This window comes from Panthera pardus, unplaced genomic scaffold (genome assembly GCF_024362965.1).
Source record: "Panthera pardus isolate Hobbes unplaced genomic scaffold, ASM2436296v1 HiC_scaffold_21, whole genome shotgun sequence".
NCBI lineage: Eukaryota > Metazoa > Chordata > Mammalia > Carnivora > Felidae > Panthera > Panthera pardus.
In genome coordinates, this window is record NW_026526777.1 from 9336653 (window position 1) to 9478801 (window position 142149).

Consider the following 142149-nt stretch of genomic DNA (forward strand, 5'->3'; position numbering starts at 1 on the left):
AGAATACTTAAATAATTCTAAGGTTTCTACCAGAGGTATATCTAAGCTTTGTGACCCAAAGCTTACACAATTCTGGGGACTCCCTTTGAGAAAAACAATATGGCAAAATCAAAATAGGATCAAAATTAGATACAAAAGTAAATATTTATTTGAAAGAGCCTAGTGTAAGTGAAGATCACAGAACTTTTTTAGCCTTTCAGTTGTACTAATTCTTAGATGTCAAAGTTTTCCCCATGAGGACCAACATTGCAAAGTTCACCGGACTATTCCAATCTCTATGCCTCTCAGAGGGCTTTTTTTCTTAATGTAGGTGTTATCACTATGAACTTACCTCCTAGCACGGCTTTTGCTGCATGCCATAAGGTTTGGTATATTGTGTTCCCATTTTCATGTGTCTCAAGGTATTTTTAAATTTCTTTTTTTTTTCTTTGACCTTTGGTTGTTCGGTAGCATGTTGTTTAATCCCCACATATTTGTGAATTTTGCAGTTTTCTTCTTGTGATTGATTTATAGTTTCATACCCTGTGGTCAAAGAAGATGCTAGACATAGTAGTCTTCTTAAATGTATTAATACTTGTTTTGTGGCCTAACATATGATCTGTCCCAGAGAATATTCCATGTGCAGTCAAGAAGAATGTGCATTCTGCTCCTGTTGGATTATTGTTTTCTGTAAATGGCTGAGTCTATCTGTTATAACATGTAGTTTAAGTGCAATGTTTCCTTATGGATTTTCTGTTCCTATTCCTATTATCTACGCATTGTTGAAAGTAGGTTATTGAAGTCTCCTACCATTACTATATTGCTATTTCTCCCTTGAGGTCTGTTAATATTTGCTGTATATATTTAGGTGCTTCTATACTGGGTGCATAAATATTTACAAATGTTGTACTCTCTTTTAGGTACAATATATTAATGACCTTTTTTTCATTTCTTATTACAATCTTTGCCTCAATGTCCATTTTGTGTGACTTAAGTATAGTTATTCCTACTTTCTTTTGATTTCCATTTGCATGGAATATCTTTTCCCATTCTTTCAGTCTGCATGTGTTCTTAAAGCTCATGAGTCTCTTATAGATAGTTGGGTCTTTTTTTTTTCTTTCTTTTTTTAAATCCATTTAAACACTTTATGTCTTTTCCTTGGAGAATGTAATCCATTTACACTTAAAGTAATTATTGATAGCTATGAACTTACTATTGCCATTTTCTTCATTGTGTTCTGGCTATTTCTTAATTCCTTTATTCTTTTCTTCTTCTCTTGTTCTCTGTGAGATTTGATGATATTCTGTAGTGGTATGCTTAGACTCCTTTGTCATTACCTTTTGTGTGTCTGCTATAGATTTTTGATTACCATGAGGCTTACATAAAACAGAAAGATGCTTTGCTTTTAGATCCTTTCCCATTCAAATAATTTTCTTATGAAATGTCTGTTTATACCACCACCCCTGTTGGTTTTTTCTTTTCCAATTATTAACTAGTCTACTTTCACAACATCCTTATTTTTGTCGGTGGCTTTCCTTATAATTGGAGCAGTTCTCCACTATTATTTTTCATGACTTTATGAAAGTCCTACCTCTTTTACAAGAGATTTACAGTTTCACTTTGCAAATGCTTTGGACTGAATTTGCAAAGAGATAAATGGAGTAGAAGGATATGTTAAATCAGGAGGGATGTTCAATGACTCATTTTTTAGATAATTGGTTCATTGGTAAATATATGATAGGGAAACTGTTGTTTCTTCGTGCAATCTCTTAACTGTGGGGACCTAGCTAATGAAACCCTGACTAATAAGGACACCCCGCAGGCATTTAATAGGGTTCCAGTGAGCCTCACTGAGATAATGGCTATGAGGTGCTTAGCATTTGTTCCTGGCACAAGTAGAGTTGATTACTTAATCCTTTGTATTGCCACGGTATACCATAATATCACGTCTCATCCTATTCTGGTTGCTTAATTGTTTAAGTGCATGTATTTCTCTTTATTTTTAAGTTCATTTATTTATTTTGAGAGGGCAGAGACAGCGCGAATTGAGGAGGGGCAGGGAGAAAGGAGACAGAGACTTCCAAGCAGGCTCCACACTGCCAGTGCAGAGCTGGACACGGGACTTGAACTAAGGAAACCTCGAGATCGTGACCTGAGCCGAAACCAAGAGTCAGATGCTTAACAGACTGAGCCACTCAGGCACCCCTATGTGAGTGTGTTTTTGTAATAGTCTGTGACTCCTAGAAGGTATAAATGGTTTCTAATTCATCTTTATGCTCCTAATATGTGCCTCAAAAATGGTGAACATTCAATACATGTTGAATGAGTAAGTAAAGGAATGAATGAATGGGTATCTTCCTCATCTTTTTCTTGTTATAACATATCTCAGGTTATCTATTTAGCCTTTAATTAAAAAAAAATTTTTTTTAACAAAGCAAATACCTTTGTACTGATAAGGAATGTTCTCTAAGATAGAGTGATAAAAACAAAATGCAGAAGGGTTTGTAGCATATGCTACTTTTTTTTTTAATTGGAGGTAGAATATACACATACATGCACAAACACACTCATGGATGTATTTGTGTACATATATGTGTGTGTATTTGTTTTTTTCATAGACTGTCTTAAGGATACATGAGGGGAGCCTGGGTGGCTTAGTCGGTTGAGCGTCCGACTTCGGGTCAGGTCATGATCTGCGGTCCGTGAGTTCCAGCCCCGCGTCAGGCTCTGTGCTGACAGCTCAGAGCCTGGAGCCTGTTTCAGATTCTGTGTCTCCCTCTCTCTCTGACCCTCCCCCATTCATGCTCTCTCTGTCTCAAAAGTAAATAAACGTTAAAAAAAAATTCTCTGTTCTCCCTTTAAAAAAAAAAAAAAGGATACATGAGAAACCAGTAAGAGTGACTACTTTTGGGTAGTAACACTGGGAATACGCATGGTAAAGATATACTTTTTTATTGTATACTCTTTCAAATTGCTTAATTTTTTTAAATGTTTATTTATTAAGAGCACACAAGTGGGGAAAGGGCAAAGAAAGAGAGACAGGATCTGAAGTAGGCTCTGTGCCAACAGTAGAAAGCCCTATGTGAGGCTCGAACTCACCAACCATGAGATCATGACCTGAGCCAACGTCGGTTGGTTAACCGACTGAGCCTCCCAGGCGCCCCTCAAATTGCTTAATTTTGTTTACCTTGTGTTTATATTACCTATTTTATATAAATATAGATATATAGATATAAATTTTATTTTACAAAGTTGTTACTATTTTTGAAACCTAAAATAATGGGTAAACGGAAGGACTGGAATGATGTTAGAATATTACTAATTCAGGTTAGAAAAGTCCTTAAATATGCAAATATACAATCATGTAAGAGTTTAAAAATATTTTCTTTGTCTTCATCTACCTGTAGGCTTATATATTGCACATTTCAAGTTGGCCTAAAGGTCACAGATACATAAAAATTGGAGGGGATTTAACAGTTATTGTTTTTCTAATTGATTTCCACAGTCTTTATCATATAATTTGTTTTTTTTTTTCTGAGAGAACTTTTCACCTCTGGCCATACTAAATTTTGTTTCTGTGACTTTTCACTCATCATGTTTTATTTTGTTTTGTTTTAAGATTTTAAGGGGCGCCTGGGTAGCTCAGTCGGTTAAGTGTTTTGTTTTAAGATTTTATTTTATTTTATTTTATTTTATTTTATTTTATTTTATTTTACTTTTGTGTTTACTTATTTATTTTGAGAGAGAGAGAGACAGCATGAGCAGGGAAGGGGCAGAGAGAGAGGGAGAGAGAGAAAGAATCCCAAGCCCATTCCATGCTGCCAGCACAGAGCCTGATGTGGGGCTCGAACTCACAAACTGTGAGATCAGGACTTGAGCTGAAATCGAGAGTTGGATGCTTAACCACCTGAGCCACCCAGGGCCACTAAAGATTTTATTTTTAAATAGTGTCTACATCCAGCATGGGGCTCGAATTCAAAATCCCAATATCAAGAGTCACATGCTCTACCAACTAAAACAGCCAGACACACCTCCATTCATCATGAGGTATACAGTTACTCTTGCACATACGACCTAAAAGTATGCCAAAATATCCCAAATTAAATGATCTATATGCAATTTCTTCGTAAAGCGTAACAGACTCTGCCAGTGCTCTGTCCACCCTCGGTCTAACCTGTTGTATTCACTCCAGCAACTTCCAGCTTCCTGAGGTTTCTGGCATCAGGAACTTCTGCTATTGGAGCCTAAATGGGTTTAAACTTTAAAAGCAATTTATCATAGGGGGGCCTGGGTGGCTCAGTCAGTTAAGTGTCCAACTTCAGCTCAAGTCATGATCTCCTGGTTTGTTAGTTCAAGACCCACATACCACAGAGCCTGCTTCAGATCCTCTGTCTCCCTCTCTCTCTGCCTCTCCCCTTCTCCCTCTCTCTCTTTCAAACATTAATAACCATTAAAAAATACTTTAAAAGTAATTTATCATAATGTATCAAAGGGCTTGAAGACGTGCATACCCTTTGATCCAACAATAGGAAATAATCAGAAGATGGGCGATTAAGCATTTTTAAGGATGTTTTCATAGCCTTAAATTTTAAAATTTTATTTTATTTTTGAGAGCGAGGCAGGGAGAGAGACAGAGAATCTTACAAGGGGCAGAGAGAGAGAGAGAGAGAGAGAGAGAGAGAAGCAGGACTTGAGCTTACCTGGTACAGGACTCGAACTCAAGAACCATGAGATCATGACCTGAGCCAAAGTCAGATGCTTAACCAACTGAGCCACGCAGGGACCCAATTTAAAAAATTGAAAAAAAGCAGAATATCTAAATGCTAAAAAAGAGGACTAATTAAATACATCATAACAAATGAATGCAATGGAATACTGTTCAGTGTTTAAAATTATATAAATGCATATTGATTTCACTGCAAGTTCACAGTATATTATGTGACTATATTGGCTCTTTGGTAAATATGTGTTAGAGCAAACGTTGCTTTTTAGTGCAATCTCTTAACTATGGAGACTTGGCTAATAAAATCTTGACTAGAAAGGACCTTTATTTATTTATTTATTTATTTATTTATTTATTTATAAATGTTTATTTATTCTGAGGGAGAGGGAGCAAAAACAGAGTAGGGACAGAGAAAGAGAGAGAGGGGGAAAGAGAGAATCCCAAGCAGGCTCCACGCTGTCAGCACAGCGCCTGATGCAGAGCTCGAGTTTATGAACTGTGAGATCATGGCCTGTGCTGAAATCAGGAGTCAGATTCTTAACCAACTGAGCCATCCAGGTGCCCCAAAAAGGTACTTAAAAAAAAAAGAGTAATATATATGTATTACGCATAGGAAAACATTTGGAACATTGACAATAAGTTGTGATTTGTCATCAGTATTCTAGGTCTTGCAAGGGTGGTAGATGTTTATTGGGTTATTAAATAAATAATAAATAAAGAGGGTCAGTGATGAGAATGTGTTATAAAATAAGGGTGATGATCGCTTCAAATCTGTGCAGTTGAAGTATGTTAAATAAAAGAATGGAAAGGGGGGAACATCAAGAGGTTATACGCTCAATTGTTAATAGTAGTTATCTCTGACTAAAACTTTAAGGGTAATTATTTTCTTTTTACACACTTAAGAGTTTCTAATTTGTCTATAATTCTATATTACTTATGTAACGGAGATATTAAAAAGTCAAAGCCAGGGGCGCCTGGGTGGCTCAGTCGTTGAGCGTCCGACTTTGGCTCAGGTCACGATCTCGCGGTCTGTGAGTTCGAGCCCCACATCAGACTCTGTGCTGACAACTCAGAGCCTGGAGCCTGCTTCGGATTCTGTGTCTCCCTGTCTCTCTGCCTCTCCCCTGCTCAGTCTCTGCCTCTCTCTCTGTCAAAAATAAATAAACATTAAAAATTTAAAAAAATAACTGTTAATTACAAATTATTAAAAAAAAAAAGTCAAAGCCATTACATTTAAGATTTAAAAGTATTCGACAATAACATCAACAGTGAAGCCTTGCCCTCTTAAATAGACAAAAGACCATTGTCTGTACTTGCCAATTATGTTCCTTTGTAGCAAATACATTACATTGGTTTGTGGGACATTCCATGTAGAATACAGCTGAAACATTTCTGTGACCAACAGATAAATTATATTGGATTTGATGCATTTTACCTATGTCAGGCCACTTTTGCATTTGGAGAAAAATGCTTTGTTGTTTACTACCTACCATATAAAAGGAAGGAAGCGGTTTCCAGCTACGAGGAAATATAAAGCCATTTGGAAACTCTTCTGGGTTAGAAGGTATTCTTTTTTTTTTTTTTTTTTTTTTTTTTTCAACGCTTATTTATTTTTGGGACAGAGAGAGACAGAGCATGAACGGGGAGGGACAGAGAGAGAGGGAGACACAGAATCGGAAACAGGCTCCAGGCTCTGAGCCATCAGCCCAGAGCCTGACGCGGGGCTCGAACTCACGGACCGTGAGATCGTGACCTGGCTGAAGTCGGACGCTCAACCGACTGCGCCACCCAGGCGCCCCAGAAGGTATTCTTGATATAGGGATACTGGAATGTAGCTACTTTTTTAGGGAAAAGAAAATTTATAAATGTTATTACTTAAATTACCTTATCTTAAATGGAACTACAAGTGTAATTTATTTAAATTTTCAGTTTCAAATAGTGGAGCCAAAGGGTTTTGTTGTTTTTTTTTTTAAGTTTGTTTATTTTGAGAGAGAGAGAGTGCCCTCAGGCACATAGTGGGGGAGGGGCACAGAGAGAGGGAGAGAGAGACTCCCAGGCAGACTCTGTGCCGTCAGCGAGGAGCCCACAGCAGGGCTCTATTTCATGAACCGTAAGATCGTGACCTGAGCCGAAATCGGGAGTCAGACGCTTAACCGACGGAGCCACCCAGGTGCCCTGCCAAAGGTTATTTTAAAAACTTGAAGTTGCTGGGGCGCCTGGGTGGCTCCGTCGGTTAAGCGTCTGACTTTGGCTCAGGTCATGATCTCACAGTTCCGGAGTTCAAGCCCCACATCGGGCTCTGTGCTGACAGCTCGCGGAGCCTAGATCCTGCTTTGGATTCTGTGTCTTCCCTTCTCCCTGCCTGTCCCCCGCTCATGTTCTGTCTCTCTCTGTTTTTCAATAGTAAACAAACGTTACAAATTTAAAAATAAATAAATAAATAAAAATTTGAAGTTGCTCTGGAACTTGGTTACACAGACGTCTCTGCTATATATTCCTTAATGCTTTCCCTAGCTTCACGTTTTTTGTCATGGCCTATTCGAGAACCTGTTTTTCTTTTCTTTCTTGATTGTAAATGCAGTAAAAGTAGGAATGATGTCTGTCTTACTGGCAAATAATAGGAACTATATTTATAGATAGATAGATAGATAGATCGATAGATAGATATAGATTTTTTTTTAATTTAAGAGTGAGAGAGACAGAATCTCAAGTGGACTCCATGCCCAGTGGCAGAGCCCCATATGGGACTCGATCCCATGATACTGGGATTATGACCAGAGCTGAAGTCAAGAGTCAGACGCCTCACCAGCCAAGCCACCCAGGTGCCCCGGAACTCAATATTTAATAAAGGAACGTATAAATGAATGAATGGATTCAGTTCCAATTTAGAGCTAGGACATAAAGAACAGAAGCTTTAAAATGCACAGTGGGGGTGGTTCCTTACACATTGAAGGTTTGAAGTGCATGTTACATTTGAAGTGCATTTACATTTAAGGAAACATTCATGTTTATGGTTGACACTAACCAATTCCAGTAAGTGAAATGCCAAGGTAGGAATATACTACTAAAAGTCCTCGTGAGGAATAAGAATGGAGAGAAAGTGCCACACAGGCTACAATGTCTCAGTTATATGAATGCAAAGCTGCAAGAGAACTCAGAACATCTTGAAGTCAATCCCTTCATTTAATAGATGAATAAATTGAAGTTCATACAATTTAAATGAATTACAGAGTCACCGAGTTCCTTATTGATAATTCCAGACCATGAGCTAGGTCTCCTGACTTACTGGTCTAGTTTTCTCTCCATCAAACTTAAAAGAAGGATTGACTATCACCTAAGTCTAGGAAAGGAAGAATAGAGAGACAATCATCTTGTTCTTCAAACATTCTGGTTCAGATTCCTTCTTCAGCCCCAAAGAGCAGAAATCGGGGGTCATTAAGAATGGCATTGTAGGGGCGCCTGGGTGGCTCAGTTGGTTAAGCAGCCGACTTCCGCTCAGGTCATGATCTCAGGGTCTGTGAGTTCAAGCCCCGCGTCGGGCTCTGTGCTGACAGCCTGGAGCCTGTTTCAGATTCTGTGTCTCCCTCTCTCTGACCCTCCCCCATTCATGCTCTGTCTCTCTCTGTCTCAAAAGTAAAATAAAAATGTTAAAAAAAAAATTAAAAAAAAAAAGAATGGCATTGTAAATGAAACAAAGTGAGATTTCACATCTGGAATACTACACGTAGTTCTGTGTCCATTCCACAGGAAAAATACAGCAAAGCCAGAGACAGGTCCGCGGGAGGAGGTGAAAGTGATCTCACAGAAGGATTGAGAACAAGATGAAAACATTATGATGCTTCACACTGAGCTGTTAAAAGGAAATACAATTATCAGCACTGCACCTGAAACTTTTAATTGGGAACGCAGAGGAAAAGGAGATCCTTCCACAAAATAGCCATGGATGCTATTGCCAGATGTCCTGTCCTGCATTAAAGGATCCATGAGTCTTGGGGCGCCTGGGTGGCGCAGTCGGTTAAGCGTCCGACTTCAGCCAGGTCACGATCTCGCGGTCCGTGGGTTCGAGCCCCGCGTCAGGCTCTGGGCTGATGGCTCGGAGCCTGGAGCCTGTTTCCGATTCTGTGTCTCCCTCTCTCTCTGCCCCTCCCCCGTTCATGCTCTGTCTCTCTCTGTCCCAAAAATAAATAAAAAATGTTGAAAAAAAAATTAAAAAAAAAAAAAAAAGGATCCATGAGTCTGATCTGGTATGCTCATTCATGCGGTTTTATTTACAAAACTCCTTTTCTTGTCATTTCAAAGCCCACTTAATCCCTAAAAACCCCAACGGAGAGGGGAAAATGAATGCCTCATTATAGTCTTCTCTGGTGACAGGTAGTGGTACTTCGGGTCACTGGGTGACAGTTATCTGGATTGCAAGTCCTGGCTGGTTATGGATGAGAGATACCACCCTTTCAGTTATGCCTATCAGCTACCGATGTCTTTTACTCATTTTCTCTTTGGGGCCTGTGCATTGTTTCCTATGGAAGTACGTCTTGATTTATAGTAGCCATAGTGGAAGCTGCTTTTTATGATATTGTCAAATATTATATTCAAAAGATAAATATTTGGAGTACCCTAAAATAAACATATAAATGTTCCCTTTGTTTCACATCTTGTTGTGTCCTATTTCTTGGGAAGTTATCAGATTTCAATCTTCTGCCTTCTTTTCTTGAGAGTTTACTTCTTTAATCTTCCCTTTTGTGTTTAACTTTCAATATGCTCCTCTCTGCCAGGGACGCCTGGGTGGTGCAGTCGGTCGGTTAGGCGTCCAACTTTGGCTCCGAACATGATCTCACGATTTGTGAGTTTGAGCCTTATGTCGGGCTCTCTGCTGTCGGTGCAAAGCCTGCTTCAGATCCTCTGTCCCTGTCTCTCTGCCCCTCCCTTGCTCTCTCTCTCTCTCTCTCTCTAAAATAAGTAAACATGAAAGAAAAATGTTCTCCTTTCCCACATATTTTTCAAAGCTCTCATATTTATTTGAATGCTTAAGTGTTTTTGCAATATTAATAGGTATGTTTTTCAGTAGCTCACAAAAACTGACCAGCTTTTCTGCTAGTGAGCAGTTATTGTAGAAAACTTTGCAGATATGAATATTCAAAACTGAAATAATAACAAAATAAAATAAAATAATAACAAAATAAAAATAACAAAACTGAAATAATAATCATAATTATGATTAACTCTTGGGGAGAGGATTAGAGAGGATGTTCACATTCTGCATAAAAAATTTCTTAGGGGCACCTGAGTGGCTCAGTCGGTTCAACGTCCAACTTCAGCTCAGGTCATGATCTCACGGTTCTTGGATTTGAGTCCTGCGTCAGGCTCTGTGCTGACAGCTCAGAGCCAGGAGCCTGCTTCACATTCTGTGTCTCCCTCTCTCTGCCCTTCTCCCGCTCGTGCTCTCTCTCTGTCTCTCAAAAATAAAATAGGGGTGCCTGGGTAGCTCAGTTGGTTGAGTGTCTGACTTCAGCTCAGGTCATGATCTCGTGGTCCGTGGGTTCATACCCCGCGTCGGGCTCTGTGCTGACAGCTCAGAGCCTGGAGCCTGCTTCGGATTCTGTGTCTCCCTCTTGGTCTGCCCCTCCCCCTGCTCACTCTCTGTCTCTCAAAAATGAATAAAAAAACATTAAAGAATTTTTAAACATAAAAACTAAATAAAATAAACGTTACATTAAAAAAAATTCCCTCATTGTTTTTTTATACTAAATATCTACAACTTTTTAAGCCAGAGAACAATGATAATAAATTATTACTAGCTGAATACTATACATGAGACATCTATCTAATATAAAGCTGAAGTCAATAAATATTATTCTCCATGTAAATAGGTCTCTTAGGACCTCCTCCAAGGTAGCAGGATACTGTTTAATTCCTTGTAAGATGATTTGTTGTTTTGACATTCAGTCACTATAGAGAAGCATTTTTTTTTTTTATGTTTACTTTTGTATTTTTTGAAAGAGAGAGAGAACCAGCCAGGGAGGGGCCAAGAGAGGGAGAGAAAAATCCCAAGCAGGCTCCTCGCTGTCAGTGCAGAGCCCAACACGGGGCTCAAGCCCAGGAACCATGAGATCATGACCTGAGCTGAAACCAAGAGTTGGACCCTTAAACAACTGGGCCACCCAGGTGCCCCTAGAGAAGCATTTCTTAGGGTGAACTCCACAGAACATCGGTTCTGCCCCTTGCTAATAGGCAAATGAGAAAAAAGGATTCTGTGGTTTGGTAACTTTGGTAAAACACAGGTTTAAACAAACAAACATGTTTCTTAATTGCAGTATTTTTCAGGGTGTTGAAAGCACTCAGGGACACCGTGACTCTCTCCAGGAAGTGAAAGGGGAGCAGAGCAGTGCACAGGTTTTTCCAAACTTGTTCAGTCCCAGTATCTTTTCTTTCCCCTCCCCAAACCAAAGTTTCAAGGCCTATGTTTTGGGAAACTGCTTTGGAGTGTTCAAGAAACAGTTCTTTTCATCACAAGATTTATCCATATCTAAAGATACAATCATTGTTTTTGAGCCAGATCTACATTATTTAAAGTATAGATTTTTCAAATATTACCTTAATTTTAGTTCGTTTTTCTTTTTTAAATAAATAAGACGGGCTGTGATATAGTACTAGGTTTGGGTTTGTTAAATTGTGTTTAGGATTTATACATGTGCTCATCAGAGACACTGGCCCTTAATTTTCCAATTTTTTTCTATTAAAGTTTATTTATTTAAATTGGGGGGGGGGGTGCAGAGAGAGAGAGAGAGGGAGAGAGAGAGTCCCAAGCAGGCTCTGTGCTAACAGCACAGAGCCTGATGCTGTGCTCTGTTTCACGACCATGAAATCATGACCTGAGCAAAATCAAGAGTCAGATGCTTAACTGACTGAGCCCCCCAGGGGCCCCTAATTTTCCATTTTTTTGGTAATACGTTGCCAGATGTTAGTGGTAAAGCTGTGCTGCTCTCATAAAATGATGAGTTGTGCAGTGTTCCATCTTTTTCTCCTGTCTGGAAGAGTCTGTGTAATCTTGGTATTAACTCTCCCTTGAACGTTTGGTAGAATTCACTGGTGAAAGTGTCAGAGCCCAGAATCTTATTTCACTGTGTTTTATTTCATTGGGAAGTTTTCGGTTTTGCAAGAGGTGTCAGAGCCCATTTGGTGCAGGGGGCAAAGCCCCACGCCCTCGGCCAGCAGTGAGTGGCGGACTTAGTGAGGCACAGATAGGGGAGGTTCTTGCTTGAGGATGAGAGGTTCTGGTTCAGGACACGCGGCGAAGCAGTCGGCAGTCTAACTGGGGGATCCTGGAAGTGAGAGACACCCACAAGGGCTGGGAGGAGCTCCTCACACATTCTTGGGTGGAGGGGACCTCAGAGACCTGGGAGTCCAGGGAAAGGCAAAAGACAGGGGAGTCTTGAGAACTGGCTGGATCTTTGAATTCATTCCCCAATAGATAATTCAACAATTCAAGTTGGATATTTCCATACTTCGCTCTCGGTATGTGGTGGTCGGGAGAAGTCCTCGAAGATCTTTACCTACAAAGAACATAATCGACGCCGGCTAATGTGCCCTGAAATATGTTGTTGCATTTACTCCCGGCCACGCTTCCCCCCAGGCTAGTCCCAGCCGGTGGCTGTGTGTCATCGGAATACGAAGGCAGGTCCGTTCCTAGAAGTTATGAGGTTCTTCTGATCGCTAACAACTTTGACTTAAGGACTCACGACAGCTTGGCTGAGCCTTTCTTTGTCTGCATGGCAGTCTAGGATGCTTCTGCCCAACGTTCTTTGTCTCTGTACCTCTCCCATACTCAGGCTCAGGCCCGTGCTGCAGTCCAAACGACCTCTCTCTCAGGCTTTCTGGCCCCTTCCTATTTCCTCCTGCAGCCATTTCCCCTAATGATTGTACATTTACTCCTACTGGCATGTGCTTCGTCGAGGGCCCAGATGAGCACAAATGGTATCAAAAGTGGTCCACGAAATTGGTGGTCAGATGGGGTATTGGGGACTGGCTCATCTACTGCCCAGCAGATGAGGAGGACGCTGGGAAGTGGGACGTGGCACCAGGTGGTGGCTCGGTTCTTTTCATAGTGAGGTTAAAGTGAGGTAAAGATTCCCCTGGTGGTGACCTGGGACAATGTCCCTGGAGAGGCGAAGGCTGTGGCAGGTGCGATGTTTCAGGCCTTTCAGAAAGACGGGGGACCAGTGCCTGCACAGACAGTGGAGTTGGCTTGTTGCTACTACATCTTAGTGATACTCTGCTGTTAGCAAGCAGTCAGGGGTTCTGTGTGAGAGTCAGAGGCCTCTGGTGGCTTCCAAAGAGGCCCTGATCTCTTGCAGAAGCAGGGCAGACACGTTTCAGCAACAGGCAGAAATACCAATTGTTAGAGTCTCAGAGTTCCGTCATTGTTTGCGTTGGTCAGCCGAGGCAGGAGGGTTGGGAATGTTAGAGCCTCGGCGGTAAAAACTGAGGATCCTGCAACACGGGTAAGGACATCTGGATGGATGCCTTTGAGGAGATTGCCTTGTAGCCACTGGACCCCTGTACCGTCCGTACTCACAGAGGTGGCCCATATTCCCTAAGAAGAGCTAACACTTCTGAGATGCTCTCCTCTGAGGCTGCCCTCGCCCCGACTTCGTCTCCTGGCCACCAGACTGATAACGGGGGTTATGTAGGGCCTGAGTAAATTATTCTCAAAATTCTACTTGTGTGCATGTGTGGGCACGTGTCTTCCTGGGGAATCCATTGCTGTTGTTAGTTTTTTTTAGTCTGTGACTAAAAATATTTCTGAAACACTAGCCCTTCCTCCCTTTAAGCCCGAAGCCTCCTTCCCACCAGGAACAGCTGTAATTTCATTACAAAGCAGAACTGAACTAATTTTCTCTCCTAATGACCCAGGGAAAGTTCACTTTGACATACCAAAATAACCTTATAGAAAAATACCACTTGAACCCTGAGCTAAGACTAATTGGCTGGACCTGCTAATCTCATTTGGCCTCCAGTTGGCGTTTCAGACCAGGATCTCAAGGACAGTCAAACCTGCCATCCTGGGCCACCAGGCTAAATGTAGGTACTCCTCTGAGGCAGTTGCCATCAGCTATGCCAATTCTCTGCTTCTCTTCTCCACAGTCACCTGGGCTGGGACGGGGATGAAGCAAGGAAGGCGCTTAGAGTCAACGCATAAGGAGGGGCTCCTTTTCAAGGCTCACCCTACACTTGCACTCGCTCCGTCTGATGGTCGGAGCCCCCTTACATCTTGCACCCTAGAGGTCTCCTCTCTCAACCCCTAGTCCCACCCCTGTACATCACCAACTACAGTGCATCGCTTACGGTGTGATGGAAAGAGCATTAGCCCCGGAGTGAAGGAGGGGGGACGAGTAGGTTGTTTGCAGAGAAGATGGCCCAGAGCTGACTGGGGGAAGTGAGGGAAGTCATTGCAGAAAAGTGGGAGAGCAAGAATTTAGTCTGGAGACAGGAAAAGAAGCGAAGGGTCAGACACGGGTCTGGGAAAAGCCCTGTGAACAAAATGAAGCTAAATGTTTTAGGGGGCACCTGGGCGGCTCAGTCGGTTACGCATCCAACTCTTGATTTTGGCTTGGGTCATGATCTCCTGGTTCCTGAGTTGGAGCCCTGAGTCAGGCTCTGCACTGACAGTGTGGAGCCTGCTTGGGATTCTCTCTCTCTCTCTCTCTCTCTCTCTCTCTCTCAATCTCTCTCTCTCTGCCCCTCCCCCCTCAAAATAAATAAACTTTTAAAAAAAGGCTTAGAACACGGAGAGTGAACAAAATGAGGTTGCCAGGAGCTTGCTCATATTGGGAGCCAGTAAGTTCTGGGAGAGACGACTAAACTTCTGGTTATACCCCAGTCTTACTTTCATACAATCATGCTGGAAAATATATCCTGGTTGGGGACAGGAGAGAAAATCAGAAAATCTCTATAGAGCGAAAATCTATATGTTAATCTTTTCAAAGTCTGGGAAGGCTTCTTAGGACATATGGGATTTCTGTAGTTGGGCCAGCTGAAATATAAAAGCCCTGGTGTGACAACTGTCTTTGTGGGGTAAAGCTGTGTGAACAAAAGTCAATATGTTGAGTTAAACAACATTAACAACATTTGCATTTATGTAACATTTTATAGGTTACAAAATCTTCTGACACCTTCTTCTTAATTCGCAGTCTCTCTGTGCCTTTGCCCATTTCTGTCCCCAATTCCTAAAAATCTCTCTCTTCTCCAAGCCTGCTTGTTGAAACCTGGTTTTTGAAGCGGCTTTATTGAAATATAATCCGCATACAATTCACGAAGGTAAGAACCAGTTCAGTGGTTCTTACGATTTTCAAAGCTGTGCAGCCATCAAGACAGTCGATTTTAGAACATTTATCTAAAAAGAAATCCTGGAGATGCCTGGGTGGCTCTGTTGGTAAGGGCATTTGACTCGATCTCAGGGTCTTGAGTTCAAGCCTCATTTGGGCCGGGAGCCTATTTAAAATGAAGAAAGAAAGAAGAAGGAATCCTGTACTCCTTCAGCAGCCACTCCCTGTTTGCTTTCTAACCTCCCCAGCTGTAGGCAACCACCAATCTCCTTTCTGTCTCTGTCCGTTTGCCTGTTCTAGATATTTTAATTTTTACCTTAAAGGGACCTGGGGGATTAGGAATTCTTATCTCTGGAACTCCTAATCCCTAAGTGGTGGGACTTCTGTAATAAGAGCTGTGATTGAAGGGGAGGGAAATGGTATTTATTTAACAACTACTACATGCCGGCACATAGTCTTTATTTTCACAACCATCCTACAAACCACGTATCATTTAACAGTTGAAGAACCTGAAGTCCATAGGAGTTAAGTAACTTGCCATAGCTTACAAAGTGGTAGCAAAGCAAGGATGTAAACCTTGCTTTTCCAACTGGAGCTCATTGCCTTCTTCCCCAGATCAGTAATTCTCAAACTTTGGTGGGTGGGCTCTGGAGATACCTGGAGGGCTTATCAAACACAGATTAATGGGCTCCACCCACAGAGTTTTGGATTCTTTTTTTTTTTTAATGTTTATTTATTTATTTTTGAGAGTGGAGAGGGGAGGAGAGAGAGGGAGTCAGAGAATCCCAAGCAGGCTCCACACTGTCAGCACAGAGCCTGATGTGGGTCTTGAACTCCCCAGTTGTGAGATCATGACCTGAGCCAAAACTTAGAATTGGACGCTTAACCAACTGAGCCACCCAGGCACCCCTGGATTCTTCACTTCTGGGACGGGGCCCAAGCTTTTGCCTTCCCTGATGCTGCGGATGCTGGGGTTTGAGACTATGCTGTATAACACACTGCCAACAGAATCTGAGAACGTGATTAACATCATAGAGCTAGATGTAAGGAGCTTTAATATCATCTGGCCAGCATTTCAGAACAGTGCTTATGATCTCTCCAAGCAATCGCTAATGATAAAAGGCCATACGGGCCACCAAAATGTTTCAGAGACAAGCTAAAGTCTGTTGACATTTCTTTTTTTTTTCCTGGTTTGGAAATGTGATAGTTTCCATGGTTTGTGAAGCACCTAGAAGTAGAACTTTCCAGATGGAGACAAAATGTAGCGTTCCTTGTCTAGTTCAGAACTACAGCTACTTAGAGAGCAGGCAGGCAGACAGAGGACTGGGAACGGCCGTGTCTCCTTTTGTTCCTTGGCCACAGCTGCAATTGCACACTCATGCTGACTTTGTCCCCGTATGTTAACTAGGCCAGAACTTGATCAGACTGAAATCTGTACAGAAAGTAAAATCATCACAGATACCGAGAAAAATGGATTTCCTTGAATCTGTTCTAACTCCGCATTTTATTGAACATGTTTGATTTTTTTTTTTTTTTGTTCCTTTAGTGGGAGGGGAAGGAGGAAGGTTGGAAATCACTTAGCTCAGAATCTGCAGTGGAATTGCTACAGTAGACTCAAACATCATTTGAACATCCCTAGCTGTGGGATTTGGTGACCAGGCCCCTGAGGGAGGATGACACAGCACGGGGAACGGCACGGACAGCCTGCCTTGCTTTATAGAGAGCAGAGATACAAAGTCCTTGTCGAGGTCACCGGTGCTGAGAATACTCTTAATGTAAATGGACTTGGGTGACTTCCTTACGTGGAGGTAAGGCAGCCCTAGGGAAAGAAGGGAGTGAAAATGGGAGAGCAGAGTGCAGCTGGATGTCCTTGCTAATTAGGCCTTACCTTTATATAGACAGCTTCTGTTTTTTCTTCAGAGCACTTTCATGTATATTAACTTATGCACGGAAGTCAAATTATGAAACAAGGTACAGGAGGGGCGCCTGGCCGGTTTGGTATATAGCATGTGGCTTTTGCTCTTAGGGTTGTGTGTTCGAGTCCCACGCTGAAGGTAGAAATCACATAAAAAAATAAAATCTCTCTGTTTTTTTTTTTTTTTTTTTTTTTTTTCCATGAGCAGGGGAGCGGCAGAGAGGGGGAGAGAGAATCCCAAGCAGGCTCCGCGCTGTCAGCGCAATACCCCATGAGGGGCTTGAACTCATGAACTGTGAGATCATGGCCTGAGCTGAAATCAAGAGTGGGATGCTTAACCAACTGAGCCACCCAGGCGCCCCCCCCCCCCCCCAAATAAAACCTTTAGACAAGGTGCAGATAAGTGTAATGAATTAGCTCAGTTAATGAGTTGGTTGGACTAGTTAATAGATGCACATACAAGGCTACATGTAGACAGTTGCTTGGAATGCCAGGAAAAGAAAACATTTGGAAATAAGACTAGGAACCGTGGAAATACCATCTAGGGAACACCACCTTTCATTCCAAAATGGTGGGAGAGAAGTTTACTCCTTGGTATTTTTACCTCTTCCGCATTCTTCATTTGTTGATTCAATACATTCAACATGTATCGAATGCTTCTTTCCTGCCTGTCATTCTGCCCAGTGGGCCTTGGGAATGTAGAAATGAGACATGGTGTTTCTTCCTTTATTCAACAAATATTTATTAAGGTCCTACAGGTGCCAGAAACTGTTTTAGGTGCTAGGGATATAGCAATTAAAAGAAAAAAAAAAAAAAGCAATGTACAAATGTGCAAATCATTTTGCAGTAAGTGTCTTCAAACTAACAAGGTAAAGGCAACCCAAGTGCAACAATAAAAATGTGCTGGCTAGAGGGTTGGGCACATGGCTAGTGTGATAGAGCAACTGTAGTACAATGTTCGTGGTGGAGTCTAGATGGTGGTTCTGTCAGTGTTTAAAACATTTAATTGATTTATTTTTTATGTTTATTCATTTCTGAAAGACAGAGACAGACAGAGCACAAGCAGGGGTGGGGTGGAGAGAGAGGGGGACACAGAATCTGAAGCACGCTCCAGGCTCTGAGCTGTCAGCAAAGAGCCCGACGCGGGGCTCGAACTCACCAACTGCGAGGTCGTGGCCTGAGCTGAAGTCGGACGTTCAACGGACTGAGCCACCCAGGCGCCCCAGAGTTTAAAACATTTAAACTCTATGTGTCGAAATTTTTATAAGGAAATATCATGGGGAAAAAAGGCTATAGAAATAAGGAAAGTGGGCGGGGGCGGTGCCTGGGTGGCTCAGTCGGTTGAGTGTCTGCCTTTGTTTCAGGTCACGAGGTCACAGCTTGTGGGTTCGAGCCCCGCATGCGGCTCTGTGCTGTCAGTGCAGAGCCCGCTTCAGATCCTCTGTTCCCTTCTCTGTCTGCCCTCCGCCCCCCAAAAGTAACGGAAACAAACAATGAAATAAGGAAGGTGGGGATTTGGGAAAAATTCATAGAGGATGCAACATTCTTTCGCCCTCTTCTTTCCCTAGTTACCTAATATCCCCTTAGCTCTGGGTCCGTCAGGTTTTCCAAGTCCCATTGGGCTTCATCTTGGGCTATAAAGAACTCTGCAAAAGTCTTTGAAGACTGTGAGATCTCCTTAGTGGAGAAAAGCCTTTGGGGCCACGAGGCCGACTCCCGAATCAGCTAAAACCCACTCACCCCACAGCCATGTGGTAAGGCAGGCTCCTTCCAGCCAACCTCTCCCAAAGGCCTGCCTCTACCTACCCAGGTAGCCCACTCCCTCCGTGTTAGTCTCCTGTGGGAGCGTCTGCGGGAGTTTGGTTTTGGATGGTGACATGAATATTTCAAAAGCGAAAAAAGTCCATTTGTGCTTTCTAATACGCTTAATTTTCTCTAGCAAATTTTCTCGAAGTGATTCCGGAGTTGAGGTACTTTACGAAGTTTGAAACGAATGCTATTGACTTAAGCTGTCTTTTGGACTGTGGGAGCCCATCAGCTCATCGGTAACAGGCTCACAGGGCAGAGGCTGGAAGCTACTGGTGGAGTCCTACCTCTCTCCCCCTGCACCCCAGCAAAAGTTCCCTTTCAGGGCTTCAGCCTTGTAGGGCCCTCTCCCAACTCTTACATGGGGCCTAGACTGTGCCAGCTGCTATTCTAAGAACTTTAAATATAACAATTCACTGAGTACAACAATCCCAGGGTGGAGTTGTCATTATTATTCCCATGTAACAGATGAGAACACTGAGGCACAGGGAGATTATGTGACCTGCTCATGGAACTAGGTGTGAATGCAGAAATCTGCCTCCAGAGGTGGGGGCGGCTGTGAATCACCAGAAAATACTCCCTTTCTCATCAAGTGACTAATTGCCCACCTCTGAAAACCCAGCTCACTGAAAAGTATTAACCGGTCAAAATGACATTCATCACCATTCTAATGTTTTCATAAATCCTAACTCCGCAGGGACCTCAGTATTTGTGATTTCAGACTGGTTTGAAAGGGCCTTGCATTTTGGAGGGAGGGTGCCCTTCATTTAACCCCGTCCGATTACCCTTCCCTGGGGAGAAGGACTCTCGGGAGTCTCCTACTAAGGAGGATGGTGTTTCCAAGAGAGGAAATATTTAGAGCTGGCCGCTGACATATTTTGGCAAACGGGAGGGGGAAATTTTTTCATCTGGGGAAAACACAAGTTTTTAGCCTGAATAATGGGCAAACGACATTAACTCTTTGCTTCATCTTTTTTTTTTTTTAATTTTATTTTTAAAATTTACCTCCAAATTAGGATAGAGTGCAACAAGGATTTCAGGAGTGGAGTCCTTAATGCCCCTTCCCCAAGTAGCCCATCCCCCCTCCCACAACCCCCCCCAGTAACCCTCCGTTTGTTCTCCATATTTAAGAGTCTCTTCGGTTTTGTCCCCACTCTTCGCTTCCTCTTAACCTCCCGTGCTCGTTGGGATTTTGCTTCCCAAGCCCGGGGCGTTGCCAGTCCCCCCATTACCCGATCTGCCCTTGTAGCTCTTCGCCCCCCTTCGAAATAGACGGAGCACACCCCGTGAAAGCGCCGGGCGCGTGTGCCCTGTCCCTCGGTCCGCCGGAGGTCGTCGGGGAAAGGGTTAACCGGGCAGCGGGGCGGGGGGAGGAGGGCCGGCCTCGCACCTCTCCGGGAGACCTCGGGCGGCGGCGGCGGCGGCGGCGGCGGCGGCGGGGCCCGGGAGGGGCGGGGGCTGGGGCTGGACGCCTCGCCGCCTCCGCCTCGGCGAATAGCAGCGCGCTGCCCGCCCGGATTGGAGCAGCAGCATCACGCTGACCTCCGCCTGGGCTGTAAACCGAGCCGGCCGCTGCGGGCAGAGGCAGGCTCTCGGCGCCTCCGGGAAAGGCAGCCCCACGGCCGAGCTCCGCGCGGCTCGCAGGGACCCGGGCAGCGCCCCAGCCGCGGCTGCGGGGAGCGGGGGAGCCCGACGCGGGCGCGGGCGGGGAGCGTGCGTCCGTCGGCAGCAGCGGGAGGAGGGGCGGCGCCAGCCATGGCCGGGGACAGCGAGCAGACCCTGCAGAACCACCAGCAGCCCAACGGCGGCGAGCCCTTCCTGATCGGCGTCAGCGGGGGCACGGCCAGCGGCAAGGTACGGGGGGGTCGCGGCGCCGCGCTCCCGGGCCCGGGCCGGGCGGCGGCGCATGTGGCGCGGCCGCGGGCCGTGTCAGTTGCTGCAGCCACCGCGTGGCCCGCGCGCCTCCGCTCCTGGCCGCGCTCCAGCGCCCAGTGTCTCCCCCCACCCCCCCCCCCCACCCCCCGCCTCTGCGCGGACTGCGGGCGGGGATTCCGGTCATCGCGGTCCCCCGGGGTACGCCGGCCACGGGTCGCAGGGCTGGCGCGCGCCCGCTCGCTCTTTTTCTCCGCTGCGGTAACTCGTGGCCGGGCTCCTAGGGGGAACGGGCAGAGAAAGCGGATGCTTATTGTTTTGCGAGTCCGACGGTGGGGGCGGGGGGAGAGGGCTTCAAGCGGGGTCGCCGGGGAGCCCCCGACGCGCCCCCTCCCCCAAGCCCCGCCTGGGTGGGGGGTGGGGTGGGGGAACTCGCCCCGCGGCGCAGCGCGGGCCGCGGGGGCGGGGCGAGCCGGGAAGCCCGACCTGGAGGGCTGCGGGAACGCGCGAGGCGGCGTCCCGGGGAAGGGAGCTCGTGTCGGGCTGGGGACTGCGGGGGTGTCTTGGGGGGAACATCCTGAGCGCCAGCTACGTGCGGTGACATGGACCAAATGACAATACGGCTTCCGTATGGTTATGAGCAGAAACGTGGCCGGTTTCAATGAGAAAGTTGTTCTGGCTCCGTGCGTGCTCCTCGGTTGCAGGGGCTTTAGCGTCGTGGGTGCACGGAAAGGGGTCAGTCCTAGGGGCGTCCGACCCCCCTCAGGAGCCCGTCTTTGTTTTATCAGCCAAGCAAGAAAAAACGAGGGAAATGCTTTTTTAGCTTTACCCCGGGCCTTTCCTGCAGGTGGAGAAGGGTGGAGACCTCGCAGATGTTTCTTTCTTCGCTCCCCTTTACTGCATTTAAGATGTGGGTACTTGTTTCCTCGGCGTTTAGCAAGCTCCCCATTGCATTGGGAGCATGGGCTCCTCCTGGCGAGCCTGCGAATCGTGGGCTGTGCGCGCCGCGTTTGGCGAGGTGGGATGCTGCCTCCCAGGGCCGGGGAGAGCGGAGCGGGGAGGCTGGTTGGCGCCATGAGGAGCGAGCCACGAGGCTCTCGCGCCCCAGCCGACTCCTCCCGAGCCCCTCCTCCATTTTGGTTCCACGTTTTCCCCTCCGGGTCCCCGCGGGGGCCCAGACCCGGCAGCTGGCGCTGGGAAACTTCTTTATTGATGGAGTTCATCTTGTCTCTCGCTCCCAGGGCGAGGAATCTGGCAGCTTTTAGGTCCCCAAAGTTGATGTGGCATTTGCCCCCCCCCCCCCCCCCCCCGGGCCGAATGCGTTTTCAGGCTGCTAAATGTTCTCTGCCAGCGCTGTTGCTGGTTCTTAGAAGCAAAGGTAGAGGCCAGCACTTTCAGGAAGGTTTCCCTGTTCTTTTAGGATTATTCTTGCCCCCCTCTTTTGTGTAGCCTGCGACTGTTGCATGGGGCCTTTTTGTTGTTGATGGCTGTATTCCCAGCGCTCCTTCCTATAGCACATGTCTGGCACGTAGCTCGCCCCAATCGTTAACCTGAGGTTCAGTCCTCCTGGGAGGAGGGAGACTTAAACTGGCAGATGAGTGTGGCATTTAGAAACCATGTCCTTGGTAATCATCTAAATGATATAGTCACACCAAACATGGAAGCAGACCCTGTGCGGTGAAATAACTCCATTCTCCTTATTTTTGGGTTCATTGGTCATCACCTGGTCCCAGTTGATACTCCGTGTAAGTCGTGTTACTTCTGTAATGTGTCCAATGGGAACGAGTAGTGAGCCCTGCTCCTGGGGTTCTCATGGAGGAGGAAGATTATAGTAACTCTGAAGAAGGAGTCTTTTCAAAACCAGGTTCTTGTATTTCCTCTGAAAGGACAGGTCTAGAGAGAACAAGAAGTCACACTGGAAGGGAAAAAAAAGGAAACAGTGTAAAGCCTATTGTACATTTTGGGCATTAATAAATACTGTGTCATTGTTTAAGAATATTATATCCTTGTTTTGTTATTTAAAGATTTTTTTTAACACCCATTTATTATTGAGAGACAAAAAGAGACAGAGCATGAGCAGGGAAGGGGCAGAGAGAGAGAGGGGGACACAGAATCCGAAGCAGGCTCCAGGCTCCGAGCTGTCAGCACAGAGCCCATGGGGCTCGAACTCACAAACCGCGAGATCGTGACCTGAGTCGAAGTCGGATGCTTAACTTAACCACTGAGCCACCCAGGCACCCCTGTTATTTTAAAAAGCCCAAGGGAGCACTGGACTTCTGTAATTCCACGTAGTAGTTCATTTGCTGTGATTATATCTTGATTCTCTTATTCCAGGCCTTAGTGCCTTTCCTGAAAGAAATTCAAAGTATTTTTTAGAGGATGTGCAGCACCAACAGGCTGGACCCCCTTTGGAAGTCTGAAATCTGAAATCTGAACATAGTTGTGCACGAGGATCTGGCAGCAAGATTGGTCCTCCGCTTCCTCGGGTATTTATTATGTGTCTGTTAAAAGGATTTGGGCAAGGCAAAGGGTCTCAGAACATCATCAAAACTGACAGTTTAGAGCCAGGAGGAACCTCAGAGTCCAGTCCCTGGAGTCCAACACTTAGTCTCATCACTTCTAGAATAGAAAAATGTATCCATGTGATGTACTTAGCGGCGGACCCAGTTCTGGACTGATGCTGGTTGATCCCCGCTGTTGCCTTGTTAAGGAAGAATTGACTGAGGACGAAGAGTAAGACTAAGGTGGGAGGGGGGAGGGTGGAAAACACATGTTTACAGCCTTCGCCTTGGAAAAGGGCTGCGGGGAAATGGCCGTGAACTGGTTTCAGACGTACTTGACCCAAAGGGAAATGGAAATGCAGATTGCTCTGTACTCTTGGCCCAGCCCTGTAGATCTTGGTTGTTCCCCCCTCCTGCACCCCTCCTTTATAAGAAAAATCAACTCCCTGTTCAGCTTCTCTTGAGGGCTCAGATTTGTCTCTGTTGTGGCCGCCCTAAGTACAAAAATTGTATCTCAGACTAAGTTATTTTGGTTGTACAGGCAAAAAAAAAAAAAAAAAAAAGTGATTGCAGCTCCATCTATCACATTTTTTAGTTTGTTTTATAAATGACGACGAGGAGCGCCTGGGTGGCTTGGTCGGTTGAGCGTCCGACTTCGGCTCAGGTCATGATCTCACGGTCCATGAGTTCGAGCCCCACGTCGGGCTCTGTGCTGACAGCTCAGAGCCTGGAGCCTGCTTCCGATTCTGTGTCTCCCTCTCTCTCTGACCCTCCCCCATTCATGCTCTGTCTCTCTCTGTCTCAAAAATAAATAAACGTTAAAAAAAAAAATTAAAAAAAAAAATGACGAATTAGAACTTGCGAGTAAGCTTTGCCAGGCTGACATGGTGAGTCATTGTTAAAGACTCATGGTAAAATTGTGGTGGGTTGAGGAGGTTATTCTGACCTATGTTAACCAGATTCTCCTGCTTTCCTCCGAAAGGACAGGTCTAGGTGAGCAAGAAGTCACACAGGAGGAGGGAAAAAAAAAAAAAGCCTCAACTTCTCTGCCCACATATATGTCCCTGACCGTAGATGCCATTCTGTCTTTTTTCGGTGGTTTCTTCCTTGGCCAATTAAAGTCGCTTCTCAATGGCCGCCATCAGAGTGGGCTTCTTTGCCTATAGCTCTGATTATGTCCCTCTCCTTTTTGGAAATCGTGGACCACTCTCCATTGCCCAGACTACTGGTCAAATATTTCAGCCTAGTGCAGATCCCCTAATGTGGTCCCAGACTGTCTCTTTTTCCCCTCTTCTCCCCCACCCACGTGCACAGACAGACACACGTACGGAACCTCTTTCACTTAAACTTTTGCTTAGGATCTTCTCTGGAATGGCCTCTAGTCCTTTTAAGCCTTCAGTTCTGTAAATAACTTCCTCCAGGGGACTTTGTTATTCATTTCCTTAATCAGAATTGTTTTTTTTTGTCTCCCGTGCTTCCATAGTCTTACCGACATTTTGCCTTGGCGCCTGGCTGTTTGTTGACTGCTTGTTGACTGCCTCCCCCACTGCACTAGAAGTTCTGTGAGAGCGTCTCGAGTATTTGGGCCTTCACGTCCCCATCAGTGTTTGATACGGTGCTGCTGTTTGGTGTTAGGTGTTGATTGAGCTGCATTAGGCAGACCAAGACTTATAATTATCCTTTGTTACTTGATTCATAAGACTATTTGAATTAGGATTTGGAGCCACAGTTGAAACCACGTTTACCTCTGTGATGCATGTTGTAACGACCAAACTCTAAAAAAAGCCCCCTGAACCCTAATGCATTGGTATTGCTTAACCAGAGCCTAGCATTTGTTTAGTATGCACTAAATAAGTATTTGTTGAGTGAAGGTCATTTTGCAGAATACCGTATTAAGTGCTTCTTTTGTTGTTTGTTTGTTTTTGAGAGAGAGCACATTCACGTAAGTGGGGGAAGGGGCAGAGAGAGAGGGGGACAGCAGAGGGCCCGATGTGGGGCTCGAACTCGCGAACGGTGAGATCATGACCTGAGCCGAGGTCAGACACGCCATGGATTGAGCCACCTAGCCGCCCCTGAATTAAGTGCTTTTGAGGAGAAGTTGGGATGTGAGGATATGTGAGAGAAAGTCTATCAGTATTTTGCAGTTGAATGTTGCTTAAACCACTTTTACCATGAAGCCAGATTCTCTTTTTCTTGTTTTGTTTTTTTAAGATTTTCTTCATTTCTTAAAGTAACGTCTACTCCGAACGTGGGGCTGAAACCTACTAGCCGAGGTCGAGTGCTGCACCTTTGGAGCCAGCCTGGTGCCCCGCCCCCGCCCAAGCCAGTTCATCTGTAAAGCATTTGATTCGCTCTCCCTTTGAAGTCAGGCAGGCGGCTGTCTTCCCTGTTGATGGGTAACAATGGAAGACATGAGGTTAGGAGAGTTTTTGACTTGACTGAGGGTGGCTAGTAAGGGATACAGCTTGGATCGGAGTCCGGATTTTCCCTTTCCTAGATGCATGTCTGTTCTGAGCTATCTTCATAAGCAGCAAGGAGGTTGGTCTGACTGTGTATGAGTAACACAGACCAAGAGGGCAAACGGCAGTGCCCTCAGAGGTCTGGGCTGTCACCTCCCCTTAGCTCGACCATGACTCATCTGCTTTTGGAGCATCTGGAACATGCCGTGGGCCTGCATCCCCTTGATTCCATCACCCTGTTCCTGGACCCTTCGGCGGCTGTGCCCCTCCCGCCGGGCCGCTCACTCCGCACCCTCCTTCCGTTAGGTTCTCCCAGAATTCCGGGGACTGGGTTGGTCCCACTGGCTTTCTCAGAGCTGGCACTGTGTGCGTTCTGCCGCCCCAAACTGCTGCCGTGGCCATCAACGAACGCCTGGCGCAATGTGGCTCTGCTGGCCTCCTGCCTCTCTCCCCTTTGCTCTCTCTGCTGCAGCCACACAGGCTGCACCCCACCCCTGGCTTTCCCTCTGCCCAAGAACGTTGTTGGTTGTGCCAGCGCCTAACACGGAGCCCGGTAGAGGAAAGGAGACCTAGCAGATCTTGAGGGCTCCTGTGTGTTCCTCTCCTGCCGCCTGCCCGTTGTCCCCAGCTGTGCCTGTGTGGTCAGCTGCCTTCCTTTTCCTTCCTTGCTTGAATGTCTTTGAAGTTTGGCTTCTGATGCACACTCTCTGTGGTCACCTGACTCCGGCTGGCTGGGTAGCCCTTGCTGAGATCTTTTGCCTGATGTCCTTGTTTCTTTGTTGGGTGTTGCTTTCACGAAGTTCTGTGCTGGGGACAGATTGTGTTGGGAAGTTTCCCTGTTGAGGACCTGGTCTTTGTTGCTGGTGGGGTCTGAGATGGTGCTCTTGGACTATTCAAGATCTCTGAGGTCTTTTAGGTGTGGGTCTCAGTGTTTTAAACCAGTGGAAAAGCTTGGAGGGGGTACCCTGTGTGTGTGTGTGTGTGTGTGTGTGCGCGTTCAGGTGTGTTTTCATGTCCATTAAACCACTATTTAAAAATTTATTTTATTCATTTATTTTTTATTTAATTTTTAGTTTTATTCTTTACTTTTTTTAACATTTTATTTATTTTCGAGACAGACAGAGTGCAAGCAGGGGAGGGGCAGAGAGAGAGGGAGACACAGAATCCAAAGCAGGCTCCAGGCTCTGAGCTGTCAGCACAGAGCCCAACACGGGGCTCAAACCCACAAACTGTGAGATCGTGACCTGAGCGAAGTCAGATGCTTAACTGACCGGGCCACCCTGGCGCCCCTATTTTTTTTTTTTTTAATTTTAATTAATATCATCAAATCACTTTTATCAGTAAGCCAGCTTACTAAAGCATTTGACCATCTCTTTTTCATGATGTATCATGTATATGTATATATGAATTACATGAACATAATCTCTATAAAACACAAAAATAAGAGCTATCAAACAGAAAAATGATATAAAGAGTTAAAATGATGGTTTCTTTATTTTTAAATTTTTTAAATGTTTATTTTTGGGGGAGAGAGAGAGAGAGACAGAGCATGAGCAGGGGAGGGGCAGAGAGAAAGGGAGACACAGAATCTGAGGCAGGCTCCAGGCTCTGAGCTGTCAGCACAGAGCCCAGCCCAGAGTGGGGCTCGAACCCACAAACTGCCAGATCATGACCTGAGCCGAAGTCGAGTGCTTAACCGACTGAGCCACCCAGGCGCCCCAAAATGATGGTTTCTTTAAAGGTATAAAACCTTTTGATTTTACTAAGATATTTTTTATTTGTGACTAAAGAGTGTTTTATTTTTAAAAATCTTGTTTCACACGTGGTGACTCATGGATGTTGGATGATCATGGTGATATTAGTCTTGGTGACTACAAGGCTGAATGAAGGCTTGGTTCTAAGTTTAGTCTTTTGAATGCTGATTAAAAGACCATCCTATTTGAAAAAGTTATCTCCTTCAAAGATCCAAGAACAAGAAAGTCCCCGTTTGCAGTGTTTACCAAATCACAATAGTCCCCTCCCCCAAAACCCAACGAGAAAATTTTCACCTTTGTGCATCAGCTGTTTTTGCAAACCAAGGTGCTTCATTAACGAGTTGAATTCAAACTCCGCTGAAAATCCTTATCTGGAGTATTTTACAAGTTCTTACAAGTTTCTGTTTACAGGTGCACACATAGTTTTTGGCAACAGTGTTGCTTAACAGTGGAAACATTTTCGAATCTCTTTACCAGATAATTGGATCGTTTACTTTTAATAGATGTATTTCTTTGCCTTCAATCCTACATAAAACAACAAGTCAAAGTTTATTTTTGAAAGAGCAGGATTTCTAAATGAACAAGTAACTGCAAAGATCACATGAAAATAAGACAGGAGTGTCTAAAAGACCAGAGAAAAGGTGTAACAGCTGTCAGGTGTTGACAGAAAGTAACTAATCTGTGGGGCACTTGGGTGGCTCAGTGGCGATCCAGCCCTGTGTTGAGCTGCCAGCGAGGAGCCTGCTTGGGATTCATTCTCTCTCTGTCTCTCTCCCTCTCCCTTCCCCTCTGCCCATGTGCAGGCTCACTCTCTCCCTCTCTCCAAAAAAACAAAACCAAAACCAAAACCAAACCAAACTAATGGGTGTTCAGGTCACATGCATGCAAGAGTTAAGCGAACATGAAAGTTCATACAGAGAAAGCCAAAGTAGTTACAATAAAGAAATTACCATCAATAGGCTACTTAACATAATAACCTGAAAAGTCTGAAGAATGCTAGAAAGCATTGAACCTTTGGGCCTCTCCTAAGCAGTAATTGGATTACATGGGGGGGGGGGGGGGGGAGCGGGGGCATTGGTTCTAAAATGGACCACGCATGCTTTGAGAATTTTGAATGATGATGGGAGACAGTAAGGCAAAAAAAAAAAAAAAAAAAAAAAAATCAGTTTGCTTTGTTACTTGGCTATTAAAAATGGTCTTTCCATAGTGTAAGAAAAAAAGTAGTTATTTCCGCATGGTTACAGCCTATGAAACTGCAGGAGAAGTGTCTAAAGTGTCTCTGAACCTCCCATACTTCCTGTAGTAACCTTGAGTACCCTGTGGAGCAGGTGGCCTGCAGTTTTATTCCTGCCCCATGTGGTCCCCCACCTCATAGAAGGCTCTGCCACATGCCCTTTGCGTGACTTGTAGAAACGGTATCGTAGGACTTGTATAAGACGCAGTAGAAGCATAAGAGTTTTATGTGTGCAGGCGAAGTAGGGTTGTGCTTCTTTAGTGCTTTAATCAGTGTGTGAGTATGCCATCTTGTCTGAAATTTTGGCCTTTCCCCACCTTAGCTGAAGGGCCATTCTGTCCTGTCTCAACACACACCCCCTGCCTGTCCTCTAGGAAGCCTCGGGTTCTCCAGGAATGCCTCCTTCCCCAACAGTGGAGGGTGAGCCCTTGTCTGCCTTGTGCGGGTTGGTGGGTCTCAGGCTATAGAGAGAGAGCTTGTAGGATGCAATGCTAAGAGCCCTGACTTGTGATTTGGACTCTGGTCTTCAAACGTGTTTGCATCCTTAACTGCTATGAGAAGCTTTGGAGATTCTTTATCCCATTGCATCTATATATATATATATATTTTTTTTTTTAATTTTTTAACGTTTATTTATTTTTGAGACAGAGAGAGACAGAGCATGAACGGGGGAGGGGCAGAGAGAGAGGGAGACACAGAACCGGAAGCAGGCTCCAGGCTCTGAGCCATCAGCCCAGAGCCCGACGCGGGGCTCGAACTCACGGACCGCGAGATCGTGACCTGAGCTGAAGTCGGATGTTTAACCGATGAAATCATATTTCAGTTCCACTTTTCCCACAAAATGTTAACTTAATTTTGTCTATTTTTATTCTTGAAAATCTTTTATTGATCATTCTATTGTCTTTTTTAATGTTTATTTTTGAGAGAGAGTGCACGTGTGTGCGTATGCACATGTGGGGGAGGGGCAGAGACAGACGGAAACACAGAATCGGAAGCAGGCTCCAGGCTCTGAGCCATCGGCACAGAGCCTGATGCGGGACTTGAACTCACAAGTGGTGAGATCATGACCTGAGCCGAAGTCGGACACTCAACCGACTGAGCCACCCAGGCGCCCCGATTATTCTATCATCCTTATGCAACAAAATGTATGTGTACATTGGAAGGTTTTTTCTATTCTTAGAAGTCTCAGCATTAATTTCTTTCAGATTATGTTACTGTGGTTATTGTCCTAAGTTAATCAGAACAAGTAGATACCCACTTTGATACATACTTAAACGAAAAAGGTAGAATTTTGTTGGAAAGCAACTTGATGGCTATAGCCTGTATCGGGGTGGGTTATTACTCTTTAAGGCTACGATAAGATTTTTCTCTTGTATAGATAGAAACTTTGAGAAGTGCTGTTGACATAACTAGATGGGAACGGAAAGGCTTTTGTTCTATCAAGGTCGCTCAGTTTTTACATTCCAAAGTATGTGTCAGAATCCAATGTATTTAAAAAAATTTTTTTTTATGTTTATTCATTTTTGACAGAGAGAGAGAAAGAGAGAGAGGGAGAGAAAGGGAGACAGAGCATGAGTGGGGGAGGGGCAGAGAGAGAGGGAGACCCAGAATCTGAAACAGGCTCCAGGCTCTGAGCTGTCAGCACAGAGCCCGACGCGGGGCTCGAACTCACGGACGGTGAGATCATGACCTGAGCTGAAGTCGGACGCTCAGCCGACTGAGCCACCCAGGCACCCCAGAATCCAGTGTAGTTTTATGAGTCAACCAGCTTGCCACTCACCTCCTTTAATTTTGTCAAAGACAGAAAACTGGAGACCTTCAGACTTGTAAAAGGATTTGTTACCCAATCATCAGACCATTCATTTTTCGGTATCGGCACTCGCATTTCATGTTGCCTCTTTGTATGGCCACTGATTTAGGGATTGTGGGTTCCAGCCCAGCTTTGCCAGTTGCTTACTGGGTATCTGGATTTTCATCTACAGGAAAGGCTCTCCTTTCATTCCTTAACATTTTTCAATTCTGTAGCTAGCCTCGAGTGTTCTTGAATTGTTCTCTCACAACTGGTCACACTTACCAAGTACTTCTCCCACCCACACCTGCATAATGTGGTTGGCATTTGTGACCTTCTGGGGTGGGGGGGGTCCTGAGAAACTGGTATTCCCTGCCACTTGCCAACATTCACTTCAACTGGGTATTAACTGGGTTTCCCGTAGATCCTGTGACCCTGTATCTTGCTCTCATAGATGTTGTTGCTTTTCCTAGCATCCCTCCCTCCCGGTACCTTCCTCTTCCTTACCTGGCTAACCCCTGCTCATCTTTCTGTAGGCGTCCTGTCATGGTCTTTCTTGGGAAGTCCTCTCAGGCGTGATGGAGTGTCCCTCTTCTGTGTTGCTAAAGCATCAGTCGTAGGATGTCCCCCGTTCTGTGTTGCCCTTGCTCATGTAAGTCTGTCTTCCTCTCTCCACTGCTGTCTCAGGGACTGTTTTTCCTCACTGTTGCCTGAGGCTCACACATGGGCTAAAACTAAAACCAGTCTAGGTAGGTTCTCCGTACATATTTGTTGAATAGCCAAATCTTAAGGGCCTCTTTTTCAAAATCCTTGACATTTTCACTTGGGATCTCAACAGGAATCTCAGTAGGGCCAACATTTAACTCCTGATCTTCCCCTCACATGTGTTCAGCCTGCAGCTCTTCTGCATCTCAGCTGATGACAGCCCTCATCCTTGTGGTTGCTCTGACCTAAACCGTGGAGTCATTCTTGACCACCATCTAAACCGTGGAGTCATTCTTGACCACATCTTTCATTTGCACCCAGACCGTTAAGAAGTCTTGTTGGTTCTACCATTAAAGTGTGTCCTCAGTCTGCCCCTATTCACCTCCACCGCTTCCCTCCGGGTCCAAGCCACCAACATGTTGGGGTTGGGCCATGGCAGTAGTATCCTAGCTCCTCTCCCTGTCCTGCCTCTGGCCTTGTGCATTCCGTTCTCATGGCGGCCAGTGATCCCGTTCAAGTAGAAGGCTGGATAATAATTTCCCTGCTCTGCTTAGAACCCCGAGGTAGCTTCCCATTTTACTCGCAGTAGAAGCCACAGTCCTTGCAGAGACCCCCAAGTCCCCAAGATGGGCTCTGTTCTTTCTGCCAGGGTAGCACTTCCCTCAGACATCAGCGTGGTTAGCTCTCTCACCTCCTCATGGTCCCGTTGTTTAAAACTGCACACTGTAGGCACTCAGTTACAGAAAAACCTTGGTTGGCGAGCATAATTCGTTCCAGAAACGTGCTTGTCATCCAAAGCACTCATATATCAAGGCGAATTTCAAGAACCATTGGCTCAGGGGTGATCATGTGATGTTCGGCGTCACAAATGACAAGACATCGCTTGTTTATCAAGTTAAAATTTGGTAGCAATGATTGCTTGTCTTGCGGAACACTCCCAAGCAAGTTATAATCCAAGGTTTTACTGTACTTTTTGGATAAATGGTTGAAGAATTCATTACTTGTTTGCTAGGTTGCCTCGTCTAATACTAGTTTTCAGCATTTAAACCTGGTTGCTTTGGCTTTTGCTGGGAGATGTGGATAGTTATTCCTTGACTGTTCACATTTGTCCTTCCTTGTGAGGTCCCTTTACCTGGGTAGGATGATGACTGGTACCTTGTCCGTCACAGAGCTCAGTGTAGGGGTACATGCTAGATGGCTTAGGTGCCTGTTTACGGGTGCATTTTTATTTATTGTTTTAAACTTTATTTTGAGAGACAGAGAGTGAGGGAGAGGGACGGAGGGAGAGAGAGAATCCCAAGCTGGCTGCACGTTATCAGCGCAGAGCAGGACGTGGGGCTCGAACCCACAAACTGTGAGATCGTGACCTGAGCTGAAACCAAGAGTTGGACGCTAAATCGGCTGAGCCGCCCAGGGGCCTGATTTTGAATTTTTTTTTTTTGTTTGTTTAAAGTTTATTTATTCACTTTGAGATAGAGTGGGGGAGGTGCAGAGAGAGACTCTCAAGCTGGCTCTGCACCAGCGACGTGGAGCAGACCTGGGGCTCGAAGGGGCTCGAACTCCCGAACCGCGAGATCCTGACCTGAACCGAAGCCAACAGTCAAGACTCTTAAGCAACTGAGCCACCGAGGCGGCCTCAATGGTGCATTTTTTAAAAATATCAAATCAGCTGGAGGGTAACCTTCACATCTTGTCAGATTCTTATTAGGAATGACACCTTATTTTGTTTGAGTCGATGCTTGTGGATCTTAGGGGGAGACTGAGCCATCGTCTTCGGAGAAAAGCTGTCTTGGCTTTGGGCAGCCTGCGTTAGTCTGAATAACCGGCCTTTTGTAGCTTGGATTGGAGCCAGGAAAGTGCTGAGCAGAGCTTTGGGTGAGGGCATGGCAGCCCTTTGGCTTCTGAGTTTAGTGTGGCTTGTAGGGAACCCGATGCATCCTTGTCGAGACGTAGAGAGTTGACACGACACAGCCGCCTTCCAAAGCAGTCGTCCCTTTGGGATTATGGATGTTCTTTCATCAACACAGATGCTATATAATTATATGTATTATAAACTTTAGTTTCTGCTGTACAATAGCAGTGTTAAGATCTGAGATGCTTATAGATACTTTTTTAATGTTTTAAGTTTACTTATTTCTTTGAGAGAGAGAACGACAGAACCAGTGGGGGAGGGGCAGAGAGAGAGAGAGAGAGAGAGAGAGAGAGAGGGTGGGACAAGGATCCAAAGCGAGCTCTGTGCTGACAGCAGGGAGCCCGACGTGGGGCTCGAACTTAAGAGCTGTGAGATCGTGACCTGAGCTAAAGTCAGATGCTGAGCCACCCAGGTGCCCCATGAGATGCCTGTATTTAAAACGTTTTCCTTTTTTGATAAAAGAACCACAAACCCTGTAGCCTGGGCTAGTTATGGTCTTTACTGCTGAGGCAAATTCATGATAGGATTGGTAATAAGTAGTTCTGAGCAGGAATAGCACTCAGAACCCAGGGCATATATCCAGAGGGCCAGGGGTGGCCCTGCCTCGTTTGTGTGGCTTGTGGGTTGGCATCTCTGACGACAGGTGCCTAGGAATCAGTGGACATTTATTGAAGCAGCTATGGAATGACTGTCCTTTGTCTTTGTGGGGGTTTCTGAGGTGTTTCTTTCTTTTTTTTCTTTTAAGGTTTATTTTTGAGAGAGAGAGAGAGAGAGAGAGAGAGCGAGAGCGCAAACAGGGGAGGGGCAGAGAGAGAGGGAACCACAGAATCCGAAGCAGGCTCCAGGCTCCGAGCTGTCAGCACACAGCCCAACGTGGAGCCCGAACTCATGAGCCTTGGTGATGACCTGAGCCGAAGTTGGAGGCTTAACTGACTGAGCCACCCAGGTGTCCCTAGGGCGTGTTTCTGTTGTGTGGCATATTGGTCGTCTGAGAAACTTTCTCCGTGAGTTGAATTTGGTGAGGAGATTGGCCAAGGGCCCTGCTGTTTAGGGTGAGGCATATCTCCTGAGGACCTGTTGATTTTTCTGCTGAGGCAAAACATACTATTTTGACTAGTCAGTGGCTTTATTTTTCTCCGCTTCCTTGGTAGAGAGGGTAAATATTTGAAAACAGAATGAACAGAATAGTATTTGACACATAGTATCGAACACTGAGAGGCAGTGAATACTCTTGAATACTCTCAGTGAATACTCTCTTTAAGCAAGAGAGGCAGTGAATACTCTTCTGGAAGAAAAGGCAAGCAGGGGGTGCTCTCCTTGGCTGACTTTGAAGGACACAGAGCTGAGTGCACGCGGGATTGGCCCTTTGGTCTCTAGAAGCTATGATCAGGAGAGGTCATGCTTGAGGTGGAAAAGCTTGCATTTCTGGATATTTCTGGACGTGTCCTCTAAGAAGACCTAAAATCCCAGGCCTGCCCTGAGGCTCCTTTTACAGGTCTTAGTGGGGATTAAAGTCTTTATGGTTGATAGACTCGAGGCTTTATGAAGTCTCTTCTTCAAGCAAGGATTGGAGCGCAGCTCCCTGGTTTCTTCTGGAAAATGCTTTCCCGCTGCAAGGCCAGACAGCTTCGTGGGGTGCAACAGACACAGCCATGCTCGTGTTAACATCCCAGCTCGACTACTCCTCATCTGTGTCTTCTGAACCCGTTTGTACATCTGGGAAGAGCAGGTAATGTCTGCTTTGGAGGATTGCTGGTAGGATGTGAGGAGAAAATGCACGCAGGGGGGGTTATCCGTGGCGGCGTTTCTGCAGCGGCCGGAACCCATGGCTCGTGCCCTGTGCTGCTGTCTGCCCACTTCAACCAGCCCAGCTTCCTGGACGTGTGAGCCCGATGTGTCCAGGTGTGGTGGCACGGATGGCGATGGGGCCAGTTTGATTTCCATTTACTGATGTGACGTGATTTCCTTCCCTGAGGATCAGGGCCCCCCAACGGGTCAGATGCTGGCCACTCCCTCCCTCAGGCCACCTTTCAGTCATCCTGTTCTCTCGTTGCCGCAGGCCTCAGTGGTCCTTTCCTGCCGTTGTCAAGTTGGACCTCTTCTTGAAAAGATTTGGGTGGACTTGTCTCACAATGGGTGGTTACAGGGGAAGAAAAAGCAGCTTACTGACATTCCTTTTAAAAACCCTTCTAGGGGCGCCTGGGTGGCGCAGTCGGTTAAGCGTCCGACTTCAGCCAGGTCACGATCTCGCGGTCTGTGAGTTCGAGCCCCGCGTCGGGCTCTGGGCTGATGGCTCGGAGCCTGGAGCCTGTTTCCGATTCTGTGTCTCCCTCTCTCTCTGCCCCTCCCCCGTTCATGCTCTGTCTCTCTCTGTCCCAAAAATAAATAAAAAACGTTGAAAAAAAAAAAAAAAGAAAGAAAAACCCTTCTAGGGGCGCCTGGGTGGCTCAGTCGGTTAAGCATCCGACTTCAGCTCAGGTCACGATCTCACGGTCTGCGAGTTTGAGCCCCGCGTCGGGCTCTGGGCTGATGGCTCAGAGCCTGGAGCCTGCTTCCGATTCTGTGTCTCCCTCTGTCTCTGCCCCTCCCCCATTCATGCTGTGTCTCTCTCTGTCTCAAAAATAAATAAACGTTTAAAAAAAATTAAAAAAAAAAAAAGAAACCTTTCTAATTGGGACGCCTGGGTGGCCCCTTCGGTTAAGCGACCGACTCTTGGTTTCCGCTCAGGTCATGATCTCACGGTTTGTGAGTTTGAGCCCCGCGTCGGGTTCTGGAATGACAGTGTGGAGCCTGCTTGGGATTCTCTCTCTCTCTCTGCCCCTCACCCACTCATGCTCTCTCTCTCTCTCTCTCAAAATAAATTAATAAACTTAAGAAAAAAAAACCCTTCTATTTAAAAATAGAACCCGTGGGGGGCCTCTGGGTGGCTCAGTCGGTTAAGCATCCGACTTCAGCTCAGGTCATGAGCTCACGGTTCGTGAGTTCGAGCCCCGCGTCAGGCTCTGTGCTGACAGCTCGGAGCCTGGAGCCTGCTTCGGACTCTGTGTCTCCCTCTCTCTCTGCCCCTCCCCTGCTCACGCTCCGCCTCCCTTTCAAAAGTAAACATTAAGAAAAAGTAACAACAACAAAAAAAGAAGAACCTGTGGGAAAGTGTACACGTTTTGTATGGCTCAGTGGACCCACCCGTGGAGATCCCCACCGAATCAAGGGGCAGCGTGTGACCAGCGCATGGTCAGCCTCCCTACCTCTTCCGTCAGCGATTTGATGACTTTAGTAGAGACAAGGCATGTTGTATAGCTGGCGGGTTGCCAAGACTCGTGTGGCTCTGGGAACTTGGTCTTGCGTAGAAGATATGTCGTCAAAAGCATTTCAGCCCTCGTGTGTCTAGCAAAGTCCTACCGCTCCTCATATCCAGATCACAACTGTCCCCCAAAGCGTGTACCCTTGTCTAGCCCCGAGAGAGCAGGTCACGTTTTCCGTTCATTTCCTTCATCCAGCACATGCTCGCTGGTTCCTTACAAAGTGCCAGGCACTCCGGCAGGTGCTGGGAACGTAGGAGTGCGTTAGCAAAAGCCCTTGACCTCACGGAGCTGACGCGTCTAGGTCTGACTCATGTCTGCTAGCCCAGTGCCTCGCATAGTCCGTTAATAAATGCCTGCCAGACCAAACGAAATTTCCTTTTCTTTCCTTTTTTTTTTAATATGAAATTTATTGTCAAATTGGTTTCCATACAACACCCAGTGCTCATCCCAACAGGTGCCCTCCTCGATGCCCATCACCCACCCTCCTCTCCCTCCCACCCCCCATCAACCCTCAGTTTGTTCTCAGTTTTTAAAAAAAAAATTTTTTTTTAACGTTTATTTATTTTTGAGACCGAGAGACAGAGCATGAACGGGGGAGGGTCAGAGAGAGGGAGACACAGAATCTGAAACAGGCTCCAGGCTCTGACCTGTCAGCACAGAGCTCGGCGCGGGGCTCGAACTCACAGGGCTCGAACTCACGGACCACAAGATCATGACCTGAGCTGAAGTCGGCCGCTTAACTGACTGAGCCACCCAGGCACCCCATTTTGTTCTCAGTTTTTAAGAGTCTCTTATGGTTTGGCTCTCTCCCTCTCTCTTTATTTATTTTTTTCCTTCCCCTCCCCCACGGTCCTGTTAGGTTTCTTAGGATCCACATAAGAGTGAAACCATATGGTATCTGTCTTTCTCTGTATGGCTTATTTCACTTAGCATCACACTCTCCAGTTCCATCCATGTTGCTACAAAGGGCCATATTTCATTCTTTCTCATTGCCACGTAGTATTCCATTGTGTATATAAACCACAATATCTTTTCCATTCATCAGTTGATGGACATTTAGGCTCCTTCCATAATTTGGCTATTGTTGAAAGTGCTGCTATAAACATTGGGCTACAAGTGCCCCTCTGCACCAGCACTCCTGCATCCCTTGGGTAAATTCCTAGCAGTGCTATTGCTGGATATAAGGTAGATCTCTTTTTAATTTTTTGAGGAACCTCCACACTGTTTTCCAGAGCGGCTGCACCAGTTTGCATTCCCATCCTTTACTTTCCCGTAGCATTCACGCTCCTCTATCGTGGTCGGCTGGCGGATCTGCGATTTCTGGATTCCAGGACCCTGGAACGCAGGCCGTCCACCTTTGTATCCTTAGCCTTGTGCATAGAAAGGACCTCATGGTGAATATTGAAGGCGTGACAAGTGGCATGTAAGTGGGGGGGGGGGGGTCGGTAAATGCTGTCAGAGGTCAAAAGGAGTTGGAACGTGTTAACGGGCTAGGGTTAAGCTCTTGCCAAAGTCACCCGTAGTCCCCAAGTCCTCTTAAAGCTACTGATCCTTTATCTTGCTTTTCTGTAACATTTGACAAGGACCATGTCTTCCAGGGAACCTCGTTTCACTGCCCTTGGCTGGCTTGCCACCTCTCTCGCTATTCTTTCTCAGCCAACTGCCTGGGTTCCTTTCTACCCGTGAATGCGTCCTGCCTCAGGACCTCCTGCTTGGACCCGTGGTCCTTGCCCTCTCTGTCTCTGTATCCTCTGTTTGGCAGTGACTCCCAGCTTATTTCCTGTCCCGAGTCCTTTCCTGGGCTCCTTCCCCATTCATTCAGCGGTAAGAGGCGACCTCACCTGGTGCCATCCACAGACCTGCACTTCTGTGTTTTCTGTGCACACGAAGGCACGGGACAGAAACCCCGCGTCAGCTCTGCCACGGTCCAGGTAGCGCTCCTGTGTCCTCATTCATCCAGCCGGGCCCCCCGGAGGGTCCGATCAGTTCTACTTTGTCCTGAAATTACCTTCTCCTCCCTGCATCCATCATTTCTTGCCTGGATCACTCTCCAGTGGCCGGTTTCCCAGCTGCCAATCTGGACCTTTTCCAAAACATTCTCCACATTGCTGTTGGAGCAATCTTTTGGGGGGAAAAAATGCGGCTGTGATCAAGTCTGTCGCTCCCCTAACATTCTTTGGTGGTTCTCCTTTCACCTTCAGGCTTGTCGTCGGCACTGCCTCCCCCCGGAGCCGGCCAGCGTAGTCTCTCCAGCCTTCCTTCCTGCCGCCCTCCATATGCCATCCTGTCCCTTCCCAAACTCATTGTCCGCTCCTTCCTGTTCCCGGATCTCAGAGCGCTCACTTCCATTCCTCTGGACGTGTTGCTGCTTCTGCTCCCCATGTTGTCACCTCCTCTTTTGTCTGGTCACTTCAAAGCCCGAGGAAGTGTCTGTCAGTCCCCTGCAGTCTGAACTGAGGCTTCTGTCCTATGTTTTCCTCCCTCCAGCACCCCGTGTTGCTGTGCACTGCCTGTCTTTCCAGTAGATTGTGGGTTTAAAAGCAGCGACTTCTCTCTGTACCCAGGGTGCTTAGAATATCACAGGTGCCGGGGCACCGGGGTGGCTCAGCCGGTTGAGCGTCTAGCTCTTGACTTCCGCTCAGGTCATGATCTCATGGTTCGTGAGCTCAAGCCCCAAATCAGGCTCTGTGCCCACAGTGCAGAGCCTGCTTGGGATTCTCTCTCTCTCTCTCTCTCTCTCTCTCTCTCTCTCTCTCTCCACCCCCCCCCCCCCGCCCTTCTCCCACTCATGCTCTTTCCCTCTCAAAATAAAAATACTTTAAAAAAAAAGAAGAAAATCATAGGTGCTCAAAGATACTGGAGGGAGTGTAAAGGAGGTATTTTTCTTGCCACGAGTGTGGGATTGGGTTACATATGGGGTTCATCTGGCTTATTTATTTATTAACATTTATTTATTTTTGAGAGACTGAGGCACAGCGTGAGCAGGGAAGGGGCAGAGAGAGAGGGAGACACAGAACCTGAAGCAGCCTCCAGGCTCTGAGCCGTGAGCACAGAGCCCGACGTGGGGCTCGAACCCACAAACCGCGAGATGATGACCTGAGCTGAAGTCAGATGCTTAACCGACTGAGCCACCCGGGCGCCCTGTCATCTGGCTTCTTTGGTTTTTTCATCTGAATTTGAGATCTGAAAAGTTAAGCTCACATGTATAGTTCCGGGCTGATAATGCTCCCCATCTTCATGGTGGTTGCTCTGCACAGAGCTGAACGTTAGGCTAGTGTTGGTGAGAAGTGTTCGTGCAGGAGGCACACTTGTTTACATTGGGAACGGTTTGCCCTCTGTCCTTCCTGCCCTGTGAGTTGGGCCCGGGGAGTGTGTAGGTGTGTGGATGGTGAAGGGGGTAGGCATGGCCGTAGGGATGGTAGACGGTCACTGTTGCTTTGGAACACAGGACTAGTGCAGAAAGCTTTGACCTTGTGAGATTAAAAACTGTTAGGTCGTGTGGACGGTTCTTGTAAATTAAGTGTGGAAAAGCCAGCTTTAAATGGACCCTGCTTTTATATCAACAACCGCATTGCTATTGAGCTCTTGGCAAATGTTTGAATTGAGGTGTTTTCAGGGGTGGCACAGATTTTTAATGTATTAAAAATAACTTTTATCATGCTTTACCATGGTTTCCCCCTTAATCCAGACGGATACCTGCTCTTGCAAAACATTGACATAATACTGGTGGAGCCCCTCTGCATTCCACTGCCTTATTTTATTTTCTTGTTATCATTTAATGCCATCATTATATGTATGTGTGTGTGTTTTAATGTTTATTTTTGAGAGAGTGAGACAGAGTATGAGCAGGGGAGGGGCAGAGAGAGAGGGAGACACAGAATCCGAAGCAGGCTCCAGGCTGAGAGCTGTCAGCACAGAGCCCGACGTGGGGCTTCAACCCATGAACCATGAGATCATAACCTGAGCAGAAATCGGATGCTTAACCGACTGAGCCACCCAGGCGCCCCTATATGTGTGTCTATTATCCATTTCCTTTCAAAATCTGTCTACTACCAGTAGCTCATTTCCTGAGCTACCGTGCTAGGTGCCATGCTAAGCTCCTTTAATTTCTCAAGAGCCCCAACGTGTAAATTACTAGGATCATCCCCAGTGTCCAGATGAGGAAATCGCAGCCTAGAGAAGCGAAGGAACTGTCCCAGATGCCGACAGTACTAAGCCGTGGGGCTGGAATTTAGACTCCAGCCACGTCGCTGGAGCCCGCCCTGCTCTACTGAGCGTGTGCATAAACTTGCGTCACTGATCCTTGCTACAACCTGCTTGTTTTCCCCAACCAAAAGCTCTTTCTTTTCAGTTACAGACATGCACTGATACATAGAGGTAGTGCCTCTTACATAAATGTTGCTCCTTTGGGAAACATATTTTTCTTTTCTCCACGACTCCCTGGGGGCCATGTCCCTTGAGGTAGGACCTTACCTATTTTTTGTCTTAGCAGGGGAGGGGCAGAAGGAGAGAGAGAATCTTAAGCAGGCTTCATGCTCAGCGCCAAGCTCATTGTGGAGCCCAACATGGGGCTTGATCCCACACGGCCAGGATCCTGACCAGAGCTGAAATCAAGCATCCGACACTCAACCGACTGAGCCACCCATCACCCCAGGGTGTGACATTATCTTAACTTTGCAACAATGAACAGGATCTGAAGTCCTGGTTTATATGAGCTAAATGTCAGTGTCCTTGAGCTCTGGGAAGTCTGGCAGCCACATCAGCAGGATCCTCAGGACAGGGATGCTCTTGCAGACGGCTGCTGCCATTTCTCCGCAGTCGCTTTTTACTGCTCGACATCATCCCCGTAAAGAAAGTTCGTGTCACTGAATTCCAAGCACATGCCTTATTTGGAGTTTAAGCACCCTGGTTACGGACTGGTCTTTTCCTGGTTCCCGTAATTGGGCTGATGAGAAAAAAGACTGATTAAATTTTGGGGTGATATTTTATAGTAATATTTGGAAGGTGGTGAAGTCTTGTCTTTCCTTCTCTTCCCCTCCAGTGGGGGCGCAGGGTTTTCCTGCAGGGCAGGGCTCCTTAGATAAGCCTGGGGTCCACGGATGGGCTTCAGAAGGGCCATCAATCTCTTGAAAATGTGTGCAGAATTTTGTCAAGAGTGCACATTTTGCTGGGACAGCATTCCATCCTGGAAGTGAGCGTGAGACATCAAAGAGCAGAGAGCCTTCTTTGATATAAATATTAACACACTCTCAGTCTCAGGCTGCAAGAGTCCTGGAAGCTGGTTTGACTGAGAGATTAGATATCTTTTTGTCCTGTCCCAGAGAGGGCAGTTTGGACTTTTCTTCATGAAGGCACAGGGAATCTTGCTAATAGTGGACCTACGGGCTCAGCCTGTTACAGGGGGCACCTATTCAATTTAAATAGTCACCTTCTGGTGCAGCAACACCATTATGCTTGCTTTTGGCTCCATCTGAGCCTTCTGTCATGTACACTGGAAATTGTTCTCACCCTCATGGGTAATTGGCCGTACTTATTTCCTTTTGTTTGTCGTTGCTTATGTATTTGTTTGGGGGGTAGGGGTGGGGCAGAGACAGGGAGAGAGAGAATCCCAGGCAGGCTTCACACTGTCAGCAGGAGCCCGAGGCAGGGCTCGAACTCAAGGTGAGATCATGACCTGAGCTGAAGTCGGATTCTTAACTGAGCTACCCTGGCGCCCCTGGCCATTCTTATTGCCAAATGCTGCTGCTTACGTGCAAGTACGCGATTAAAAACCTAACCTGCATATTATTACTTTGGTAGAAGTTTACCAAAGTATATAGTATAAAAAGAGAATATTGCCTCAGCTCTACCCTTGGGCAGGTCACTTGCTCCGTGCCTCATTTTCCTCATCTGTAAGATGGGTACAAAATAGTGCCTGCCTCTCAGAGGTTGTAAGGATTACGTGAAGTAGTACAGAGAAGGCAACTGAAATGCTGTCCGGTAAATGGGAAACAGCCGATAAGTGTTAGTTCTTATGAAGATGAAGGTGATGAGGACAGTTAGGACTATTACACCTGCTGTGAGGTCTGTAGCCAGAACCTGCAGGCCCCCTCCTTCATCCCAGCCCATTTTTTTCAGACACAGCCACTTTGTTTCTTTTTTTCTAATTTTTAAGTGTTTGATTGATTGATTGATTGAGAGAGAGGGAGAGCCGGGGAGGGGCCGAGAGAGACAAGGAGAGAGAAATCTCAAGCAGGCTCTACACTGTCAGTGCAGAGCCCGATGTGGGGCTTGAACTCACAAAACTGTGCGATTATGATCTGAGCTGAAACCAAGAGTCAGATGCTTAACCCGCTGAGCCACGCAGGTGCCCCAGAGACAGCCACTTTAAGCTCTTTTGTTCTTTTCTACTTTTATTTGTCTCCATATTTCAAAAAATCACATTTATACGGTATTATTCTGATTTCCCCCTCTCAATATCGGCATTCCTTATTGACTTCCTATTGTAGATCATTAGGTTTTAACTGGCACTTTCCCCTTCCCCACATGTCTCTTCTTCTATTATAATTGTATCAAGTTCAGTTAGAGTGACATTTAGTGTTTTACATTATTATCATATAAATGTCGTTCACAGCTGAGTCATGGAATCGAGTGTGGGATTGCTGGGCCTTATCAAACATTTGAACTGCAGTTCTGAATGGAAGAAAAATAGAATGGGGAATTGTTGATTTGCCTTTACTTATGAGTGAAGTTAAAGTTTGCCATGTGGCTGCTATCTTTTTAGGCTTATTTTGTGACCTGCCCATTTTTCTCCTTTGATGTTTGGTTTCACCTCATTCATTTGGATAACCATTCTAGAATCTTATAAAGAATTGGTAGGAGTTAGCAGAACCCGGGTGGCTCAGTTGGTTGGGTGTTGACTTCAGCTCAGGTCATGATCTTGTGGTTTGTGGGTTCAAGCCCCGAGTTGGGCTCTGTGCTGACAGCTCAGCCTGGAGCCTGCTTCGGGTTCTGTGTCTCCCTCTCTCTCTGCCCCTCCCCTGATCTCTCTCTCTCTCTCTCTCTCAAAAATAAATAAACATTAAAATAAATAAATAAATAAATAAACATTAAAAAATATATCTTTTTAATTTTTAAGAAAAAAGAATTGGTAGGAGTTAAACTTCTAGAAGAAACGTTGTGGTTTAAATAGACGGGGAGTTTGGAGTAGAAATGGGTGGTCCTTGGGGCACCTGGTGGCTCAGTCTGTTGAGTGCCTGAGTCTGGATTTCCACTCAGGTCATGATCCCAGGGTGGTAGGATCAAGCCCCACATCAGACTCCGCACTGAGTGTAAAGCCTGCTTGAGATTTTCTCCCCCCCCAACCCCCTCCCCCCACTCATGTGCCCTCTTTCTCTCTGTCTAAAATTTAAAAAATGCAAAAAAGAAACTCATGAGCCTTAGGTCTTGATACCAGGTGCCCCTCACGTCCTTACCCTTAGGCTGATGTCAGCTGAGGCTAGGAAGCCTTAGCTACACGGTGGGTCATAGGAAGGCGCAGCGATGGGACTGTCTCGGCCGATATGGAACAAAATAAGCCCAGTGTGGGAAAAGGCAGGTGAATGCAGTTATGACAAGTAAGTCAGAATAATAGGGAAGGACAGAATCTTAAAAGTGCCCTCAGCAGAAGGGCTGGGCAGATTCTCACCGTTGGAATGTCAATATTGATTTACTTTTACTTGGTGTGGTTTGCCAGAGTGGGGGAGGGGCAGAGGAGAAGGAAAAAGAGAATTAAGGTTTGGCTCTTGTGTGTGTTTTACCCATGAACCCAGTGGAGGAGGTCGGGTGGCCTGCCCTGAGAGTCCCAAGGAGAGGCAAAGCCTTGTGTCTATGCAGTGCCTGGCAAAACGGTGGGTTTTGGCTCCGGGAAGAAGTGGGGGGCACCCGGAACCAAGCAGAGTTTCTCTCTGGAGCCACACTGCTGGCACTCACGTGGTAGTTAGTGCTGGAGTGAACGTGGTCTGGGACTTTCTGGCCACGGAGATTTTGAGGAAAAGGGGCCTGGGCAGAGTGGTGGGGTGGGTGGTGCAGAAGTGAGAGGAGAAAGCCAATGCCTGGGGACTAATTGTATATAGTTTTATTTATTTTTTTATTTTTTTTAAACGTTTATTTATTTTGGAGACAGAGCATGAACGGGGGAGGGGCAGAGAGAGAGGGAGACACAGAATTGGAAGCAGGCTCCAGGCTCTGAGCTGTCAGCCCAGAGCCTGACGCGGGGCTCGAACTCACGGACCGCGAGATCGTGACCTGAGCCGAAGTCAGATGCTTCACCGACTGAGCCACCCAGGCACCCCGATTGTATATAGTTTTAAACAAAGTGATAAGAGGAAAATGAGATTAACTTCGGGCGTAAAAATAGTTCCCTTTCCCGTCTTTGGCTCTAAAATTTTGTGTTGGGTGTTCCGTGGCCAGTTTATATAGGGCTGTGGTAGTGAGGGAATCTGGAATCTTTGCGAAAACTGGAAAAGCTAGGTTTAGACAGGAAGTGTCCCTTGGAATAAGTAGCAGAGTTTTTTTGTTGACTCCTTTCTTTCTTTCTTTCTTTCCTTCTTTCTTTCGAGTTTGTTTATTTTGAGAGAGAGAGAGAGGGAAGGAGGGGCAGACAGAGACAGAGGGAATCCCAAGCAGGCTCTGCACTCTCCGGGCAGAGGCCGATGTGGGGCTCGAACTCACGAACCCGTGAGATCATGACCTAAGCTGAAACCGAGAGTCGGACGCGTAAGCGACTGAGCCACCCAGGCGCCCCACGGAGAGTTTCCTTGTTCCAGGTACTTTTTCTTCCCTTTCTATTCTTGGCGTGGTGTCTAAACCCCACACATTCATCCAGCCTCTGCCGGGTTTTGCTGAATAGCTACCAGAGCCATCCGCGTCTGCAGCTTGGTCATCTTCTGTATAAAGTAAGCGTGATTAACAAGCACCCATGACTCAGAGAGATTGACTGGATTAGCAGGTAAGCGATGTGACGAGGGCGGCCCAGAAATGCTAGGAAGGGCGGGGAACCTGAAATCTCTCCACGTCCCAGAACAGTTACGTGGTGTTTACCAGGCTTACGTCCGAGTGATGTCATGGAAGCTTTTCCTCCTTCCCTCCACGCCCTGTGTCTCCGTCTGGAGTATTTCACACCTGGGGACGAGCGAGTTACCTTCCTGGGAGCTCTTCTTCATCAGTACAGGAGCCCAAGGCTCTGGGTAAACGGGGCGTTGGGAATGTCTGTTTATGGGAGCGGTGGTATTTAGTTGACTTGAACATAGAGGTTTCATCTTTTATTTATTTATTTTTTTAATTTTTTTTTTTTAATGTTTATTTATTTTTTGAGACAGAGAGAGACAGAGCATGAACGGGGGAGGGTCAGAGAGAGAGGGAGACACAGAATCTGAAACAGGCTCCAGGCTCTGAGCTGTCAGCACAGAGCCCGACGCGGGGCTCGAACTCACGGACCGTGAGATCATGACCTGAGCCGAAGTCGGACGCTCAACCGACTGAGCCACCCAGGCGCCCCAGAGGTTTCATCTTTTAAAGTTTCTTCCTCAACAGTCTCAGAATCTTGGGTTCCGAACCTCCACGAGCCTGCCCAGCCGGGTTCTGTGGTCTCTGGGAAAGTGCGAGACAGCGAAGGCCCCTTTCCCTTCCGCCTTCATTTTGGCCCCCAGGGAGAGCTGGGAGGCAGGGGGTTCTGGAATCGTTTTGCCTTGGAGGGCAATGGCAGACTCGAGCACCTGCGCCCTCGCACACAAAAAGACTGGGCTCGGCCTCCGAACCAGCTAAGGGCTGGGGAACAGCTGCGGTCTGGTCAGGATATTCATTAACTGTATTCAGGTGATTCCATGCAGCTTGCCCTGGGGAAGGTAAGCTCTGGTTTCTCTGGTTTCTCTCCAGGACCTGATCACTGGAAGAATACGAGACCTGACAGGTAGCCTGAGTCCCCATTGCTAACCTGACTGGGGCAGTTGTGTACTTGCGGGGTGGGGGGCAGAATCCCAAGCAGGCTCCACACCACCAGTGCAGAGCCCGATGTGGGGCTCGAACCCACAGAACCGCGAGATCAGACCTGAGCCGAGATCAAGAGTCGGATGCTTAACTGACTGAGCCTACCCAGGCGCCCCTTAAAGATTTTATTTTTAAGCAATCTCTACACCCAATGTGGGCCTTGAACCCATAACTCCAAGATCAAGAGTCGCACTCAGTCAGCCAGGAGCCTCGGTCTTTTTTTTGTTTTTAATTTAATGTATTTTTTGAATCTCTTTAGATTAGAAAAGAAATCTGTCTTTCCCTATGTTTATGTTGATTTTGGTTCTGCCTTTCACGCTGAAGCAGCTCTCCGTTTAGCTTTTACTACACCACATCTTTCCTAGTCTGTAAATAATACCTTATTTTCTTTACTCCAGTTCTCAAACTCTTTCCTCTGTGCTTCTGTTTTTCCTGCAGATCCCCAACGCGTACTAAACCCTACTTTAAGAGAACATTATTAAAGGGGCACCAGGGTGGCTCGGTCGGTTAAGTGTCAACTTTGGCTCAGGTCACGATCTTGCGGTTTGTGAGTTCGAACCCCGCGTCAGGTTCTGTACCAACGGCTCAGAGCCTGGAGCCTGCTTCGGATTCTGGGTCTCCCTCTCTCTCTTTCTGCCCCTCCCCTACTCATGCACTGTCTCTCTCTCTCTCTCTCTCTCTCTCTCTCAAAAACACACAAGCCTAAACAAAAAAGGGAGAACATAATTAAGATTTTAACTGGGTGTGAAAAGTTAGATAAGTTCTCTTCTGAAGGTGTGTTAAAGAACAAGAATTTAACCGAGTGAATCTGAAGATCTCCGTGGCTTTATTACGTGATTCATGAATCAAGCTGCCTCCCTTCTAGCAAGTCGAGGGGAGTTCCAAGGAGTAGTACAAAATGGGAGGTTTTTTTTTTTTTTTAATGTTTGTTTATTTTTGAGAGAGAGGGAGAGAGGGTATGTGTGCACAGGTGGGGGAGGGGCAGAGAGAGAGGGGGACAGAGAATCTGAAGCGGGCTCCAGGCTCTGAGCTGTCAGCACAGAGCCCGATGCGGGGCTCGAACCCACAAACTGTGAGATCATGACCTGAGCCGAAGTCAGATGCTTACGTGACTGAGCCACCCAGGCATCCCCCAATGGAAGGGTTTCATAGGAAGGAGGGAAGGCAATGGAGTTATTAGCAAGACAAAAGAAAATATGGCTCCAGGCAAGGTCACCTTCTTTTAGGAGCAGGACTGGGGGGTCTTATTAGGTGGGTGACTTCAGCTTCCTTTGGGGGGTGGAGAGGGCCCATGAGACACATTCCCTCATAGGCACTTACCAGAAAATTCCCGACTGCCAGGTTGAGACTCCATTTGTGGAGAAGGCTGCAACTGTGGTTAGGTTAGGCCATCAGTGTGGTTCGGTGGCTTGGCCTGGCCCAAGTGACACCGTTTTGGGCCTGCGGTTTTCTTTTTAACTGGTGTTACTAATAATTGGCTAAATACCTTGAACACATGGACACTGAAAAGAGGACAGAATCTGTAGAGTATCGCTCTGGGGAAGATGGTGATTGCCATTTTTTCCAGGAAGCGGTGCAGAATGTGTGGAGCCTGTTTTGAACTGTTCTCCCTTGGTTGGATGGACATCTGTAAGACACATGAAAAGCACGTTCTTTATCTCTGGAATGACGTAGATTGTAACTGGCAGGGTCCAGCTTAGCTCTCCTTAGGACTTCTTTCCGGAAGCAGTAGACCGTACCGTGTGAAGGTTAGTTGCCGTGAGTCAGGCTTCCTGAATTCCTTCCACAAATGCCTATTTCTAGTCCTTGTCCAGATCTCCATGTATTTTGCAGCCGAGATGTCCCCACATCAGGCTCTCATATACAGCCGCAGACGTACATCCTTGCGGTCTTGTTTCAGAACAGCTCACCGCGAACACGGTTCAACAGACCCAGACCCCACCGTGCCTAGGTGCTGTCACATACCCGTGCAGACCCTTCCCACTTCCTGCATCTTCCATGGCCCGCCTCTGCCCTGACCGGGGCCCACGTCGCCTCTGTCAGCTGAACTTCGTCTCGATGTCGGAACACGCGGGGCAGTAGGACCTGTGCTGTTTGGACCTTGCTTTGGGGCGCGTGCTGAAAGCCCGTCGTGTGCAGAAGCACGAGCCGCCTGTGACGTAGAACATGAGGGTTTCCGGGACAGCTGGTGGGTGCAGAGGCGAGGGTGGAGGGCCCGCGCGGCGTCCCAGAGCTAGCCCGGGGAGGGGAGACGCCGTGTCCTTGTCCCGGCCGGCACGGGGCACCGGCAGGAGTCACGGTAGAGGGGTCGGAACACCGTGCGTCCGTTCCCGCTCAGACTCTGGGTGTGCCCTAGTGTAAGTGGACTCACCTCCACGATCTCTGATCCTTTCTGGAAAGCGGAAGAAGGTGTCTGCGGCACCTGGGTGTTGAGAGCGTGAAATGTGAAAATACATACGAAAATGGCTTTTTCAGTTTATTTTAGTTTTTAAGCTTATTTATTTATTTTGCGAGAGAGGGAGAGAGAAAGGGAGGGAGAGAAAGAACCAACAGGGGAAGTGCAGACAGAGGAGGGGACAGAGGATCGGAACGGGCTCTGTGCTGACAGGCGGGATGGCGGCAAGCCTGATGTGGGGCTTGAACTCGCAAACCTTGAGATGCCCATGACCTGAGCCCAAGTCAGACACTTAACAGACTGAGCCACCCAGGCGCCCTGGTATGAGAATGCGTTGACTGGGAAAGAAGGATCCGTGGGAAAGCAGTGTCTGTGTGACCTACGGAGGGTATTGTGCGCTTTGTGTTCTAAACAATATGTTACAATATGTGACATGTTCCAAACAGTGTGTTACATATTCTCTAACATGTGTAGCCATTTCCACTTACAGTAGGTGATAAAACCAAGGCTTCAAAATGAAGCGTTTTAAGGCATGCTCACACAGCTAGCAGGTGACAAAGCCACTTCTCAATCTCCTGTTTGAAACCTGGTTTCTCCTAAGCTGATTGGGGTCCACTGACGTAGTAGGCACCTTATGTTTAATGCATTCAGCTATTCAGCGAATATTAAGTGCCTGTTGTATCCCTAATACTGGACAGTTTAGGTATCAGGTGAGTTTTGTTGGTTGTTTTTATGTATCCCCCCCCCCCCCCCTTAAATAACTTGTAATGAGCTGATTTAAAGACTTGGAAACAAATCTTCTTCTTTTCAACCACTCCACCCACAAGTCTTAGCGTTAATTTCTTAGTTGACATTCTTGTGTGTATTTATTTACCTTGCAGCTGGCCAGAGGGGGTGTCTCTTAGGGAAGGAGACTTGGAATGACTTCAGTGAGCAAACGAGGAGTTGTGACATGTATCAGCTTGCTTGTCTTCAGTCGGCCTGCTGGCGACTTAACCGTTAACCTTCCAAACTCCAGCTTTGGCCTCCTCTGGCGGGAGCCGGAAGGCTTTAATACATAAATCAATCGGAAACCACTCCCGGAGTCAAATGTCACTCCTTCAGCAGCCACAGGTGTCAGCGGGGACCAGTATTCGGAGCCTGAGAATTAAGGATGTATGTATACTGAATACAGCCCTCAGAGGCTCTGGGGCTTTCTTTTTAACATTTGGTCCTGTGTTGACGCAGACGAGACTCAGAAGCCAGTCATACGGGACATTTTTGGGGCTTGGGAAAGCATTTGGACTCAGAGAGCGCTAGCGGTTACCAGACCTCTCTGTCACACCTGCTCTCTCAGGGATCCCGAGGTCAACCACAGTCATGGGAAGTCGGTGGTCTTGTTTGTCTCCCGTCCTTGAATACACCATAGAACCAAGGTCGGGAATGACAGTGTCTTTCTTAAGCACACTTGACACTTGACCCCTGTTCTCTCGGAGCCCCCTGGCTACGAAGCTGATGAGCTAATGAGGCTCCTTCGGAACAGTAGGCAAACTATGGTCCGAGGTACCACCCGTGTCACTAATTGATCTGGCAAACCCAGAGTGCCCGTTACATCCTTAGAACTTGGTGCACTGAGACGAGGAAGGCCACAGGGGAGGACAGATAAAGGATAGGAGCGGTGGCTGGGACTCGTACTGCAGTGCACGTCGGGAACGCCCGGCCGGAGACAGAATTGCAGGGGTGAGTAGCTGGAGAAGGCAGGCAGGTGACTGCGGTGATGCCTGAACTGGGGGTCAGAGTGATGAGCCAGGAGGTAGCCAGGTTGGGGAGGCGGTGGGGACGTTCCGGGCGGAACCGGAGGGCTGGGAAGAGTAGCGCGTGGTCCCAGCCGGTTGGTAGCAGGGGTGGGAGGCAGGGACAGCGCGACAGGCCCGTGTGCCCAGCCGAGGTGTTTGAATGATGCCCTGCTGTGGCACCACGTGTCCCTCACCTGCCGCCCTGGCCGTCATCTGACTGTCATTCTGGTCCCCCCCCCCCACCCGCCCCCAGCTTCCTTTCTCCGGTCCACCTCTTAGCTTCTGCCTTAGGCAGTCCCTGTTGGCCTTGGCATTAAAGGGTTAGGGGCCACCACCAGGCCAGCCCTGTCTCCCGGGAGCGCTTTCCCTCTGCCTCGGCCCTCTGCCTCGGCTGGAGGGATTGACAGGGTGGTCCAGAGGAACTCCGAGGGTCTTGGCGTCTAGAATTGGCACTCTGAGGAAGCGAGGGAGGTGAGCGTGGTAGGAGGACTGGAGAAAAGCGGTTGGTTCTTCCAGATGGTTACAAAAACTCTCGAGTTGGGATAGATCTATCCGGGTTTGTGTGTGAGGCACCACCAGCATTTATGGAATGTTGAGCCACTTTGCAAGATGCACATACATATCAACACGTGCCCATTTGCTTGTGCCCCGAGGTGTTAGGCATCTGGCCTTTTGTTTCAGGGGATGGAATGCAGGCTCAGAGAGGTTAAGTAACCTGCTCAAGGTTGCTCAGCCAGAAGGGGTGGAGGCAAGGATTTGCATGTGGGTCCGTCCAGTTCTCCCTGCAGTCTGTTACTGCCTTGGGTGTCACGCGGCAAGTGACTGTGGTTCCCTGTCTGCCCCCTTGGGCGGCAGCCTTGCCTACATTAGCTCGATTTTGTGGACGGATGAACAGACCAGCAGCCAGCTGCTCTGATAGGTCTGGGGACTTGTCCCCGGGGAGACTGGCCAAGTCTGAGAAGGTGATATGAGGCTTTGCAGCGGAAGTGTCTGGACATGTCACAGGACCTGCTGAGTCAGCAGTTCCCGTGCTGACTCCCTGCCTGGTGCTCGGCCCTCAGCCCAGGAGAGGACCACCTGTATGCAGGAGGGAGCTTTCCGGACAGAGACTTTGCACCTGTGCTGTAGGAATGTTCCTCCCCTCCCCTTCTCCCCTTCTCTCCCCTTCTTTCCCCTTCTTTCCCCTCCCTTCCCTCCCCTCTCCTTCCCTTCCCTCCTCTCCCCTCCTCTCCCCTCCCCTCCCCTCCCCTCCCCTCCCCTCCTCTCCCTTTCCCTCCTCTTCCCTCCCCTTCTCTCCCCTTCCCTTCCCTTCTCTCCCCTTCCCTTCCCTTCCCTCCCCTCCCCTCCCCTCCCCTTCCCTTCTCTCCTCTCCCTTTCCCTCCTCTTCCCTCCCCTTCCTTCCCTCCTCTCCCCTCCCCTCCCCTCTCCCTCCCTCCCCTTCTCTCCCCTCCCCTCCCCCTCCCTCCCCTTCTGTCCCCCTTCCCTCCCCTTCTGTCCCCCTCCCCTCCCCTTCCCTCCTCTCCCTTTCCCTCCTCTTCCCTCCCCTTCCTTCCCCTTCTCTCCCCTTCCCTCCCTTCCGTTCCCTTCCCCCCTCTCCCCTTCCCTCCCCTCCCCTCCCCTCCCCTTCTCTCCTCTCCCTTTCCCTCCTCTTCCCTCCCCTTCCTTCCCTCCTCTCCCCTCCCCTCCCCTCTCCCTCCCTCCCCTTCTCTCCCCTCCCCTCCCCTCTCCCTCCCTCCCCTTCTGTCCCCCTTCCCTCCCCTTCTGTCCCCCTCCCTTCCCCTTCCCTTCCCTCCTCTCCCTTTCCCTCCTCTTCCCTCCCCTTCCTTCCCTTCTCTCCCCTTCCCTCCCTTCCGTTCCCTTCCCCCCTCTCCCCTCCCCTCCCCTCTCCCTCCCTCCCCTTCTCTCCCCTTCCCTCCCCTTCTGTCCCCCTCCCCTCCCCTTCCCTTCCCTCCTCTCCCTTTCCCTCCTCTTCCCTCCCCTTCCTTCCCCTTCTCTCTCCTTCCCTCCCTTCCATTCCCTTCTCTTCCCTTCCCTCCCTCCCCTTCCTTCCCTCCTCTCCCCTCCCCTCCCCTCTCCCTCCCTTCCCTCCCCTTCTCTCCCCCTTCCCTCCCCTCTCTCCCCTCCCCTTCGCAGAGAAGTTGTTCACAGAGGCCAAGCCAGGGACCCTTCTGTAAGAACAGATGAGTGACCAATGAGGTAAGGGTGACCTAGGCATTCCATCTGTGTTCAAAGCAACAAAGGTTACTGTGGGACCTGGTGTTGTTTTATTTTAATTAGTCAATTAAAAGGCCTGCTTTATTAAAAAAATTTTTTTAATGTTTATTTTGAGAAAAAAGAGAGAGACAGAGTGTGAGCAGGGGAGGGGCAGAAAGAAAGGGAGACCCAGAATCTGAAGCTGGCTCCAGGCTCCGAGCTGTCAGCACAGAGCCTGACACGCGGCTCAAACTCACGAACCGTGAGCTCATGACCTGAGCTGAAGTCGGATGCTTCACCGACCGAACCACCTAGGCGCCCCTGCTTATTTTTTTAATGTGTATTTATTTTTGAGAGAGAGAGAGAGTGAGAGTGTATGTGTGAGTGGGGGAGGGCCAGAGAGAGAGAGAGAATCCGAAGCAGGCTCTGTGCTGTCAGTGCAAAGCCCGACGCAGGGCTCGAACCCATGAACCTCGAGATTATGGCCTGAGCTGAAGTCGGATGCTTCACTGACCGAGCCACGCAGGTGCCTGGTGTTGTTTTCTATACCCATCTGTCTGAGGCCTTCTGGGACTGTTTGGTTAGCACAGTGAGTGTTGAAAGGGTCGGGTAAGCCATGAATCAAATTCTCCAGGTCAGCATCTGCTGGTTAAGTTCTGCCGGGATTATTTCTGTTGCTACGACTTTTTTTTTTTTTTTTTTTTTTTTTTTATTTTTATTTTTGGGACAGAGAGAGACACAGCATGAGCGGGGGAGGGGCAGAGAGAGAGGGAGACACAGAATCGGAAACAGGCTCCAGGCTCCGAGCCATCAGCCCAGAGCCTGACGCGGGGCTCGAACTCACGGACTCACGGACCGCAAGATCGTGACCTGGCTGAAGTCGGACGCTTAACCGACTGCGCCACCCAGGCGCCCCTTTTTTTTTTTTTTAGAGAGAGAGAGACAAAGAGAGACAGAGACAGAGCATGAGTGTGGGAGGGGCAGAGAGGGGGGGAGACCCGGAACCTGAAGCAGGCTCCAGGCCCTGAGCTGTCAGCACAGAGCCCGACACGGGGCTCGAACTCGTGAACTGCGAGATCATGACCTGAGCCAAAGTCAAGACGCCCAACTGACTGAGGCATCCAGGTGCCCGCGGCTGTCCTGGAATTTGCCGGATGTCTAGGGAGAGGCCCTTAGCTGTCACTCTCCTCCTGTGTTGGAGACTCGCGGCCCCCATCCTTGGATTGGTTACACTCAACTGCCCTCTGCCGTGGTCTCTTGTTGCCATCCATGGTACATGTGTCCCGGCTCTCAGTCAGTTAGTCGTCTCTCCTCCGGGTCCCATCTCTGAGCCCTCCCCTGCACTTCAGACCTAAACAGCACCCCGTTGACTGGATCACCTGGATTAAAAGTGAAAGTGAAATTCCCAAATAGAATTTGTGTCAACAACAGGCAGTAAAAGCGGATGAGCTATGGTTTATTGACCATTTCCTATGTACCTGTAAGCTAGGTGTGCCCTACCTGGCCATCTTATGAAGAAACTTAGACCAAAGGAGGTTAACTCCTTGGCTCAAGGTCGCCTAGCCACATCTGGATGCAAACGCACATGTGTGTAACTCGAGCCTAATTTCTCTTCATCATGCTATCCTGCCTCCGGGGGCGTAATACTAATTTATGATCCCGCTTTTATAATGTCAGTAAGTTGTGTTACGTTTTCGGTAAACCGATAATTACCGGGTGGCCCTTGGGGAACAGAAGGAGCTGGGTTGAGGCCCTCATCACTTTTTATTCTCTAATGACTGCCCCTTGAAGGTCGTTGCTGATTGGAAGGAAAGTCCTACTTATTCCGTCAGCCTTGACAGACATCCTTTAGTAAAGTAATACCTGGATGAGACATTAGAGTCCCCTGCCCTGTGCAGTCTCTTTCCTGCAGTCTCTTTCTCTCCATCTCTGCTTCCTCCTGAGTGGTGTCAGAGAAGAAATACCACGAAGCTAAGCCCTTGACCTGCTCTGGAATGTCCTGCTACATCTCGGGAAGAGTGAACTTGCCCTTGCTAAGGTAGTGTCCATATCAGAAAATGTCCCCGGGGCTGTCTTCTGACCATGAGGTCCCCAGAGTAAACCACTCCCCTCCCCCCCCCCCCCATCCCCCTGGACCTCAAGCCACATGTTTCAGATAAGCCTCCTTTATATCTTGACCCCCTGGAAGGCCTCGTTTTAGAGACAGATGATTGAAAAGGATTCCAGGGACCCTTTGTGTCCGTGAGGAGCAGTTTGTGAATGGAACAGCTACAGTCTGAGACTTAGGTCAGCTTTTTTTTTTTTTTTTTTTTTTTTTACTGCCTTAATAGTTCAGTCACGTGGTTGCTGGCTGTTGGCTGGGACTTTGCCTCCACTGATAGGCGCCACCCAGGTGGGGTCTCACAGGTCACAGGTCTTAATGTTGCTGAGTGGCCTCGACCAGATACTGAAACTTTAATTGAGAATAAAATAGTGTCATCCAGAGGCACTAACAATTGTTACTGCCTCTTTCATTTGAAATCTGGAAGAGAAGCTTGTTAGATCTGTGTGTAAAAATAAACATAACCGTAATTGAGCAGTCTCCACAGGCAGCAATAAACGGAGCTTTATTTAAATTAGGGACCTTGTGGGACACCTGGGTGGCTCAAGTGGTTCAGCATCATGATCAGGTCGTCGGGCTCTGTGCTGACAGCTCGGAGCCTGGAGCCTGATTCAGATTCAGTATCTGCCTCTCCCTCTGCACCTCCCTGCTTGTCCTCTGTCTGTGTCTCTCAAAAATAAACAAACATTAAAAAAATTAAATTAGGGACCTTGTTAGGCATTTGGCTACTTTGAGAGATGGTTCTTACTGTCTGGTTCTCAGCTGCCCCAGTCCCATCTGGAACGTAGGAAACATGGAATTCTATGCGAGCCTCTGGGCTCCAGCATAGGAAAATGCACGGCTCCAGGGGTGTCCATCAGGGGGCACTGCCTTTTCCTGTGCCTGGCACTGGGTGTGCAGAGGTCTGCTTTGCACACTGACCCTAAGACCCTGAGAGGTGCGATGTGCTGGAGGGCTCACCTCTGGGGACACGCAGACAGCTGGGGGGGGGGGGGGAGAGGCATGGAGGAGGTGTGCCGGTTGTGTGTTGAACAAGCCACGTTGGCCAGTTTTGGTGAGTGGCATGAAGAAGCAAGCTTCAGAAACCTCAGTCTTCCTGTACCCTCAAGTTCCAGCATGTACCCCCTTGTACTGGTTTTCTTTTTTTGCTCGTTTTAGAATTGCAGTGGCACTGTTTTCTCTATTTTGTAGACACATTATCTGTATTTTGTCAGCATCATGGGTCAAATTGACATCAGAAGCTATGTTGTGGGGGGGACACCTGGGTGGCTCAGTCGGTGAAGCGTCCGACTCCTGGTTTCGGCTCAGGTCATGGTCTCCCTGTTCGTGAGTTCGAGCTCCACACTGGGCTCTGCACTGATGGCTGGGAGCCTGCTTGGGATTCTCTCTCTGCCCTTCCCGCACTCGCACGGTCTCTGTGTCTCTCAAAATAAAATAAAACTTAAAAAACTTAAAGAAGCCATCCTGGGATCCTAATTGTTATTCATTTGCACGGAAAAACGTGTTCCTGCTTTTGCACAGCCAGGGAACTTTCCGAGGACAGTGTGTCTGTCAGTGAGGGACTGCTCGTAGGGTATTTTGTAAAGAAAGAAACCTTCTTTTCAAGCCAGGGCCTTCCATGAGTTAAAGGGGAGTCGTCCCTGGAACCAGATGCTAAAAAAGCATGCTTGAAATTAGTTTTGGAATTGACCTTGATATGGCTGAACCTGAATAACCTGGAACAGGGTGTTCTAGAAATGCAGAATATTAGTCGTGGAGACGTGAGGTCATCTAGTCTTCCTGGCTGCTGGATTACAGACTGCTTTGGTTTGTGGTAAAGGTTTTGTTTCTCCAAAATGTCTATAGAAAGTATATGTGATATATGTCAGTTACATTACACATTTGTTAAATATGACACTCAACGTTCGTTGCTTGTGTTCTAAAAAGTCATGTATTGGGACGCTTGGGTGGCTCAGTTGGTTAAGTGTCCAACTTCAGCTCAGGCCATGATCTTATGGTTCGCGGGTTCGATCCCCACACTGGGCTGTGTGCTGACAGCTCGAAGCCTGGAGCCTGCTTCGGATTCTGTGTTTCCTTCTCTCTCTGCCCCTCTCCCACTCATGCTGTGTGTGTCTCTCTCTCTAAAAAATAAATAAACATTAAAAAAAATGAAAAAAAAGTCATTATTTTTTAAATTGTTTTCGTTTTATTTATTTTGAGAGAGGGAGAGAGCGAGCATGGGAGGGGGAGAGAGAGAGAGAGAGAGAGAGAGAGAGAGAGATCCCAAGCAGGCTTTACACTATCCGCGTAGAGCCCAATGTGGGACTTGAACTCATGAACCATGAAACCTAGAGTCAGACACTAACCGACTGAGCCTCCCAGGCACTCCAAAGGCCTTTGTGTTTTAGCATTTCCTGCCTCGATTTTTCCAGTAGCCAGGTAAGTGGCCTCTCATATCCTGGTCCTGGATCCACCTGTTTTTGTATTCTTTGGCATCCGTAGAGGTCAGACTCGGGGTGCCAAATGAGAGTAGGAAACCACAGAATTTTTCCCATCTCCACCCAAGCACTATGTATCCTAATGATAATAGAGGGGAAACCTCACCTGAGACCACAGCTTTTCCTCTCAGAAGTCCGGTTTAAGGATGTAAACAGTCTGATTTTTTTTTTTTTTTTTAGATGACATTTCAGGCACAAGTGTCATTTTATTATTTGTTTGAGTATCAGCATCTCGTGTATGGGGTTTTGGGTTGGACCTCTTTCGGCTTGAGCCGTGCCATTTGGTGTATAAAAAATAATTAGAATAGGGGCGCCCGGGTGGCTCATTTGGTTAAAAGCGTCTGACTCTTGGTTTCAGCTCAGGTCGTGATCTCACAGTGGGGTCGAACCTGCGTTGAGTTCTGTGCTGACAGCACGGAGCCTGCTTGGGATTCTCTCTCTTCCTTTCTCTCTCTGCCCCTCCCCCACTTGTGCTGTCTCTGTCTCCCTCAAAATAAATACACTTTATAAAAAAAAAAATAATTAGAATAGTATAAAGAAGAAAAAAGACCTATCCTTTGTTGAAACTGTTCTGTTTCTTTTTGAACTTTAATGTGTAGACAGCCATGAAACTTATTTGGTTTTTGGACAAGACTGAGAAAAAAAATAGTTTTATGTCATAATTTTTTAAAGCATTTTCCCTAACATATTAATGAATATTCTGTGTAAATTGGACTAGGTAGCATTTTATGTGTGCCAAGATTTATTTTATTTTTTATTTTTTTAATTTTTAAAAATGTTTATTTAACATTTTTTGAGAGACAGAGTGTGAGAGGGGGAGGGGCAAAGAGAGAGGGAGACACAGAATCCAAAGCAGGCTCCAGGCTCTGAGCTGTCAGCAGAGCCCGATGCGGGGCTCGAACTCACAAACCGCAACATAATGACCTGAGCCGAAGTTGGACGCTTAACCGACTGAGCCACCCAGGCCCCCCCTATTTTATTTTATTTTTTAAATGTTTATTTATTTATTTTTGAGAGAGAGAGATAGCGGGGGAAGGGCAGAGAGAGAGAGGGAGACAGAGGATCTCAAGCAGGCTCTGTAGCTGTCAGTGCAGAGCCCGATGTGGGGCTCGAACCCATGAACTGCGAGATCATGACTTGAGCCGAAACCAAGAGGCAGGTGCTTAACCCACTGTACTAATATTTATCTCACAAATCCCACCCCTCTCATTGTTGACATCAAGGGTTTTGCGATGATGGACATTTTGTTCAGCTTTAATTTATTCCCTTAGGATAGACTCCTAAAAGTTGAATTATCGGTTAGAAGGATGAACGTTTTTCATACTCATGCCTGGTGGGCAGGTCTCTTCGTGCTCACTGTTGGTAGCACTGCGAGTGGCTTCCCAGGACAGCTGCGTCGCAGATGCAGCCGGCTGTTGGGGGTGGCCATGCACAGGAAGACCCCCCACCCCACCCCGGCCCCACAGGCATAAACACTAGAACTGCTGTTTACATTTTCTCCTGTTTTGTGGGGGTGGGGGCTTGGTGTTCTTTCTCAGCCTCATTTATATGTTCTTTATGTTTCTCATATAAAAAGATAGGCCTGTAGTCTATTGCCGTTTTAAACCTCTCCCACAGAAAAAAGGGAGCCACTGGCTCTCTATGCCATTTCTGCAGGAATCTCTTCAGTGCCTACCGTGAGAACATAGTAGAAGTTGATCTGATGAGCATGCTTCTGATGGTAGCCAAGGACCCCATGAGAACACTGGGAGAAGGAAAGGGCATGGTTAACTAGCATAATCACGGCCGTAATAGCTAATTACAGAATACCCACAATCAGACTTTGCTGCCCTCAGTAGGGACGGAAGTCGTGGTTCTGTAAAGGTGCGACCAAGCTTACTGCCTCCACGTACTCAGCAGAAAGATCCAGCTCTCCTTCACTAACCTGTTTCTTCAACGCTTATTTGGTGTGTGGCTGGGAAAATGAGTGGCTGGCCAATGTGGGCAGCGGGGAGAGGAAGAAAAGAAGGTCTGGGAACAGAAGGCACCTGCAGGGAGCAATCTTTTAAGTCTCCCTGGAAAAGGAAGTTAATTCTGGGAGATTAAAGTATGTTCTTGTACTTTTCATATACTAGGAAGTAAGCACCTCTTCAGAGCGTGGTTTGAAGTTGGTAACTAGTAATACAGGCTGTTGATTTTTTAAAATTGTTTGTTAATGAGGGAATTGATTTCTGTAACTGACCAAAAGCTTATATGATCAGGGCTTTCCCTCCTCCCCTACCTCCCGCCCCTGTTGTGGGGTTAGGTGCTATGTCTCCATCCTCTGAATCTGAATCTGAACCTGAACCTGGAGAACATCTTGGTTTTCGAGACTCTGCCTGAAAAGTGTGAGTTGGGTTCAGAATACTTTTATTGAATGATTGGTACTGGGATAGGTGTGCAAAGAGTAACGAGGTGAGATCCTTGTCCTAGATTTAGTGGCAGAGAAGAGAGTATTAATACAAATAATTTTTAATTGTGGTAAATATGCATAACAAAGTTACCATTGGAACCTTTTTAAAAAATGTTTATTGTTGAGAGAGAGAGAGAGACAGACAGACAGACAGTGTGAGTAGGGGAGGGGCAGAGAGAGAGGGAGACACAGAATCTGAAGCAGGCTCCAGGCTCTGAGCTGTCAGCACAGAGCCCGACGTGGGGTTTATTTAAGCCCACAAACTGTGAGATCATGACCTGAGCTGAAGTCGGATGCTTAACCGACTGGGCCACCCAGGAGCTCCAAACTTCGTTCTTTTTGAAGGGTGAATAGATGTTCCTTTGTATGTCTATACCACATTTTGGTTACGTATTCATCAGTTAGTAGACACTTGGGTTGCTTCCATCTTTTGGCTCTTGGGACACACGCTGCTGTGAACACAAGTATACAAGTATCTGTTCCTGCTTCGCTTCTTTTGGGTGTATACCTTCAAGTGGAATTGTTGGCTCAGTTCAATGCTTTGCAAAGCCGCCATACTGTTTTCCGCAATGGCCGTACCATTTTACGTTTCCTCCATTGGTGCACAGGCTTCCGGTTTCTCCACACCCTCACTGACCCTTATTATTTTCTGGGCTTTTTTCTTCTGATAATAACCATCCTACGTGGGTGTGAGGAGGGATCTCATTGTGGTTTTGATTTGCGTTTCCCTAATGATTAGTGATGTCGAACGTCTTTTTCATGTACTCATTGGCTGTTTGTATATCTTCTTGGGCAAAACAGGTGTTCAAGTCTTTTGTCAATTTTTAAATTGGTTTGTTGATGTTGAGTTGTAGGAGTTCTTTTATATATTCTGGGTACCAATCCCTTATCAGAGGAGATTTGCCAATATTTTCTCCCATTCCTTAGGTTACTTTTTTTTTATTTTAATGTTTTTATTTATTTTTGAGACAGAGTTAGAGCATGAGCAGGGGAGGGGCAGAGAGAGAGAGGGAGGGAGACACAGAATCCCAAGCAGGCTCCAGGCTCTGAGCTGTCAGCACAGAGCCTGACTCAGGGCTTGAACTCATAGACCGGGAGGGAGATCATGACCTGAGTGAAGTTGGTCGCTCAACCTACTGAGCCCTTCAGGCACCCCAGGATTTGATACTCTTAACAGAATATCCTGCATGAGGTGGGGAAAACACACCGTGGGTTTTAAAGAGAGATACTTACCAAATGGCCTTCGTCTGCGACGAGCTCCAAACTTGCTTCTGATTCCTGCTGTAAAAGGGGTGCCACAGGCCGGGTCCCTCACCGTGTATGCAGCTGTGGGCCTGCAGCCAGTGTCCCCTTCCGGAGGAATTCCAGAGGACACTGTCACAGACTTTTCTGTAGCTGTTTGTATGCGCGCAGGAAGTTCCTTACAACCCACGGCGCTAGACCTCATTTCCTTTTCAGTTGCTTGTCATCCGTGTCCCTGGGTGTCTGGCAGGAGGCTTCTGGTGCAGAGTCTGCTGGCCTGGCGCCCCCGTGGCCCCCTGTGGCCCTGCTTTGGTCCAGGAGGGATCTCGGCCGTTGGAGGCAAAGAAAGGGTGTGAGGGTCACTGAGGAGGAGAAATCGCGGCGGAATTTTATTATAAATTTTTGTGTGAGGAAGTCCTTTCTAGCTACAACATGATAAAGACAAAAATTTATCAGTCTACACAAACAAAATTTTTCTTCAGGAAACATCGGGGCACCCGGGTGGCTCACGTCATGATCTGTGGGTTCGTGGGTTCGAGCCCCACGTCGGGCTCCACACGGGCAGTGTGGGGCGTGCTTGGGATTCTGGGTCTCCCCTTCTCCCTGCCCCTCCCCCACTTGCCTCTGTCTCTCTGTCTCTCTAAAAAATGAATAAACATTAAAAAAATATGAGGAAATAGATACATGTAAATCATTGATGGTGGGGGAGTGGGCGGGGGGGCTATCTGGGCTTATGTATGGAAATTCAGAAAATGCAGATTCTTTGCCCTCGCAAATGCACTACTGGAAATTTATCCTACTGATACATACCAATGCCCACACATAAAGCTTGTTTTAGAAAAAGCTAAGCACCATTTAAATGTCCATCAGTGGAATACCAGCTGCTGTATGAATACTGTGAGGCTCTTAAAAAGGAGGTGTTCTTATTTTTTTTTTTTTAAATATATGAAATTTATTGTCAGATTGGTTTCCATACATCACCCAGTGCTCATCCCAAAAGGTGCCCAAAAAGGAGGTGTTCTTAAATGCACAAGTGAATGAAGGGGCAGACGGCATTGTGTTAGGGTTTGAACAGTTCATACACCCGCAGGATTTTATTAAAACATTTTTAAAAGTTTTTAAAAATTTATTTGGAAAGAGAGAGAGAGAACGAGCAAGCAGAGGAGGGGCAGAGAGAGAGGGAAAGGGTGAATCCCAAGCAGGAGGCTTCCTGCTCTCAGCACAGAGCCCAGTGCGGGGCTTGAACTCACGAACCACGAGGTCATGACCTGAGCCGAAGCCGAGAGCTGGACGCTTCACTGACTGAGCCACCCAGACGCCCCCACGTTCAGGATTTTAGATTCAGGGACCACCTCTGAAAGGATGTGCACAAAAGGGAAAAACAGTGGCTGCCAAGAGGTAGGAATTCGGCAGTTGGGACACGGGGTAGAAAGGAGGCCAACTTTGTGCTCTGTGCTATTTTATGCCTTTTAAATTTTGTACCGTGATGGAGATACTATCTCTGAAAACCCAAAAAGAAGGAAAAAACCTGACCACCTTGAAAAGAAAAGTAAGTGGAAAAACCAGGGGGGAGAACTTTAAAAACAAAAAAAAGACAGAAAAGGGGCACCAGGTGGTTAAGCCGTCCGACTTCGGCTCAGGTCATGATCTTGTGGTCCATGAGTTTGAGCCCTGTGTCGGGCTCTGTGCCGATAGTTCAGAGCCTGGAGCCTGCTTCGGATTCCGTGTCTCCCTCTCTCTCTCTGCCCCTGCCCCACTCACACTGTGTCTTTCAAAACTGAATAAATGTTTCCAAAAAAAAAAAAAAAAAAAAAGCCAGAATTTCAGTTCAGGTTTTATTTATTTATTCATTCATTCATTTTAAATGTTTTTTTATTTATTTTTGAAGGAGAGAGAGACAGAGCATGAACAGGGGAGGGGCAGAGAGAGGAGGAAACACAGAATCGGAAACAGGGTCCAGGCTCCGAGCTGCCAGCACAGAGCCTGACGCGGGGCTCAAACTCGCGAACCACGAGATCACGACCTGAGCTGAAGTCAGACGCTTAACGGACTGAGCCACCCAGGCGCCCCTAATTGTTTTCATTTTAAAGACCCTAAAGCACATGGCTGGGCCTAGAAGCAACTTCTTAGTCACCAGGTAAACTGCAGATTAAGTCCAGTGCTGTACAATTTTACTTTTTTGTTCTTTCTTTCTTGTTTTTTAATTTTTTTTTTTTTTTTGGAGAGAGAGTGTGTCTTGGGGGCGGGGGGCAGAAGGAGATGGAGAGAAGGAATCTTAAGTGACACGGGACTCGATCCCAGACCCCACAACTGTGAGATCGTGACCTGAGCTGAAATCAAGAGTTGGGCGCTCAACCGACCGAAACACCCAGGAGCCTCAGCATGCGGGGTAATCATTAACCAGGCTATTTGATGAAGTAGACACCTGAAAATGCCAGCTAGCAATAGTTTACTGTTAGAGCAGACGCCAGGAAAAATTCTGTAGGAAAAGAGTATAAAGTGAAATGGAACGTCCTTATGGCATATATCCTCTGGAAGAAGAAAAAAATTGTGTCTAGGAATATATAAAAATAGGAGCTGAGAGGGGCTCCTGAGTGGCTCAGTCAGTTAGCGTCTGACTCTCGGTTTCAGCTCAGGTCATGATCTCATGGTTGCGTGAGTTCGAGTCCCACATGTGGCTCTGCGCTGATAATGCAGAGCCTGCTTGGGATTCTCCGTCTCTCTCTGTCCCTCCCCTACTCACACTGTCTCTGTGTCTCTCAAAATAAATAAATAATGTTAAAATATTAAAAAAAAAAAAGTTGAAGAAGGTGCTCAGATCCTCTGTGATTAAAAAAGGAGAGGGGCGCCTGGGTGGCTCAGTTGGTTAAGCGTCCAACTTCGGCTTAGGTCATGATCTCGCGGTCTGTGGGTTCAGGCCCTGCATCAGGCTCTGTGCTGACAGCTCAGAGCCTGGAGCCTGTTTTGGATTCCCTCTCTCTCTGCACCTCCCCTGCTTGTGTTCATTCTCTCTCTCTCTCTCTCTCTCTCTCTCTCTCTCAAAAATAAATAAATGTTAAATTTTTTTTTTTTTTTTTTTTAAAGGAGAGAGAAGGAGCACCTGGCCGGCTCAGTTGGTAAGAGCATGCGACTCTTGATCTTGAGGTTGTGAGTTAGAGCCCCATGTTGGGTCTAGAGATTACTTAATTATTGAAACAAGACAAAACAAAACACGAAATAAAATAATTACTGATAGGTACGTACTTTGAAAAAAGAGTGAGAAGTTGAGCCCACCAAACAATGACAGGTGCATTAGTTTCCTTGGGCTGCAGTAACAAAGAACCACAGACTTGGTGGCATAACTTCCTCTCGTACAGTCCTGGGGGCCACAAGCCCCAGATCTAGGGGTTTGGCAGTATTGCTTTCTTCTGGAGGGTCTGAAGGCAGATCTGTTCTCTGCTTTCCTCCTGGCTGCTGGTGGACCTCATTGGCTTATAGATACCTCCCTCCAATTTCTACCCCTGTCTTCACATCGCACTCCCCGCGTCGTGTGTCTCTGTTTTCTCCCTTTTCTCTTTCTTTCTTTCTTTCTTTCTTTCTTTCTTTCTTTCTTTCTCTCTCTCTCTCTCTCTCTCTTTCTTTCTTTCTTTCTTTCTTTCTTTCTTTCTTTCTTTCTTTCCCTTCCTTCCTTCCTTCCTTCCTTCCTTCCTTCCTTCCTTCCTTCCTTTCTTTAAATGTCTATTTATTTTGAGAGAGAGAGAGCATGAGGGGGGTGGGCAGAGAGAGAGGGAAACGGGCTCAGCAGAGAGCCCCATGCGGGGCTCGAGCTCATGAGCTGTGATATCATGACCTGAAGTTGAACGCTTAGCCGACTGAGCTACCCAGGCGCCCCTCCTTTTCTGCTTCTTGTAAAGACACTTGTCCTTGGGTTCAGTGCCCATCCTGATCCAGGATGATCTTATCTTGAGCCCCTTAACCTTAGTTACATCTGCAAAGACCTTTATTCCAAATAAGGTCACATTCTCAGGTTCTGAAGGTGGAGACATGGTTGTATCTTTTTTGGAGCCACAGTTCAACCCACAACAGTCTGTTCTCCCCCCTACCCCCCTCAAACTCATGTCTGTCCCACACAGAGAATACAATTGCTCCACACCAATTAATTATTTGGGGTTTGTGAGGAAGAAAGAATTTTGGAAGGTGAGAGCTTGAATTTCTGGTGTTAAAAAAAAGACATTGCAGAAGATGGATGGTCATCTTTTTGTTTTTGAGGTCATTGTCAATTCACGTACAGTTGTAGTAAGTAATACAGAGGGATCCCACGCACCATTCGGCTCAGGTCATGATCTCGCGGTCTGTGGGTTCAGGCCCTGCATTTACTCAGTTCCCCCAATGGTAATGTCTTGCAAAACACAGCCAGGATAGGGCCAGGATATGGATACTGATACAGAGAAGATACAGAACATTCTCATCACTTTGAGGTCGCTGCCTCATGCCATGCATTGTTTGCCACCCCTGCCCTCTGCGTGTTACCATTCCACCCCCCCATCCCTACGAACCACTAACCTGTTCTTCATTTCCACAATTGTCATTTCTAGAATGTTCTATAAATGGAATCATACAGGATGTAATGTTTTGGGTTTGCTTTGTTTTTCCTTAGCAGAATTATCTGGAAATTCATACAGGTAGTAGTTTGTCCCTTTTCATTGCTAAATAGTGGTCCATGGCATGGATGTACCACAATTTGCCATTTACCCCTTGAAGAACATTTGAGTGGTTTCCTGTTTTGGCTGTTACGAATAAAGCTTCTATGAACGTTTGTGTACATGTTCCAGGGTGAGCACGTTTTCATTTCTTTGGGATAAATGCTCATGAGTGCAATTTGCAGGAACTTACAGGTAGTTGTATGTTTATAGTTTTTTAAGAAAGTGCCAAATTGTTGGGGGTGTCCAGCTGGCTCATTCGGTAGAACAGATGACTCTTGATCTTGGGATCATTGGTTCAACCCCAACGTTGGGTGTAGAGATGACTTTAAAAATGTAAAATAATTAAAAAATAAAGAGAAAGTGCCAAATTGTTTTCTAGAGTAGGTCAACTATTTACATTTCTACCAGCAGTGTATGACTGATCGATCTATTTTCTCTCCATCGTCACCAGTATTTGATGTTGCCGTTTTTTTTTTTTCTTTTTCTTTTAGCTATTCTGATAGGTAGTCCTGATTTTCAGTTATATTTCCCTGATGGCTAATGATGTCGAGCATCTTTTCATGTGTTTATTTGCCATCTGTGTACCCCCTTCATGGGTGAAAAGCCTCTTCATGTCTTTTGCCCATGTTCTGATTGTATTGTTTTCTTACTGTTGAGTTTTGAGAATTCTTTATGTATTCTAGATACTAATCCCTTGTTGGACATGTGTGTTACAATTATTTTTTCCCCCATCTGTAGCTTGTTGTTTCATTCTAAGTGAGCATGTTTCTACAGAGTACATTTTATTTTTGATGAGATTCAGTTTATCAACTTCCCTTTATATGGATCATGCTTTTTGTGTCAAGCCTGTGAACACTGTGCTAAGCACTAGATCCTGAAGACTTCTTCCTATGTTTTTCTCTTAATAAATTTTATAGATTTTTGCTTTACATAAGCCCGTGGTCCATTTTGAGTTAATTTTCATACAAGGTGTGAAGTTTAGGTCAAGGTTGATATGTCAGTCTGCGGATGTCCTTGTTCCAGCACCATTTCTTGAAAAGGCTCCCCTTCCTCCATGGAATTGCATTTCGTGCCCTTGTCAGATCCACTGGACATATTTGTGTGGCTGTAAAATAGAAGTTTGGCCTGTATTTACTGATAGTAGCTTTCGTTCCACAAATTAGTAAGAGAAAATCATTGTCTTCAAAGGATGTTTTCTTTAACTCCTCTTACTTGCCGTAGCAGATTAGCCCTGACAATTTATGGTGACTTTCACTGTGGTAAACTTACCGTCCTTTGTAGAGTAACATGGTCTGTGTAGTTTTCTATTTTTTGAGTCCAGAGGAGTTTTGGGAGCCTTGGGGGGGGTGGTGGTGGTGAATCCATCAAAATCTAGAAAGGGATACCTTGAAGGAATTGAGTCGAACAGAGATTTGAACCCCTTTCTTCAATGGTTTGAAGAATAAATACTGAGTTTTCAAAGACACTAAAAGAGACTTTCAAAAAGGAAGGGAAGTGGGTGCTTGGCACATGTTTTCGGTTTCCTTTCCCTGGTGAGGCATGGGTGCCGGAGGAGACCTAAAGAGGAAATTAAAAACAAAACCCCAAAACTTTTGATAACCCGATACTTTGACTTCTGGTTTTCCACAGTGTGGATAAGGACTGCTGGAAAGGAAGGGTTAACCCAAATATAGTTGGTACAACAGAGCCGTGTTGTGCTGTTAAGTCCTCATTGAATGTTTACCCACGTGTGGCCTTCAATTTGGAAAGATTCAGCAGAGGATCCAACTGGCATACCGTGCTCTCCTTTATCCTATTCATTTTTTTTTTTTTAAACGGGGGGAAAGTCAACTTTCTTTTTGTGTCTGTCCCTCAGGAGGAATTTGAGTCCTGGGTCATAATTTCTGTGATGGGCAGTATTATTCTCGCTCAGTAAGCCAGACTGCAGCAGGTGGGTGGGTGTGGGGTTGCCTCGTCCAAAGATGTCGTTTGGACGTTTTCCTAAGACAAGGGGCTTGGTTTGCTGGGTCTTGACCCGCAAGTAAAAGGGGAAGGAAATAGATTCAATCTCGCACGCACGGGGCAGGAAGAATTGAGCGGCCAGCACGCTTCCTCTTTGCTCCCACCTTTCCAAGAGGGCTTCATAAGCAACAGTCATCAAAGCTAGAGTAATCCTAGATACTTTCAAGAGACTGTGTGTGTGTGTGTGTGTGTGTGTGCGCGCGCGCGTGTGTTGGTGCCTTTTGTACTTACCCTGTGGGGGATGCAAAGACACATCCACAAATTCCATATTCAGGCTCAGAATCAGCCAGAGGAGGCTGAAATCCGTCATTGTTTTGTACTGAATCATTTTAATCCGGTTGTGAGGCCTGGTTGCCGCTTGAGTTACAAGCACAGTCCTGTCTTGCCTGCTGTTTGGCCTTTGTTTGGAGGCAGCTGTTAAGCAGGCTGTGGAGAAAACTAGCACTTGGCTGTATGTGAGGAGTATGGGCGCCCCCCCCCCCCCCCACGCTTTTTTCCTTTAAAAGGATGTCCAAGAACTACGGGAATTTTCAGTTTTGACCAGTTTACCTTCCAGATTTCCCTCGTCATGTTTACCTGTGTTTCTTACATGGTTGTAGCCCTGGTGTGCACTCCAGTCTGGATTCTCTTTAACACGTACACACTCCTATTCCTGTAACCCTCACTGATCTCACTGTAAGTTTGGTACCCGGTAAGAGGGTAGGAATTTATGACCCTTTCTCTGTACTGATTCTGAATCAGGGGTTTGCCAGCTCATAACACGCCAGTGTGCATGCACCTGTTTTCATGTGGCAAGGTTTTATTTATTAAGAAGGTTTTTTTTTTTTAAACTTGGATTAATTTCATAGTTCACAACTCTTTTTTTTTCTTAACGTTTCCATTCTGTTTTTGAAAGAGAGAGAGAGAGAGACAGAGCACGAGCAGGGGAGGAGCAGGGGCAGAGAGAGAGGGAGACACAGAACCCGAAGCAGGCTCCGGGCTCGAGCTGTCAGCACAGAGCCCGACGCGGGGCCCGAACTCGTGAAAACAAGATCGTGACCTGAGCTGAAGTTGGACGCTCAGCCACCTGAGCCACCCAGGCGCCCCGTCATGTAGTGAGGTTTTAAAGACCTTGCTCCCTTCTGCTCGAAAACATCTGTATGGGCTCACCTTTTTCGCACAGCATCAGTCTGGCCTCCATTGGCTTGTACTTAAATACCATTTTCTCCCAAAGAATGAATCGTAGGGGATCAGAGGTGATTTGTCTTGCCCTCTTCCTAGTAAAATATTTATCAGAAAAATTAACCTCTTTTTTTTTTTTAATGTTTTATTTATTTATTGAGAGAGCGTGTATGAGCAGGGGAAGGGCAAGGAGAGGGGGGACAGAGGGTTCAAAGCAGGCTGTGCGCCTACAGCAGAGAGCCCAACGCAGGGCTCGAACTCCTGAACCGTGAGATCATGACCTGACCCAAAGTTGGACACTCAAACGACTGAGCCACCCAGACGCCCTAGAAAAATGAACTTCTAAGGAAGCCTGTGCTTTACAGAGCCCGCAGGGACTAAATTGCAGAGCCTTGCTGAGAGCATCGTGTTCCTGGCAGCTCTTGTTTGTTGTGATTTTTGTTGGTGCTATACCTGCGTGGGTAAGGTCATTGTGGCCCTTGGGAACAGAAAAGGATTCCGCCTCTGGTGTGGCAAGGCAAGGCAGTATGTGTTCCGGTTAAGAGCGTGTATCCTGAGGCCAGCCTGCCTGAGTTTGAAGCCTGAGGACCGTCTCAGCTGCTTCCTAGCTGTTGGATCTTAGGCTAGTTGTGTAACCTGCCTACCCTGTGCCCATCTGCTGCTATGTACATGGAGGTAATGAGAACACCGGCCTTCTAAGGCTGGTTTGAAGATTAAATAAGGGAGTATCTATAAAGTCCTTAGAACAGTTGCCTTTGGTGCGTTTTGTGCAGCTGTTAAGTGTTAGCTGAAGGGCTTCCCTCGCCCAGTTGATTCTAAAGCATTTAAGCGGATAGTAAGTGCTCATCGATGGGCTTTGTCAGTAAGAGCTCATGACTTCAGGAAAGCAGGGCCAAACATGTAATTTTATGAACCCAGAGGTGAGTCCTTAAAAGGAGTCTTTCCTAGGAATGGGGCTTAATGAGATGGACAGGGCACCGAAAGATCTTGGGAACATGTTTATTTTGGTGACTGTTGATCAACCAGAATTTTTCTCACGCAGTCGAATACCTGGGTTTTTTTCTAGGCGAAACTACCTTTGCAGCCCCGGCGGAAGGATCGGGAATTAAAACTGAGAGCTTCTATTGTGGAGAATTTCTTACCTGGTACTGTTTATAATTTGGGTTTCCGCCTCCTGGGTACTGCTTCCTCTGTGGATAGCTCAGCCTGCAGCACAAACAAGTACTGAAAAGTGGGGAGATGTTGAATTCTGCCCTCACACATCAGGGCAGACACATAGATGCTGGCAGGTGGCAGAGAGCTGCCCAGTGGTCTGGGCACATTGGTCAGGCAAGTGGTCCTCACTCCACCTTTTAAAACTCACATGGACTTGGGTGATGAGATGTTTGTGGCTCCTGTGATGAATAAGGCAGCCTCATGGCCCAGGATGGGAGGATTACCCCAGCTCTCTGGAGAACATTTACACAGAGGTATACTGGGTATGTGGGGGTGGACGTCAGTATTAGGGTCATTTCAGTTGGAGATGACAGAAAGCCATAAATGACAGGGTTTAAACAAGATGATTGATCTCCCCCCTCCATCCTCTCTCAGTTCTGCAATTTGAGTCTGGGACTCCTTTATTTAGCTGATCCACTACCTTTAGTCGGTGTGGCCTCAGTGCTACAAAGTGGCTGCTTATGCTCCAGCTGTCCAGTCTTCATTCCAGCCAACAGGAAGGAGAGTCAAGAGGGACCCTGATGCTTTAAAGGAGATTCCAGGAAGCTCCTGCTTCACACTTCTGCTCATTGAATTGGTTCGAACTTAGCACAATCACCCAACAGTGAGGGAAGCTGCTGGGAATCAGGGCCACGTGTCCAGCTAAAACTCAGGGACTGAGATTTGGGTGCGCAGCTAGCTGGTCTGTGCCAGAGTGCATTATGTCCTTTAGGACAGAATTGAGGCTGGTGCAAAGAATGAGCAGGGCATGTTGTGCTTTTAGAAACTCCAGCTCTGAAGGAAGAAGAGGTCTGCTTGATAAATTCAGAGATTTTCTGTGGTAACCGTGATACACATTCGAGTGAGCACCCCCTCCCCCTGCCCCCCCAAGTCCTGCCAGACTCAGGGAGTAAACGCTGAGTCACAGGTAATCTCTGTGCTCCAGGGGTTGTATGTTGGATTGACCTGTGGCTGCTTTTTGGTATCTAAGACCTTTTTATTACATAGCAATTCAGTGAGTTTCTGGTTTAAATGTGTGTGTGTGTGTGTATGTGTGTTTTGGGGGGGGCGGTGATAGGTGGTAGTAATTGTATTCTAGCTAGGAGAACCCACTTGTAATGCATGGGTACTGGGGCCATCCAGGACCCCAAGACTGGATGGCCTTATGGATATTACCAGGGAGCGTTGAGAAACCCCTCCCTGTTGCTACCATGCGGTTGGGCTGGGAGTCAAATCAGCATGTGTGAGCTGTGTTTTATCTTTAAAAGAAAATTTTTTTAACGTTTATTCATTTTTGAGAGAGAGAGACGGAGTGTGAGCAGGGAAGGGGCAGAGAGAGGGAGACACAGAATCTGAAGCAGGCTCCAGGCTCTGAGCTGTCAGCACAGAGCCCGATGTAGGGCTTGAACTCACGAACTGCAAGATCATGACCTGAGCTGAAGTCAGACGCTCAACCGACTGAGCCACCCAGGCGCCCCTGAGATGTGTTTTATCTTATCCAGGCCAAGCCACTGGTGTTTTGGTTCCCTCATGCCCGTAAATTAGAGCTTCAGCACTGTGGGGGGAGAAACCCCTGCCCCCAAAGGAGTGAGGTCATATCTGAGGGCCGTGTGGACACCATGTAAGTTAGCAGTGTATTTCTGACTTCATGGTAGTGACAGAAGGCTGCCAGCAAGAGTAACTGGGGTGACCAGCGAACAGTCCCCGAGGGAAGGAGCTCGAGGGGGTCCGCCTGCTCGAAGAGGCTAATAAGCATCTGGCCTTCTTGCTCGATTAGCTAATAGTGGTGGCAGGTTCGAAGCAGGTTGTTATCTGACGTCCACATCCCATTCTTAAGGCTGGGACATGAGGAGTCCACTCACTTCACCTGGAGCTGGCTGGCTCTTTTAAGCCCTGGCTCGGGTGGTTACTAGGCTTTTCTCCATCTCAACAGCCCTCTGTCTGATTCTGAAGCAGCTTACCGAGAGTGGGACAGGCATCTTGATGGGATTCCTAAATGCAGGGCAGCCTGTCCCTTTGTGTTCCGTAAAGTCGCCCGTGCGAAATACTAGCCCATTCCTCCGGGGACGCACCCAGCATAAAGACACATCCAGTCTTGGCGTCCTGGATGGCCCCAGTACCCACGCATTACAAATGGGTTCTGCTAGCCATAATATAATTACTACCACCCCCTCCATCATCACCACACACACACACACACACACACACACAAAGATCTAAATCAGAAACTCACGAACTCCTCGGTGCTGAGTTAACATTACTCTGAGCTTTCTGGCTCGTCTCTGTCCACCTTCCCAGCAGCTAAGGGTTGAGATGGAGAGTTCTTGACAAAGAAGCGACCCAGAGTTCAGCCGTCCTGTTTGGTTTGTTTCTTTTACTTATTCGGCAATGTCGGAACTGGACAGAAGACCTGAAGAATTAGATGTGTGTATGTGTGTTGAACAAACACGCACGCTAGAAATAGCAGTTAGATGGTGTCTGGGCTGTCTGAGCCACTCTCTCCACAAGAATCCTTTTTTAGAGAAATAATCCTTCCCATGGTAGTGCAAGGAACCTGTGGCCTCTCAGCTGGAACCGGCCGGCTGGAAGGGCGTGTTGCCTGCTTGCTCCCGGGGCTTCCCGAATGGGAAGTCTGTCTCTCTGAGTCGAGCACACTGTTCACATCTGGTGAACTGGCCGGATCAGTGGGTCCAGTGTTGGCCTGCTCTCAGAATTACACAGCCTTTGGGGCTCTCCTAGTTCCTGGCTTCTAAACAGCTAGACTGTTTTGAACAGACTCCAAGTTTAGGTTCTAAATCTCGAAAACAGTTGCGTGTGTGTACGTACTTTTGGCTTCTTTTCGATACATACATCACTTGCCTGCGTGTAGTTATCTGAAATTCTATGAAATTTACCATTATGTGGACTTTAATGATGCGGCGGGACAGAACTGTCCTCTATTTCTAACGAGTTCCCTGCCCCCATCACTGTTCTCTGAAGGTAGAGTACGTACGTTTATGGAGAGTGTCGGGGCTTTTGTTCTGGAAGAGTGAAAAGAATTGGGCATTTGAAGTTAGAAGACCTGAGATTTGAGATGCAGCTCTGTGACCTTGAGCAAGGCATTTAGCTTGATGGATTCTGTAAGCTTCAGGTTCCTCATTAGATAAAAAAAGAGATAAGATATCAACATCTTGTTGTAATGGAATTACAGGGAATGAGGTCTTCAAAATGCCATTCAAGTGAAGAAATTGTACATCCCCTTTACCGATTATTATATAAACAAATATATATTCCTCCCCCACCCCCTTTTCTAAAGATAACCTCATGTTGACCTTCACTTTGTATTCAGACAGCAACCCACTAGCTGGCTAGCTTATTCACCTTTAAAATAATATGCTAGAAGTGGCAAGAGCCAAATATATTCTGGATACATTGCACTGAATCTGGAGAGACCATGGAAAATTAAGCTCCGCTCTGGCTCCCGTGGGCAAAGTCTGTTTGCCTGAGAGGGTGCCAGTCAGTAAGAGGGTGAGCTCTGGGTTAGACCGGTTGGGCTGATTGCAGCCTGACTCCACTACCCATGCCCTGGGCAAGTCATATAACCTGTTGATGTAGAGAATGTTGGAGTTTGGAGCCAATGTCCAAGAAAGAATTCTTGAAGATGTCTTTGGTGCAAAAGGTGGTTTTATTAAAGCACAGGGACAGGACCCATGGGCAGGAAGAGCTGTCCCAGGATTGTGAGCAGTGACTGATTCTATGCTTGGGATCTGGGGGGAGGTAAAGGCGAGGGAAGTTTCCAGAAGGACTTTCATATGCTAAAGAAGATTGCATGGATCCTGGAGGCCTAGCACCTGTCAAGCTAAGGCGGTTTCTTCCTCTAGCAAAGCATTAACATTAAGACAGTTGAGAGATCCTGGAGGAATGTTACACTCTGCCTGTCTCAAGTATTTGTCAGTGGCTGGCTTGCAGATTATAAGAAAATTTAATTTTGGCTACCACTTCCTTCTGTCTTTGTTTCCCACGCGTCTTCACGTCGGTGGAGTGCATGTGATAATAATTTCTGTCACCTAGGGTTGTAATAAGTAAATGAGATGGTTTCCAAATACTGAGCCTAGTATCAGTAAAGAAGAAACCGCCCGTTTTGCTCTTGTTCTAATTAATAATAATGATTGCGCATAATGATTGTGGTAACATACCTGTTTCATAAAATTTACCGCCTTAGCCATATTAGTATTCGGTGTAGTCCCATCTGTGGGCAACGAATCTCCAGAAATTTTCCTCATGTAAAAGTGAAACTATATCCATTGAACAACTGACTCCCCAATTCCCCCTCCCCCCCCCCCTCCCCCTGGCGGCCTCTATTCTACTTAGTTTCTGTGAATTTGACTACTCTAGATACCTCCTATAAATGGGACCCTGCAGTATCTGTCTTTCTGTGACTGTAATGATTTTAAATGTTAGCCCGGCGTTGCGTCCTCGCCCAACTTTAGCTTTCTGTAAGCTCACGACCGTCTCCAACGCTCATCATTAATGAACTATTTCTTTTCTCGAGGGAATGAGACACCTCGCAATTCATTTTGTCCTGTCGAAGAAGGCAGGGTTAGGGGAAAGGGGCGTTAAAATGAAAGAGACATAAGAAGAGGACCTTAAATAAGGCAAAGACCACTCACTCCTGGCAAAGTGGAGCCTCTGTGCGCAAATTCAAAGCCATCCACAAGTAGAGGAAAACTGTCAGGAACTCCTGTGTACCTGCTGCCCCTGATTCAACAGCTGCCTAGGGTTTTTAGGGGCCGTTTTAAAAAAATGTTTATTTATTTTTGAGAGAGAGACAGCATGAGCAGGGGAGGCACAAGACAGACAGAGGAGACACAGAACCCGAAGCAGGCTCCAGGCTCTGAGCTGTCAGCACAGAGCCCGACGCGGAGCTCGAACTCATGAACTGTGAGATCATGACCTGAGCCGAAGTCGGACCTTAACTGACTGAGCCACCCAGGTGCCCCTCTAAGGGCTATTTTAAATAAGTTCCACAAGGAAGAAAATACAGTAAAACCTAGGGTTGCGAGTAACTTGTTCTGTGAGTGTTCAAGCAAACATTTCTAATAATCTTTTTAAAATGTTTTTTCATTCATTGAGAGAGAGAGAGGGGGGGGGAGAGTGCAAACAGGGGAGGGGCAGAGAGAGAATCCCAAGCAGTCTCCACATTGTCAGTGCAGAGCCCCATGTAGGGCTCGAACTCCGGAATTGTGAGATTATGACACGAGCCGAAATCAAGAGTCTGACGCTTCACTGACTGAGCCAGACAGGCGTCCCTCATCAATTTTAATTTGATGAACAAGCGACGTCTTGCAGTACGAGTAGTACACGATGCCGAATGCCACATGATCCCCACTGAGCCAAGGGTTCTTGCAATTCGCTTTGATAATACAAGTGCTTTGGATTACAAGCATGTTTCCGGATGAATTACACTCGCAAACCAAGGTTTTACCATCCTAGGAAAATCTAGATCAACCTAGAGGCAAGTGTTTCTGTGCTGGTGCATGCAGTGGTGTTTAGGATTTCTGCCTTGGGACTTCTGACTACCTTTTAGGTTGAGGGGAAGAAAAGAACCAGGACTGTAGCCAAGTCTTCTCACCAGCTTCCCATGTCCTTGAAGGATAGCACTTGTGACTTACAGAGGTGATTGTGATGGAGAACTTGGCCTAGGATGTGACTTAAATGAAGGTGGGCAAGTACTTTGGCAAGTAGGGTCGCCAAACAGGGCCATGAAAAAGCATGGAGCCTACGGCATGTAGCTGTGCACCAAAACAGCCATATTTTATCCTTGATGAGGAGTCGTTGTAAACACTGGCTTTCTAGATGTGCCCATTAACCTGATTTTATTGGGGTTACATCCATTTGTTCTAGGTTATACCTGGGTTAAGGGAAATGATTGTTTACCTGTAAAATTAGGCAATGTAACTTCTTTATATATACTTTTTTTTTGGTAGAAGAGAGATTACTCTTCGTATTTTAAAAAACATTTAGTGGGTTTTAACTATAAATAAAAAATACCATGATTTGAATCACCAGATATGTTAAATATATCTGGTCCCATGAATCCCTCTTTTCATTTTTGTTCTTTGGCCTTGCAAAAGTAATTCTATCTACTAATAAAAGCTGTAGGTGTAGGTTTTACCACCACCCCTTGCCCGGGCCCCCCTTAGCCTTAGGATGTAAGAACCAGATGGAAGTTAGGGAAAGGAAATTATGGGCTCATACCTGTGTAATAACATACAGTTTATAATTGTTTAGAGCCTTTGATTCTCTTGTGATATTTTCATTTTTGAATCTAGCTTAAGTCATGTGCAAGTTTTACCTCTCTATGATTTTTTCTTTTTGCCGACATAGCTCCTGTTCCACAAAACCTGTTTTAAATGCTTTTCTATTAATGTGCAAAGTTGTCAGAAAAGTAAAGTAGTTCTCAAATCATTAAGAATTATCAAAATATTGGGGCGCCTGGGTGGCGCAGTCGGTTGGGCGTCCGACTTCAGCCAGGTCACGATCTCGCGGTCCGTGGGTTCGAGCCCCGCGTCGGGCTCTGGGCTGATGGCTCGGAGCCTGGAGCCTGTTTCCGATTCTGTGTCTCCCTCTCTCTCTGCCCCTCCCCCGTTCATGCTCTGTCTCTCTCTGTCCCAAAAATAAATAAATAAACGTTGAAAAAAAAAATTAAAAAAAAAAAAAAGAATTATGAAAATATTGTTCTCTCAAAGATCCTTATGTTTTTTTAATTTTCAAAAAATAGTTATTTATTTTAGAGAGAGAGAGCGAGCGAGCACAAGCAGGGGAGGGGTAGAGAGAGAGGGAGACACTGAATGTGAAGCAGGCTCCAGGGTCTGAGCCGTCAGCACAGAGCCCGACACGGGGCTCGAACCCACGAACTGCGAGATCATGACCTGAGCTGAAGTCAGACGCTTAACCGACTGAGCCACCCAGGTGCCCCTAAAGATCCTTATTTGGTTGTGTGTTACAATTTGTCCAACAGGAAATATTGTGCAAAACAGTTTCACGTGCATTGACTAGGGCAACAGGAATGGCCGGTTCTCCTTATGCTTGTACAAATCAAGTGCATAGCTTATGAGAAATGTAACTTTTTATAGTTTTCCTGTTTTACCTTGTTAAAGCCAGTTGGTAAAATAGGTTCATTAGTGAAGCTCCCAAGACCGAACCCAAGAAATCTCTATGCCACTTTTTTCATCTCTTGTAATTAGGTCAGCCAACTCCAGAAGGGGGCGTGGCTATGGCTTGCAGGCTTTTTTGGTAATGTAGACGTTCTCATTTTTATTTTAATTTTTTAATGTTTATTTTTGAGAGAAAGAGAGAGACAGGGTGTGAGCAGAGGAGGGGCAGAGAGAGAGGGAGACACAGAATCCGAAGCAGGCTCCAGGCTCTGAGCTGTCAGCACAGAGCCCGACGTGGGGCTGGAACCCACCAGCCGTGAGATCAGGACCTGAGCCAAAGTTGGACGCTTAACCGACTGAGCCACCCAGGCGCCCCGACATTCTTACCTTTAAATTAATCTCTGTATAAAATGGAAAAAAAGAAATGAGCTATTTGTTAAATACTGTCCTTCACTGCCTCATTCTTTGGAAAACGCTTCTTCTTATGCTTTTCTGTTTATGAAGTGTATATATTATTGGAGGGGAAAAGGTAGATATTAGGTTCTATACCCAATTCCAATTCCATTGTGTGTGGGGGGGAGGGGCTTCCCCACATCAATAAGCAATTCTGGGACACCAGCAGGGTATCTGAGAATTCACCTCAATAAGTCTTTTTAAAATTTTTTAAAATGTTTATTTTGAGAGAGAGAGAGAGTTTGGGAGCAGGGGAGGGGCAGAGAGCGGGACATAGAGAATCCCAAGCAGGTTCAGCACTGTCAACGCAGAGCCTGACATGGGGCTCAAACTCACGAACCGGGAGACCAGGACCTGACCTGAAATCGAGAGTCGGATCTTTAATCAGCTGAGCCCCCAGGCGCCCCCTCACCTCAGTAACTCTGACACTGTCTACCTGGAGACAGCATCATGTCCCACAGGTTAAGGGCTCAGCCCTGCAAGACCGCCCTCCACCCCCTCTGCCCTGACTTCAGGCATCAGTGGACAGCCCAGGTTGTCCCCTGTGCTCCTGGCTGACTGGCCATGGATCGAAGGTTCCACCGGCCCCCTCCTTGGGTTTGATTAATTTGCTAGAGCAGCTCACAGAACCCAGACATTTTACTTCCAGGGTTACCAGTCTGTTATAAAAGGATGTCACTCAGGAACAGCCAGGTGGTGGAGATGCTTGCACAGGGCGAGGTGTGGAACAAGAGTGCAGCTTCAGTGCTCTCTGAGTGTGCCACTCTCCCCGCACTCCCACGTGTTCACCAAGCAGGAAGCTCACCAAACCCCATCCACTTGGGTTTGTATGGAGTTTCATTACATAGGCATGACTGATTCTGTCCTTGGTGTTGGCCATTGACTGAGCCTCCAGCCCCTCTCCTCTCTGCTCTCCTCTCCCTGGAGGTCAGGGTGGTGGGAGTGAAAGTTCTAACCTGCTAATCACGTGCTTGGTTCCCCTGGCAACCAGCCCCTATCCTTTGGTGCTTTCCAAAGGCTACCTCATTAACATAACATAGACACTTGTCGCCTGCTGCTCTTCCCTTAGGAAATGCAGCGGTTTTAGGAACTCTTGGCCAGAAATAGGAGGACTAAATACATGTCTCTTATCACCAGTGACAATGTCACAGGTAGATTTGTCTTGCAAGCCACACAACACAAAGCATGTAGGTTTGAGTTCCTTCTGGCTCCCCCATTCTGAGCTGGCATCCCCCAGTGTTTTAGGTGTTGGTGATGTTTTGTGTCCCATGTCACTCCAGTCCGTAAGTAGTGGCACACATCTGTGAAGAAGCCTCCACCGTGAGTGTGAACAAGTCCACGGCTATGCACTAGAGCAAGAGTAACCCACCGAAGTGGGCTGAAAGCCACGACCTTGGCCCTACTGCTAACTGGCCACGTTCTCTGGTTGCGGTTTTGATTTCTACATGGACGTGCCATCACTTCATGAGGCCGTTGTGAATCATCAGTGTGCTCTCTTTCCACTTTCTGCTGTCTGTTTTGTGTATCTATGCCAGGGCACAAGCAGGGATAAATAAATTTGCGTTCGTTTTTATTAGTGGCTTTAGAAAAGACTTTACGGAAGAGGAGGTAGAAATGACTGCCCTCCTCTCTGCTGCTGTCCCTGAAGACACCTGAGAGTAGTAAGCTGTGTTTAGTGTGAGAAACGAGCCCACCGACCCAATCAAAGGAGGGACGCGGAGACTCGGAGCACAGTGAAGCAAGGCTTCAATCATTGTTTTGCACGAGCAGGTGTCTGATGGACAAGCAGTTACAGCAGACAGTTTATCTCCTAGCGTGTAAGTCCCTCCCTTGGTTCCTTATTGGCTGAGTACTACAGAGGCAAGCCCCTCCCCTGGTTCCTCATTGGCTGAGTACTACAGAGGTTACAACTGACCCGGAAGTCCCCTTTGCCCATGTAAGGCAAGAAGTTGTTTGATTGTAACAATGTACATTCCCTGTGGTGACCCAGAGACTTTCAGCCCCTCCTCCTTTTGTTCTTTGGCGCATGCTCATTGTATGGCCTGTGAAAATAAGCCCGCAAACAGAGAGGGAAAGAAGAACCAGGAAGTGAAGTGTCTAAGGGTTGGATACCCATTGTTGGCGGGATTCGCACATATTTCCAATAGGTTGTAAACCTACCGTTAACTAAACAGCACAGCGTTTTTTGGTATTTCTGAAAATGAATCATCTCCTTTACTGCTCACATTTAGGAAAGGGAGGAAGAGACTTTGGGACCTCCAAACTTCCCTCTCAGCAGGCTGTCTCTGTCCTTTAACCTTCTAATCCATCATTCAAGATGGCAGCCTTTGGAGTTTTCCTTCCAGAAGGCCTTGCTTAGGGCATGTTCATGAGTTAGTGACTCTGCACTCCCCTTTAATCCTTGGTGTTATGTTCTCTCCTCCAGTCTTCCGTTTGTGCTAAGATTGTGCAGCTCCTGGGACAGAATGAGGTGGACTGTCGCCAGAAGCAGGTGGTTATCCTGAGCCAGGATAGCTTCTACCGTGTCCTCACTTCGGAGCAGAAGGCCAAAGCCTTGAAGGGCCAGTTCAATTTTGATCACCCGGGTGAGTCAGGAGTTGAAGGTGTGTGTGTGCTGGTTCACTGAGGGAGTTGTTTAACCTCTTGGAACCTGCTTCCACCTGTAAAAGGGAGGATTACTAAATACCTTGCGGGGTTATGATGGGGCTCATATTAAAGAAGGCATTTTGAAACACATCACACATTGCATGACTTTGTAAATACTGATTGAATCTGCATCTGAACGAGGGTGACTCCATAGGAGTCTGTTATTTGAGGTTGGCCAGACACAGGCTAGCACAAACACATCTGCCTCCTCTGACCCGAAGCCCGTGTCACACCCTCCTCCCCACCCGCGCACACGTGCGCATGGCATGGTGTGAAACTCACTGGCAGAAAGGACTAAGGAGGGTCCAGGATGTCTGACAGAGTGATTTTGGCCCTGATGGTCCCAGATCAGCACATTGCCCTTTAACTGGCTTGGGTCCTTGTAACCATTGGAATCAAAACCTGTTGCCTCCCCGTGTCGCAAGTATGCTTTCCAGGTTAACTTATGCCAGTGCCCAAGGCAGCAGCTGAACTTGGAGGAGAGTGAGGTCTGAAGCCAAGGGTGGGATAGAAAGGTAGAAAAAAAGCAGGGTCTCAGAACTCATTCATGTGTTCTATTTTGAGTCACAGGGAGTTTGCCTTCTGCTTTGGGTAGAGATCTGGCTTTTTGGGGTGGGTGTATATGCTCCTCTAGGGTGTGATATACATACATGAAATACATGTGTAAGATTATAGGATAAATCGTTTTAAAATCGAGAAACATTTTAACAGTTTGGTTTCCTTCAGATGCCTTTGACAATGAACTCATCTTCAAAACACTCAAAGAAATCACTGAAGGGAAAACAGTACAGATTCCCGTGTATGATTTTGTCTCTCATTCCCGGTAAGTGACCTGCTCTGGGCTGGGCGTTATTTCTTGTAGTTCCCCAAACATTCCCGTTTGTCAAGTTGCAGCCAGGGTCCTCCCCTGTCTGGTACCCACTGCAGCCTGTTAGCATGTGCGTGGGTGGGCACGGCTTGGGGACTTTACCCAGCGCTTCCTGGGACTGTCTGCTTATCACGATTTGCTAACTCTAAAGGGACAAGTTCACGAATTTGGGCTCAGGTGAGGGGCTACGTTTTGTCCTGATTTGTCCTGATTCACATCCCTGAGCTGCTGTTCCTGGAATAAGATGTAAAGGGGCTGGGCAGAGGACACAGGAAGAAGAACAAAGGAAACTGTTCTTTCTTCTCTCCTGGTTTACTTTGAATTGGACCGTGCAGAGAGGTGTGAGGGCGCTGAGGTCACCAGAGATGGGACACTGAACTCTCGGGAGAGCTTCTCAGTCCTGTCCCTTCCGCGGCTCTGTGTTTGTGCTCCTGATTAGGAATGGAGGAGTGTGGCTTGACCTCCGTCCTGTCTTCCTTCCCTCTGCGTGGTTGCAGGGGGCTCCTGGCCAGACCCCCCCCAAATTCCTTCGAGCCTCCAGGGACTCTGCTCACTCAGGACTTCCCAGGCAGACGCTAAACTTCTGACTGGTATATCAACCGCACGTAGTCGCTCCATATTCTGGGCTACAAATTGCTCAGTAAGTGTTGTTTTCAGCCCTTTGCTCTTTTGAAGGCTTCTCCCACCTGGTTATCATTCCGCCTTCTTCTTGATTCCTTGACTTCGTTCTCTCCAGCGGAATTATTTATTTATTCATTTATTTTTTAACATTTATTCATTTTTGAGAGAGAGAGAGAGAGAGCGAGCGAGCATGAGCAGGGGAGGGACTGAGAGAGAGGGAGATGCAGAATCTGAAGCAGGCTCTAGGCTCCGAGCTGTCAGCACAGAGCCTGACGCGGGGCTTGAACCCATGAACCACGAGATCATGACCTGAGCCAAAGTCAGGCACTTAACTGACTGAGTGCCCCTTGGGTGGAGTTTTTTTTTTTTTTTTTTTTTTAAATGGGAAATTAGATTTCATCTTTTACTACCACATATTTCTATAATTTTCTTTTGTTTAATGTAGTTTATTTTATTTTTTAAAATTTAAGTCCAAGGTAGTTACCATATGGTGCAATAATGATTTCAGGAGTAGAATCCAGTGATTTATCCCCCGCATAGAACACCCAGTGCTCATCCCAACAAGTGCCCTCCTTAATGCCCCTCCCCCATTTAGCCCATCCCCCACTCAGCACCCCGCCAGCAACCCTTAGTTTGTTCTGTGTATTTAAGAGTCTGTTATGGTTTGTCTCCCTCTCTGTTTTTGTATTTTTGCTTCTTTTCCCTTATGTTCTCTGTTTTTTATCTTAAATTCCACATATGAGTGAAAACATTTTTTTTGTCTTTCTCTGACTAATTTCGCTCAGCACAATACACTCTAGTTCAATCCATGTTGTTGCAAATGGCAAGATTTCATTCTTTTCAATGGCCGAGTAATATTCCGTTGTATGTATAAATCACATCTGTACATTCATCTGTTGATGGCCAAATATTTCTATAATTAAAAGCCCATCCTGAGGCGCCTGGTGACTCAGTCCCCAGTTGAGTGTCTGCCTCTTGATTTCGGCTCAGGTCATGATCCTAGGGTCATGGGATCAAGCCCGGCACCTAGGTCCACACTAAGCGCAGAGCCTGCTTAAGATTTTCTCTCTGCCCGTTCCCCCCATCTTGTGTTTTCTTTCTCTCTCTCTCTCTCTCTCTCTCTCTTTCTCTCTCAAAAAAACCAAAACAAAACAAAAATCTGGAGTTCTATCACTGTTCTAAGAGAATATCTTCTGACCTTACTCACCTGGTCCTTTATTGCTGTCATTTACACCCCACATTTTGCCACTTTGGCATTGTTCTAACAGTGCCTGCCTTGGAAATTAGACAGGAACCCAAGGGTCTGAGCTAAGAAGGAATCGAGGAGTGTTTATGGGAAGGAAGTTCAGTGCATCCTCTTGGGTTGGTAGCTGCTGGCTTCCCTGTGTTTGCACAGAGAAACCTCTTGTCCTTTCTCTTTTATATAAAGTTTATTTATTTTGAGAGGGACGGTGACAACGTGAGTGGGGGAGGGGCAGAGGAAGATGGAGATTCCCAAGCAGGCTCCACACTGCCAGCGCAGAGCTCGATGCGGGGCTCGAACCCTCGAAACTGTGAGGTCATGACCTGAGCTGTAACCAAGAGCTGGATGCTTAACCAACTGAGCCACCCAGGCGCCCCTATTGGCTTTTTTTGGTTTTGTTTTTAGTTTTCTTTCTTTATTTATTTTGAGAGAGAGCGTGCGAGCCAGTGAGCATGAGCGGAGGAGGGGCAGAGAGAGAGGGAGAGAGAGAAAATCCCCAGCAGGCTTCGCACAGTCAGCATGGAGCCCGTCGCGGGGCTCGATCTCACCAACCGTGAGGTCATGACCTGAGCCGAAACCAAGAGCCAGACGCTTAACGGACTGAGCCACCCAGGCGCCCCGATGGACGTATCGTCTTAAGGAACTTAAAAAATAACGCTTTGTTCGGTTTTATTCACCAATGCCCGCGTGAGGAGTAAACCTTGCGGTGGTAATCATGACTTCCCTCTCTGACTTTGGAGCAAGAGGCAGTAGGTGACAGTGCAGCGTAGGGTGGTAAGGACAGAGTCAGATGGTAAGAATGCTCTGAAGATGCAGGCAAGGCGCAGCTCGGCCCACAGCCTCCCTTTATCCACAGCCTCCCTTTATCGCTTTTGGCAACAGAACCCGCCCCGCCCGCCTTGCTTTTGAAAAGCCCTCTATTTGCTAATATCTGCCTTGGGCTACCCAGCCCTGCGGGGTAGGTGGTGATGCAGGACCCCTGCATCAGTGACGAGGGGGAGGGAGCAGCGCCCTGCAGCCCTGGACCCCACAGGCCCTGACCCACGGCCACGGCCACGGCCACACCATGCCATGCCATGCCACGGTGCTGCTGCCAGCTGTAGGGGCCGACCCCACAGAGCTCCGGAGTCTTTCCTTCCCTGGAGATGCTTCCTCCCCTCTCCTCTCTTTACAACTTCCTTTTCGCCTCCCTCCCTCCCTCCCTGCCGGCCCTTCCTCTCCTCTCCAGTTGCCTCAGGACAGCGGGGAAGGGGTAGGGTTGTTGGGAGAAAACTGTGACGTTCTGTTTGTGAAAGCTCCGGGTTAGGTTCCATAAATGCCCGTGCACGAGAGCATTCCCCCAGACGCCTCCGGAGAAAAGAAGAAATCGCATCTGCTTCTGTCTGTCTCTGTTGTGCGTTCAACAAACAGCAGGCTGTTTATTCCAAGGAGAGGGATGACGGGCTTCGATTTCTGCTTTATGGCCAGAGCCCAGAAGAACTGGTCAAAGGGGACCTTTGCCCCGGTGCTGCTGGCCCTTTGGTGGGTCTTCAATGGTGGTCCGAGGGCTCTGCCAGGCTGTGTTAGCTCTACCCCCTTTCGGTCCTGCTGTAGGAAAGGACCCCAGACTCCCAGACAGATGCTGTTCCTGCCCTGTTGCCCACTCTGCCCAGTTCGGCCCGTCATGCGCTCTGTGTTTTGCAGGAAGGAGGAGACGGTCACTGTCTACCCTGCAGACGTGGTGCTCTTTGAAGGGATCCTGGCCTTCTACTCCCAGGAAGTACGAGACCTGTTCCAGATGAAGCTTTTCGTGGACACAGATGCCGACACGCGGCTCTCCCGCAGAGGTGCGTTCTAGAAAGCCCCCAGTGGCTGCGTGGGTGGCCCAGCCCAGCCGAGTCCAATCAGCTCCAGGGCATCCTGCTGCCCAAACATTTGGTGACCTCTGAGAAGGGATTAGTCACTGTTTCAGATAACGGAAGGCTTGTGAGGTCACAGAGGTGAAACGAGAGGTTTACGTTTTGGTTTCGCTGGAAAAAGGTTTGGTTAAATGCCCAGTTCTTTCTGGTTTTCCCACAGGCATCGTAATCTACACCGGAGCTAACTGTAGGAGGTGTAGGTGCAGGAGTGCCCTGTGCCTGTGGCACCAGGCTGCTTCTCTAGCCCTTGATTTTCCAGAAAGCTCTGTGGAGGTTTTGTCATTCTGTCCAGCCGGCTGTGGAGCAAAGTCGGTCGGTCAGTTCCTCTGCAGGGCTGTTTGGGAGTGTGCTTGTGCGAGTCCCCATGCCAGGGGGTCCCAAGGACACAGAACTGCCCTTCGGTGGAGAGGAGAGCCTTTGCCTCCACCAGAGGGATTGGGAAGCTTCATGCAGGGTGTGGTAGAGTGATGACGAGACAACCCAAGTCACATGGTGCAAATATAGACACACGGGGCTCGTGCATTCATTTCTAGAGACACTAGAAATTGCTTGATGCAGATTGTGGGGACTGTGGCTTCTGATTTGGTTCCTGGCAGAGGAGGGAGAGGTACCAAGGGGTTTTGAGCAGGGGTGGGGAGGGGAGGGCTGGGGGGCTTTCGGAGGGGTGAGAAGGTACCAGCAGAGTTAGGAAAGGACACCCCCCATGGGGGCAGCGGGTGGGGGCGAGGAAGGCTTCGAGTCCGCATCGTGTGGAAGAGGAACATGACCTAGGAAGTGACAAGGTGGCTCCTAGTCAGAGAGCAAATCCTGGGCACTTTGGAGTTTTGTAAGCTCCAACCCAGAGCCTTCTGACCTCAGAGCCTGTGACGTTTTCTCTTCTCGGTTCACAAAACCAACTTGGAGTTTATCTCCATCAGTCCTCTCATGGCAAGAACTATAAGTGAAACCAGCAGAATCCAGGGAAATGAGTTTTGCCCTCCCAGGTAGTAGTGTCTACACTCTACTAAGTGAGTTGTTGTTACACTTCCACTCCCAGGTGGGGTGGGGGAGGGGTAGAACTCCATGATGGATAAAAGGAGACTAGGAGGCCCATATTCTAGCCCCATAGCCTCCAGCTACCTTTGTGACTTTGGTGGCCCTTGTGACTCCTGTAACCTCCCAGGCTTGGGTTTCTTTATGAGGGAGGCAAGCCTGTTTTTTGGGTCAGGACTCTGGCCAGGTAAGAAGTTCCGTGGTCTTTTTTAGTAGATAATCGAGGCCTGAGGCTGACGGTCCATCACACAGCTGTCCCAGGGCCTGGTTTATCACCTCAGTCCCCAAAGCCAGGCCTTGCCTTGGGTGATCTGCTGGATGTCCCCATCAGTCTGCCAAATCAGGGAAGCAGTATGATGCTCCAGGGGAAGAAATTGGAATCAGAGGAACTGGACTTAAATCCTGATTTCACCATTTCATAGACGTGTGACCTCGGGCAGGTTATGCATTAACTTCTTTGTCCCTCATAAATAGGAATCACCCCAGTGGTCGATCATGTCAAGATCAGGACCCCTGGGTTGTGATGATCAGAGGTAACGTGGGTAAAATGCCGGGTGGCGCATTAGTTGATAACAATTGCTGGGTTAGATCGGAAGTCCGCTTTGATAGATGGTAGGTGTTCTGTTTTCCTGAGTTTTCCCGGCGGGACTAGTCGGAACCTGTGAGCGGTCACATTCTCACGAGCTGGGATGCGAGGCTGATACCATCATTTGGTCAGCGCGTGGTACTAAAGTCCCAGGGGCTGAAGTTGTGCTTGAGGGAGCAGGATGTGTGAGGTGTGGCACAGGAGATGAGGACCAAGATTTGGGAATAGAGAATTCAGCGTCCTTGGAAATCAGACGACCTTGGCCTTTAATTCAAACAGATCATCATGGCGCGGATGACACAGAGAATTCTCCCTTGCTCCCTGGTGCTGGGATCCTGCTGTGACAGTGAGGATGGTGGCCTCCTGTGGGTTTCTCTGGGTCGGTTCAATGACCCCTGCAGGGAGGCTTCCACTTTCTCTCCTATGCCTTCTGTCTTCTCAGGTCACCCGCTGGAGAGTTATTCTCCTGGTAGACTTTCAGGGCCTTTCCACATGCTGTTTCTACAAACTCTGTCCACATAGGACCAAAACCATGCCTGGCATGTGCTTTGGGGGATGGGAGGGTGTGGGGTAAGGGAGAGGGTGGGTTAGTCAGGAGCAGCTGCTGGGCCTAAGAACATTCCTGGAGACTTGAGTAGGTGCCGCAGTTTCACCCTTCTGTGTGTCATACTTCCTGGGCCGGTGACCCTTATGATCAAAGTTGACCTTCCCTTGGGAGGGGGGATTTGCCTTTGGTCCAGGCAGCCTTGGAAAGACCTCCCTGCATCCCATGGGAACCCCTTGTACTTTGGGGAATTGGCTTCTTCCAGCCTTCATCTTCCCTCCGTGTGTGTTATTGACTCCCACCCACCCTTGAACTCGGGGACAGGGAAGAACTGAGGCAGGGGTCCAAGGTCCCCTGACACCTACTCTCTCTCCTGCCATAATTCTCTATGTCCGGTTCCCATAGCATCAGGGCTCTGGTGGACGGTCAGTCTCTTCTATTGCTAGAGTAACACATCTCCTCAACTAATTAAAACAAAAAAAATTTTTTTTTTTTTTAAATTGGTCATTTTTTAAATTTTTTTTTTCAACGTTTTTTATTTATTTTTGGGACAGAGAGAGATAGAGCATGAACGGGGGAGGGGCAGAGAGAGAGGGAGACACAGAATCGGAAACAGGCTCCAGGCTCCGAGCCATCAGCCCAGAGCCTGACGCGGGGCTCGAACTCACGGACCGCGAGATCGTGACCTGGCTGAAGTCGGACGCTTAACCGACTGCGCCACCCAGGCGCCCCAACAAAAATTTTTTTTTAATGTTTATTTTTGAGAGAGACAGAGCACGAGCAGGGGAGGGGCAGAGAGAGAGGAAGTCACAGAATCCGAAGCAGGCTCCGGGCTCTGAGCTGTCGGCACAGGGCCCAATGTGGGGCCCGAACCCATGAACCGTGAGATCATGACCTGAGCCGAAGTTGGACACTCAGCCAAATGAGCCACCCAGGTGCCCCTTGACTAATTTTTAAAGTGAATTGGCTTAACCACGAAGGAATTGTATTTATCCTGGGGCCTTCTGAATTTCGTTCTTGGCTTTGGCTGGCCAGAAGGAGCACTTTGGAAAGGCTGCCGTGGAAGCCAGGCGGGGAAGGTGGGCGGACGTGTAGTGAGTTTCCTGCTCTTTACCCCCCTCCTCTGAAAGGGTCTTTCCTGGCCAAGCGAATGTGCCGAGGTCAGAGTGATCATCAAGGAGCTGGTTTGGAGTCCCTGCAGTTTCCGGTCTGTGCCAAGACCTTGTTGTGACTCAGTGCTTGGCTTGGCCCCATTTCCTGACTTCGCCCGAGGAGCAGGGCAGTTCCGCGCAGTGTTGTCTGGGCTCAGGGAGGGGTCTCGGGCTGTTGAAGGCGATAACGCGGTGGAAGCTTCTCCGAGAGCGGAGGTGGGTGATGCCTTTTGAATTTGCACATTCCCCGTGTCTGGGCAACATCCTCACCCATTTCCTGTTTCCTTTTCCAGGGTAGAAACTGTAGGAGGGCTCCTCTCCGTCTTCCCTGTTGCTCCCTTCTCCGCTGTGTCTTCCCACGTGTACCTCTCCCTGTGTTCCTAAGTGATGACTTTGAGAAAGTCTCTGCGTATCACTGTCTCTGTTTTCCAGTTCAGGAAAATGAGGTGCAGAAAGGTTGAGTAACTTGTCTAAGGTCACAGAGAGGTAAGAGTGGGGTCAGGATTCAAGTGCAGGGCAGTTTTGCCTGCATTGCTCTAGATGGTGGACGGGGAGGCAGCTCTGGGCTGCAGAGCTGGCTCCCCGTGACTTTCCTGCTCCATCCGCTTTCTCCCCGGCCCTCACTCGGTGACGCTGCGGGTGAAGCTCTCCGGTCTGCCGGCTACAAGGGAGCTGCAGGCCGGGGCCGAGGGCCGTGGCACAGCTACGGGAGAGCCCGTGTGCCCGTGTGTGCACGTTTGGGGGGGAGGTGGGGCAGGACAACGGTTCCCAGGCTGCTTAAAGCCGTCAGCACTTGTGTGATGCTTTGCATGGGAAACAAACCCACATCGGGCTTTCGCAGGGCTTTTAAGTAAAAGCAGCCCAAGTGCGGGCGTGTGTTTGTTTTTTTCCCCAGCTCTGATAACCCTTTGCTCCGGCTTCCTTTATTCTTTGTACTTTATCTGGAGACGTGAAGAATTGGAGGCCACGTCGCCTGTGTGTTTTGGCCGAGGGGAGCTCGTTAGCCGGCGTGCCAGGGCTCTCGAGGCCTGTGGGGGTGAGCCACGTGGCCGCTCTTGGGCCTTCTTCGTGGCCGAGCTGCCGGGCCCCGAGTCAGAATGCCCGGGAGCACCACTTCCTGGCTGGGGAGTCCTGGGGAGGCAGCGGGCGACCAGGAGGGGCTCTGAGGCAAGTGGTGACGCAGTAGCGGCCAACCAGCCATCTTGTGACCAGGGCTCACGCGGGAAAACGTCCTTGTAAGTTGCGGAGCTGGTAGAAAAGTCAAGTGGTGGTAGCGATATCACGTGACTCTGTGGAGTGTGGTCTTCGAGACCGTGTTCTAGCCATCTAATCTCATGGATGTCATGCCAGCCTGAATCTTAACCACGACCGCCCTTGCCCTGCATGTGCCTGTGTGCGGGGGTGCGCGGAAGCACAGAATTATCTGGAGACGTGGCTTTCCAGAAGTTCACTCACAAGTGTTCCCCGGTTTGTTTGCAGTGAGTTTCATCCCCTGCTGTGTCCGTAACTTGAGAAATGGTTGAGTCGAGGGGCCTTTGCAGATGGTTGTTGATGGTGGGACCCCGCTTTGGGGTGGGGGTGGAAGATGGAGGAACTGGGGGGCTAAGATTTAAGACGGGCCCCTGTAGGGCGGGGCCGTTTTCACCGAGAGATTCTTCTTCCAAACTCTCACTGCTGACTTTGGGGGAAACTGAGGATCAGGGTGGTTAGCAATGGAGCGGAAAACTAAGATTCCAGTCCCTTAGGGGGTCAGACCTTTTTCTGCTTTGTTTTGTTTTCACTTTTTAAAATGCTTGTTTTTGAGACACAGAGAGACAGAGCACAAGTTGGGGGAGGGGCAGAGAGAGAGAGAGGGAGACACAGAATCTGAAGCAGGGTCCAGGTGCTGAGCTGTCAGCACAGAGCCCGATGTGGGGTTCGAACCCATGAACTGTGAGATCATGACCTGAGCCGAAGTTGGACGCTTAACCCACTGGGCCACGCAGGCCCCCCGACCTTTTTCTGGTTTTTTTGACAACAGACTCTGTTAAAATAATAAAGATGTTTGACGAAAGCCCCTGGCTAACACTGCCCGAGAGGAAGAAGGTGGGCGATGACGAGTCCCTCTGGGTGGCCACACCATCTCTAAAACCATGCTTTTCTCATCTTTCACTAAGTGGTTTTCTCTTGGCAAACCTCTATGCTTGAGGTTAGCAGGAATGGCCGACCCAGCAGCTGGACCCTCTGCCTGCCCTCCACCCTTGGGGGGCTGGAAGCTGGGGGGAGCCGGGTGTGTAAGGTGGTACATCAGTAGGTCAGTGGCCTGTGCACAGGGTAAGTAAGTGCGAGGGGACGGCTCAAGGTGTGCGCGGGGCTCCTTTGCTGGGAGTCCTGCCACCTCTTGGGGCCCCATCTACTTCCTGTTACGAGCTCTGTAGGACTGTCCTGCTTTTTGTGTTGTTCACACTGAAATTTTATTCGGGTCCAATGCTGCTTGAAACACGAAGACTGTTGGCTCAGTGGACGGCCTTTGGTCATAGCCACGTGTGACGATAGCAATAAAAATGTAACTTGTTTTTCTTGAAGCTGCTGCCGACCTGCTCTTGGTCAAGTCTCTCGGGAATCCGGGCTGTGAATCATCCAGATCAATCGTGGAGTCCGTGTGAGCTGGGTCTGCCTCCTGAAGGGCAGACATGTGTTGGCTCATGCACCATTTTCTTGATTCTTGTTTTTCCTTTTCTTATAGTATTAAGGGACATCAGCGAAAGAGGGAGGGACCTTGAGCAGATTTTATCTCAGTACATTACGTTCGTCAAGCCTGCCTTTGAGGAATTCTGCTTGCCAGTGAGTTGTGTTCTTGGTTTGTTTTTTGTTGAATTTAGAATGTAAAACCTGATCGTACCAGTAAAGCTACATAAGTTGACGGAGCCCCCAGCCTGAATCCCATTCCTCTCTGGGTGATCCTCTATCCCGAAGTCCCACGAAAGGGCAGCCTTTGGGGCTCTGTGTGCTACCACTGTGTTCCCCACGAGCTGTAGGCCGCCATCGTTGTCAGAGTGGTCCTTCAGGGTCCTGCTGTCTGATTCCAGCAAGCTCTGCTCTCCTTGCTTGGCGGCCTCAAGGTGTGAGGGTGCGTCATGTCTCAGCACAGACTCGGCCATTTGGATCTTCAAAAGGTCTATGATGGTTGCAGTATTGGTGCAGGGAGGGCTCAGCTACCAGATATTTCCTTCTGAATCTCTTCTGCCACGACATTGAGGCCCCGCTTTGAGCTTGTCTTTGGCCCCTGTGTAAGTTCCCGTATGGGAAGTGTCCCACCATGTAAGCTTCCATCCTTCTGCCCTAGTATAGATTCATCTTTCCTCCTGTGGCAGCTGGGAACTCTCTGGTGGGGTGGCTTTCAGAGAAGGAAGGTTGAAGATATGGGGAATTTTTAGGCTTTAGTGAATCAGCCCTCAGCCTCCTGAGGACAGACAGGTGAGTGCTGAGAGGCGACCACCAGGGACAAAAGGTGTGGAGTGGTGGGAGGTTAGTGGTGGAGGAAAACGCAGGAGATGATGTCGTTTGACAAGGAGAAACGTTTAACTCAGGAGACTCTTGCACCTGTATCACGTGTCTTCCCCTGGTTGGCCTCCCCGTGGTCTAACTCCCTAACAATTTAATCATTAGGCTGTAAGACAGAGTGGGGAGATGTTGGGACTTAGTCTGATCTTGGGTGATCTCTTTTGAGAGAGTGGAATATGAGGGCATTGAGAAGAGGTGTAGAGTGAGGCTGAGTGTGGGAATTTCTCTGTTTCTCCTGGTAATTAACTTCTTTCTTTCTCCTGGAAAAATAGGATCTCCGACTATCTGTTCCTTTAAGTCTGTTAGTGAGGTTTTGCGTCAAAGCAGACAAGACTTTTTGTTTCAGATCGGGGACAGGTGGACTTTCTGAGTCAGCCTGAGTAACGCTGATGCCCTATTCATTCCCCCAGAGAGGATTGGGTCACAGGATCAGGTTTCTGGGTAGAGAGCACAGGGGACTGAGAAGCCAGGAAATTCTATCCATCCATCTATCTGTCTGAGGACTTCTGCTCTTTCCAACTTAAAAAGAACCCATGGTAAACTTGTGATTGTACATAAATTGGAGTTAACTGCCAATTTTCTGCTGTTTAACTTAGTTGTAATGGAGCTTAAAGTTCTGCATGTTTTCTGGGTGGTTTCTACTTTTTCCAGCCACTCTGTGCTCAGAGAAGATCAGGTCATTCCCATGTAAGCCAGGAGCTTGGACCTGATAAATTGCCTCCTTCGGGTTGGGTTTGGGCCGGACACACATGAATCTGAATGGTTTCTGTGTAGAAGCTGCCTGGAGTAAAGATGTCCATGGTCTGAAGTCATGGTCATGTGGTCTTAACCTAAACTTGGGTCATACACCAGGACATAGTTATTTGTAAATTGGTCCACAAAATCTCAGTAAAATAAAAAGCAAAAACGAAAACAAAAAAGGGAACGCTTCGAATTGTGGCTTTACTCGCCCCCCCCCCCCCTCCCCCCCCCCCCCCCCCCCCCCCCCCCCCCCCGCCAAGTGTGATAACAGAGCCAGTGAAAGTGGTCAGCAGTGGGGGTTGTTTTTTCCGGGGTTTACCCTTGTGTTAGGGTTAATGGTGTCACCTCTCAGACTGTGTCCACACGTCCAAGGTGAACTGCTTCCCTTTTCAGTTGGGTTTTTCTAATTCATATTTTTCTTAGTAGGGAGAAAGCAATTACGAGTTTCATTTCAAAGACCACGTTCTCTGTGTAGGTCATAAGCTTAAACTGTATTAAATATTAGTAATGAGAAATCAAGAGAAAGCTGATGTATTGTAGTTTAGAGAAAGGGACTAGAAGATAATTATGCCACCATGTGGGGTCAGTAGTAGGAAGGCTGACCCTTTCCCCATAGCCTCACATTGACAGGGGCGTGGGCCCGCTTCTCTGGAACCCCCTGTAATGCATTGTGAATATCTTTCTCCACAGACAAAGAAATACGCTGATGTGATCATTCCTAGAGGTGCAGATAATCTAGGTGAGTGCTGGTTGACGGTCCTCTCGTAGGGCATCACTTCTATTCTACTCTTTGTCAATCAGACTTTGGGGCAGGATGTGGTGACCAGACAAGGCTCCATGGACAGGGCCGAACCACTGGTCTGCTATTGGGAGCCAGAAAGAAATTTCTGCCTACATGCCTGGCCTTGGGAACAGGCCCCTTTGCATACGTGTGTGTGTGTGTGTGTGTGTGTGTGTGTGTGTGTGTGTGTGTGTGTATCTGTGTGTGCATCTGTGTGTGCGCGCGTGTGCACAGTGACAAATGGGAACTCGTGCTTCTCTGGTAGAAACCAGAGGGCTGGAGACTGTCTCTTGCTGTCACTCCCATGACAGTGGGATGACACTTGATGACAGAGGCCTTCCATTGAGGCCACCCTTCAGCCAAAACACAGTCCCTTAATTTAATTTAGAGTGACCGACTTTCCAGGTATCATTTATTTGTTGGTTTGGACTGGTCTAAGAAGTAGGGGTAGCTCTGGACTGAGGCAGGCTGGGGCACAGTTGATCTGTAAGAAGACTGCCTTCTCATTCTCTTTTTCATTAATTTCAATTTTCCCCCCATTTAAAAAGTTTTGTTTTTGTTTTTGTTTTTGTTTTTTGCTGAGCCATTTGGGAGTCCATTACAGCGATAACTCTTTCACAGTGTTTCGGTTTTTTTTTTTTAGTAATATTTATTGTCAGGTTAGCTAACATACAGTGTATACAGTGTGCTCTTGGTTTTGGGGGTAGATTCCCGTGATTCATCCCTTACATACAACACCCAGTGCTCATCCCAACAAGTGCCCTCCTCAATGCCCATCACCCATTTTCCTTACTACCTGCCCTCCCCCGCCCCCCCAATCAACCTTCAGTTTGTTCACTGTAATTTAAGAGTCTCTTATGGTTTGCCTCCCTCTCTGTTTCAGACTATTTTTTCCTCTTCCCTTCCCCCAGGGTCTTCTGTTATGTTTCTCAAGTTCCACATTTTAATTAAAAAAAAAATTTATTTTTAATGTTCATTTATTTTTGAGAGAGACCGACGGAGTGCAAGTGGGGGAGGGGCAGAGAGAGAAGGAAACACAGAATCTGAAGCAGACTCCAGGCTCTGAGCTGTGAGGCTCAGAGCCTGAGGTGGGGCTCGAACCCACAAACCGTGAGATCATGACCTGAGCCAAAGTCGGACGCTTAACTGAGCCACCCAGGCGCCCCATCACTGTATATTTCTTAAAGAGGAGGGCATTTTCATTCATAGCCGCAGAACACCCATCACATTCTGGAAAGTGAACATGGGGACAATCTCTTTTGGCAGTTCTGAGGAGAAAGGCCCCGTGGTTTTGTAGAACGGCCCTCGGTTTGGGTTTGTTTCCTCATGATTGCATTCGCTTTGTACCACCTGGAGAAGACTGCACAAGATGTGTCCTGTTCCTTGTGCATCGTCTCAGAAAGCACTTGATGCTTATTCCGATTTTGGTGACGCTCACACATTCATCACTTGCTTGAGATGTAGAATTTATTTCTAAAGCTGAGAAAAGAGAGTCCCGTGTTGCATTTCCTTTGGAGGAAAGCGCCTTCTGCGGGCTCAGCCTCTTCGGGATGGGGAGCTGGTGGGTTCCCTGGTAGAAGGGTTGTCTCCTCTCTGCCCTGCGTCCCTCACGCTGCCACCCTCTGCCCCACAGTGGCCATCAACCTCATCGTGCAGCACATTCAGGACATCCTGAACGGAGGGCTCTCCAAACGGCAGACCAATGGCTATCTCAACGGCTACATCCCGTCACGCAAGAGGCAGTCCTCGGAGTCCAGCAGCCGGCCGCATTGACCCCTGTCTCCCCCCGACCCGGCCCCTATCTTCAAGAGGCAGGAGGAGGGATCAGGAGGCGGTGTTCATCTGTACACGTGGTTTCCTATGACATTGCTGTATTTAAGAAAACACCATGGAGGTCACATGCCTTTGGTTTTTCTTTTTCTGTTTTTGTTTCTTTTTGTGCTTTGGAGCGGCGCAATGAAACCGAATTTGACCCTGAGCTTAAATGATAAACTGTGCCAACTACTGGTGATGCCTAATTATGAATCCAACGTGTAACCAGTTATAAATACATATATATATATAAAAGGATCTATTTTTGTGTAAATGTACAAATACTGTAAAGCTGTTTGCTGTAAGTATTCTGCAGGAGGGGCCTGTACTTGAGTGTCTGGGGGCTCGAGCTGGAGTCTTGGTCCAGTGGGGATTGCCCTTGTGATGCCCTTGTGATGGATCCAGGCGGGGCAGGCTCAGGCCTCGGTGTGGGAGGCTCGAGTGGCTCTGAGTGCCTGTGCCACTCAGTGACAGTGGACTTGGGAGCCTTGGGTTGTCCCCCTGCCACGGTGCCACCTTCCCGGAGCAGGAGCTCTGTGACGACACGTCGACAAGAGATACCCCCTTCTTCTTTCCTCCTCCTCCTCCTTTTTTTTTTTTTTTTTTGAGTGGAAATTAGGCAAGACCTCAGCTCAAAAATCAAACTCAGGGAAGAGGCCCACTGAAGAGAAACAAGTCTTCTGTGTTTTCTTCTTGCCCGATGCCCCACCTCTGGCCGCCTGGTAGCTCAGGGTCTCCTTCCTTAGCCACCCAGGCTCTCCGAAAGCCAGCGCCGCCTCTCTCTCCTTCCCTGACAGGGATTTGATGGGATCATTTCCCGGTAAAATACGAGGAGGAGAGAGTAGCAAGGTACCTACTGTAGCGTCCGAGGAAACACTGGTTCCTCCCGCCTCCCGGGGACGTCTACGGTTAGATTCCCTGGGCCTTTTCCCAGATTCCAGAGCACAGGTGGCCTCTTGAGTTCGGGCTTCAGAGGAGGGCTTCTGCTAGCGGCAGAGACGCTTGGTGGCCCCTCACAGGGTGGCGACAGCCCTGCAGGGGTTATTCACCGAGATGCGGGGCTTGGCTGCCGGATGAGGACAGCACGCACTTTCCAGCAGGAATTGTCACTCGCAGCATGACAGCCGCCATAGTTACTGGGTAGAGAGTTCCACCTTTCCTGAGGGCTCCCTCCCTGGGAGAAGTACAGATCCCTGATGATCCTTGCTGGATGGGGGGCAGGAAGTGGGGGGGACTAAGCGAGACCGAGACTGAGGAGTGTAGAGTCCTAAAGCCTCAGCTTTTAACTGCAGATGAGTCAGAGGCCTGCATTTCTCCCTCGACCTTCTCCGTGCTTGGGAGGCCACGGCCCGAAACGTTTTGGGGAACCCTCTCCCTCCATTGCTGTCCTAGCCCGTTGGAGCCGTTCAGGTAAACCTGACATAGCCACTCTCCCACCACACCGCCCTGCCCCCGAGACTTAAACCGCCGTCCAATTTGATTCCCCCTTTCTGGATTCCATTGGACTCCAACGCTGTTTTGCTGTTTCAAAAGAGTCAAACCTCCTCCCCGGCAGAGCTTTGCCACCCCTGAGTCATCCAGGAGACCGCAGCAGGCTCTGGAGGGAGCAGGGGAAGGCTCTCCGAGGTGCCCACGTTGAAGGCCAGTTCTGGATGTCTCAGAGTCTGTATTCTCTTTCTCGTCATGCCTTCGACAGTTCTGACATGAAGCGTGGGTGGCAGGCCTGGGTTAGGATCCTGAGGACCCAAGGCCTCGTGCCTTGATGGGGCCTCTCTGTGCCCGGGGGCAGCCCACTCCTGTCTGGGGGAGCCTTGGCCTTCCGGTGGGTAGCACATTCAACTTTACTTGAAGCTCCCAGGTGCCAAACCATTTAGTGCCTTGGCTGTCTGTCCCACTGCCTTGGAAGATGGATTCTTCTCATCTCTGAGCCTTGACTTTCTTAGCTGCTTCCTCATCTACCTGTGGTGTTGGGACCAAGCCTCCAGTGTCTCTGCTGGGAAACAGTGCTAGGCCTGCCTTGCCTCCAGGTAAAACTGTCACCAGTTCTTGGTGGCTTGGCTGGGGGCACTGGGGCAAGGAAGGGAGGAGTCTGCCCCTGTGTGGCCACCCCAGCATTTAGTCAACTGAGTGTCTGAGCTTGAGCCTTCTATCTGGCAAATCCTGGACGTGGTGTGTTGAGAGCCCTGGGATCTCTCCACTGGTGAGTCAGGGATAGGATCATTAGGCCAGAGACCATGACCTCAGTCCTGTGGGTCTTGTCTGCAGCCCAGGGAGGAGGGACCGACAAGCAGGGTGGGGATGATGTTGGTCATGTGTGCACGGGAGTCCCGTGGCTTCAGAGCTGCCCAATGGTGCTTGCTTCTTGCCCCCACCCCTGCCCAGGTATTATCCACAGACCAAGTGTTTAGGGAACACACATCCAAGCTTCGTGTCATGGGAAGGCATGACCTCCTACTCTTTCGCGCTAATAGAACTTGTGCTGACCCGGGTTTCTTTTCCTTGGGCAGCCGGAGGCCAGTGGGGACAGAGAGGTTGGAGTCTGTGTAAGGAACATGCAAGTGTTTGGACCTCAGGTGTCCTTTGGAGTGCCTAAGGTAGGCCCTCGAGGTGGGCCCCTGAACAGGCCAGGGGGCGGGTGCAGGGAAGGGTCTCCTGTTCACCCTTCAGAACCAATCGTTCCCACAACAGCCCGCTCCGGTCTCAGCCGCGGATGCTGCCCACCCGCCCCTTCTGGGCTCGGCACTGGACGCTTGTCCCCAGGCCTAGGGCGGGTTGCCAGTCTCTCATGAGGTCACTAGGTCAGGCTGAAGGCTTGCGTATTTCCCCGAGCAGGTGGGAACCAGCGGGGACTGGAGCCCAGTTGGTTTGTGGAGCCCCTCCTTTGCTGACCTGGTACAGCTTCCTCGATTTAGCACCCCTGACCTGTGCTGGCACCGAAGGCCCGCGGAGGGAACTAGTAGATTCTTGCAGGGAAATATTTCTGCCCTGGAGTCTCCCACCTGCCTGTCAGCGACTCCAGCACCAAGGGACCGTGCTGGGGTCAGTAGCCTAGGGCAGGTTTGGGATCGCAGGGCTGTGCTTCTGGGAAGGACTGGCTGGACTTCGGTCTAACGCTGCCTTTCCCCTGTCTCAGGGTGGGGTGGGGGCAACAGGCTTGGTGTCAGTGAAACAAGGGAGACAGCAGGTTGGGAAAAGGCCTGGAGTCAGTCTGGGGCTCAGAGTGCTCTTTGATCTTTGGTCTCGGGGCCCCATGCTGCCCTCCTGGGCCTCCAGGTGGCTGGCCTTCAGATCAGCTTCCTTGCTGCAGTTAGAGGTCACGAGTGCCTAGCTGGTCCTGCCTCAGGAACAGGGTGAGTAGCTAAATAAAGACGTAGGCATTTTTTGTTTTGGGTTTTTTTTTTCTTTCAGATACTTGGTCTTCCTCCCTTTCTTTCTACCCGCCCTGCCTTTATTGTTAGTAGTTAACAAAAATGACCGCATACTATGTACTTTGCTGTAAATAAAGTCTGAATGGAAAAAGAGCCAATTCTTGTCTCCTTTGTGAGGTTTGGGCAGGAGGAGCGGTGACTGAGGCCAGTGGCGGAGGGCACGCGGCCTGCCGTCACTAAGCCGCTCAGTCCCCGGCAGTCCTGGGCCAGACCCCAGACCGCAGCTGGCCTGGGATCCTGGACAGACGTACACTTGGGCATTTCTCCTGGTCCCTGTCCCTGTCCCTGTCCCCGAAAGCCAGGGCCAAGCTTTCTGGGAGGCTTCTGATCTCTGGGATGTTCTGGTTCTGAGTATCCCAGTCAGTGCAGCTCCTGCCTGGCGGTCTGCCCTGGGTCATTCGCCACCCCTTCCTCCACGCCCACAATGAAACTCCAAACAACCTTCCAAATGTAGAGAACTTGATGGGGGTGGTGGTGGAGGAGGTTTACCTTATAACAATGTGCGAAACTTCTCGGGTGTGTGCGTGCGCGTGAGCACTCTAAGCGATACAGCTATTGATACATATTAACCAGTGCAGATACAGTAAAACCTTGAGTTGCCAGTAACTTGTTCTGGGAGTGTTCTGCAAGCGAGCCAACGTTTCTAATACATTTTAACTTGATAAACAAGGGATGTCTTGCCATACGAGTAGTACGAACGTCACATGATCACAACTGAGGCAAGGGGTCTTGAAATTCGCTTTGATATGCGAGTGCTTTGGCTGACAAGCATGTTTCCTGGAGGAACTCTGCTTGCGTCAAGGTTTTACATATATCTCCCTGTTCTTTTAATTTTTTTTTAGTGTTTATTTTTGACAGAGAGAGAGAGAGAGAGAGCGAGCGCACGAGTGGCGGAGGGGCAGAGAGAGGGAGACCTGGAATTCAGAGCAGGCCCCAGGCTCCCAGCTGTCAGCACAGAGCCTGATGCGGGGCTCGAACTCACGGACCGCGAGATCATGACCTGAGTCGAAGTCAGACGCTCAACCGACTGAGACACCCAGGCTCCCCGTATAGCTCCCTGTTTTTAAAAGACTAGGTCACCCACCACCTAGGGGGGGCTCCCTGCCTCCCCCACCACCTCTGCGCCCTCTAGGATTCCATCCCTTCACCCCTGCCTCCCAGACACTGAATCACCCTCATTAACGTGCTGTGAAATTAATAAAGGGAAACATGGGCTACAATGGAGTCAGGAGGTCTGGCAGGGGTGGGTGGGGTGTATATACGCACCCTACCGCCTTACCACTTGTCAATTGCAAATCCAACCAGAAGAGAGGACCTTGCAGGGAGATCCTACTGGACTCTCCCCCTGGAGGAATAAAGGCTTATCGCCTTTCCCGCCGGCAACAGCCCAGCCAATGGGAGGCCACTATACTTCCCACCCCCCAGTGTGCTCCAATGGGCTTGCTCGTAACACCCTTCCCAACTTCCCCTTTCTTCTATAAGAGACCATACCTCTCTGTTCTGGCACTTGCCTGTGGTTTTGCTACAGGTAGCTTATCTTGGCTCGCCGTTCTTTGCTATTTCCAAACAAATCCACCTTTTGCTGGTAAAATAACTGGCACTTGTATTTTTTATTAAATAATTTTTTTTTTAATGTTTACTTATATTTGAGAGAGAGTGTGAATGAAGGAGGGGCAGAGAGAAGGAGACAGAATCCAAAGCAGGCTCCATCCAGGTCCTGAGCTGGCAGTGCAGAGCCTGACGCAGGGCTCGAACCCACCAACCGTGACCTGAGTGGAAGTCGGACACTCAGCCTACTGAGCCACCCAGGCACCCCAAGACTGCTGTGCTTTTAAATAACACCTAAGCCTTAGTAAACTGGCTTTGTTTCTCCACCCTCTGTCACAACATCCTCTGAGCCAACAGAGCCAACCTCCTCCTACACAGCTCGAAGACACCGCTTTGGCTGGTGCAGCTTTAGTTAAACCCTTCATGGGCTCAGTTGAAAATAAACCTATTAGGACCTGCTTGAAGGTTCTAAGGAGTGGGGAGGGGTGGAGAAGGGGACCTGGGAGGTGGGAAAATTCTTTGAGATGGATTTCAACCAACTTCTGATGGTAGAATATGTTTTTTTTTTCTTTTAGCATTTGTTCTTTTTTTAAAGTTTATTTTCAGAGCGAGCGCAAGTGGGGGAGGGGCAGAGAGAGGGAAAGAAGAATCCCAAGCAGGCTCCGGCTGTCAGCACACAGCCCAACGCGGGGCTCGAACCCACGAACCGGGAGATCATGACCTGAGGCGAAACCAAGAGTCAGCAGCTTAACCACCCAGGCGCCCCTTTAAGATTTCTGTTTTTGAAGCCGAATTTTAAAAGATCACTTAACACCTAGAATGAAGTCAACCCACTTGTTGAATCTTCGGCTATGCCTGTATATATACTTAATATTTTCTTTCAATAAACTACGTACCTAAAATAACAGAGCCAGATGAATCAGCTTGAGTTAGGAGTAAAACCTAGACATATGTTCTCCATTAAATGACTGGCGGTGAGGGGGCAGGAGAACTCGAAGCTGCTTCGCACAACTCATTACCCTGCAGGCCAGCTGATGTTCAGAGATTTGTCTGGGCTACATCAGTGGTTCCTCTGACGCGTTGCAGAATGGCAATGGCTTGGGGTTCAATGAGTGTGTGTTGAGTCCTGGCTGCCCCCCGGGGCCAGGGAACGCCAGCGTGGCCTCTGCCTACAAATCCCACGCGTCTGGGTGGGTTTCATGCGGAAAAGTCCAGGATCCTCTCATGTCAGGTAGTAACACCTGTGGATGTTTCAGGATTCCTCCTCATCAGCGCCCTGTACTTTCTTTTCAGTTCCTGAACTTTTCGGCTTTCATGGCGATAATGGTCACTTCGGACTTGCCCAGCCTTCAGGACACCTTCACTGCGCTTTAGCAGTCCCGCAAGGTATGTAAGGAATGCGGTCCTGCTCCGCTTTCCAGGAGGGGACGGATTTGAGCCAATGCTGCCGCCGGGCTGTCTGGTGCGCGCCTGCCATCTAGCGGTGGGACGCAGATCCCGACGGAGGGCGGCGTGGAGTGGCTGGGCTAAGGTCGTTTGCTTGGCTCCTGTGGTTCTAAGAGGGTTATCAGAGCGCCCCCAGAAGTCTGACTGCTGAAGTGATCTCGCTTTTGTGTCTTCCTGGAAAGTCTTTAAAAGAGCCTTCGTTAGGGCCGATCGGAGCTGCCCCCTTTTCTCTCCCGCTACAATCTGTTGCAAGCGGTTCTCCAAGCTGCTCGTTACAGTCAAGGCGGGCGGGGGGGGGGGGGGGGGTGTTGAAAAGGGCGGTCCATTCCTGAGAATTTTGATTCTGTAGGTCTAGGGAGAAAAATCCTTTGTAACACACTGCCAGGTGAATCAGGCACACAGGCAGGGCTGGAAACCGAGGGGCTCGTGTATTTAATCATATAGACCATTCAGATCCGTGGTGTTCATTGTACTCGGGTGCCCATTTCGTCCAGGAACGTCGTCTGTGCTGTTCAAGTCTCTTCTCTGCCTGTGTGGGGACTGGAAAGAAGGCGTGAGTCTGCTCTTAAGGCCATTCAAATCCAGCACTGCCCTCTTAGGTTGCAAGACCCCGCCCCAGGAGATGCTAAACTATGGTGCCCCGGGAAAGTGCCTTAGGATGTCCTCAGAGGTGGGCACGTTTTTTAGGAGTCATCCTCAAGCAGGTTTTGGTCACAGCGCCCTTTGTGACATCTTACCTGAAGTCTCAACAGAGAAAAGAAAAATGTGGTTAAAGTTGGCAAGAGGGCATCTCGAGAATCATGCAGACTCTTCCTTGAGGATTCTGAGTTTTCTTTGAAACCGGGAATCCAAGCCCCTCATTTTACACACGAGGAAACCAGGGCCCAGAGGCCGAGTGACTGGGTCAAGATCCTAGCAACGTGGGCTCCAGGTCTGCAGTGGACTTGATTAGGGCTTTAAAAAGAGAATTCCCTCCTCCTGGGTCTCATCCTGAGCTTCTCCAGGGGCAGGCGTTGTTGGCAAAAGTTGGGGTGGGTCTCTGCTCTTGGATTGATTCTTTTTGGCAGGAAGAATGATCTAAGTAATACTCACTTGGTTTGCAGAAGGCAGGAGAAAAAGGAGAGAGAATAGAATGCCTTTTATTTATCATTTTATTATTACCATTTTTTTAATTCTTAAAAAAAATGTAATGTTTATTCCTTTTTGAGAGAGAGAGAGCGAGCGAGCGAGCGAGCACAAACAGGGGAGGGGTGGAGAGAGAGAGAGAGACAGGGAGACACAGAATGTGAAGCAGGCTCCAGGCTCTGAGTTGTCAGTACAGAGCCCGACACGGGGCTCGAACTCATGAACCGCGAGATCTTGACCTGAGCCGAAGCCAGACGCTTAACTGACTGAGCCCCCAGGCACCCCTTGGACACCTTTTAAAAATTAGGTTTAGTTGGTTGGCGTCAACTGAGTTTTGTGGAAGGGGTTCCACCTCTGCTTAATGATTTCCGCGTGGTCTAGCTTCTGCTAAAAGGAGAGACAGCCTCTTGGGGCAAACAACTCTGCAGTCAGCAGACCTAGCTTCACACGTTGGCTCCTTCCCATAACAGCTAGGTGGTCTTGGGCAGCTGTATCCTAGGGGCGAAGTCCCCTGCTTGGCCTAGAGTACTGAATGACAACGTGTGGGCAGAGAGGCAGGACTGTGCAGGGCGGTATAAGGTGCCCAGTGAGTGGTGGCTGTGGTGTTCTTGGTAATTGGGCTGCACAGGTGACGCTGAATTCTGGAAAGGCCCTTTCTTCTCTGGAGCTCAGGGCATCTGGGAGAGGCTGGCTGGCTTCAGGGAGAATTCCTAAACTAGAATTCTCTACAGCCACTGCTAGAGCCTTGCCCCCAGGCTCACCTCATCTATTGACGGAGGAGGGTTTAGCAAAACCCAAATGGGCTATTTTGATGTGGGGCTATACCCAAGGGGTTCAGAGCCTTAGCCGCCCCAGGGCTATGAGCCTCCCAGGCTGAGACTCACCCCTTTCTGGGCCTCTCCTCACCCCCGCCGCCTCCCCTGGTGTCAGGCTCTGTGATGAGAGTTGGATTCTGGGACAGAGTAAGGAAAGACACCTGCATAGGTATTATCGAGTCATTTAAAATGGATCTGATGGGCGCCTGGGTGGCTCAGTCAGTTAAGTGACTCTTGGTTTCGGTTCAGGTCCTGATCTCATGGTTGGTGGGTTCGAGCCCTGTATTGGGCTCTCTGCTCTCGGTTTGGAGCCTGCTTGGGATTCTCTGTCTTTCCTTCTCTCTCTGCTCCTCCCCCACCGTCTCTCTCTCAAAATCAATGAATAAACTTAAAAAAATTAAAAACCCAAAGGACTGAAAACTTAATGGTGTGCTTCTTAAGACCTGAAAATAATGAGTGTCAGACAGTCGTGGCATCAAAATGAAGGCGTCAGATACGGTGTCCTTGGGTTCTGCATCTGAAGAGTCTGTTGTGCGACAGATTGGGGGTGGGCACAGGGCATCTTCAGTGGGACCGCCTGCGTCGTGCCTGGCACTCCCTTAAGGATGACGTCCCCCTCATCCAGGATGTACCAGACTGATGAAACACCTCTCTTTTCTCGATTAGGGATTTTTTTTGTTTTGTTTTGTTTTGTTTTGTTTTGTTTTGTTTTATTTTATTTTGTTTTGTTTTATTTTGTTTTATTTTATTTTGTCTTATTTTATTTTGTCTTATTTTATTTTATTTTGTTTTATTTTATTTAATTTTGTTTTGTTTTATTATTTTATTTTATTTTATTTTGTTTTATTTTGTCTTATTTTATTTTGTTTTCTTTTGTTTTGTTTTGTTTTATTTTGTTTTGTTTTATTTTATTTTATTTTGGTTTTTTTGTTTTGTTTTGTTTTATTTTGTTTTATTTTATTTTATTTTATTTTGTTTTATTTTATTTTGTTTTATTTTATTTTGTCTTATTTTATTTTGTTTTATTTTATTTTATTTTGTTTTGTTTTATTATTTTATTTTATTTTATTTTATCTATCTATTTATTTATAAACTTTTTAAATGTTTATTCATTTTTGAAAGAAAGAGAGAGAGAGTGCAAGTGGGGAAGGGGCAGAGAGAGAGAGAGAGAGGGAGACACAGAATCCGAAGAAGGCTCCAGGCTCCGAGCTGTCAGCACAGAGCCCGACGTGGGGCTCGAACCCGTGCACCACGAAATCATGACCTGAGCTAGAGTCAGACACTTAACCGAATAAGCCACCCAGGTGCCCCCCGATTAGGGTTTTTAATCTCTTGTTGTCCCTAGCCCCCTGCAGCAAGTGTGCCTTCTAAGGACCCCCTCTCAGGATAATGTTTTTACATACATGAAATAACACCCCAAAACATCAAAGGAAATAAATTGTAGTAAAACAGTTACCCAAATATAAAAACAAGCATGTATTGTGGGAAGACATGTGCTTCTTTATTAACCCGTCAAATAACATGAGCCAGGGTCAAGTCTAAGAACTACCACAGTTAGGTAGCATTAATGAACCCAAGCGATCCTGTGACATTCTGTAACAGTGAGCACGTGTTCTGAAAATAACTGTGACTTCTTCCGGCAAACAGTTTCACTTACAGCTAATATTCCTTTAAAAAAAAATTTTTTTTAACGTTTATTTATTTTTGAGACAGAGAGAGACAGAGCATGAACGGGGGAGGGTCAGAGAGAGAGGGAGACGCAGAATCTGAAACAGGCTCCAGGCTCTGAGCTGTCAGCACAGCTGACGACGCGGGGCTCGAACTCACGAACCGTGAGATCATGACCTGAGCCGAAATCGGACGCCCAACCGACTGAGCCACCCAGGCGCCCCCACTTACAGCTAATATTCCTGTGCTTTGTCGCCTGCGTTCATAACATAAGGAAATGCTGCCCTGAATCCTCAGACTAAGAACCCCTGGCTGAGATCCAAATCCTTCAAGGTGCCTGGTGACTAAGGTAGACAGAAGTGTTCCCTTTTAAGACGTGTCCTGGTGAGCCGGGCCTGAGCCACGGCGCCGGGCAGGCTGTGCGGGATGGGCGCAGTCAGTGAGGCAACCTCACTCTGGCCTCAACTCCCCCGCTTGCCAGTGAGGTTGGCAAAGTCACGGCACTTCTCCTGCCGGGCTCTCCATCTGCGAAATCAGAGTGTAACCTCTGCCATCCTCAACCTAATGCTTTGCTACATGATGGGAAAGAACGCATGGAACCTGAACGAGAAACAGTAAAAACTGTAATATAAACATCAAGTGTGCTATTTATTTTCAGTGCAAAGTGTAACTAGGCCCAAGTGATGTTTAAAAATGATCAACTTTGGGGCGCCCGGGGGGCTCAGTCGGTTGAGCGTCCAGCTTTGGCTCGGGTCATGATCTCACGGTTCGTGAGTTCGAGCCCCGTGTCGGGCTCTGTGCTGGAGGCTCAGAGCCTGGAGCCTGCTTTGGATTCTGGGTCTTCCTTGCTCTCTGCCCCTCCCCTGTTCATGCTCTGTCTCTCTCTCCTTCAAAAATAAATCAACATTAAAAAAAAAAAAAAAAAAAGATCAACTTTGACTCAGGCCGAGTGTCGGTGAGGAAGACAAGAGGTCTGTCCACCGCCAGAAAGAAGATTAGGGCAAATGAAAACAGGAGTCAAAGCCTGTCTCAGCCACTCAGAGACCATGGCTTTGGGGCAGCATCCGTGAACCAGCAGGAGCCACGAAGACAGCATTCCTTTCTCTACCTCTGGTCACAGGGGTCTATGATCCATTTTGAGTTAATTTTTATTTATGGCGCGAGCTGTAGACAGAAGGTCGTTATTTTGCATGTGATATCCTCTTGTTCCAGCACCAGTGTTGAAAAGACTCCCCTCTTTGAATGGTGTTTGCACCTTTGTAAAAATATCAAGGGCGCCTGGGTGGCTCAGTCAGTTGAGCATCCAACTCTTGATTTCAGCTCAGGTCATGATCTCACGGTTCGCGAATTCAACCCCTGTGTTGGGCTCTGTACTGACAGTGCAGAACCTTCTTGGGATTCTCTCTCTCCTTCTCTCTCTGCCCCTCCCCTGCTTGTGCACTCTCTCTCTCTCTCAAAATAAATAAATAAAAACTTAAAAAAAAAATTAGCTGTTCATATTTGTGGCTCTGTTTCTGGACTCTGTTCCACTGGTCTTTTTGTCTATTTTGGGGTCAATAGCACACTGTCTTGATTACTGAGGCTCTATAATAAGTCTTGAAATCAGGTAGTGTTAACCCTCTAAATTTGTTCCTTTTCAAAATAGTTTTGGCTATTATAGGTCATTTGCATTTCTGTATAAATTTTAGAATCACTTTGTCAATTTCTACAAAAAGTTCTGCTGAGCTGTAATTGGGATGTTGTCGAATCCATAGATTATCTGGGGACAACTGACATTTCACAACGTTGTGTCTTTTGACCTCTGAACAAAGTCCACCTCTCCATTTTTTTCTTTCTTTCTTTTTTTTTTTTTTTTTTTTGGTGTTCTTTCACTTCTCTCAGCAATGTTTTATCATTTTCAGTTTACAGATCTTGTACATCTTTTATCAGATTTGTCTTTATGTACTTCATATTTTTGATGCTATTGTAAATAGTATTTTAAAAAAATTTTTTAATGCTCATTTATTTTTGAGAGAGAGACACAGAACATGAGCAGGGGAGGGTCAGAGATTGAGGGAGACACAGGATCCGAAGCAGGCTCCAGGCTCCGAGCTGTCAGCACAGAGCCCGGGGTGGGGCTCGAACTCACAAACCGGGAGATCACGACCTGAGCCGGTCGGTCACTTAACCAACTGAGTCACCCAGTAAATAGTATAGCCCTAGTAAATAGTATATATTTTTTAAAATTCCAAGTTCTAATGTTGTTGCTAGCTGTACCTTTCGCCGCTCATCTTTATCTCTGTTCTCTCCCTCCAGATATGCAGTTACATGTACGTAGGAACCCTTATTCTCTCCTGATTCTCTTTTTTTTTTTTATTTTTCACATCTTTAGCTTCTCAAGGCTACATTTTCGCTATTTCTCAGGTCTATTTCCAGTTCCCTTATTGTCTCTTCAGCCATGTTTAGCCTGCCGTCTAAAACCCTTCCATCGAGTTTTTAATTTTGTTGACTTCATTTTTAGCTTTCAGAAAAAGTACTTCATCGTGTTACAAAACCTGCTTGTTGCTTTTCTACAGTGTCTTATCCTTATATTTCAATTCCTATTCTTGACTCCTATAAAATGTCTTCATTTTCTCATGTGCTCCCCTATGCATCAAGCAGGACCTTTATTATTATTATTTTTTTATTTTTAAGAAAGATTTTATTTTTAAGTGATCTCTGCACCCAATGTGGGGCTCGAACTCGTGACCCCGAGACCAAGAGTCGCACTGTCTACTGACTGAGCCAGCCAGGTGCCCCTAAGCAGGATTTTTAAATGTTTCATCTGGAATTTCTGGTAAAAGTCATGGTAAAAATGTTTACATCATGGTAAAAAATAAATATAAAAGCATGCCACTGGTTTTCTCAAATTTTTTGCTTCAGGAAATTTTTGCTTTGCTGTGGAGTGTTTTTACTCCAAATCAAACTGTAGGCTCTTTAAGGTCAGGGATTGTGAAGTATGCTTTTCCTGTATTTTAATGTGCTATAACATACACTTGTGATGTAATCAATGCCTAACAGTTGGCTGATTTCCTTATTTAATTTTTTTTTTTTTTTTTTTTTTTGGAGCCAGGCCCTGTGCTAGCATGAGATACATGTATGTTTTTAGAGCGTCGTGGAAATCTGTGTGTGAATCATTCCTGACCAAGAAGAAGGGTGGATCGCTGTCTAGGTGTGGCCCTGCGCTGTTGGCCGATTGGCTGATTGGCTGGGGAAACAGCTCTGTCTGGTTTCTTAGAACTGGTCACTAGATGGCAGCAGTGAGCCACAGCACAGTTGAGTCTTGCTTTAACCTTCAGGACAGCTGGAGGACAGTCGGTTCAAACATATTGACCATTCATTCTGTGCCAGGTACTGCGCCAAGCCCTCCCTGCCCTCTGGGACCTCATACATGGCCAGTGGCCCCTCATGTGTAGACACAGCACTTATGTGAAGGAGAATGGAGCAGCCACAGAGGGGGATGATTCCAGTTCCTGGATCTAGGGGGTCTCAAGAAGAAGGAACCATTGGCCCCTTCCTAGCAGAACTCAGATTGGTCAGTAAGAAGGAAACGTACAATCCCTGTGTCACCCGCTCTGGCCCATCCAACGCCCTCTGTGGTTGTTTCATGTGAACACGTCTTAGTATTCCCATTGGCTTTTCCTACCAGAGGTCTCCTAGGCCTGGCTCTGTAAGTGGCTGCTTGTGCAACCCTGGAGTGACTACTTCTTTAGCCCAGTTGCTTTATTTTTGGGTGACAGTGTTGGTCCCGACAGCTTCACAGGGTTGTCTCATATTTAAGTGAAGTGATAAAGGTTAATGCTTTGAAAATTCATTAGTGGGGGCACTAAAATAATTGTTCATATAAAGCTCCCTAAAGTTTCTCGAGGGCAGGCTGGGTCCATCGTGGCCATTTATTGAGTTGGTTGGAATGACTCTTCCAGAAGAGGAGACTCATAACCAGCGGATGTATGTCGGGCTGGTTCTGACCAACCTCAGAGCCGAGAGGGGAGGTGTGCCGTTGATGTGCTGGGATTAGCGTCAGGCACTGATGCTCGACGGGCGGGTCTAGGCTGGCACTAGACAGGGGGTGTGGCTCCCGCAGCAGGTGCTCCTGTCTCAGGCCCCAGGGAGGGGGCCCCAGGCAGGGCCCCTGAGGAAGAGGACACGGGGTGGAGTCGGGCTGGATGGGTACAGTGTGATGCTGCCCTAAGCCCTGAAACAGGCTGCCAACAAGAAAGCCACAGTCATTTTTCAGGACCAGTGTGACAAGAGCCAACTGGCTAGTGGGGACTTTCCCATCCCTGCTCATTCTTGAGGGAGGGAGACTCCTCCAGCTGGTGGGGCCCCTGGGAGGAAGGGAGAGGAGGACAGCCTGGAGAGAGGTCACCATGCTTAACTTCCTGCCCCACCAGGGAACACCTGGGAGCCTGCTGGTCCTTCTGCCACCGGAGTGGATCTTAAAAACAATCTGTCAATTCGATCACAACGAATGTTTTTAAAACTTCAGCTTAAAGTGAGATTTCCATGCAGACATTTTGGCATGAGTGTGTGCATGCGCGTGCGTGTGAGTGTGCGTGGGGACTGCCGGGGTGGGAGTGAGCACCGCAGGAAAGGCTGGTTTACAAGAGCATCTCCTCTGAGATGGTTCTAATCAGTTTTGTGTTAGAGATTTATTTACTCTTGCAAGGATCACTCAGTCAGCAACAACATCCTCCAGTTTACTAATCGACATTCTAGAGCATGGCTTCTGGACATACTTGGATCTGGAGACTTCTCTCTTGGCTGCATTTTGTGTGTGTGAGCACAGGGAGAAGGGGTTAATACACGCTTGCCTCTGTGTGCTGCTGTAGCACTGAGGAGAACTGGCAGAGGTAGCTTCTGCGTGTGTGTGTGTGTATATGTATAGGTGTGAGTATGTATGAGTGGGTATGTGTGAGTGTGCATGTATGTATATTTGTGAGTGTGTATATATATGTGCAAGTGTGTGTGTGAATATGCGTGCTGTATGTGAGTGTGCATGTGTATATGTGTGAATGTGCATGTTTAAGTGTGTATGTGTGAATATATATGTGCATGTGTGTGAGTGTACATGCGTACATGTGTGATTGTGTGTATGTGTGCATATGTGAGTGTGTCTGTGAGTGTGCAAGCGAGTGTGTATGTGTATGAGAGTGCATGTGTGAGTGTATGAGTGTGCATGTGTATGTGTGAGTGTGCACGTGAGTCTCTGTGTGCGGGTGTGTGAGTGTAGGTGGGTGTGCATGTGAGCGTGCACATGTGTGAGTGTGCATGTGAGTCCACATGTGAGTGTAGGTGTGTATGTATGAGTGTGAGTATGCATGTGTGTGGATGTGTGTATGTATGAGTATGCATGTGTGTATATGTGTGAGTGTGCATGTATGTGTGTATGTGTATGTGCATGTATGTGTGTAGGTACGAGTGTGCATGTGTGTATATGTGTGGGTGTGCATGTGAGTCTATGTGTGCGTGTATGTGAGTGTAGGTGGGTGTGCATGTGAGCGTGCACGTGTGTGAGTGTGCATGTGAGTCCACGTGAGTGTATGTATGTATGAGTGTGAGCATGAGTGGGTGTGCATGAGCATGTGTGTAGGTATGACTGTGCATGTGTGTATATGTGTGAGTGTGCATGTGAGTGTGTGCGTGTATGTCTGTGCGCGTATGTGAGTGTAGGTGGGTGTGCATGTGAGCGTGCACGTGAGTGTGCGTGAGTCCACGTGTGAGTGTATGTGTGTATGTATGAGTGTATGTGTGAGTGTGCGTGTGCATGTGTGTAGGTATGAGTGTGCATGTGTGTATATGTGTGAGTGTGCGTGTGAGTCTGTGTGCGTGTATGTGTATGTCTGTGCACGTGTGTGAGTGTAGGTGGGTGTGCACGTGAGCGTGCACGTGTGTGAGTGTGCGTGTGAGCCCACGTGTGAGTGCGTGTGTGAGTACGTGTGAGTGTGCGTGTGTGTGCGCGCGTGAGTATGCGTCGGCCAGAACACACCCGGCAAATTACGCCATCTCCCGTACGCTCCTCGTTCTCCAAAGCGCCGGGCCTCCACCAGGAGGCGGAACTGAACATTCCCCCCGATCCTGTCCTCCGTCAACCCTCACAGGCGGCCGGTGCCGTGTGTCCGGCGCCGAAATGCGTTAGTTTTCAATGTGCCTTGACTTCCGTGAGGTGGATCATATTACCTCATTTTATGTAAAAGGCACCGAGGTTTAGGAAACGTTAAGGAAACTACATCAAGTCAGCAGTGCGTGGGGAAGCCGGAAGCTGACCTGTGCCTTTCCGAGCGCAAGACGCAAGCTCTCCCTGGCTCCTTGGCACCCCTCCCGTGTCCCAGCACCTCAAAGGCGGAGTCCCGCCCTCCCGCCCTCCCCACCTGGGTGTCCTCGCAAGCGCCCTGCTCCCCACCGGCCCTGACCTGCTCACCCAACCGGCAGGTGATCGTTCCCTCTGCCTCCCGGCCTGCGCCTCCGGTCCCCACGCGGCGTCCCCACGTGGGACCGTGGCATTCACACCTGCGTTTGAGTCGGCCCTTCGGGGGCCGCTCCTTGGGCCCCAGTAGTCTGCAGGGGGGAGGGGGTGCTGCTTCCTTTGACTCTTCCCAACACGCGGCACTTGAGACAGGACTGGCAGGTGAGGGGAGCAGGACCGTGCGGGCTGCGGCCCGAGAAGGTCAGGGGCTGATCTTGTCCCGAGTGCCAGGACGCAGGGGGACTAAGACTTGCCGAGAGGACTGTGCGGTGAGGACTTGGCCGGGCTGAGCCTGGGGGCGAAGGAAGCAGCAGGCGGGGTCGGGCTTGTGTTACTTGGGACTCTAGAAGAGCCCAAGCTAGCCATCCAGTCGTGTTCTCCGCGAAGTTCATGCTTTTTTTTTTTAAAGTTAATTTATTTATTTTGAGCGAGCGAGATCCTGAGCGCATGCGCGTGAGCGGGGGAGGGGCAGCGAGAGAGGGAGAGAGAGAATCTCAAGCGGACTCTGCACTGTCAGCGGCTCCATCTCACAAACCATGAGATCATGACCCGAGCTGAAATCGGGAGTTGGACGCTCCGCTGACTGAACCACCCTGATGCCCCTGTGCTTTTTTTTTTTTTTTTTATTTGGTTTGTACCAGAACGCAGATGGTGTGTGTGTGTGTGTGTGTGTGTGTGTGTGAGTGAGGTGAAGGCGAGGGCATGAGTCTTACTATCCAGCTGACGGACTGGAATCTTTGTGTTTTATTTTGCAATGACTATAGAATTTTCTTCACATCTCACAAATTAAAACCCTTAGCTTTGAGAATATGGTTAAATCTATTCAAGGACACCGCTCAGGGCTATTGATTTACACTCTCCAAAAGGACGCACTTGTCTTTAAATCACATTGTTCTGAAGATGGGAAGTGGGACACCTCAGTCTCTGACTTGCAGTCTAGCACGTGTCCGTGTCGCCAAGCACAGGAAGGGACTATCCTAGACAGGACACTGGCGGCTCCCGCGCTGGTTTCCGGGACTCTCTTTAGAGCGGTCATCTGTCTGCCGCTAGGCACGAGGGAGACAGCAAGGAGCACTGCACAAATCGGGATGTGGTCGGGAAAACAATGCTGGCAATGGTATGCAGACCTAACCAGACTGGGAAGTCCGTCCACGTATTATTGTGCCCGCTCAAAATCCTGGCCTCAGGTTCCCACAGACCTGCGGGCAAATCTCAACTCCAAAAAGAAATCTATGGGGTCAGAAGTCAGGATAGACTGAAGTGCTTACCTTTGTGGAGGAGGGAAGGGAAGGGCTGGGGAGGAGGGAAGGGAAGGGCTGGAAGAGGGCAGGAGAGGGGCTTCAGAATGGTAAGATTCCGTTTCTTGAACCGGGTACGTGTATCCTCTTTGTAAGAATGCGCCCGCTGCACGCTTAGGGTCTCTAGTCATTTCTGTTGTACTTCAGTAAAAAGAAAATATTTTAAAAAATCTATATTTCTCATCTTACTAACTGTGTGGTCTTGGTCAAGTGACTTAAACTCTCTGAGCCTCTTCAGTTAAGCATCTGACTTTTAATTCCGGCTCAGGTCACGATTGCATGGTTGTGGGTCCGAACCCTGCATCGGGCATGGCTGAGCATGGAACAAGCTTGGGATTCTCTCCCTCTCTCTCTCTGTCTCTCCCTCTCTCTCCCTCCCTCTCCCTGTCTCTCCGTCTCCCTGTCTCTGTCTCTCCCTCTCCCTCTTTCTCCCTCTCCCTCTCTCTCCCTCTCTCTCTCTCTCTCCCTCCCTCTCTGCCTCTCTCTCTGTCTTTCCCTCTCTCTCTCCCTCCCTCTCTCTGTTTCTCTGTCTCCCTCTCTCGGTCTCTCTCTCTCTCTCTGTCTCCCTCTCTCTCTCTCTCCCTGTCTCTCTCTTTTCCTCTTTCCCTCTCTTCTTCTCTCTCTCCCCCCCTCCTTCTCTCTCTCTCTTTCCCTCTCTCTCTCTCCCTCCCTCTCTCTCTCTGTCTCCCTCTCTCCCTCTCTCTGTGCCCCTTCCCCACTCACACTCTCTTTGTCTATCTCAAAATAAATGAGTAAACATTAAACTCTCTGAGCCTCGGTCCGCCCAACCTGCCTCCAGGCGCTGTGAGGACTCCGTGAGCAAATGTCTCCAAGGTCTTCGCCGGGGGCCCCCCTGGCGCATGGCTCAGCAGATAGTCTTGTCTCTGCTGTGGCTACTGTCGCGGGGGCCACACCAGACCCCCACGCCCCGGGCTACCCTGCCAGGTTTCTTCACACCCCGTGCCTCCGTTCGCACGTTGTCCTGCCCACCCACGATTGTCGCCACCTACCCACGGTCGCCAGACCTCCTTCAGGGTACACCCTGAACACCTTTTCCTCATCCCTTTTCCTCAACCCTAGATTCGTCCTCGCTGCTTCTCCTGGGGCCTCGCGACCCGTCTCCCACCACCAGACTAAGAGCACAGCACCCTGTAACGTCCCACTTGGCACCTCAGCAAGCCCCTGGCGAGCACACGGTCGAGAACGTGTATGGAAATGGAGCGTCCCATGTGGAAAAGGGACGGAAGGCCTGGCTGCCTGGATGGGAGGGCTCTGACGTGCCTCCCCCCGGAGTTGTGCCTTTGTCCCACCGTCTTGCATGAAAGTGGCGTATGCTGTGTTTTCACGACGGGGAAATGTCACCTGCAAACTGCGCGGCGAATGTTTGATGGCGCATCTGGCCTGCCGTCTTGACGGGGGCGGCTGAGGAGCCAAGGGCGTTTCGTGGCCGGTGCTGGGCCTCCCGCCGGACATGCTGAGGGGTTCCGGTGTCTCCAAAGCAGGGGGTCCCTGGCCAGGGTCGGGGGGGAGGTGGGGGAGGCTGCTTCCAGCGCAGGTTCAGGCCTTCTGATTGGTCACCCCGCACACTGCACACTTACCCTCCTCTTTCTGTTCTGGGGCTCTGGGCTTCCTTTTTTGTTTCTGGGGATGACCTCACGCCCTCCCACCCCCACCCCGCCCGGCCCCCGTCTTCACAGGCAGGTTGTTAGGATCGCAGTCCTATTAACTACCTTCCAAACAGATCCCGAACCAGCCGCTTCTCACCATGCCCGCTGCTTACCTTCTGGTTCCAGCCACCCTTGTCTGTCAGATGCAACAAGCTAGTAGCTTCGTCACTGGACGGGGCCGCCTGCTTCCAATTCACTGCCATATTCTAAGACTATAAATCAAATCAAGCCACTCACTTGTTCCGTAACCCTCTAGTTCTTGACACGCTTATGAAGAAAACCTCAAATCTTGTTGTCCTGTGACCAACAAGGCTGACTGTCCCAAGACTCACCCCCTGTCTCCAGCTCTAAGACCTCACCTCCTACCACCCTCCTTCTCACTGGTTCTCAGCCATGATGTCTTACTTCCTGGCGCTAGGTCCCTGCCTGGCTCCCTTCTTGGGAACTTTGCGTTGGCCCTTCCCTCTGCCTGGAGTGCTCTTCCCCCAAGAGTCACATTTTCTGACTTCACTTGGGTCTCTGACGGATGTGATGCTGAGGGCAGTCATCCTCGACGACTCAGCCTGTCTTCAGCCCCGATTTCATTTTTTCAGTGTTTATTGATTTATTTTGAGAGGAGGGAGGAGGGGAAGAGAGAGAGGAAGAGAGAGAATCCCAAGCTGACAGTGCAGAGCCTGATGTAAGGCTTAATCCCACGAACTGTGATATCCTGACCTGAGCTGAAATCAAGAGTTGGACGCTTAACTGACTGGGCCACCCAGGTGGGCCCTAATTTCATTTTTGAAAACTGTCTATTTATTTATTTTTAAGAGGGAGGGAGGGAGGGAGGGAGGGAGGGAGAGAGAGAGAGAGAGAGAGAGAGAGAGAGAGAGAATCCCAAGCAGGCTCCTCACTGTCAGCACAGAGCCCAATGTGGGGCTTGAACTCACGAAATGTGAGATCCTGACCTGAGCTGAATGAAGTTGGATGCTTAACCAACTGAGGCCCCTCGGGTGCCCCATTTTTAAACTGAGATTATCTACATTTAGGTCTGTCTCCATCTGCCTTCCTCCTCCTCCTCCTCCTCCTCTTCTTCTTCTTCTTCTTCTTCTTCTTCTTCTTCTTCTTCAGTTTATTTATTTATTTTGAAAGAGAGAGAGAGCAGGGTAGGGGCAGAGAGTGGGAGAAAGAGAAAGCATACGCCACTTTCATGCAAGAAAGCCAAGCAGGCTCTGCACTGTCAGCACAGAGCTTGATGCAGGGCTCCGACTCAAGAACCGCGAGATCATGACCTGAGCCGAAATCAAGAGTCGGACGCTTGACCGACTGAGCCACCCAGGCGCCCCTGCCTACCTTTCCTTCTATGTGGATAATTCTTTTGTGTCTGTTTCTTCACTAGGATGTAAGTTTTGTGAGTAAGGACTTTGTATGGTTTCTAGATAGATTGTCTAGCACACGGACATGTTCAGTATATATTTATTGAACAGGTGAATGAGCGAAAGGAGATAATGCATGTGGAATCGCCCCGAAAAGTGGAAGCATCACCCCTAGGTTGAGATTGTTGTTCCTTGCCTCTGCCTCCTGTGGCGGTAAAGTCACCTGCTAGTTGAGCCCTGGTTTCTCCCGGGCCAGCAGTAAAAGCCCGGGCTTTGGAACCAATAACTTGGTTCAGATCCCAGCTCTGCGACTTGCTCACTGTGTGGTCTTAGATAAGCTACTGAATCTCTTTCAGCTTTCATCTTCTCTTCAGTAACTAATGCCAATCACGCCTGCCTCAGGGCTGATTGGTGATGCTCAGAGATACAGGCGGTATGTCCCTTGGCCCAGAGTGCCACTCGCACATGACTTCTGCCTTCACATCTGCATTCAGGAGGGACATAATTAGGGATATAGTAGGTCCCCCACCTTGGCCATAAATTCAGTCAATATTCTCCAACTCAGCTCTTCCAATAAATTTGATTTTAAAAAACCCTATTTCATCACTTTTTAAACATGTTTATATATTTTGAGAGAGAGAGAGAGAGAGAGAGCGAGTGAGAGAGAGCGAGCGAGCTGGGCAGGGACAGAGAGAAAGGGAGAGGGAGAATCCCAGGCAGGTTCCGCACTGTCAGCACAGAATCTAATGCTTGATATCACAAACCGTGAGATCACGACCTGAGCCGAAATCAAGAGTCAGGTGCTCAACCCACTGAGCCTCCCAAGCGCCCCAAAACCATTTCATCTTTGTCTCTTTTTTTTCAATTAGTTCTGAACCCAGGAGGGGCATTATTTATTTGCCCCCTACATGCATGATCTTATTTGACCTTTACGGCAACTCTGTGAGACAGGGCAGGTATTAGTTTCCTCTCCCTTTCTCAGCTGAGTAAACTAAGGCTTGGGGACGACGTGTCCTGACTAAGACCACACACTTAACAAGTGGCAGAGCTGGGAGTCCCCGCCGAGCCACCTAGCTCAGAGCCCTAGGTCCTTTCCGTTTGGCCACGGGCATGTGTGGGCGAGATGCGGTCCATCCCACGTGTCAGGGGAGGGGATGGCGGAGGATAGGACCAGCAGGTCCGCTCCGGTGCTGCTGGGGGCGTCATCGTCAAAGGCACTGGGTCGGAGACCTAGAAATCCAGTTTGGGGCGGAGGAGGGTGCCGGAGTCAGGGGGAGGGAGCAGAAAGGGCACTAGGGACTTTCAGTCCCAGCTGGGGAAGAGCAGAGGGAGCCCATTAGCTGGAGCCCCAGCTGAGGCTAAGCTGCCTGGCTGAAAAGAGACTGGCAGGGGGCCCTGAAGCCAGCCCTTCCCACTGCCGGCAGGAAAGCACTGAGAGCCAGCCTTAGTGGGAAGTCTTGCATAAAGAGAAGAACAGCACCTGGGGAGTCAAAGACTGTGGGGTCTAGGAAAGGCCCCGCTTGCCTCTCACAGACTTAAGTGTCCATTTCTCCAGTGCAGCAACGTGAGGATGGGGGTCAAGATGTTACTGTGATCAGGAGGGCTGACGTTTCCAGCCACGGCCAGCTGTGAGGCTGGACCCTGCTTCGATCGGCCCCCAGGACTTAGTAGCGGAAGGGTGCTCCAGAGGGCCAGCTGTCCCAGTCGGAGCTGGTTTGGACCCTGTGTTTCGCGCCCTGGGTCCAGGCTGTGGTTCCCAGCAGAGAACGCCTGTCTCCCAGCTTCACTGCTTCCTCTGATGGCTTCCAGCTCCACCCCCACGGGATACGGCTGCGGGGTTTAGGAGCAAAAGCGGGCTCAGGGCAGGTTTTGGGGAAGCCTCGCATCTCCAGGCTTCCCCACCCCAGGTTTCCTTGGCAGGCCAGGCTTCTTTCTCATGGACGACCTGGTCCACTGCACGAGTCCCCCTCCTCCTGTGGCAGGTGACGGGCTTGTGGTTTTAGAGTCAGAAAATGCCAGTGGGCTTTCTGCTGGCTCGAGAAAGTTCCTTAAGGTCTCTCGTTCACAGATTCTTCCCTTGTAAAAATGTGCCTCAGTAATATTCATCTCTTAGGGTCACTGTGACCCTAGCAGGCCATCACAGCGGTAAATGCATGTTTTCATCCCCCCCGACCCCATACCTTGCCTTTACTCCCCCTACATTTTTTACATGGTGTGACAATTTTTCACATTTGTTGTTTCCTTGGGTTAAGAAATAGTCTCCAGAAGATCTATATTTTATTTTTGAGATAGAGAGAGTGCAAGCAGGGAGGGGCAGAGAGAGAGGGAGACAGAGAATCCCAAGCAGGCTCCCCACTGTCAGGGCAGAGCTGATGCAGGGCTCGAACTCACAAACTGTGAGAGCATGACCGGACCTGAAATCAGGAGCTGGCCACTTAACCAACTGAGCCGCTCAGGTGCCCCCTCCAGAAGATCCATAGACAAGAGTGTTGCAGGGAGGGGCTACACTGGTAAGAGGCATCCACTGAACCCCAGCCCCGGGGATAGTTGATCACATGTAGTTAGCTAGGGTTTTGTTTTTTTTTATGTTTATTTATTTATTTTGAGAGAGAGAGAGCAAGTGCACACAGGGGAGGGGCAAAGAGAGAGAGGGAGAGAGAGGTCCCAAGCAGGCTCTGAGCTGTCAGCACAGAGCCCAACATGGGGCTTGAACTCATGAACTGTGAGATCATGATCTGAGCTGAAGTCAGACACTTAACCGACTGAGCCACCCAGGTGCCCCACACCTAGTTAGCTATTGACAGCAGGGAGGGGACAGGCTGGGTAAGCATCGAAACATGTGGGTGGAAAGGCCCAGAACATGGGAGAAGTCTTACCTTAGGAGAAAGAGGTGACAGGAAGAAGCAGCCTGGTGGCCAGGCAAAGCTGTGAAAGGGGTCTCATGATGGAGGAGAGGAGGCAGACACGCACAGGGGTCGGCTTAGGGCTGCTGGCCCCAGCAACTGAACCCGTGATGTTGAGCCTGCGGGGACTCCGGACCGATCTGCTCTGTTGGCCAGCCAGAAGCTCACAGCCATCTTCTGGAAGACTTCATCCAGAAAGCGTTGTGGCTCTCGGCAGTCCTGGGGCAGCTCTGGGCATCTACTGCAGGGCCATTCAGCCCTCACCCCGAGTGCCGCTGTGTCCCCAGTGCCCAGCCAGGGCCTGGCACAGGCATGATTGTGCCGGTGGTCAACACATGGCCCTGCCCCCCAGGAGCTCTCGGCAGGTCCCAGCAGGACCAGGCTTCAGACACCAGCCAGCCTCACCTCCTGCCTTGGTCACACTGAGCCACTTTGTCTCCTGCAATGTGCTGCGTGGGGTAATGAAATAGTCATAATGAAACCCTGAATATTTAAAGCTCAGAGAGCCGCAGCCCTGTACCATGCTGAGCTAAAAATAAATCATCCTGGAGAAGGCCTCACTGGGCTCCATTTTCTCTGCTTTACCCGCCTTGCCTGTTGGAGCTTTACTCTGTGTGTGGATTGGAGGCTGTGTTTGATAGATCTCTTAGCGCTTCCATTCATTTTCCTTGAGTAAATTCAACAAAAAATTTTGAGGGCCTTAGCTGGGCCAGCCAGACAGGGATTTCTGTCTGTTTTGTTCATGGCTGTAGAACCAATGCTTAAAATGTGCTGGCCCGTAGAAGGGGATCCATAACCTGTCGCCTCGGATGTAGCCCTATGACAGGTCCGTATTATTCTGTTTTACATAGTGTAAGCCAAGGTCACCATGTGCCCCTGTAGGGGCCCCCCAAGATGTTATCCTAAATGGACAGCCCACTTTGCCTATTGGCCGAATCCGTGTACATGTTTCTGATATTTCATGGTCCACTTGTGGGGAACAAAATGGAGGGAGTAGTAAAATTAGGGGTAGATTGCCCTCCCAATACTTTGTTTTGAGCCTTAGGAGGACTGTCCTTAGTTTCTTTCAAAAGTGGATCTACCTAAACCTAAGGCCAGATGTATCAGGGATATTCTTCACGATGGAGTTGACTTCCTCCACCTTTTTTTTTTTTTAAAGTTTATTTATTTTGAGAGAGAGAGAGAGAGCAAGTATAAGCAGGGGAGGGGCAGAGAGAGGGAGAGACAGAATCCCAAGCAGTCTCTGCCCTGTCAGCGCAGGGCCTGACGTGGGGCTTGAACTCATGACCCATCAGACCATGACCTGAGCCGAGATCAAGAGTCAGATGCTTAACTGAACCACCCACGTGCCCCCGCCCTCTTACTTCTGCCTTCTGTTAGATCTGACGCTGTCACGGGGCATCATGCCAATTCCTACCTGGGAACCAGCAAGTTCTGATGGTATTGGGGGTTGAAGATAAGGAGTCGTTGCCTCCTGTGAGAGGCGAGGGGGGAGCCAGGCATGTCATGGCTGCAAGGACCTTGGACCAGCGGTTCCCCAAGTGCTTCCCGAGACCAGCAGTGTCAACACCACCTGGGGAACTTCTTCCAGTTGCAGAGTCTCGGGTCCCACTCTGGACGTGCTGATTGAGAAACTCGGGGGAGGGCCCAGCTGTTTGTGTTTGGACAAGTCCTCCACGTGGTTCTCGGGCACACTAAGCTTGTCCTGGACCACGCTGCTGTGGACCAGGGTCTCTCGACATCAGCACCACAGACATTTGGGGCCGGATAATTCTTTGTTGTGGAGGCTGTTCTTTGCATTGTAGGATGTTTAGAGCATCCCAGGGCCTCTCCCCACCGGGTGCCAATAGCACCTCCCCATTGTGACAACCCAGAGTGTCTCCAGACATTGCCAAATGTCCCCGATGAGGCAAAAAGCATCCTTTTGAGAACTAGGGGTCCAGACCCTTGCTTCGGAAAATGTGGCCAGTGGCCCAGTAACATCGGCCTCACCTAGGAACTTGGTAGAACATCTCGGAACTTGGTAGGCCCCACCCCAAATATCCTGAATCAGAACCTGCCTTTGCCAAGGTCCTCAGGTGACCTGTCTGCAGTTGGAGGTTGGCAAACCCTGACCTAGAGGGAGCGACCTCCTCAAGGTCATGTCTCCGAGGTCATGTCCGGGTGCTTCTTTGCTTCGGTTATTTCTGAAGTTTGACAGACCGCCTGCTGGATCCTGAGGCCACAGTTTTCGGGGGCCCCCTGGCTCAGAGGGACCCCTGACGGTGAGCCAGACTTTCACCTGCCATGGGGATGGCAGTGTCTGTAGTGACTGGCACACACAGCGATTTTGAGATCCAGCTAGATATGTTGTGGACTGTCCCTCAGGTAGCATTTGTCTGATGTTTTTCTCATGATCAGATTGGGGTCTGGGTTTGGTGGGGAAACCACAGAGATAAAGGGTCACTTAGCTCGCATCGTGTCATAGTGTAGTTTTTACTTCTTTTCCCCGGTAACTGATTATATTTTCCAAAAACCAAAATGCTCAGGTACCCACTCCCCCCAGCAACAGAGTAACTTTACCTTGTCTTGCTGGTTGCAAAGCAAATCTTGTATAATAAAGTGCTTTTGCAGCATTCCAGCATCTTCTGCCCAGAGTCCCCTACGGGCCAATGAAAGCAGCCAGGCGCTGTGAGAGCCGAGAGGTGACACCAAGTCCCGCCTTTCTTTCGTTAATGGGGAGTGATAGGCACAGCCCTTCTCTAATGAGCAGCCAGCCGCTCAGCAATTTTCCTTTTACGGTTCTCGTTTCTGATCACTGCACCATACTAATTAGGCAGGTTGACAGCAGGCTCCCGGAGAACAAAGGCTGGTTCCGTACAAAGGCGGTAAGAGGATTCGAAAGCCCTGTGAGGGGTGAGGTCCCCGGGTGGTACATTCTGGCCTGGTCCCCTCAGGTGCCCGGGGCAGAATCTCCTCCCCGGTGCAGCGTTAACCGCCCTGGGGAATTCTCTCCAGCAGAACACTTTGTTGCCTTTTCGATGAATTTCCAACAGCCCTTCCTTACAACACCCTCCCTCTCATGCCCTACGGAGAAGGCATCAGATGAAAACATCTCCCCTACTGGCCTGACAGACTTGACCAAACTTCCTTTGCTTGAAGAAACACCACTGAGTTAAGATAGTAAAGATTTCTGTTCTGGTGCAAATGTTGTGTGAAGTCAGTGTATTCGTTTTCCGTGGCTGCTGTAACAAATCAGCACAAACTTAGTAGATTAAAACTTTGCAAATCTATTATCACTGCAGTCTGGAGGTCGGAAGTCCGAAATGGGTCTGATGGGCTAAAATCAAGGTGTTGGTGGGGCTTCGTTCCTTCTGGTGGTCAGAGGAGAATCAAATCCCTTGCCTTTTCAGCTTCTAGAGGCTGCTTGCGTTCCTTGGCATCCTCCCCACCCTCGAGGTACACTATCCCAGCCTCTGCTTCTACCATCACATTTCTTCCCTGACTTGGATGTTTCTACCTCGTTCTTGTAAGGACCCTACGATTCCACTGGGCCCCCTCGGTGAATCCAGGATAATTGCCCTATCCCAAGATACTTAATCACATCCGCAAAGTCCTTTTTGCCATGGGTGGTAGCATATCCATATGTTCCTGGGATTAGGATTTGGACATCTCTGATGGGGGCATCGTTTGGCCTGCTGCACCAGATTTATTCTTCTGATTAATGGCAATAATAACAGTATCTATAATAGGCACTAAATTGTGAGTTCTAAATTAGGTCCTATATGTCCTTTGTTTGGCACAGACCCTGGCACATAGTAAGCCCTGGTAACTGTTAACGAGTTATTTATTGGAATATTGAGTACACTATTATTGGGATATGGAGTATTGGAAATTGAGAGAGTTCTCTGTCATTGCCATGTTGGTGGTAGTTCCATTGGCCAGTTGTCTGGAAAGGCCAGGAGGTGATCACAAACGGAGTGGGTCTGGTTTACCAGGGGACCTGGGGAGAAGCACCAAGAAGGTTGGGAATGCGGGAGTTGTCTAGGGTAGGACAGATCTCAGCGGGGCTTTGTCAAGAGCAGGCGCTGGGTAACATGGGTGGGGAGAGCGGGATATGCAGGGCTGTGTGAGGTGCACCGTGAGGAGGGAAGGGATGAGACCATGCAAGAGAATCGACGTTTGCTTAACTCTTTGACTCTAACACTTTTCTCAAGTCTCCCTGACCGCTAGTTGGCGATGGCTAATCTCAGATGTCTGCTGCCTTAGCGCCTAGCTCCTGGAAGCTCCACTGCAACCTGCTTGTCCTTCAAGGTCCAGCTCAAGCATTGCCTCCTCCAAGAAGCCTTGGCTAATCATTCAGTAAGCAGGCTTCTTTCTTCTCCTCCAAACACCAGCAATGCTTTGCTCCGAGCCACTGCTGTGGCAGGCCCTAGTCTAGTTTTTAACAACTAGATCATAAAACACTTTGTGGGCCTTTTGTGTCACCTTCGGTGTCCAGCTCGAGGCGTGGTTGGCAGCTGTCAAAGTGACCCACACTGAGCTCCCCTCCACTCCCCTCTGCAATTCAGCATCCGCCTGTGGTTTCCCGTTCTGTGTTTAAAACCCTCTTCTTTTCCAGCCCCCTAAGCATGAAACCTCCATCCCTTTTTATCCTGCCCCCTTTATTTTATTTTATTTTATTTTATTTTTTAAAATTTCTTTTTTCAACGTTTTTTATTTATTTTTGGGACAGAGAGAGACAGAGCATGAACGGGGGAGGGGCAGAGAGAGAGGGAGACACAGAATCGGAAACAGGCTCCAGGCTCCGAGCCATCAGCCCAGAGCCCGACGCGGGGCTCGAACTCACAGACCGCGAGATCGTGACCTGGCTGAAGTCGGACGCTTAACCGACTGCGCCACCCAGGCGCCCCAATCCTGCCCCCTTTATCCTCCATAACTTGGTGGTAACAAAGTGTTGATGATTCTTTCTTCTTAACAAAGATACTGGGTGAGTTTTGCACCCAGGCAGGTTTGGGAAAATGCTGGCATAGTGAACGGTCCTGAGAATCCGGACTCCAGGGGGCTGGTCCCTTTTCCACCCTCACGGAGCCACGTGACCGTGGGCCAGCGCCCCTCCACCTCTGGCCTCCATCTTCCCCTTCCCTCTGTACATCAGGGGAACACTGGGCTGGGTCGGCTCAGAGGCCCCATTCTCAGGTCTGTTGACGGCCCACTTGTCCCTGGGGAGGTGGGAGAGGACAGAGCTGGGTTCAGACATCTTAAGTTAGAGCCAGGCTTTCTCTCTGCAGAGGATGAAGTTACTGATTAGGGAGCAATTTGTTCAGGAGACACAGAGGATAATTAGCAAGAGAAGAGGCAGTGCATCGGGAAAGGAGTTTTTCTAGTCCCTTAGGCATTGATCAGTCAATTCCAGGAGCACTACACTGTCTGGGCAGGACTTTGGTGGGGAGCTAAACTCAGCAGCTTTGGAGGCACTAAATAGATTACTGCGAGGAGGCAGATCGTGGTTGAGTTTTCCTTGGGGGCTGTTCGGCACCCAAGAGGAACAACGGGCATGTTCTTTCACTCTCCTTTTAACATTTATTCATGCACGAGAACAGGTTTGAGTGCCTCGTATGTAGAAGATAATGTCAGTAGCAGAAGCAGCCCCACTGTCTTCCCTAACTGGTAGAAACTGTTAACACAGTGGGGCGCCTGGTGGCTCAGTCAGTTAAGCTTCCAACTTCGGCTCAGGTCATGATCTCATAGTTCGCAGGTTTGAGCCCCGTGTCAGGCTCTATGCTGACAGCTCAGAGCCTGGAGCCTGCTTCGGATTCTGTGTCTCTGTCTCTCTCTGCCCCTCCCCTGCTCACACCCTGTCTCTGTCTGTCTCAAAAATAAATAAACATTAAAAAAAAAAAAAAAGAAAATGGATGATGTTTGATTTTGTCTGGAACACAACGCGCTACACAACACGAAACAGAATTAGAAAAACGGGTCAGTTTCAGCTTGTTTGAGACCCAAAAAGATGTTGGATTTAATTTGCCAACAATGGGGCGACACTGAAGTTTCTTTGGGGCACAGAATAGCATGATGTGTAGAGTTCTACATCAGTTAATGAGCGAGAAGGAGCATACTCCCATCTTGTTCTGAGATGAAACCAAGAAACTGTACAAAAGGCAAAGGATGACGGTGTCTCACATTCCTCTGAGTTCTGTGAAAAGTAAGAACTGGCCAGGCCCAGCTCCGTGCCCCCATTTCTGAAATCCCTCAGGGTTCCCAGGGCTGTGGAGCGAGGGGAGGTGTGACAAGAAGCTGTTTTCCCCAAATCACTCAGCTGCCAGGTGCCGCATGCATCTGGTTCAGGAGAAAACAAGCACATGGAGAGCTGTTTGTTCCCGAGTTCCCTCTAGGTGGCCAGAAACAGCTCCGATGATGGTGAAATGAAAAAGAAAAAAAAAAAAAAAAAAAAAGAAAGGAAGAAAGAAAGAAAGAGAAAGCATTTCAGAAGTACTCAGCTGCTTAGCAGTGTTTGTGGCTGTCTGAAAAGATTTCTTCGGGAGAAATGCCTGGGTGACTTAGTCGGTTGAGTGTCCGACTTTGGCTCAGGTCATGATCTCAAGGTCCGTGAGTTCGAGCCCCGCGTTGGGGTCTGTGCTGACAGCTCGGAGCCTGGAGCCTGTTTCAGATTCTGTGTCTCCCTCTCTCTCTGCTCCTCCCCGGCCTGTGCTCTGTCTCTGTCTCTCTCAAAAATAAATAAACATTAGAAAACACAAAAGAGGAGAAATGCCTAATCCTTTCAGTGCCTAGCTCTTAAAGGCCTGGTGGAGATTCTGGGTAGTGGGAGTAACATCTGCACCAATTAAAACCAAAACCACATCGCAACAAAGCTAAACACTGTTTGCCAATGAATAGTCCTTGGGGTTGCAGATGTGCTTATTGGAGAGCAGTTTCCTCATTTTTCTCTCATGTACCGCATCTCACAAGAGAGACACAAGAAAGACACAAGAAAGAGGGACACTGGATCTGGGATGCTCAGCATTGAGAGGGAAGAAAACTGGCCCCAACCAGTCAGTCCTGGTCAATGTGCTCTGTGCAACTCCTCATCCCTTCTGATTCTCCTGTAGATGAACTAACAGAGCTGGCTGACACAGGGTGTCTGGTCCCCTGGAGACTCAGGAGGGGGTGGGGGTGGGGACAGTGATGACCAGCGTAACCCCAAACAACCGCAGGGGGGTGGTGAGTTAAAGTTGCTCAAAGCAAAAAAAGAGAAAGCCAGAATTCATTTAAATTAGTGAGTTTTGGGGGAGCCTGAGTGGCTCAGTCAGTTAAGCATCCAACTTCGGCTCAGGTCATGATCTCATGGTTTGTGGGTTCGAGCCCTGCATTGGGCTCTGTACTGACAGCTCAGAGCCTGGAGCCTGCTTCGGATTCTGTGTCTCCCTCTCTCTCTGCCCCTCCCCTGCTTGTGCTCTCTCTGTCTTTCAAAAATAAATAAACATTAAAAAAAAAGAAGAAGAAAGTAGTGAGTTTTGAAAGTTTGGATGAGTGGAAGTGGTTATAACCCATCAGATTTACCTGCAGGTTTAACAGAAACTTTTTATGATAGAAAATTTGAAACATATATAGAATAAACAGGAGTGATGTCACCAAAAAGGACAGGATCGTGAACTCAGAAACTTTCTTGACTAAAGCAATGAGTAAGCAGACAAAAGCTGCAAGAATCAACTTTTTCAGACCTCTGGAACCCTAATAAAATACTTACAATGGCCAGGGGAGTGCTTAGTGAAGAAAGAAGCTGCTGAATTTCAGGAAGAGAGCACTGTGTTGTGTTAAGTTACCCATTTCCCAACCCCCGCTCCTCAGCTGGGCAGCCTGTGTGAGAGGGCGCAAGCAGACCTTATTTTCAAAAGGTTGGGGTGTATGATTTGACCTGTCTAGTGCCTTCCTGAAGAGAGGCTGAATGATTTTTGTTTCTCCTGCCTTCTCAGGGCTGAAGCGGCTTCCCTGGGTGGTGGTTGTTGAAAGCACTTAAAGGCAAATATACTAGCCGCAGCCACCCACCACAGGAGATAACATTCAGGGCAGGCAGAGATGGAGAGGAAACCCCAGAAAGGAAAAGACTGGGGAAGGAGATACAGAATAAGGGCCTTGAAAAACCTCTGTCTATTGGGGCATGTAGAAGGTCACACACTTGCCCAGGGCTGGACACACGCTCAGAAAAGACCTGGGAAGTCCCTAAGCTTTCACTGCTGCAAAGCTAACTTTTAGGTTTCATCCTACAGGAAGTGAAGGCTAAGGCAGAGTTGTAAATGCCCAGCTAAGTCCTGAAGGAATAGCACACTGTCAGTATGCATTTTTTCTTTTTTTACATTTTTCCCCCTTCAGGTGTTTAAGGACATCTCGGTCAAATCAGGAGCTAAGCCCTAAGCCAACAGAACAGACTTCAGTGGCCACACTTTACGAAGAATGTAGTCTTGGCATTTACGTAGCAAATCAGATGGTACGTTTCCATTACCCAGTGTCAACAGTCATCAATACTTTGCCATTGCCATCCTTGCTTCATCCATCCCTCTACCTGCTCCTCAGCTTACACTCAGTTTTATTATCCTTTTATAGTTGTAACATTTATATACAACAAAATGCATACATTTTACCAGTTTGCTTTGACAGATAAATACGTCCCTGTAACCCAAATCCTTATCATGATATAGAACTTTTCTATCCTCCCAGAAAGTCGTTTATGGCCTTCCTAGTAAACCCCTTGGATTTATTTTTTCATGCGGCACATGCTCTAATCTCTCATCTTGTCCTCTGCCTTGTACCTGCCCCTTCACCCAAGACTGGCAATCACTGCTTGAAGGAGCCACTGTTGCAGATGGGAACGTGGGAAGCCTCTTACGTGTCTGTCTGACACATCCACGGTTCCTTGTACAAGAAGAGTAAATATGCATGAAAGCTTTGGGGGAAATGGCCAGAAGTAAGTAGTGTGCCGAAGAGATTTGGCAGATTATGTCACTGTAGGGTATGACTGATGGAAGGATAGCGATAGCGCTGTCAGCTGTAGCAGGGGGCTTCTGAATGGGAAACATTGGAAGCAATGTTTGGAGACCCTGGAATGGTTTAAATCTTTCCAGCCCTTTCATATACCATTCCTTTTTTTCCTGTATCACCTCTTATCAGACTACCTCTTAATTATTCCTCAAGACTTAGCTCAGCATTCCTGATTAGACCAGATATTCTCCTTTTTACTCCCAATATGCATTTCTATTATGATGGCACATCATATTTTTATTAAAAATTTTTAAATGTTTATTTATTTATCTATTTATTTATTTGAGAGAGAGAGCTGGGGAGGGGCAGAGAGAGATAGAGAGAGAGAAATCCCAAGCAGGCTCTGCACCATCAGTGCAGACCCCGATGCGGGGCTCAAAACTCACGAATTGTGAGATCGTGACCTGAGCCGAAACCAAAAGACGCTTAACCCACTGAGCCACCCAGGCACCCCGATAGCACATCATATTAAAACTGAATATATTGGTGTCCTGGAACAGACAAGCTTTTTGAAGTCAGGATCTCAGTCTTCTTTATCTTGGTATCTTTTAGCCTCTAGATGGCTGGTACGTAGTAAGCACAGACTACATGTTTTAAAAATGGGTTCATATTGCAAATGTGGCTTTTTACCTTACCTCAGTCAACGGGCCATTTCGTGGGTTATCTCAGACAGCTGTATTGAAAGAGCGTGCCATTTATCACAAGAGGAGCTTGATGAGTCTATGGGTCTGAATCAGTTTTGATAATGTTGGGGGGGGGTGTATGCAAAGGATATCTAATTTTGAAACCTGATGCACTCTACTGAAATGTAAGCTCCTAAAAGTCAGGAACAGTCTTACTGTTGTGTCTTCAGTAAAATGCCAAGTATGTCTCAAGGACCCACTAATGCTAGCAATGCCTTGTCACAGGGCAGCTGGGAAGTCGCTTCTCATGGTGCTCAAAATTGAAGGAAACCTTATAGCTTCCCTGCCTTCTCTCCCCCCACATATCCCATCACCCTCCCCGAGAATTTGGGATAGCAGTGTGTGTATAAGCCATAAGCTAGCTTTCTTAGTTTGAGACCTACTTCTTTCAGTCAATGAGGGGCCTGGCCTACCAGGCTGATAAAGGCTCTTATTCTATTTATCAAAGAGTAAACTTTCCTCACCTTCCATTGTGACTCCTTTTGGAAGGTTCCTGGTTTCCTCTCCACCTTGTAGCAGGGAGCTGGCTCTGAGGCAAAATCTGAAGCAGGCTTTGTGGAGATGGGCTGAACAGGGCAGCTAGGAGGTTGGCAGGAAGTTATTTTTGGTCATTTATGACTGAGAAGGATCTTGGCCTGAGTTCCCTAGGAAACAGAGCCTGAGGCAAAACTTATGAGCTAATGCTTATAGGGGTGCAGGCATGCAGCCCTAGGGAAGTGAGAGTGAGGGGGAAGAGAAATGGTGCAAAGAAGAAGGGACAACAAATGGGAGGAAGAGTGTTACTAAACAGGCTACAGTTTAACCGAGAAGCATTAGTATTGATCCATCAAATGGGAAGCCTCTGGAGGGGTTGTACAGAAATACTGAGTCTGGTAGTAGTCTATTGGGAGGAGGGAAGGAGAAGAATTGATCCATTGTCTCCTTCCTGTCTTCTTGCTCTGATCAGCCAAAGTTTCCCTCATGGGGCCTTAATTCCCTTGTATTCTCAGGCTGTGTTACCTGCCCCTGTGGGCGGCTGCTGGGGAAGCCACATCCCATGACTTGGCGATGGTGGTGGGAACCAGAGGCATGCCCTCCCTCCCTGCCTGCCTGTAGAAGATGCGTGTGGGCCAGCCAGTGTGCATGCCAAGCGGCTCAGTGGGATCCAGTGGGTTCTGCAGCGTGGGAGGCGGGGTGCATGAAGCATGGAGCATGACATGTGAGAGACTGAGCCTGGAGCAACGTGAGGGACCAGAAGCAGCAGCAGCGGTAGGCCCAGCTGCCTGTGCTGACGAAGGGGACATGATGATTGAAAGGAGACAGAAAGAAGCAGGGACCGGGTTCCTCTGAGAGCCAAGGATGCAACTGTGGTGTTGGCTCTTTGCCTCTTGCTAATGGATTATGAGCTCCTGGAGGGCTGGGACCATTTTCAGGTCCTGACCCCGAGTGCAGCATCTGACACACAGTCTGGGCTCTGCAAACAAAGTGAGGAGGGGACAGAGTGAGTCTACTTAGGAAAAGGCCATCCATATCATACCACACAGCACCTGAGCAGGGTAAATGACTCCAGTACAGATGGAGTTCTGCCATGGTTTCCACAGCCAGGAAGGGAGGGGTCGTCCCAGTGCTGCTGGCTGCCTGTGCAGTGTTGTGATTTACAGGATTTTATGGCCCTGTTTTCAGATGTTCACTCACCGTTTACTGCTCTGCTGCTAATAAATATCTGTCATAAATGATAAACGGGGCAACTCGAGGGGGACGTGGGAGCCATGTTTAAAGAGACTTGTTCTGCAGAATAACCAACCCTGACTATGGATTAGGTGGCCCCAAATTTATTTTTTAAAGTCTGTTTGTCTTTATTGTTTATGTGACTGGACTCCAAGAGAAGCAAACTGCCTAGCTTTGTGGAAATCTGAAAGGGATGGGCTGCCGGGCTGGCAGGGAGCTGTCCAAGGTACTGAATGGTGACTGCTGGGGTTGCTAGGCACCGCTGGCCATCCTTCCAGGGTGTCCGGCAAGATTTTGTCAGGAGGAAATGGGAGCCCTCCTGGCGGGCAGATTTCCTAAGGCTCCAGGACAGTGAAATACCACATTCCTCTGTGCTCAGCTGTTTGGCTGGAATATTAGTTTAGACAACCGGCGACAGCTTGGCCCTCATGGTACAGCAACAGGTGCTTCAGGCCACGACCGAGAAACTTCTCTCATGACCCTGTGCTTCTAAGACATAGCTGGTGCTGTGTGCCACCAGTCTGTGGATTCAGAGTCTTCTACTGGCACCCTCTTGACCCTTCCTCAGATATTCCTCCTCTCCCTTTCTCCTCTTTCCCCCTCCCCTTTCCCATGCCCTATCTGTCCCTCCCATCTCCTCTTTACCATATCCAAGCTTCACACCTGCTACATGCTGGAGGGCATGGGAGAAATGGGAGAAGGGCCAGAATGCAGGCCGCTTGCAGGTGGTTATTGTGTTTTTTAGAGTGGAAGGAAAGAAAACACTCCAAGGAAACTGAAAAGCTTCAAAGTGACTGGCAACTGGGAAGAGGCCAGTTTGGGCTTGCCAACTTTGGATTCAGGCAGATATGAGGCAGCTGGTGAAATGCCTTTTGCCCCTGACACTGGCATTTCAAGAGAAATGTGGAAAATGTAGACATGCCAGTCCATTCTATCTTAGAGAGGCAATAGTTTTCAATTCCTTGAATGGAGGTTTTCATTTGAAAATGGGAAGAGATGTACTTTATTTCGATGTTGTCATCAAAATGGAAAGAGAAAGTTCTATAGTCCTGGCAGGAACTTGGAGCTTTGAGAAGCAGAGTTCCTTGGTTTAGGACAACTCAGCATCCCTGGGTGTTGGGTTGAGCCTCCTTGGGGTCTAAAGAGGACAATCAGGTTGTGCAGTCATAGCTCAAGGGCCTGGCCTCTTTCTTCAAGTCACTGTATGCAGCAATGTGTGACTTCTGGACGGGGTTGGCACACTTCCAGAGATGGGAGCCAAGGTTATAGCCTCTTGTATTGTAGGGGGAAGTGACTTTGGCAGCTGCATGGAGGATGAAAGAGAAACTACAAATACACACCCCTCCCAATGTTAAAATATTATTCACACAATTCAACCAACTATAGAGTCATCTGGGTAAAAAATGTTCTTCTTTTAAAATTTAAATATTCCCAGAGGGTGGGTGATGGGTATTGAGGAGGGCACCTTTTGGGATGAGCACTGGGTGTTGTATGGAAACCAATTTGACAATAAACTTCATATATTGAAAAAAAATAAAAAAAAATATTCCCTGGAAGGGCCAAGACTCACACCTAACCAAAGTTCCTCAGCATTATTTATACTGAGCAGCTGAGGTTCTGGGGCCTCTTCCCAGTTGGAATGGCCCATGGGATGCAGGGAAGGAGGCAGCTGCCAGCCATATCACTTCCTCTGGCACTAAGACTTCTGAGATGTTGGTAAGCTCTAGCTCCTACCTTAATCCTGCAGGTGAGCTAAAATTTCCACAGCTCTGGGACCACAGGAAAGAGGAAGTGTTGGCAGCTTCTGACTTTATCTTTTTATGTTTTGGCAACATGGTGTAAGAACACAGACCTTGTAATCACAGACTTATGTTCAAATCTCAGCTTCCCTGCTCAATAGCGAGGAAGACCATTTATCTTTATCTATCAAATGAGAAGAAAGATGTCACCCCTGATGTGTTGTGGGGTTCAGAGAGATGGCATGTCAGAAGCACCTGGCACACAGTAGGTTTGTGTCAAGGGTTAGATTCTCAGCAGGAAAAGAAATCATACTCTCCATCAATAATGGTGAGTTTCTTCTTTTCAAATGGATGCTTTTTATTTGTGTTTCATGTCTTATTAGATTGTCTAGCCATTTATGACCAAAATATTAAACTGTAATGAAAACAGTGGACATCTTTGTTTAGGGTCTCTAATAATTTATACACAAAAATGATGTCCCTTGGAAATAGGAACTCTTTATTCTGTTGAGAAACAACACGTCTACTCTCACATCTTAAGATGTTTATTTAGAATGCATCCAAATATTATTAAATGCCCTTTTCACACCTTTTGTCATATATAACTTGTGGTATAATATACTCATAGATTTCCTTTTTTATTTATTATTTTTATTATTTATGTATTTATTTTTAATGTTTATTCGGTTTTGAGAGACAGAGCGTGAGCCAAGGAGGAGCAGAGAGAGAGGGAGACACAGGATCTGAAGCAGGCTCCAAGCTCTGAGCTGTCAGCACAGAACCTGATGCAGGGCTCAAACTCACGAGCCCCGAGATCATGACTTGAGATGAAGTTGGACACTTACTGACTGAGTCACCCAAGTGCCCCAGAATTATATTCCTATAGCATAAGTCAAGTTATGTCTCTTTCCTTCTTAAACACCTCTAGCATTCCATTGTAAGGAGAATAAAGTAAAATTGCTTGTAAGACCTGTAAGACCTTTTATTATTTAACCTCCACCTAGCTCTCTCTCCACTTTTCCCTCTTGCTCCCTAGATCTAGCAGCATTGGTTTTAAACATACCAACCTTACTGTCATGGGGGGGGGCATATTCTTCCCCCCAGATCTTTTCTGAGCTACCTCTTTCTCATCATTCATAACCCAACTCAAATGTCACCTTCCCAGAGAACGTCTTCTTGAGGTTTGTATAGTTAGGCAGCTTTGCAATTCCTCTATATCATTCTATTTTATTTTCTTCTTAGGATTTAGTGGTGCCTAAAATTACTTTATTGCATTTTTTGTTTGTTTATGTGCTGATTGTCTATCTCTTCCTGCTGAAATGCAGGTGCCTTGAGGGTGAATATTTCTGCTCTGTCCTGGTCACTGCTCCTAAGAACCTGCTGACTGGTAAATGATGGGTGCTAAGTAAATAGATTCACAAGTGAAATTGGCCTCTTACATTCTTTACCTTTTCACTTTTGGTCCTTTGTCATCTTACAATAACTGCAAAGCCTTGATTGGATTTCTTGTCATCTTTTTCTTTGCCTGGGATCACCTTACATAGCAAAGGACCCTCAGAGTGGAATGGGACCTTATAGATCATTTAATTCTCGGACTTATTCAGAGCAGGAAAACTTCTGTCCCATCCTGGAAATGACCATCCAACCTCTGCAGATATTTCTAGGAGATGATAAAATTATGGAATTGCTCTATTTCATTTCTTACTTTTCAGGGGGTAAGATTATTGCAATGGGGAGGCACAAGGACCTTTTGAGACCAATGATAGGGAGACACGAGGTAAGCCATAGGATCTCTACTCAAATAAGGGAGGTGATGCCTGACCTGAGTTATGTTTAATCTGCCATAAATGTTTCTGAGCCATGGCAAGGAGCCCTGGTTAGTGGTAGACAAGTCTCCCAGGACCTGAGCGGTTATGACTAGTGCCCTGTTGTATCCTCTAAGCTTAGTGTGGGGTTTCCTGTGCTCACACATAGATATATAATTCCCTTTTCTCTTCTTTCTTTCCTGCACTTACTACATCTTTCTTCCTTTATCTCAAAAACATTTTATTATTTATACATCACCCTTATGGCGCTTTAGGATCTGGAGGATATTGGAAAAGAAGCAAACTAAAAAAAGTCATCCAGATGACTACCCACCTCTGTGAAGGAATTTCCCGCTTGGTGGTACCATTACTCATGAGGTCTCTGTTTTTATTTCCCCCCTAGAGTGTGAGCCGCTGGGAGAGGGATGGTGTCTTACTTGTCTTTGGATGCTCAGGGCCATCTTACTGTCTGTCTCAGAACAGAGACTAGATTCGTATTGGTTAAAAAGACTCACATTGTTAGACCACCAGTGGCAGCATGGGTATGTATGTGGCACCCCAGAAAACACACAGGTTCCCCATTTGGTCAGACTAAGGTTTGAACCTTGAAGCTGCTATTTTACTGCTTGTGTGATCTTGGGCATGTTGCTTTAGTATTTTAGGGGCTTTCCTTTTTTTGTTTTCCCATGTAAAATGGGCACCATAAAACCTACACCTCATAGGGTTGTAGCGAGGATTAACCAAAAAAAAAAAAAAAAAAAAAAAAAAAAAAAAAAAAAAAAAGATTTGTAAAGTGCCTGCAGTTAGTAGGTGCTCCATGACCAGCGACTACTATTATTAATGTTTTATGATCTCCCAGACTTCCGAGCAGGGCTCAGTTTATTTATCCTGACTAATTATCCTCGGCAAGGAGGCTTCCCAATACCCTCGTCAGTCGTAATTACCCGGGTGAAGTCATCCACAGGGCGCAGAGTTACCATCTGCTCAGAGGCCTCCCGGGCTGGGCTCCTCTCCCCCTTCTGGAGCCTGGGAGCAGATGTGGGAGGCTGAGCAGGCAAGACTTCCGCTGCTGCTGTTAGCAGCTGAATTTCTGGAATACCTGCTAACAGCTCAACTCAGAAAGCTAGAGCAGCTGTATATTTCCTTGGCTCCTGCCAGGGCTTTTTTGTACATGTGGGAAGCCCCTTTTTCGTTCCTGACCACTCCCTACTTACTTTCTTTTCTTTTGGGATTACTGGAATTTTCTGTCAATGATGGTAATATAAGAAAGGAGAGTGCTGTGGGCATGGGGACTTTTGTAGGAGGAGGACACCCAGGGCAGGGGGAGAAAGAAGTAGGGATCGTAGTGCAGGGTGGGCCCCGGAAAAATGGCCTTTGGGGCATTCCATGTCAGTCTCCAGGAGATGCATGGTATTGGAAGAAGAGTAAATGGGGTCAGGAGGTCTAGGAGGGTGAGCCAGCATTCTTGTTAATGCATCTGGGACTGTGGGCAAGTTACTTCCATCCCTGGGACTCAGTGTCCTCCTATATATAATGAGGGGTTGACCTAAATGACTTCCAAGGTCAACCAGTCTCTTTGAGGTCTAAAGGCCAATGATTCTCTTTCCTTATTTCTGGGTCTCTTTCCCCATTATCCCAAATAATGGTGAAGGGGGCCTAATTCTATGCCACATTTCCTAGGTTACGAATCTTCTATTAGATGTTAGATGATGAAGGCTTACATGGTCATATAATAAACTTATTTTTGTTTCCTAGAGGCCTTTCTTGGACAGGTATAATATTTCCCAACATAATAGGTAGAATTTCCAGACCCTACACAAAGAGTGGGTGACTAGTGCATGAGTATGTGTTTGTGTGAGAGAGAGAGAGATAGAAAGAGAGAGAGAGTAAATGCCAGGGCTGGAGGGGCACGGTAAGAAAGCAGAGGCCTTGCTTCTCATCCCTTAGATCTTGCCATGGTCACTAAGCTAGGGCATCTGTGTGTCCATGTGTGGCCTGACTAAGGCTACCTTGTAACAACAATGTCCATGCTTGTCACTTGAGTGCCTGTTGTGTACCAGGCGTTTGCACAGACTAGTCTCTGATCCTCACGGGAACCCTGCAAGGTGAGAATGACAGTATTTATCACTTACAGTTTCAGCTATTCTCAAACAACCTGGAGGGCCTTGGGGTGTAGCAATCTGTGGTGTTGATGAGGCTGAGTCTGTCTGTGCACTGTGAGGCTGGGTGCAGAGGGGGTTTCTCAGCTGGTGAGGGAAGCTTTCTGACCGCTCAGTGCCTGCACCTTAACCCATCAAGAAGCCATAGCTCGTTAAATGATAACCGTTTAGTGTCTTGATGAAAAATAGTCTCTGAAAGAAAGCAACAACTAGTGTTGAGGATGGAGGGGGGGAAGTGAATGTTAGGACTTTGGGCCAGAAAATAGAAATTTGAGATAAAGACTGGAAGGTTAGTAGTGGCTTAGATTTATAATGTGACTGAGAGAGCTCGCCATATTTTCTATCTAGATTCATGAATGCTGGTTTAGGGAATGTTCCAGCAAATGATGTGTAAGACACTCAAAGTGTGGGCTACATGGAGTGTGGATCACAAAGATCAATGAGACCCAAAGCCCTGTTCTCAAGGTGCACAGTCTTGCAGGAACACAGTCAACAAATGACCAAACGTTCTAGAAAACTCCATAAGATAAGTACCCATGAATGGGACACTGAAAGGGTTTTTGGAGTCCACAGGAGGACTCCTTTCTAACTCAAGTCATCCAGGAGGGCTTCTTAAAGAGGCAGTTGCTAAGAAGGATTTTATAAGCTGGTAGGATTGAGATGGGAGATTGGCATTTCGGGTAAGGGGGTGCTCATGGGAAATGCCTGCTTGTCAGATGCTTCTGGATGCGTTTGGAGCATGGGAAATAGACCAGTTTGGCTGGAGTGTAGGGTTCATGTCAGATTTGTGAAAGAAAAGCCTGGGAGGGTAGGTGCTATGATATATGGGGAAGCCTTCAATGCCAGCCTAAGGAGTTTGCATGGGCTTCATTTTAAAAAAAAAATTTTTTTTTAATGCTTATTTACTATTGAGAGACAGAAAGACACAGAGCATGAGCAGGGGAGGGGTAGAGAGAGCGCGAGACACAGAATCGGAAGTAGGCTCCAGGCTCCGAGCTGTCAGCACAGAGCCCGACACGGGGCTTGAACTCACAAACTGCGAGATCATGACCTGAGCCGAAGGCGGTCTCCTAACCGACTGAGCCACCCAGGTGCCCCTGCATGGGCTTCATTTTGCTGCAGGAACAAACAGACTAAAATAGCAGAGACTTGAATCAACAAAGTTTAATTTTAACTCATGCTACAAATCCATCTCAAGTCAGCAGGGAACCTGCTCCCTGTTCTCCTCACCCTGGCTCATGATCATGGAGGTCTCACCATTGAAAATCTTATGATTTGCTATAGAGTAAGAGGGAAGGGACATGGAAATATGCACATCAGTGCTTAAAGGCTTTTACTCAAAAGTAACCTGTCACTTTCACTCATATTTTATTGATCAAAGGAAGTCATATGGTCATGGGGAGGTCAGGGAAGGACAATGCCACTGTGGACACGGAAATAAGAGAAGGGGGATATTGGTGAAGAGAACATTGGTTGCTACAACTAGGGAGGACACGGGGTGTGCTTGTAAGCTTTTGTACAGGAGAGTAACATGACCCTCTGAACTTCCTGGGTGCCCAAACTTCACGTGTCCATTGTTGCCCATTTGATACTGAGTGGTCTATTCCATGTTGGTTTCCCAAGTCTTATTCTTCTTGTCCCTCAATGGTCCACACACTGGATGCTCAAGCAGCATGTGTTAGGTAGACAAGTTAATTTATTTTTTGAAGGATGGATTGGAGAGAGGGTAGATGGGAGCCTGGGGAGGCCAGTCACTGTACTTGTCTTGCTTACCTTTAATGAAAGGAAGACACTCTCCTTAGAGTTGTTTCTGCTCTTTCATTGGGAAACATTTTGTCATTTCTAGTGTATATGGCCATCAGCGTTAATAATTAGGAATAAGGCAAAACTCGTATTTCCTGAAGGCAGAAGACAGCAGCTTGCTGCTCTTTTCAGGCTCTTCCCTAAGGGCCCGATGCCCAATTTCATCATCTGGGGTCTGGTCTGGTGTGTCTGGAGTGCTGGCCTCTTTGCCAGTCCCTGGTCTAATGGGTACATGAGTCTGGTAGCTTCTGGCTCCAGAGAGATTGATGTGGGCAGCTCTGGCAGGGACAGCTCAGGAGATCAAAGTGTCTTTTGAAAGCTGCATTGTTGCTGACAGCCCCAAGCCTGATTAGATTGTGACGGGATTAAAGGGCCCTGATGCAATTAGTGGCTTCTCTTCCTTCCCCACCCAGGGCAGGCGGCGGCTGCCTGCCGTGCAGGGCCAGGTGGAGACAGGAGGTATAAATCCCCTCTGTGGCTCCCGTGGAGGGTAATTTGGTTTCAGTCAAGGCAATTGTCCTGCTTGGGCTGCCATCCACATCACTGTCTGCTTCTTGGCAGCCGAAGCACAACTCTAACTGTTTGCCTTGGTCACAGAGCTGCTCTGGTTAAGGACTCAGCAGAACAACCTCTATGTAGGAGTTTTTAATTCTCCGGTGATCACTGAGCATTGAATACACAAGTATGTTTATTCATTCAGTTCTCCGTATAGTGTGCTGGGCACTCTGCTAGGATTGAGTCTAACTGGACAGGACAGGCCTGGTTCCTGCCTTTCCTGGAACTTCCATTTTAGTAGAGGAGGCGGATAATAAATGAGTAAATGGAAAAATAAACAAGATTCTTGGAGATTGTTATAACTTCCACAAAGAAAATAAATGGAGTGCTGTGATATAGAGGAGAGGGTTACCTTTTGACACTTTCCCCCTCAACTACTTGTAGCTTCTTTTTCCTCGCCCCCAGGTGATCATGGTGCCTCGTGCTATGCTGAGAAAGCAGGTGCTGTTAGGTATGAACTCCTTCATCTGCCTGCCACCAAACCTCAAAACATAAACGCATTTTCTCCCCCCATGTTAGCAATGGAGAATGCGTGCATTTCCCATTAAAAAGCCAGTCTTTCCACTGTTCTCTGTTCACTGGTCTCTTCTCATTCCCTCAAGGATCACACCTCTCTGATGATTCTTTTCTCTCCAGCATTGCACTATCAACTGCTCTCTCTCTCTGTGGAATCATCCTTAGACTGTACAGGAACACTTTGACAACTCCAAACCCAGCCAACCCTCGACGGACCTCACTTGTCTATCTAGGTGCCATTGTATTTCTCTGCTCCATTCCATATCCAGCCTTTATGAACAGGTCTCAGATACTTCACTGCTTCCTTCCCTCCCATTCAATTTCACCACTCAGCACTTCCTCTAAATTAACTCTTATCAAGGTCATACTTGGTTCTGTCCCCAACATACTTGACCTCTCATCATAGTGGGGTCATTCTTGAAACGCTCTCTTCTTTTGGATCTCGTAACACCACCCTCTCCTCTTCTCCTCTTACCTTACTGGTTCCCCCCACCTTCCTGTTTGCTGGCTCTTCCTGCTCTACCTGACCTCTAGAGGTCAGTGTCCCTGAGGACTTGCCTTCAGTCATTTTCCAATCTCTCTCAAAATTCTTCCCCTAAATAATTTTTTCCAATCCCATGGGTTTAAAAAGACATCTTTATGCTGTTGATGACCACATTGACTTCCCCAGCTTCGAATTCTACTTAAAACTACAGAATTGCCCATCACCTACTTTCTCGATCATCTCACAGACTGACCATGTCTGAGTGGGACGCTTCCCTTGTTCTCCCTCATCCACCCTGGTGATGCTGGCTTCTCCTTCTCACTCAGCACCACCATCTAGCCAGGGACTCAGTGCAGAACCTACAAGTTATCCTTGGGTCCTCCCAATCCTTCTCTCTCTACAGTAAATCTTGAAACTGTTTCTTTTCATTTTCACTATCACATCTTAATCCAGGAAACCTTGATTTCTCTTCTGGGCTTCTGCAGCCACTTCTTACTGTGTGTCCCCTCTTCTGGTTTTACCAGTCTTGCATCCATGAAACAAATTAAATAGTATCCTGACCCCAGTTTCCAAATACTCTAAGGATTTCATAACCTTTTATTTCTAACCTTTGCCCATCAATTTATATATTATGATTTTTCATTTTTTTTTTTAGTTGTAACCTTTTTAATCCCACAAATTAGACACAAGTATTACTTTTACTTAGACAGTATTTGTTTCAGTTTAGGTTTACCATTTTCTTTGCTCTCCATTCTTTTTTGCATCTTAAGCCACCTTTCTGGCTTCCTTCCTTCCTCTTCCTTTTTTTCCTTCCTTCCTCCCTCCCTAACTCCTTTCCCTTCCCTTCCCTTTCCTTCCCTTCCTTTCCCTTCCCTGCCCTTCCCTGCCCTGTCCTGCCTTCCCCTCCCCTTCCCTCCCTTCCCCTTCCATCCTTCCTTCTTTCTTTCCTTCCTTCCTTCCTTCCTTCCTTCCTTCCTTCCTTCCTTCCTTCCTTCTTTCTCTTTCTTTCTTTCTTTCTTTCTTTCTTTCTTTCTTTCTTTCTTTCTGTCTTTTCCTTCCTCCCTTCCTTCCTTCCTTCCTTCCTTCCTTCCTTCCGAGCAGTTTCTTAGTAGTAAACTCTCAGTTTTTCTTTCTCTGAGAATATTATTCTTTTACTCTCTTTAAAGGTGATTTTGCTGGGCACTTACTTTTAATTGTCAGCATTTTCTCTCAACCTATTAAGTATTAACTCCACTGTTTCTAATTTCTGTTCTTGGCATGGAGAAGTCAGTTGTCTTTCTAATGACCACTTCCTTGTAGGTTATCTGTCATTGCTGGGCTGCTTTCAAGATCTGCTCTTTGTCTTTTGTGTTATGCAATTTTACTACTCTACAAGGTGTGGATTTCCTTTTATTCATCATATCTGGGATGTTTTGTTTCCTGAACTTTGGGATCTATACTTGTTATTAGCTCTGTCAAATTTGTAGAACCATCATCATCTTAAGTATTGCCTCTCCTCCGTTCTCTTCTCCTGGGATTCTGATTGCACACACGTTAGACTTTCTTATTCTATTCTCAGTGCCTCTGAGCCTCTTCTGTATTTTCTTCCTCTTCATTTATCTTTGCTACATCTGACATTTCTTTGGATATCTTCTACTTCACTAATTCTTTCCCAAATTGCACCCAAACTGCTGTTTTTGCCAGTCTTTTGAGATTTTGATTATATACATATATTTTTTATTTTTAAATGGTTCTATTTGTTCTTTCCCCTAAAGTTGTTTCTTCTTTCCTAATAGTTTCTTATTGAATGCTCATCTTTGTAATTGCATGTTTTATTTCTTCAACATAACGTAAAAATATAACTGTTAAAAAATACACTCTCACATCCTTGGGGGTCTGGGTATCTAAATCTGATGATTGTTGTTTCAGTTTTGGTTCTCACTCATAATAGCTTCTCACGTATTTAATTCTTTTTAAAATGTGAGGTCATTGCTTTATCTTAGTTTGTAGAAGTTCTATAGGCCCAACATGGGGAAGGTTACTCTGGAGATAGTTTGCTTTTGCTTTTCTTAGACAGTGGACAGGAGTTGCCCTGAAATAGGACCATTTGTGTGCGCCTAGAAGATTTGGCTCGGAGCAAGAGTCCTGAGCTCAGCTTTCCCCCTAGTTATTTACAGAAATATCAAAATTCCCTCAATAATCTTGATAGAAGTCAGTTAAACTTTTCATATTCTGGGGGCACCTGGGTGGCTTAGTCGGTGGGGTGTCTGACTCTTGATTTTGGCTCAGGTCATGGTCTCGTGGCTTGTGGGTTTAAGCCCTGTATTGGCCTCTGCGCTGACAGCACAGAGCCTGCTTGGAATTCTCTCTTTCTTCTCTCTCTGTTCCTCCTTCCCCACCTCCGTAAAATAAATAAATATTAAAAAATTAAAAAAAACCTTTCATATTCTGGGTGCCTAGTGGTCCAGGCCAGTTCCTCACCACCCACCAAAACCCTCCCATTCTGAATCCCACCGTTTCAGTCCTGGCCTCCCATATCTGTGATCTGAATTTTCAGACACTCTAGACCAAGCTCCATCCATATGTATATGTTTAGGGGGAGGCATCAGTTGTGGAGAACTTCTCTTTCTTCTGTGAGGTCTCTGATGGCAGAGAACACATCCTCATGTTTTGGTCTGGTTGCGCAGAGCAGGCAGGTCTTCAGAGCTTCTCGTCAGCCAGGCTTCAGTCACCGTGTGTTCTGTGTGTACTTGCTGAACGTGATCAGCTCATGGCACTCCATAGGCATCCAGCAGTTTCCTGTCATGCCTCGCCTCAGTCCATGTTTCTTATTGTGGCTCACAAGATGCCAGGGGGCTTTTCCTTGCTTGTCTCTTCAACTCTATTGTTCATGACTCTCCTTTGTCCCTACCTCCAATCACACTGGTCTATTTATTTATTTATTAATTTTTTTTAACGTTTTATTTATTTTTGAGAGAGAGA

The 142149-nt window shown here is 47.9% G+C and overlaps 1 protein-coding gene and 1 long non-coding RNA gene across 3 annotated transcripts; both read left to right on the forward strand.

Annotated features, from left to right (window-relative positions):
• Window positions 1–14952: 14952 nt before the first annotated feature.
• Window positions 14953–19154, forward strand: LOC128778818 (uncharacterized). Its single transcript, XR_008424540.1, has 3 exons — window positions 14953–15016; window positions 16571–16832; window positions 18879–19154. It is a non-coding gene; the product is annotated as an uncharacterized LOC128778818 (long non-coding RNA).
• Window positions 19155–20213: 1059 nt separating this feature from the next.
• Window positions 20214–98511, forward strand: UCK2 (uridine-cytidine kinase 2). Of its 2 annotated transcripts, none has more exons than XM_053908951.1 (7): window positions 20214–20599; window positions 79945–80104; window positions 80892–80988; window positions 84581–84723; window positions 90834–90931; window positions 93083–93131; window positions 94807–98511. In XM_053908951.1, exons 1-7 carry the CDS (start codon window positions 20501–20503, stop codon window positions 94944–94946), a joined length of 786 nt encoding a protein of 261 aa, XP_053764926.1. In that variant the 5' UTR covers window positions 20214–20500; the 3' UTR covers window positions 94947–98511. The 2 variants fall into 2 exon arrangements, with proteins under 2 accessions (XP_053764926.1, XP_019321251.1); XM_019465706.2 differs by lacking the exon at window positions 20214–20599 and adding an exon at window positions 49597–49828.
• The last annotated feature ends 43638 nt before the right edge of the window (window positions 98512–142149 follow it).

Excerpts from the sequence above, each read along its gene's own strand:
- UCK2 (XM_053908951.1), top strand. The coding sequence starts at position 20,501 with ATGGCCGGGGACAGCGAGCAGACCCTGCAGAACCACCAGCAGCCCAAC. Across the intron at positions 20,600-79,944 it reads GGGGCACGGCCAGCGGCAAG|TCTTCCGTTTGTGCTAAGAT; the intron begins GTACGGGGGGGT and ends TCTCTCCTCCAG. Across the intron at positions 80,105-80,891 it reads GTTCAATTTTGATCACCCGG|ATGCCTTTGACAATGAACTC; the intron begins GTGAGTCAGGAG and ends GGTTTCCTTCAG.